This window comes from Citrus sinensis, chromosome 2, assembly GCF_022201045.2.
Source record: "Citrus sinensis cultivar Valencia sweet orange chromosome 2, DVS_A1.0, whole genome shotgun sequence".
Classification (NCBI taxonomy): Eukaryota; Viridiplantae; Streptophyta; class Magnoliopsida; order Sapindales; family Rutaceae; genus Citrus; species Citrus sinensis.
In genome coordinates this window covers 16846406-16990584 of record NC_068557.1, presented here as the reverse complement: position 1 = coordinate 16990584, position 144179 = coordinate 16846406, and the positions used below count along the sequence as shown (strand labels likewise).

General features: G+C 33.7%; 8 protein-coding genes, 2 long non-coding RNA genes, 3 other non-coding genes and 1 pseudogene across 35 annotated transcripts; 5 read left to right on the top strand and 9 right to left on the bottom strand.

Moving 5' to 3' along the window:
* Positions 1-50108: 50108 nt before the first annotated feature.
* Positions 50109-50737, bottom strand: LOC127900409 (cytokinin riboside 5'-monophosphate phosphoribohydrolase LOG-like). Its single transcript, XM_052435399.1, has one exon. It carries the CDS (start codon positions 50729-50731, stop codon positions 50228-50230), a length of 504 nt encoding a protein of 167 aa, XP_052291359.1. The 5' UTR covers positions 50732-50737; the 3' UTR covers positions 50109-50227.
* A 1339-nt stretch (positions 50738-52076) lies between these two features.
* LOC127900408 (uncharacterized) lies at positions 52077-55070 on the bottom strand. Its single transcript, XM_052435398.1, has 4 exons — positions 54839-55070; positions 53921-54112; positions 53359-53716; positions 52077-53112 (listed from the first exon to the last, which is right to left on the bottom strand). Exons 1-4 carry the CDS (start codon positions 54983-54985, stop codon positions 52271-52273), a joined length of 1539 nt encoding a protein of 512 aa, XP_052291358.1. The 5' UTR covers positions 54986-55070; the 3' UTR covers positions 52077-52270.
* A 2001-nt stretch (positions 55071-57071) lies between these two features.
* Positions 57072-57175, top strand: LOC127900517 (small nucleolar RNA R71). The gene has a single exon (XR_008052701.1). It is a non-coding gene; the product is annotated as a small nucleolar RNA R71 (small nucleolar RNA).
* A 17113-nt stretch (positions 57176-74288) lies between these two features.
* On the bottom strand, positions 74289-74777 carry LOC107175792 (60S ribosomal protein L36-like). Its single transcript, XM_015527548.3, has one exon. It carries the CDS (start codon positions 74760-74762, stop codon positions 74304-74306), a length of 459 nt encoding a protein of 152 aa, XP_015383034.2. The 5' UTR covers positions 74763-74777; the 3' UTR covers positions 74289-74303.
* A 1180-nt stretch (positions 74778-75957) lies between these two features.
* Positions 75958-76799, top strand: LOC112496029 (uncharacterized). The gene is made up of 2 exons (XM_052435311.1): positions 75958-76434; positions 76542-76799. Exons 1-2 carry the CDS (start codon positions 76075-76077, stop codon positions 76797-76799), a joined length of 618 nt encoding a protein of 205 aa, XP_052291271.1. The 5' UTR covers positions 75958-76074.
* Positions 76609-79142, bottom strand: LOC127900388 (protein FAR1-RELATED SEQUENCE 5-like). Its single transcript, XM_052435312.1, has 2 exons — positions 78927-79142; positions 76609-77517 (listed from the first exon to the last, which is right to left on the bottom strand). The coding sequence occupies exons 1-2, from the start codon at positions 78943-78945 to the stop codon at positions 76937-76939; spliced, it is 600 nt and encodes a 199-aa protein (XP_052291272.1). The 5' UTR covers positions 78946-79142; the 3' UTR covers positions 76609-76936.
* A 6187-nt stretch (positions 79143-85329) lies between these two features.
* On the bottom strand, positions 85330-87472 carry LOC102618202 (uncharacterized; annotated as a pseudogene).
* Positions 87473-88396: 924 nt separating this feature from the next.
* Positions 88397-97994, bottom strand: LOC102621741 (uncharacterized). Of its 2 annotated transcripts, none has more exons than XM_052434317.1 (8): positions 97846-97994; positions 96277-96998; positions 95055-95584; positions 93006-94905; positions 89291-91511; positions 89125-89206; positions 88770-89048; positions 88397-88673 (listed from the first exon to the last, which is right to left on the bottom strand). In XM_052434317.1, the coding sequence occupies exons 5-7, from the start codon at positions 90731-90733 to the stop codon at positions 88906-88908; spliced, it is 1668 nt and encodes a 555-aa protein (XP_052290277.1). In that variant the 5' UTR covers positions 90734-91511; positions 93006-94905; positions 95055-95584; positions 96277-96998; positions 97846-97994; the 3' UTR covers positions 88397-88673; positions 88770-88905. The 2 variants fall into 2 exon arrangements, with proteins under 2 accessions (XP_052290277.1, XP_052290281.1); XM_052434321.1 differs by having other exon boundaries at positions 89125-89194.
* LOC102621250 (heat shock 70 kDa protein, mitochondrial-like) lies at positions 97716-109399 on the bottom strand. The gene is made up of 13 exons (XM_052434313.1): positions 109089-109399; positions 108156-108302; positions 108031-108055; positions 107711-107905; positions 107294-107358; positions 107035-107209; positions 100856-101041; positions 100700-100744; positions 99570-99649; positions 99365-99440; positions 98717-99292; positions 98108-98625; positions 97716-98013 (listed from the first exon to the last, which is right to left on the bottom strand). Exons 2-13 carry the CDS (start codon positions 108191-108193, stop codon positions 98010-98012), a joined length of 1983 nt encoding a protein of 660 aa, XP_052290273.1. The 5' UTR covers positions 108194-108302; positions 109089-109399; the 3' UTR covers positions 97716-98009.
* A 2937-nt stretch (positions 109400-112336) lies between these two features.
* On the bottom strand, positions 112337-117386 carry LOC127900020 (uncharacterized). Of its 2 annotated transcripts, none has more exons than XR_008051969.1 (3): positions 117082-117386; positions 112978-116752; positions 112337-112771 (listed from the first exon to the last, which is right to left on the bottom strand). It is a non-coding gene; the product is annotated as an uncharacterized LOC127900020 (long non-coding RNA). The 2 variants fall into 2 exon arrangements; XR_008051968.1 differs by lacking the exon at positions 112337-112771 and having other exon boundaries at positions 112783-113007; positions 116048-116752.
* Positions 117387-117480: 94 nt separating this feature from the next.
* Positions 117481-124674, top strand: LOC102622431 (uncharacterized). 21 transcript variants are annotated; one of them, XR_003063313.2, is made up of 5 exons: positions 117520-117880; positions 118292-118418; positions 119275-119376; positions 119465-119534; positions 124129-124674. XR_003063313.2 is itself a non-coding variant. In XM_052435397.1 (3 exons), the coding sequence occupies exons 1-3, from the start codon at positions 118234-118236 to the stop codon at positions 121277-121279; spliced, it is 342 nt and encodes a 113-aa protein (XP_052291357.1). In that variant the 5' UTR covers positions 117887-118233; the 3' UTR covers positions 121280-121369. The 21 variants fall into 21 exon arrangements, 1 of the variants encoding a protein (XP_052291357.1); XR_003063312.2 differs by lacking the exon at positions 124129-124674 and adding an exon at positions 121193-121369; XR_001507266.3 differs by lacking the exon at positions 124129-124674 and adding an exon at positions 119634-119711.
* Positions 124675-124887: 213 nt separating this feature from the next.
* Positions 124888-128486, top strand: LOC127900407 (uncharacterized). The gene is made up of 2 exons (XR_008052513.1): positions 124888-125479; positions 126573-128486. It is a non-coding gene; the product is annotated as an uncharacterized LOC127900407 (long non-coding RNA).
* Positions 127201-127307, bottom strand: LOC112497383 (small nucleolar RNA R71). The gene has a single exon (XR_003064181.1). It is a non-coding gene; the product is annotated as a small nucleolar RNA R71 (small nucleolar RNA).
* A 10423-nt stretch (positions 128487-138909) lies between the features above and the next one.
* Positions 138910-139013, top strand: LOC112497345 (small nucleolar RNA R71). The gene has a single exon (XR_003064144.1). It is a non-coding gene; the product is annotated as a small nucleolar RNA R71 (small nucleolar RNA).
* The last annotated feature ends 5166 nt before the right edge of the window (positions 139014-144179 follow it).

The following is a 144179-nucleotide window of genomic DNA, read 5'->3' as shown; positions in this document are numbered from 1 at the left end:
ATCATCGGTCAATGCCACATCATCATTCCGTATATGTGAACAGTGTCTTGAACAGTAACATAGACAATACCGTACATGTGAATAGTACTGTACATGTGAATAATGCCATTTTTCTTTTTATGTTCCTCCTAAGGTTTTCGACTGTCCTGAGTTCAAAAGTGATTTTCGTTTTGCTATATGATCTCTTGCTCATTGTGAAATGACCATGATGCCCCCAAAATACATAAAATACTTAATTATAATACAACACACATAATTAAATCACAAGAGACTTAAATAGATAAAAGTAGGAATGTTATTGAAACTTGAAGTGTAAAATGTCAGTTTTCTCCTTTATAAATATACATTTTCTAACACTAAAAAATATGACCTTATTATCTAAGTCTTACAATGAGGCTTATGAAATTTTGGAGATGATAGCCAACAATAACTATCAGTGGCTATCAACCAGACAAAGTACGACAAGAGGACCAGCAGGAGCCCATAACATAGATGCCTTGACAATATTGTCAGCCCAAGTAACCTCATTAAAATATATGGTGAAGGCTATGACCAATGCTCTAGTTTTTATCAACCAAGTTGTTGAAGTATCCTGTGTTTATTGTGGAGAGGGGCACTTATTGACAATTGTCCTAAAAATCCAGCTTCAATCAACTGTGTGGGCAGCTTTAATAGATAGAACCAGAAAAATCCATATTCAAACACTTACAATCCTGGATGGAGATAGCACTTGAACTTTTCATGGAGTAATCAGGACCAGACTGCTGCAGCACCCAGTGAACAAAATAGACCTGCTTAACCACTTGGATTTTATCAACAAAATCAAGGGCAAAAAAGCATCAATAATGATCAACTCAGCTCCCTTGAAGCTTTAATTAAGGATTACATTATGAAGAATGAAGTGGTTGTCCAAAGTCATATTGTATTTTTGAGAAACCTGGAAAATCAAATTGGACAGCTTGCTATAGCATTAAGCAACACATCTCAGGGCAGTTTACCCAGCAACACAGAGGACCTAAGAAGGGAAAGGAAAGAAAACTATAAAGTGATTAACTTGAGATCTGAAAAGGATGTTCATAGCCCAGTTTGTGCACCAAAAAGAAGAATTGAGTCCAACAAAGGCCAAGAAGACACTCAAGTAGAGGAAGAGTCACAATCTTCCACTTTTCAGAACGTAAATCAACACAATTATACTACAGCATCCGCAGAAAATAATGATCCAGCAATGGTGGAGAGAGATGCTGATCCAATACCAACCACATCAGCCCATAACAAGGCAAAGAAGAAGCAGCTTGTACAGCATACTGTAGCACAACAGTTTAGATACCCACCACTATTCCCTCAAGATTTCAGAAGCAAAAGCAAGATAAGCAGTTCAGCAAAATCTTGGGAGTGCTGAAATAGCTATATATCGATATCCCTTTTGTGGAAGCTTTACAGCAAATGCCAAATTATGCAAAAAAAAAAATTAAGGATATTTTGACAAAAAGAGAAGACTTGGAGAATTTGAAACAGTTGCTTTAACACAGGAGTGCAGCTGAATGCTTTAGAATACCAAATTATGTGAAACAGTTGCTTTATTTGTGGTTGAGTGATAAACAATCTTGATGGTTTATTGACTGAATATATGTGTTGTTACATGTTTGCTATAGTAGTTTTAATCGTATTTATTTCTATTCATTATTTTAGCCGATCACCCATTTAATGATACTAGCTAAGAAAGAGCCATAAAAGGGCCTATCTTAGTGGAATATATCAGAGCAATGCTTGGTCTTAGATTTGGTTTCCTAGATTGAGTTTTACTTGAGTTCAAAAGGGCCATGCTTGATCTAGGATTAATGATGAACTAGATATGGGGATTCGCCTTGTAGGGTAATTAGAACCTAAGCGTGTAATGTTATATCTAATGTTAGCATAACAACAGATTACTGTTAAGTTGCATATAAATATAAGATATCCAACATGCGACAACCGAGCATACATAAGAATTCTCCCTAGTGCTGTAGCAGATGCTGTAACTACTGAGCCAAACATTAAAAAAATAGTCAAAACCATTAAGAGAGTTTATTCAATCAACTACTTTATACTCTCATTGATTTTATCCTTGAGTTTGATGTGATAATTTACTTTGTTGTATTTTATTTATTGTGTTATTATTTGAATTAGTATATTAGTTTCATTAATTGTTTTATTTTAATTTAGAACAAAATCTGCACTGTTAAGATTAATGTAGCAAGTCTGATCACATCAATCCCTGCAGAGACGATCTTGAATACTCATCATTATATTACTTATTGTGTACACTTGCACTCTGACACTCATAGGGTTAGAAATCTCACAACATCAGGCCTCCACTCACACTTGAAATAACGGACCATGAGATTGATGAAAAAAGGAGTGTGGAAATAAATCCACTTAGGGGCTTGGAAGATCCAAGGCTATTCAAGGAGTTTGATCAGTGGTTTGCTGGCAAAATCACCGAGGATTGCCTGTCCAATAATCCCAAAAATTCTTTGAAAAACTTTTAGGCAATGCTTCAATGGGGTGGTTTAAAATATTGTTCATTTTTCTTTTGTACAAAATTTTGTTCTACATTGACATGCTTATATTCCTCCATAGCATATTCACGCGTATTTTCACTTGATCAGTGAAAAGCAATGACAGTATCTAAATGCCTTACCTCAGCGTGTCACGCACATGGATACATTTTTTGGGTAATGAGGTTATGAAACTTTATAATCATTGATTTAATTTCTTATCTTCTAATATCTCAAAGTCTTGTTAAATTCTTAATTCTTATGCAATATATCTACTAGGTGTTCTTGAAGTAGTTATAGAACAATTTTGACAACTATTTTGATGGACGGGAAGATATCATGTCTAAACGGTTCATGGATGTCGATATGGTGTGTATTGCTACTCAATCTAACAGGCTTTATTTTTTAAACGATTTTAGACATAAAAAAGATGATAAATTTATGATTTTTTTTTGTGCACAAAAATTCTTCCCTGTGAATCTAGGTGGCGATCATTGGGTATTGGCTCAAGCGGACCTTTATCTGAAGAGGGTGTGGACTTGTGACTCATTAGTGACATTTCACGATGATAAAACACACTTACGTTAATTGACGCAACTTAAAGTTCTGTTCCCTCAATGACTTCAAGATTTGGATTCTACAACATTCGACATGAACTGTAGAGTGCCAAATCTTGGAAAGTTAGAATCATTAAAGATGTGCCATAAAAAGAGCCTAGAAGTAGTGAGTACGATGTTTTTATATTAATGTTTACGATGCATTTGATGTTTGGGCTCAAACTTGATTTTGATAGTAGCAAAAGACAATACTTCAGGAAGAAATTGGATTGTAAGCAATTGTAGTCATTCAAATGTTGATGTATGGATAAAATATATTATGATAGATATAAATTTTTGTTATACTTATGTTTAGTTATAAGTAATTCTTGATCCATTTTACTAGTTACTATGCAATCGTACACAAACTAAAATACTTCATTATATATAATTGTTAAACACACCAAAAATAAGAGTTCAAAACACATAATTAGTTGGAACGATACAACTAGTTTGCATTCGATGCAATAAGATTCTTATATGTCTTGCGATTATGGGCCGGTTCATTGCATCACCTGTACTTCACAGTCCTTCAGTTTACATCCTTACCGATAAAATGTATTCTGAGCTCTGGATGATGACCAGGTAGTGGTGCTTCGATCGATGGGTTAACCTTCATTTCTTAGATTTCTGCTGGAATTTCTCAATCTATTATGTCGCTAACTAGCTCTACTGGTTATGCATATACCATGACCAATGATTCTTTAAAGTAATAATTAGAACAAAGACTTATGTAATCCCACTTGGACAGTCAGACAAGCAACAATTGTATGTGCACAAACAAGCTAATCAAGTTGGAACTCTTTACAAGAGTAAGTCTTGTTATGCATGTCAATTATCCCTTCCTTAATACCACCACCTAAAACATGGAATCAATACTAAGACACAGGATGAACAATTATTCTTTTGGCCAAGATTCTCCTCTCAGCGACTATCTCGTCTGCCCGTGTTGTTAGACAAGTACTCATCGATTTAGTCATAATTTTTCTATCATAAAACTATTAATGCAATGTTTTTATTTTAAAGTGATCAATAAGATAAGTGACAAGAAATTTTTGCAATTCCGTCGTAAATGAATTCACGCTCTCCACGATGTTGGTGGTAAGTATATTATACATTCTACCTTCAAACTTAGACCTTGCCCAATTACATGTACCCACATTATTCTCTAAGTAACCAACCGCACTTGAGTGGAGCATCCACAACCCTTGAAGTTATATTTTAAATTCTTCGTGTCTATATGCTTTTGTTGCATTAATAAAGGCAGGCTCAAATTCATCCCAAATAGCTTTGGACATCCTGAATTTTAACTTAATGTTACCTTTAACGTGGCAAAAACAAACGCTATTAATAATTACTAACTCGGGCCTATCACCAATTACTCCGTGTAACTTATTCATTCACCTTCCCAAGAATCATTGTTTTTCTAATTCATAACCATAATAACTAATGGATACAGTTGAATATTACCATCCAGACATGTTGCTACAAACATGCTTCCACGATATAGTCCTTTAGATGAGTACCATCTACAACAATCACATGCCTAAAGTACTGCATGAAATCCTTGATAGAAGATCCAAGAGCTACAAAGTAGTGTAAGAAATTATCATTTCCATCCCGCTCGAGGTGAGTAACTGTACCTTCATTTTCTTTGGTCAAAACTTGAGAGTATTTGGGAAGTAAATTGTATGACTCTGCAGGGTTCCCTCATATTATTTCAAGACCAACTTCTTTGGCCTGATATGCATGTTGATATGTTAACTAGACACCGTATTCCTACTGCATGTTTGCTCTAATGTCATTTGGAGTGTATATCCGTTTATCCTGGATAAATTTATCCGTGATAATATGACAACAACCCAACTCCTTACTTGACAGAAACATCAGGCAATACCTCATTACAACAAGTGTGTACATTGTCAACTCTTCTCACTACCAAAGGTACATTCTGTTCATTCAAACCTCTCGTTGCTCAAATATACCATTTACATGATTTCGAAGAACAGTGGGCCTCAAAGCATGTTGTTGTGGACCATGAGATCTTCCTCAAGGAAACTTTGTGTAGTTCTAGTATTAACTCATTATTCTTAGTGAACAACTTACCCACACTAATATCAGCAGAATTACAGCTTCTAACTAAGTCTAGACCAACCAAGTTTGAAGGCAAAACTAAATCAAGACTCACGAGGGAATCAATTATTGTCCTCATCCTCGAACAAGCTATTGGAAGAATAGGTCAATTATCTCTGTCAATAGGAATATCATACTGATGCTCATCCTCATCATTGATAGGAATATCGGAATGATCGATGCCCTCATCATCAACTTTACTATTAGAGTACATGCCCCAATAATGATGATTATGATCATAACAAATAAGATTAAGAATTATTAAGTTTTTAAAAATCTCAATCTATTTTTTTAATACTTTTTAAATACTGATACTCATCTTCATCATTGATAGGAATATCGGAATGACCGATGCCCCAATCATCAACTTCACTATTGGAGTACATGCCCCAATAATGATGATTTTGATGATAACAAACAAGATTAATAATTATTAAGTTTTAAAAGCTCAATTTTTTTCATAGTTTTTAAATAAATCATTATTTTGATTATATAAAGGTTTTATACTTAAAAGAAAAATAATTTTATGAAGTTGATTTTTTTTCCAGTTCATGGTCTAATTGAAAAAGTTTTGAGAACTTTGAAATGAACAAGTATTTCTTAAAATTCTCAAAATAGACTTGTTTAAAAAGTTTTATAAAGTTTTTTACCATAATATTATTACAAAATTTTTGGGGCAAAATTATAATTTTAAAAAATAGTTTCACAGTAGCAATCACTTTATCAAATGGCTAACTGTTTAGGGGAAAACGATTGACCAACATCGAACAGAATTGAAGATCAGCTTCTGGACACTAATGGCAAACAGTGATCCCACAATTTGAATTTTGGCACAACACTCACTTGGTCAAGTAAAAAAGGCTATCTGATAGAAGCTAACGGCGATCCGATTGTGTGCAGAAAGTCAACAACAACTATTTTTCAGCTCCAATTATAAAATGACTCAATCAAATTCAAACAAGCACATATTCTACAGTTTTCATTAAGCTTATTGTTGAGTATACAATTGATCTTAAGCTTTAAACTTGTTATATTTTCATTGAATCATACTTTGAGCTATCATTTTGCAACCATATACATTATGTGAGAGAAATTCAGATGTAATCTTTATTTTTGAGTGATTGTAAGTGTTGGGATACACTTGAGTTAAGAGATTGGGGATAATTTCTTGTTGAAAAGGTCTATTGACACCTTGGAAGTCAATTGTAAGCGTTGTTGAAGCCTTGGAGGCTTGCTTAGTGAATCTTCAAGCCCGATGAGCTTAGAGGCATGGATGTAGGCAGGCACGATTGGCCGAATCAAGTAAAAATCGCGTGTTTGCTCTCTTTTACCCTATCTCTTTATTTTTTGTTGCATACTAATTTGTTTATTTCGAATTTGATTACTTTGTTTAAATTGCATTAAGTTTTATTTACTTAAATTTCATTTGGTATAAGAGTGAGATGCTCTTGTTTAGACTTAATCGTTTAGAGTTAAAGATCAATGGCAACTCAAAATGATTCCACATTTAAGGAAGGTTAATAAACCACTAGACCTCCATTTTTTATGGAAATGACTACCCTTACTGGAAAACTAGGATGAGAATTTACTTGCAAACATTAAATTATAAGATATGAGACATTGTTTGTGATGACCCTTTTATACATACTATTAAAAATGAACAAGGGGAAGATATCCCAAAACTTTCCCATAAATAGAGTGAACAAGAAAGAAAAATATGTCTTTAAACTCCAAGGCTATGAATGTCTTGTTTTGTGCACTTGATAAAAAAAAGTTCCATAGAGTGTCTAGTTGTGAAAGTGCTCAAGAAATTTGTAACAAACTTGAAGTTGTCTATGAGAGCACAAATCAAGTCAAAGAGTCCAAGATTAATAAATTCACTAGGCAATATGAATTGATACAAATAGAACAAAATGAAAATATTTATTCTATGTATACTAGGCTTACGAATATTGTGAACACATTGGGAGCCCTAGGAAAAAAATTTTCAAACAGCGAAAATGTTAAGAAGATCATTAGGTTTTTGCTAACTGAATGGAGACCAAAATGAACTGCCATAAAAGAAGCTAAGGATTTAAACACCATGACCATTGATGATTTGATTGGTTCTCTTATTTCTTATGAGGAAGATTTGGTAGCGGAAAAAGGCAACAAGGAAAAGAAGAAGAAAAACATTGTACTCAAAGCATCAAAACGTGAGAGTGATGAGGAAAGCAAGCTTGATGATGAAGACATGGCTATAATGGCTAAGAGGTTCAGAAAATTCTTCAAGAAAACCAGTGATTGGAAAACATTTAGAGATCGCAAAAACCAAAAGGAGAAGAATGAGTCAATAATTTATTATGAGTGCAAAAAGCCTGGACACACGCGATCAGAGTGTCCTCTTTTCAACAAGCTCCAGAAGGCAATGGTAGCCACGTGGGATGATAGTAATGAGGAAACAAGTGATAATGAAGAGCAATAAAAATGTCAAATCTAGCTTTCATGGTAATTGAGGATGAATCGTTTGTCGAACTTGATGAAGTAAGTGATCTGACCTATGATAAATTATATGATGCTTTTAAGGAATTGCATGATGATTTGATAAAAATTAGTAAAAAGAATGTATGTGTTAAAAAGAAAATGGTAAAGCTCACAAATGAAAATAAATCTCTAAGTGCAAAGATTGCATGCCTAGAATTAGAAAATAAAACATGCTTGATAGAGTTGCATTATCAAATAAAAAACCTAGCACTTCACATGAACATATAGAATCACATGTAAATGATTTAAAAAAAGAAAATAAGATGCTCAAGAAAAAAGAATATTGGACTTGGTGATGTTGTCTAAAATTTACAAATGGGCAAAAGATGTTGGATAATTTGCTTAATTTACAAAAATGTGTGTTTGACAAGGAGGTATTAGCTATAAGCCAAATTTGAAACAAAAGTATTATAAGAATTACTTTGTGAAAAGTACCTCCATTAATAATCAAGTTGTATGCCACTATAGCAATCAAGATGGTCACATGAAGTTTAAACGTCTAGTTAAAAGAAATGCATATTATGGAATAAAATATGTTTGGGTTCCAAAAGGAACCATTGCTAACACTTAAGAACCTAAAAAGGTTTAGGTACCTAAGACTTGAGATTTCCTCCACGGGATTTGAAGAAGAAGAAAAAAAAAAAAAAGAAATGGTACCTGGACAGTGGCTCCTTAAGGCATATGACTGGAAATTATACATAGTTCTCAAATGTTACCAAGATAAAAAATGGTGGAGATGTTTCCTTCGGAGACAATTCAAAGGAAAAAATTATAGGAAGTGGTAATGTCAATAAAGTTTCCTCAATTTTCATTGAAAATGTATTTTTGGTTGAAAATTTGAAACACAACTTGCCTAGTATTAGTCGATTATGTAATAAGGGTTATAAAGTTATTTTTGATAAAACTATATCTATTATTGAGCATGCACGTGATAGAAAAGTTTTGTTTGTTGAAAATAAATGTGGTAATGTTAATATCATTGACATAGAATGTACATCTACCCATGATAAAAGTTTTTCCGCATCCCATGATGATGGTTGGCTATGGCACAAAAGGCTAGGACATGCAAGCTTCGACTTAATTTCAAAGATTTCCAAAAATGATTTGGTTAAATGTTATCCAAAAATTGGTTTTCAAAAAGATAAAAATTTTTAAGCATGCCAATTTGATAAGCAAATCAAAACCTCTTTTAAAAACAAAAATCATGTTTCCACTTCAAAACCACTTCAACTATTTCATATAGACTTATTTGGACCTTCTAAATATGATAGCTTGAGTGGCAAGTATTATGCATTTTTTATTGTAGATGATTACTCTAAATACACATGGGTATTATTCTTAACCAATAAGGATGATGCTCTTGATGCTTTTAAAATCTTTTGTAAAAAGGTTCAAAATGAGAGGGGTTATACTATACCATGCATTAGAAGTAATCACGGTGGAGAATTTAAAAATCATACATTTGAAAGTTTTTACAATGATTTTAGCATTGTGCGTTAATTTTCATTACGTAGGACTCCAACACAAAATAGAGTTGCTAAGAGAAAAAATAGGACTATTCAAGATATGGCTAAGACCATGTTGAATGAAAATGCATTACCAAAATATTTTTAGGCTGAAGCCATCAACACTTTAAGCTATGTTTTAAATCATGTATTGATTAGAACTTATCTCAAGAAAACGCCTTATGAGATTTGGAAAGATAGAAAACCCAACAATAGTTATTCTAAAGTCTTTGGATGCAAATGTTTTATGTTAAATACAAAAGATAACCTTGATAAATTTGATCTAAAATCTGATGTTGGCATCTTTCTTGGTTATTCAAATACAAGCAAAGCTTATATAATAAAAGAACTATGGTTGTTGAAGAGTCAATGTATGTTACTTTTGATGTATCTAACCCCTCCTCTACGGAGAAAGTTGTTGTTAATGATGATGCAGATGAAGAGTTACAAGAAGAATCATCAAAAGATAAACAAAAGGATGCACCGTATGAAAATTAAGAGGATATACAAGAAGAACAAACAAATATGGAGCAACATGAAGATATTTCTCAAACACCCCCAATGAGTGGACGTATGTCTCTTCTCATACCAAAGAATTAATTTTAAGTGATCCTTCACAAGAAGGTGTATCTACTAGGGTAAAGTAACCAAACAACTAGCATAAGGAAATGTAACTAATCAATCCAACCTTAATGATGTTAGCGAGACAAGAAAGTTGTGCAAGCCTCTCTTTTAAATACCATCATCATCCGAAGTGCTCAGTTTAATAGCAGATCTCAATTGTAACAACAATCGCATAAACATGTTGATAATCAACAGTATAATATAACCAATGGTGGGTTTATAACTACGTTATATGCTATGACATATAATAATTATAAAATTATACCCTAACAAAATGGTCAATATTAATTCAGTTGTGGGTCAATAGTACAGTATAACCAATGACGGGTTTATAACAACCTAATAGACTATGACATATAATAGTTAGAAAATTATACTTAACCAAATGGTTAATGTTAATTAACATATTAATATTATTTTGTTTATTCAATTGTGGGTCAGTTGATAAGTTATTAGAGGTATGTAGCAATACCATAAACTGTCATCTTTCTCATTATTTTATATTATTAGTGATCCCCAATCAAAATACTAATTCTGCCACTGGGATATAAGTGACATTGAATTTCAATTTAGTACATGGGAGTTTTCAATTATTTTCAATTTGTATGGAATCATTCAGCTTTGGGTTTGGATTCGGACCCTATGAGAAAGGAATTTTTCAACACTTTTATTGAGCGCTTTTCTTGCACTCATGCATAAGACATGCTTCTCCCTCATTTCATACACCAAGTGTTGCTTGTTAATATGAAGTTATAAGGAGAATACTTTTCTATGTGAGAGAACTAAAAGAAGAGCCTAATTAAACTCCCAATTAATATTCTAAATTAGTGCGCAAAATTCTGCAAGTTATTATATATGCTACCTAGGGGTGGGCAAAATACCCGACCCGACCCGATCCGAACCGATCCAAAAAATTTCGGGTTTGGATCGGATCGGGTTGTGAATATAACCCAATCGGGTGCAATTGTGTCAACCAAATTGGATCGGGTCCGATCCAATCCGAATAACCGATTGGATTGACACAAAATTAAATTTAAAAAAACGAACCCTAAAAATTAAAATAAGACTACAAACTTTACACACAAAACGTAGACGCCATACACACAAAGTCACAAACCATTACAATCAAACCCTGCCATTAACATTAACAACAACACACAGTATAAGCACTAAATCTCAATAACCCAGACCACTGCCGACGGCGACGTACACGGCCACACCCACCCACAGTCTTCGTCGCTCGCATCCCACTGCTGCCAGGCGAAAACCACATGACCCACGCCCAAATCCACACAAACGAAACACACACAAAACTTCATTCGGCCACCATACGCAACAACCGTCGCTGAGAACGACATCAACCGAAGCTGATTCGCGAGGATCGTGACCTAATCTACCGATTTACGGCTACCAAGCACCAGATCTGCTGCGCCACCTCCATGCCTCCAATCCTCTCCACTCCACCATCACCTAGTTCGATTGAAGCTCCATCCAGCAAGCTCCCTTTGACTCAAGCTTTATTTAGCTATTGAGTGTTGACTAAGTTTTGGAATCGAAAGTCTTGGCCTTTCATTAATGGGGATGGTATATAAATATCAAAGAAGAAAAGATGGCTCAACAAAGTTTAGGAAATAGAGTTCTGAAAAGGTATTATGGTATTTTCCACCAATTCCTAGGTTGAAAAGATTGTTTCAATCACCACAAGCAGCTCAAAATTTAACATGGCGTGCTAATAAAAGAATTAGAGACGGCAAGCTTCGCCACCCAGCAGACTCACCAGCCTGGCAACTAATTGACAATAATTGGCAAAATTTTGCACAAGAACCTAGAAATCTCCATTTAGCTCTCTCAACTGTTGGGGTTAAGCCACATAGTACACTTAGCTTTACTTAGAGTTGTTGGCCTATTATATTAATAACATATAATCTTCCTCCATGGTTGTGTATGAAGAGAAAGTTTTTAATGTTATCTCTTTTGATATCTAGCTCTAAACAACCTGGAAATGATCTATATGTATACCTAGCGCCTTTGATTGAGGACTTGAAAACTCTATGGGATGTAGGTATTGATATTTATGATGCTTATAGAAAAGAAACCTTTAATTTACGGGCTGTCTTGATGTGGACAATCAGTGACTTTCCAGTATACAGAAACCTCTATGCCTATACTGTTAAGGGCTATTATGCTTGCCCATTTTGTGGGATAGACATTTGTGAATGTTGGCTGCTGCATAGTCGGAAAATGTCATATATGGGCCATCGCCGCTTTCTACTACTTTGTCACCTATTTCGGAAATTGAAAAATGTTTTCAATGGGAAGCAAGAGTGGAATGAGCCTCCTAAAACTCTATCTGGTGAGGAATCTTTAACAGGGTGGAAGATATTAACATTAAATTTAGGAAAAAGAAGGCCAAAAGCGAAAACATGATGATGGTGGTAATGGTGATGATGATGAGAACATAACTGAAAAATTGTACAAAAAAATCAATCTTTTTTTACTTAGAATATTGGAAGCATTTATTAGTTCGCCATCAATTATATGTGATGCATATTGAAAAAAATTTGTGCGAGAACATATACGGCACATTACTTCATCAACGAGGCAAAACAAAAGATGGGATTAATGCTAGAAAATATCTTGAGCATTTGAAGATCAGGGGAAAACTAGTTCCTGATAAAACAAACAGAAAAAATAAAGTTCTACTTCCAGCTCCACACACTTTGAGTAAGAAAGAAAAGAAACAGTTTTATGAAACCTTGCAAAGTGTGAAAGTCCCTGATGGCTATTCTTCCAATGTCTAAAAACGTGTTTCAAAAGATGATTGTCAGCTTCAAGGTCTTAAGTCCCATGACTGTCATACTTTGATGCAACAACTTCTACCACTAGCCATTCAAAACTATTTGCCTATAAATGTGAGAAGGGCCGTAATCGGGATGTGCTTTTTTTTTAGTACATTGTTGATAACTCTATGAAATAAGAGTTATCATGAGACTTTTAAGCTTAAATCAAGATTACATGGAGAGTAATTGATGTGTTTTTAGTGCATTTTAATGCAGTTTGCATTAACATCTATTTTAGTTTAATTGTGATGAAGTTTGTGTAATTTTGAATAATTGTATGCCTAAAACATATGCTTAATTATAAGTAATTGGAAACTTGAATTTTATAGAAAGGATGTTATTGCAATGAACTAATAAAAAGGACAAACGAACATAGTTATAGAAGAATTTAAGCAAGACTGGAACAGTGAAAATGTTGTAGTTATTGCTGTAGCATCCTTGATCATTGACAGAGAAAAATTTGGGCAAGATATTCAAAATATTGCAATTTGTAGTTCCCTAGTCTGGAAGATGTGTGCCTAAAGTTTCTTATTACCCTAATTTGAGAATAAAAAGATAGGCGTACATGAAAAAAAGGGAGAGGCTATCAATTAAGATAAAAACAGAAAAGAAACAAAGAAGAAAAAGAATTCCCGACCAAAAATCAAGGCTGTACCAGTAGAAGAAATTGCATAATCAATTGAAATTCGTTCTTTCTCATTCTTTTCTTATTTACTTGTTATTCATTGATCATGAAGATGTATTCGATGGCTAGAACTTGGTTGTTTATTTACCTTTCACAAATTATGAACTAAATTTATTTGTGGTTGAGTGTTAAACTAGCTTGATGGTTAATTGACTGAATATAGGTGTTATTGCATTTTTGTTACAGCATGTTGTTTTAATAGTATATACGTACATTCATTATTTCAGTTGACCACCCATTTAATGATATAAGTTAAGAAAGAGTCACAAAAGGGCCTATCTTAGTGGAATATATTAAAGCAATACTTGGTCTTAGATTGAGTTTTCTGGATTGAGTTTAACTTGAGTCCAAAAAGGGACTTACTTAATTTAAGATTAGTGATGAACTAAATATAGGGATTCACCTTGTAGGGCAAAAAAAACCTAAACGTGTAATGTTATATCTTCTATAGGCATAACAACTGGTCATTGTTAAGTTGCATAAAGATATAAGACATCCAGCATGCTACCGCTGAGGATAAAACTGATTTTTGTCTAGTGCTGCAACAACTAAACTTAACATGAATAAAACAGTCAGCACCATCAAGAGAGTTTAATCACTCAACTATTTCATTCCTATTGAATTTACCTTTGTGTTTAACGTGCAAATTCTATTCATTGCATTTTTATTATTATGATTTTATTTTACTAAGTTATTTAGACATATTAGTTACATTGATTTAATTTAGAACATAGATTGCACTGTTGAAATTACTGTAGCAAGTCTGATAGCATCAATCCATATGGAAACGATCTTGAATACTCATCATGTTATTACTTGTTGTGTACACTTGCACATTGACACCAATCGCAATCGAGTAAAATCAACAACTGTGTTGTAAAATGGTAGACCCCAATACTCTTGACCAATTGCAAGAGGAACTTGTAATCATGTTATGCTTACTACAACAATACTTCCAACCTAGCTTTTTTTGATATAATGATCCATTTAGTAGTCCATCTAGTTGAACAGGTTAGGTTATATGGGCCTCTTTGTCTTTGATGGATGTATCCTTTTGAGAGAGAGATAAAACTCTCAAGGATTATGTTCGTAATCTCTACCGCCCTAATGGTTGTATTGTAGAAAGTTATATTGATAAAGAAGCACTTAAATTTTATGCTGAGTAGTTCTCAAATTGTGATGTTATCGTACTGCCTACTGGTTGTCCAATTGATTTTTCTATCGAAAGGCCTTTAGGAGGTGCAAACATTAAAGTGGTTGATGATCTTTGGTTGGCACAAGCACACCGGTGTATTCTAATAAACACCCCTAAAATCCAATCATATATTAAGTAAGTTGTTAATTTTTTCCTAAAAAATGTTACTATTGTATTATAAGATTACTATACTAGTTTTTAAATCTTAATATGGTCTTACTGTAGGGAACATATGCATTATATGGCATCAAGAAACCCCTATAAGGTAAAAGAAATTTGTGGTTGCAAAATGAATACATATGTGCATTTTCTGGTTGGTTACAAGAAAAGGTCATAATTATTGCTTAACTAAATACAATATACGATATAAACTTTAACAAGACTTTTTTTTTCATGTAACTAATTACTATACTTCTTAATTTAAATTATAGGTAGCACATGATAAAGCAAATAATGTGCCGGTTGACGAAATAGTGTGGTGGTTGGCAAATAAACCACGCTCAAGAGTGGTGACTGTTAGTTAATTTTTGTACTCAAATGTTATCGATGCCAATGTGCAAGTGTACACAACAAGTAATAAAATGATGAATATTCAAGATCGTCCCCACAGGGATTGATGTCACTAGAAATGCTACAGTAATCGCAATAATGCAATCTAACTTAAGTCCGAAGTTAACAAATGTAAAGTAGGTTCTATCAAAATTGATAATTGTGAGAGAATAAAATAAAACAATACAGTAATGAAATAAACTAAATTAAATGTGTCTAAGATTCAATTGAGAATATGGTAGTTGAATGATCAAACTCTCTTTATGGGCCGACTACTTTTCATCAAGTTAACACCAGTTGTTACAGCAATTGCTACAGCACTCGGCAAAATTAATCTGCATCTTCAGCTGTCGCGTATTGGAACTCTCACACCCTTAAGTATATTGGCAATGACCAGTTGCTATTCTACCTATGGCATGGCCTTATAACCCTTTAGTCTCTACCCTACAAGGTGAGTACCTATGTCTAGTGTGTCACAAATCTTAACTATGGCATGGCCTTATAACCCTTTAGTCTCTACCCTACAAGGTGAGTACCTATGTCTAGTGTGTCACAATTCTTAACTTCAAGTATAGCCCTTATGGGATTCAAGATAACTTAATCCAGGAAACTTAAATTAAGATCAAGTATTACTCTAATAATATCCGCTAAGACATGCCCTTTTGCGGCTCTATCTTAACTTGAACTATTAAATGGGTGGTCAACCGAAATAATACTTATAATAATAATAACTACTAGAGTAAAATGGTACAGCAATGACATAACAACACATAAGAACAGTCAAGAACCCATTAGATTGTTTGTCACTCAACTACAAACAAATCTAGTTCATATTCTGAAAGAGAAAAACAAACATCAACATATTATTCACGAGATACATTAGATCAGTCAAAGAAAAAAGAAAGGTATAAGTTGAGAACGGCAAAAAGTAAGTCCAAATAACTCTGCGGGATTTTTCAATGCTACTGAAGTCATCCTCTTCAATTATGATATTCTTCTTCTTTTTCTCTCTAATGTGTTTTATGATAATTCCCTTGCCGCCATTTTATGTGGTGCACGCCTCTTTTTATACTAAAAACTAGGGTACACAAAAGCCTCAGCCGTGCACGAGTTAAATTAGGAAACTGCAGATCGTAATTCTGCAGTTGACCCACGCTAAGTTTTCTCCCTCAGTACTCCAGGATTGCTACAGCAATGTTTTGAGCACAAATTACTTTAATTCAAGCAAAACTTATTAAGACTCACTAAAATGAATGTTTATGCAAAATATAACCAAAATATAATGAAAACACCTCATTTACTCTCTAAGTGATCTTGATTTAAGTCTAGAATTGATGTAATAACTCTCATTTTATAGAGTTATCACACTCCCAAACTTAAACCTTTACTTGTCCTCAAGTAATGACAACATACTAACACTTCACGCAAACAATCATGCAACACACAACTTTAGCTCTTTTATCAAATTTGCAAGGATTCTTCCACCTTCAAATCACAATCCCAATCATGCAAAATGACCATGGTAAATCAGTTCTAGACTTAAGCTTCCTTCTGTTCACAGTGTGTGTGTGCTACTTTGATTGAATTCCAGAGATGCTATAACATTACCAAGAGATTGCATGTAATTCAGCAGTAACATAATTTTATTCATATATGGAGTAGTATAAATCTCACATACTCAAATTGTGCTGATTTTAAGAATGAAAACTTGAGAGTATTCAACCACCTCACTGTAACATTTATTTTTCATGTGAATACTTTTTGTACACTTATATTAATTGCATTTTTAATTTTCATTTTTTTTGTGCAATTTTCATTTAGTTTTTGTGTTACTAATTTGTTTAAATATTACCTTTGTGACATAATAATTGCATGAGACGTTGGTCTCGAACTTCAAGTGGTAGATTAATTCATAGATCTCAATCACCACCACCAATCATGGACGAGATCCAAGACAAAAAATGTTTTAGAGAACCCAATCCTCAGATTGATCAGGGAGACAATCATTCTCAACATAATGCACGTGATCAAAGTCAACCAAGAACTCTGAGAGGCTACATGAATCCAATCAGAGCCGGAGCACCGTCGTGTATAGTATTCCCTCCAGAAGCATATTTTCAACTTCAAACCAGGTATTATCCAACTTTTACCAATATATCATGGTTTAGGATCTAAGAAATTTTGAAAAAGTTCTTTCCACTTCATAGAACCAATTCTTTTAAAAGGCAAATCACTTCTTTCACTCAAAAAAATGGAGAAACATTATGCCAATTGTCGTGCAAATTTTATTGAACTCGCAAGCGCACGAATCTATTGTAGAATAAACTAATGGTGAGGAGTGTCGATCCCACGAGGAGGTGGATTTTAATTGTGTGTAGAATTAATTTTGTAAATGGGTGGTTGGATTTGTGGTGAAAATGATTTGGATTATCCTAAAATTGGAATTGAAATGGCAAGAATAAATTCTAAAATTGGAATTGAAATGGCGAGAATAAATTGAAAAGAAATTTATTGAGATGACGTACTTGGGTATCTGGATCCGTATCAACATGCATCATGGGCTAAATAATCCTTATTAATGTCAATTAAATCATGAGGGGGGAATCCACACCTCATGAACCACACTCTAATTAATATGGTGCTAAGGGCTTATCGTGCCAAATAATAATAACCTTGTACTAGGGAGCCGGTGTAACCAGGACGGTATCTAGACAAGCTTATTATTATTTGTCGACGAGAAGTCAAAACATCCACAAAAACTAGAGGGGAAGAGAAAATAAATTTACCAAATAAAGCCCATGACACATGTTGAGACTTCACCTTTAACCCAAGCTTGAAAGAAAATTAGCTACTCATAATTGAACTAGGGGCAAAATGGAAATTTATTAAAATATTTAGAAAATACAAGATGGAGAAGGAATTACAGAAAATGGATCCCAAAAATGGATTCAGAGATATCAAATTAGGGGGGAGGCCCCCTTTTTATAGATACATGGAGTAAATCATGGTCATCGGATTAAAAACAGTTTGGACGCTCAGGATTGCGCCACGTCATCAGTCAACAGTACCCGGTTTGACCACGCGGATTAACAGTAACACAGTTTGACCCAGGTTGAACAGTGACGCGATTTGGTTGAAAATAATCCTGTGTGATGCATGTACCGTATGCAAGAATTTTGGTCCACTGATATGCTGCCACGTCACCATCAACGGTATATAAGAATTTTAGTCCAACAGGATAGTGACACCTCATCAGTCAATACCACATCATCGGTCAATGTCACATCATCGATTTGTCTATATGAACAGTGTCATGAACAGTAACATAGACAGTACCGTACACGTGAATAGTACCGTACATGTGAACAGTGCCGTTTTTCCTTTTATGCTCCTCCTAAGGTTTTCGACCGTCCTGAGTTCAAAAGTGATGTCTGTTTTGCCATTTGATCTCTCGTTTATTGTGAAATGACTATGATACCCCTAAAATACATAAAATACTTAATTAAAATAAAACACACGGAATTAAATCAAAAGAATGTTAAATACATAAAAGTAAGGGTGTTAATAAAACTTGAAGTGTAAAATGACGATTTTCTCCTTTATAAATATACATTTTCTAACAGTCAACACAAAATTTAAATCCAAAATAATATATATATATTTTTAACACTCATGTTTATTCAATTAGACTAATGATAGTAATCAAATAAAAGTATAAGCATTATCTCAAGTCTAAAGAAACATCACACCCACATTAACCATCCACATGAATCAGCCTAGTAGACTTTGTCATAGCTACCTTTAAGAATGTCATGTCAAACCCCAAAATCTCACTGGAAGTAGTGACACTCTCACAAAGATACCCAATAAAAATAGTCACTCCAATGAATGGTAATTGAGAGAAAATTATAAAAAAAAATGATATCACATGCTCTCACTAAGATGAAAGAAATATGCCCTTAGCTTAGAAATAATACGATCTCAAGTCAAACCAAAATGTTAGTCAACCCACTTTATTTATCTTTTTTTATTATTATTATGCATCACTACATCTTTTTAGCCCATATAACTAGCTTCTACTTCATACTATAGTTCCCTAAAATTAAGAAGGACGTAACGTAGGCTAGAGACATGGTTAACAAAGAAGGGAAATAAGGAAAACAAAGTATATGTTTGAGAAAAATGCAGAGGAATTTTTTTTTTTGGAAGTTACAAGGTGGATTTCACCTATTATTATTTTTTTTTCTTTTTTTTTTGCTTTTGCTTGGCACAACGTCATTGAACAAAATAATTATTTACATTTTTCTCAAACATAAATAGGTGATGGAACTTATAAGACATCAGATAATACTCCAAATCGGAGTGGGTCAAGATGATAAGTTTGACAAATAAAAGGCTTTTTTTTCTTTTTTTTTTAAAAGGCTCAAAAGGGTTAACTATGGATATTTGATAAAAGGGATGGCTAGAAAGGCTCAAACAGATCAAAGATGGCATTTCCATCGTCTTCTAGGGCTCTAAATAACCTTCCATATCTACTAGTTAGATGGGCCTCCAAATGTAGTAACACACATTTTTTTTTCTTTTTTTTTAATTTTACAATTTTTTTTAAGGGTTAACTTAAAAGAAATCTAGAGATCGTGTATACAATAATAAATTGCTAAGCTGTATAAAGAATGGGCAAAATGGTTACTCTCCAAGAAAAATGATAGGCTCAAAAACTCACTTGGTACTTATTATGACATGTTCATTCCTTCAAGCAACTCATATTTGTCTCCGACATCAACATGTAGAGTAGCAAACATAGTGTAACATCACTTAAGACCAAAGATAATACAAATACTAAAATTTGAAATGAATCATGTCATTCAATGTTAAAACAAATCACACAATTTTTTTTTAAACAACATTCTACCCCCTAACCTATTCTAAACATGAAAGGAAAATATGTATGCAGAAATGTGAAAATGATGCAGAAAAATTAATTAAAAAAGTTACATTTAAAATGATAGAAAAAGAAATGTTTTTTTTTTAATTTTTAACTAAGAAGATGCGTTTCTAGAGGCACTACACTCCATATTCAGCCATCTTCGACTCAAATATTTAAAAATGTATATTTATAAAGGAGAAATTAAAAAAGAAGAAGAAAAATGAACATCAAAACTTAATAAAGAAAAAGAAAATGTCTGAATTTTTTGAATTTTTTTTTGAATTTTTGTTTTTTTTTTAAACGATGAAGATGCGTTTCTAGAGTCACTACACTCCATATTCAGCCATCTTCAACACAAAAAGTTAGCAACAGTTAGTTTCTACAATAAAAAATTAGTAAAAACTTAACCAAGATTCCACAATTGTCGACTATTCCCTCCCCCCAACCAGAACGAAACATTGTTCTCAATGTTTGAAAGGAAAGAAGTAGAGTTTAGAAGACATCACATGGGTGGTGCAACACAAAAGAAAATATTTACAAGCGGAGAGTTAAATCTAATTTGTACTTCTTACTGCGGCTACTATTACCATCATTATTTGGACGCTCCAACACAAAGGTCTAGGGGTCTGGCTCCGGTCTATAAGCTTGTAACAGATCAAGTAGCTCATTAGCAGTGTGAGCACAAATAAAAAGCTTTTTGGCATTGGAAGTAACGAAATAGTTTTTTATTGCATGGTTAAGAAATGCGATAAAGCCATCATAAAAATTATTGACATTTAACAAACCGATGAGTTTCTGGTGAATGTGCAGATGGGCCCAAGATGCTAGTGTGATAAGTGCCTCTAGTGTTGCAAGATCTCCTGGAAGAAAAATAAAAGCATCAGCATGATTAAGCATTTCCGTTATTCTTTCTTGCATACCTGAGACAACTAACTCTTCTCCAGTCGGTGAGTCAGACAAAATGCCCAAAGGTTTTAGGACTCTTGGGATGATGCCTAACACTTGGCTTCCTCTGACAAAAGCAGCTTCTGAAACCAATTTTGATAACCCTCAGTTACCTCCTTCATACACCAAGTGTAATTTTCTCTCTGCTATGCTTCGACCAAGATCTATGGCTGCATCAACGAACTCTTTATGTTTGCCATAGGTAAATCCAGAAAGCACACAAATGTTCTTGAATTGTCTATTGGGAGTAGCTACCATTGGAATATTTCTCAAAAACAATTTGTGAGTGCTTAACAAAAAGTCTTATTTAAGAATCTTGGTGACAGTGGATCACAACTGTGTATGAGGTGGCATGTCAGTGTCAAATAACGTGTAAGGTACATGGCTAGCGAGTCAAAAAGGAAACAGTAAAAAGAAAAAGAAACAATGATAAAATAAAATTATTAAAGAAAATAATGCAAAAGATAAAATAACAGTGAAATAAAATAACAGTGAAGTAAAATGATATTTACAGGTAGTTGCGACTGTGGCTCACATCTTCCTCTGGTTTTACATCCAGAAACAGCTTGAACGCCCTCTATGGGTCGAGGATAGGCTTCCCATCCAGTTTTCTTATAAACTGGCAAATAGGGTCGTTTATAGTCAGATTCCCGAGACTATATCGTGTATGCTCTTTCTGAAATAATGGCCATAACTGGAGAATCGCTCCTTGCACATATCCACTGAGATGCGTTTCAAGAGACATAAGGATATCATCCAATGACTCCTTATTCAACCCATCCCTAATGAATTGAATCTTATCTTCCTTGTTATCAGACACCATTCCTCAAGAACATGGGTTTTTATCGCAACTCATTCTGGCATACTTATGACAAGCAACAGAAATTCTTCGAGCTCGTCGTTTTCTTGCATAATTTCCTTTACCACAACCAGGCATGTATGCAATAAATTTTAGAAGTAACTCACCTGCCAATCGTACTTTAGCCTCGATTAACCAACAGATGTCAGCATGTATGTTATTCCTTATGAGCAATCGCATGCGTTCGGACCGGGCTTTATAGATTGTAAGGAGGGCATTCTGAGGAAGTGAAGGGAATCGCTTGTGAAGCTTCGCTAGAATCTCGTTTCTGTCTATACCTTTGCCTTAGAATATCAGTTATTATGGGAAATTGAAGTAACCGACTTGATTGTCACGGAGTACCGTTATCCACCACTTCACCAGGGTAACAAACTAAAGCACACAAACAGAAAAATAAATTAAAACACACAAAGAAAATTAAAATCGTCCTCTTATTGAATTTACCTCAAGCTCCAACTGGATGTCGTAAACACTTCTCTCAATGTCTCTGAGTTGGCTTTCTAAACCTCAACATAGGATACTAACTCTGGTGGTTGCAGAACCCAAATACGATGTGTTTTACAAAATTGAATCTGCCTTTTGAGATGAGTTTTAACACGTTGAAGTGGTTTAAGAATGTTCAGGAGGAACGGTCTAAGTATGGTACTCATGATTAACAATGATAAGAGAAAACTTAATGGTAAAACAAACACACTTATGCAAAAATAATTTCAATTAGCAAAAGAATAATAAAAAGAAAGAAAGAAAAATCAAACCACCGAAAAGAAAAAAAAATCAATTCAAATCTTGTGGGTCACTCAAATTTATTTCGGTGTCTTCTCCATGTGGTTGGTACTCTAGATATGGCTTTAATCTTTGACCATTAACTTTAAATGTGACACCGTTCTTTGGGTCCTTAATTTTAATTGCCCCATGTGGAGAAACAGTATGAACAATAAAGGGACCAGACCATCGAGAGCGTAATTTACCTAGGAATAGGTGCAAGCGAGAATTGAACAAAAGCACTTTCTGACCTGGAGTGAAAGCTTTTCTCATAATTTGCTTGTCATGGAAGACTTTCATTCGTTACTTGTAAATCTTTGCATTTTCGTATGCATCATTGCAAATTTTTTCAAGTTCTGCCAGCTGTAATCTTCTTTTTGAGCTGGCTTGCTGCATGTCAAAATTGAATTTCTTGATGGCCCAATATGCACGATGCTCGAGCTCCACAGGTAGGTGGCAAGCTTTTCCATACACTAGCCTGTAGGGTGACATCCCAATCGGGGTCTTGAAAGTTGTTCTATATGCCCATAATGCATCATCAAGTCTTAATGACCAATCTTTTCTGTCCGGCCTCATCGTCTTTTCTAATATGTGCTTTTTATTTCTCGATTGGAGATCTCAACTTGGCCACTGGTTTGCGGATGATATGGGGTCGCCACTTTGTGAGTGATGGAATACTTTGTCAAAAGAGCTTTGAATGCTTTGTTACAAAAGTGGGCACCACCATCACTGATTATTGCTCGAGAGAATCCAAAGCGTGAGACAATGTTGCTTTTCAAAAATCCTATCACCACCTTGTGATTATTAGTTCTGCATGGAATTGCTTCTACCCATTTCGATACGTAGTCAACAGCAACCAATATGTATTAATGGCCAAAAGACGGGGGAAAGGGTCCCATGAAGTCGATACCCCATACATAAAAAATCTCAACCACTAAAATTGGATTTAGTGGCATCATGTTCCTTCGCGTAATGCTCCCCATTCATTGACACCTATCACATGAAGAACAGAAAGTGTAAGCATCTCGAAATATAGTTGGCCAATAGAAACCACATTGTAAAACTTTAGTCGCTGTTTTCTTATCACTAAAATGGCCTCCACAAGCTTGTTCATGACAGAATGAAAGAATATTATGAATTTCATTTTCTGGGACACATCGTCTAACAATTTGATCTGCACAATATTTGAACAAATACGGGTCATCCCAAAAGAAATTCTTTATTTCTGCAAAGAATTTGGCTTTGTCTTGCTTGGTCCAATGCTCTGGAAGTTGACCTGTAACAAGATAATTAACTATATCAGCATACCAAGGTAATACTTCCACACTCATTAATTGTTCATCTGGAAATGACTCATTCAATGTTAATGGCTCTGTAATTGTGTCAAAATGGAGACAAGAGAGATGGTCTGCCACAATATTTTCTGTGTCTTTCTTATCTTTAAATTCCAAGTCAAATTCCTACAAAAGTAACACCCAACGAATTAGTCTAGCTTTTGCATCTTTCTTTGTGAGAAGATATTTAAAAGCAGCATGATCTGTGAATATAATTATTTTACAACCAATGAGATAAGATCGAAATTTTTCTAATGCAAATACTACTGCTAGCATTTCTTTTTCAGTAGTTGAATAGTTCAACTGTGCATCATTCAATGTCATACTAGCATAGTAAATAACGTGGGGAATTCGATCAACTCTTTGTCCTAATACTGCTCCTACTGCATAATCAGATGCATCACACATGAGTTCAAATGGTAAGCTCCAGTTTGGGGGCTGAATGATGGGTGATGATGTCAACAACTTCTTTAGTTTTTCAAAAGCCACAAGACATGAATCATTAAAGATAAAAGGTACATCCTTAGCAAGTAGATTGCATAAGGGTCTAGAAACTTTGCTAAAATCTTTAATGAAATGTCTATAAAAACCAGCATGCCCAAGGAAAGATCTTACTTCTCTGACTGTTTTGGGTGGAGGAAGATTAGAAATGAGATCCACCTTGGCTTTGTCAACCTCAATACCTTTGTTTGAAATGATATGACCGAGAATAATACCTTATTTTACCATAAAATGACACTTCTCACAATTTAAGACCAAGTTCTTCTCGATACATCTCTGCAGAACTAGTGTTAGATGATGTAAACATTGATCAAATGAGTCACTAAAGATAAAAAAATCATCCATAAAGACTTCAAGGAATCGTTCAACCATATTAGAAAAAATGCTTAACATGTATCGTTGAAATGTAGCAGGTGCATTACATAATCCAAATGGCATCCTCCTATATGCAAAAGTGCCAAAAGGGCAAGTGAAAGTGGTCTTCTCTTGGTCTTTTGGTGCTATGGGAATCTGATTATATCCTGAGTAGCCATCTAGAAAGCAATAAAATTCATGGCCTGCTAATCTATCAAGCATTTGATCAATAAATGGTAAAGGAAAATGGTCTTTACGTGTGACAGAATTTAACTTTCTATAATCAATGCATACACGCCATCCTGTAGTCACTCTAGTGGGTATCAATTCATTATCGGCATTCGTAACTACTTTGACTCCTGACTGTTTGGGGACAACTTGCACAAGACTGACCCATGAACTATCAGAAATTGGGTAAATGATACCTGCATCTAATAGCTTAAAGACTTCTGTTCTAACAACTTCTTTCATATTAGGATTTAACCGACGTTGCATTTCCTTAGTAGATTTAGCATTTTCATCGAGGTGAATGCAATGCATGCAGTCTATTGGGTTTATACCTTTGATGTCTGCTATGGTCCATCCTAATGCTCCTTTGTGCTCTTTTAAAACATCCAACAACTTACCTTTTTGTTCGTCATTTAGGGATGATGAGATGATTACCGGCAGAGTACTTTCTTCTCCCAAAAATGCATATTCCAAAGTGTTGGGCAATGGTTTGAGCTTGAGTTTTGGTGGTGATTATGATGATGGGATGAGTTTCTTCTCTGATGGTGCTAGTTGTTCAACTCTTGACTTTCATTTATTAGTGTCCATGGATGGTGCTGAGTCAAGCAGGGTGTTGACATCATCGACTGATCTGTCAATATCAAAATCCAAACTAAAGTGAGTTAAGCATGTTTGTAAAGGATCGTCACTAAAGTTTGAAAGAAAAGTGTCATCAATTAATGCTTCAATTAAATCCACATCAACAATTTCATCATTTGTATTGTGAGGTTGTTTGGCAATGTTAAAGATGTTCAGCTCCATAGTCATATTGCCGAAGGACAACTGCATATTTCCAGTCCTGCATTAAATGTGAGCATCCGCAGTTGCCAAGAAAGGTCGGCCTAGAATAATGAGGATGTGCTTCCTTGAATCCTGTATTGGTTGAGTGTCAATTACAATGAAATCAACAGGAAAATAAAACTTATCTACCTGGATAAGCACGTCCTCCACAATACCACGAGGTATTTTCGTGGACCGATCTGCAAGCTGTAACACCACTGGAGTTGGGTGTAATTCTCCAAGTCCAAGTTCCAAAAATACTGAGTAAGGCAACAGATTTACACTAGCTCTTAAATCCAACAAAGCATTCTCAATTGTGTGGTTCCCTATGCTACATGAGATAGTGGGGGAGCCTAGGTCTTTGCATTTTAGAGGAATTTTATGTTGGAGTATAGAACTAACGTTTTCTGTTAAAAATGCCTTCTTTTGAACATGAATGTTTCTCTTTTTAGTACAAAGGTCTTTAAGAAACTTGGCATAAGATGGAACTTGCTTTATAGCATCAAGTAAAGGGATGTTAACACTTAACTGTTTGAAGATTTCAAAAATCTCACCTGTGGATTTTCCCTTTTTTCCTTTAGCTAACCTCTGAGGAAATGGAGCTTTGGGAACGTATTCTCGTGGGTTGGTTTCTTCTTTCTCCTCCGGTGATGAGTCCTCAACATTGACAGGTACAATTTGATTTTCTTTTGTCACCGGCATCTCCACTTTGTTGTCGACTTCTTTTCCTTTTCGCAAGGTCATGACGGCTTTGACCTCTCCATGCTATTGTGGTCAACTAGTACTTGCTTCATGTACTCCTTTAGGATTAGGCACTGGTTGACTTGAAAATTTTCCTTTCTCAACAGTCATTGCCAAAGTCTGAACTGAAGAAGCAAGTTGTCCCACCATCTTCTCGAGACTTGAAACTGATTGGGCTTGTGAGTTGCAGCCTGCTCTCAACTCATTTCGTAATCCATCAATGGTGCGGTTCTGTTGCTCAATCGTGGAGTGAGTAACATTCTTGAAATTCTGGAATGCATCCTCCCATGGTCTGGGTTGAGAGTAGTTCTGGTTCTGATTGTATAGTCTAAATAGTGGCTGAGAGGCTTGAGGATTTTGAGGAATTTGTTGCATTAGTGGAGCTGGAGCTGCTGGTCCATTCTGTTGGAATCCTTGAGACTATGAAAAATTGGGGTGGTCTCTCCATCCAGGGTTATATGTGTTGGAGTATGGGTTGTAATTTGATGGCTTTCTCATTACACCTATAGTATTGGCTTGATCTGGATATGAGTCAGGGTCATGTGGCTCTGTTGATTTAGCAGTCGATAACAATGCTATTTGTCAAGAGAGACCTTCAATTATTGCTTTGACTTCTTAAATTTTTGAACTGGATTCGCCAATGTGAACCTCATTTACTCCCTTAATTCTTCTAGTATTCCTGAGTGATCGACTCCGTTGTTGGGAATTATCCGCTTGTCGCTGGAAGAATTCCCAAATCTCTGATGTACTTTTTGACATTAGCTCTCCTCCACTTGTTGCCATTAGCCATTCTTGCACATTCGGCAATAATCCCTCCAAAATGTATTGGCATTGGTGTCATTTCTCGTACCCATGATGTGGACACTTCAAGAGTAGCCCATTGAATAGCTCCCATGTTTTGAAAAACTGCTCATCTTCTCTCTGAGTAAACTCCGAGATTTTCCTACGAATAACATTGGTTTTATGCACTGGGAAATATTTATTCAAAAATTTTGTAACCATTTGTTCCCATGATGTGATGCTATTAGCAGGTAAAGTATTTAACCATGAACGAGCTCTATCCTTTAAAGAAAATGGGAATAGTCTAAGTTTAATATCATCATCTGAAAAATTCTCATATTTAAATGTTTGACAAATAGCATGAAAATCATTCAAATGATTATATGTGTCCTCATTTTCTAGGCCATAGATTGTTGGGAGACAATTTAGCACACTAGGTTTTAGTTCAAAACTCTTAGCAGCTACATTTGGATATCTTATGCATGATGTGCTCAAATTAGCTAAAGGACTGAAGTAGTCCTTAAATGGCCTCTCCTGTGGTTGTAAATCCATTTTATTTTTAACTTGTTTGTGTGTACGAAGTGTTTTCTCAAGTTCAAGGTCTATAGGTTCAAGATTAGGTAATAATGACCTTCGACCATGCATTCAAAACAAATAAAATAAAAATAAAAATGGGAACAAAACAAATAAAAATAAAGAAGAGGGAGAAATTTTGATACTAACCTTATTGCGCTATTACAACCTTACTATAAAAACACACTAAAAAAATACATGAAAATAAATTAACTAAAAATAAATTAATAAAAAAAATAACTTAAAAATTAAATTGCATAATTGTAAAGAATAGAGAAAGAAAAGAAATTATTACCTCTAAATGCAAATTCACTTTTTTTTTAATAAGAAAAAAAATATAAGAAAAAAAATAAAAGAAATTATTCACAAAAATTAATTTTACAAATTAAAATAACTTACAAATTTGTTGTGCAAATTTTATTGAACTCGCAAGCGCACGAATCTATTGTAGAATAGACTAATGGTGACGAGTGTCGATTCCACGAGGAGGTGGATTTTAATTGTGTGTAGAATTAATTTTGTAAATGGGTGGTTGGATTTGTGGTGAAAATTATTTGGATTATCCTAAAATTAGAATTGAAATGGCGAGAATAAATTCTAAAATTGGAATTGAAATGGCGAGAATAAATTGAAGAGAAATCTATTGAGATGACGTACTTAGGTATCTGGATCCGTATCAACATGCATCATGGGCTAAATAATCCTTATTAATGCCAATTAAATCATGAGGAGGGAATCCACACCTCATGAACCACACTCTAATCAATATGGTGCTAAGGACTTATCGTGCCAAATAATAATAACCTTGTACTAGGGAGCCGGTGTAACCAGGGCGGTATCTAGACAAGCTTATTATTATTTGTCGACAAGAAGTCAAAACATCCATAAAAACTAGAGGGGAAGAGAAAATAAATTTACCAAATAAAGCCCATAACACATGTTGAGACTTCACCTTCAACCCAAGCTTGAAAGAAAATTAGCTACTCATAATTGAACTAGGGGCAAAATAGAAATTTATTAAAATACATAGAAAATACAAGATGGAGAAGGAATTACAAAAAATGAATCCCAAAAATGGATTCAGAGATATCAAATTAGGGGGGGAGGCCCCCTTTTTATAGATACATGGAGTAAATCATGGCCATCGGATTAAAAACAGTTTGGACGCTCAGGATTGCACCACGTCATCAGTCAACAGTACGCGGTTTGACCACGCGGATGAACAGTAACTCGGTTTGACCCGGGTTGAACAGTGATGCAGTTTGGTTGAAAATAATCCTGTGTGATGCATGTACCGTACGCGAGATTTTTGGTCCACTGATATGCTGCTACGTCACCATCAACAGTACATAAGAATTTTAGTCCAACAAGATCGTGACACCTCATCAGTCAATGCCACATCATCGGTCAATGTCACGTCATCGATCCGTCTATATGAACAGTGTCATGAACAGTAACGTAGACAGTACCGTACACGTGAATAGTATCGTATATGTGAACAGTGCCATTTTTCCTTTTATGCTCCTCCTAAGGTTTTCGACCGTCCTGAGTTCAAAAGTGATGTCCGTTTTGCCATCTGATCTCTCGTTTATTGTGAAATGACTATAATGCCCCTAAAATACATAAAATACTTAATTAAAATAAAACACACGGAATTAAAACAAAAGAAGGTTAAATACATAAAAGTAAGGGTGTTAGTAAAACTTGAAGTGTAAAATGATAATTTTCTCCTTTATAAATATACGTTTTCTAACACTCAACACCAATATTAGGATATGTTTAAAGAATTGCTCAACATATGTCCACACCATTGTTTTGAAACTTGGCGATTAGTCATTTATTTCTACGAGGGCTTGACACCCCAAAGTAGACAGACTGTTGAAATTGTTAACATATATGTTTCCATAATGTTGATTTTGATGATAACAAACAAGATTAAGAATGATTAATCTTTTAAGCTCAAATTATTGAAAAATATATTTTGAATAAATCATTATTTTTACATTATAAATGTTTCATATTTAATGGAAAAATAATTTTATGAAATTGGTTGTTTTTCAAAGTTTATGGTTTCATTGAAAGAATTTTGAAAACTTTGAAATAAACAAGTATTGCTTGAAATTTTGGTAAAGGACTTATTTGAAAAGTTTCATAGTATTTTTCGCTATATCATAATTTCAGAAAGTTTTGGGATTAACAAAGAATTATTTAGAAATTCTGAAATTGGACTTATTTGCAAAGTTTCATAACGTTTTGGGCAAACTGTAAATTTCGGGAAATGTTTTACTGTAGCAGTTACTGTAGCAAGCGGCTTATCGGATGCTGATAAACGGCAAGCCGGATACGGGGCAGTAAGCACCAGAACGAAAGCGGCTTACCGGATATGGTTAAACGGCAAGCCGGTTATGACCAAAAATGTGCATAACGGCTAGTAACGGCTAGTTTTTGAGTTCAAACTATATAAACTCAAAATCAATTCATTTTTGGTAACTCAAGCAAGCATAAACAAGTGCACACAACTTATATTGAGCTTCAAATTCGAAAATCTTCATAGATTAAATCTTCATTGAGCTATCATTTGTAAATCCACTCTTAAAGAGAGTTTTTGTTGTAATTTTCATTTCTCATCAAATTGTGAGAGTACAAGTGTGAGAAACACTTGGAGTAAAGAGATTGGAGAGATAATCTCTTGTTGTAAAGGTTCATTGACACCTTGAAGTCAATTGTAAACGTTTGAAGCCTTGGAAAGGCTTGGATAGTGAAATCCTCAAGCCCGGTGTGCTTGGAGGCGTGGACGTAGGCGGGGATTGCCGAACCACGTAAAAATCCTTGAGTTTGCTTTCTCTTCCCTTGCTATTTAATTATTGTGCTTTGATTGAACTTATTGCTTTCAATTTTTATTAAGACATTAGATTGCTTGTTGTGTGGATTTGCTAGTATAATTTTTAAAATTCCAATTCACCCCCCCTCTTGGGTTGCACACTTATATTTCAGAAATGATGTGTAATGGTGAATTTAGAGATAACAATTCTAAAGATGCACTAGATTACCTTGACCAATTAGCTGAAAATGCACAACATTGGGATATTGTTGGAACTTTTGAATTGACAAATAAACCACAACCATCTCCATCCAATAGAGGAATCCACAACCTTAGGGAAGGTCATAATTTACAAGCAAAATTTGCATCCCTAGTTAGGAAAGTTGAAGCTTTGGAGTATAAAAGGAGTGACCAAGTAAAATCTGTTCAAGAAATTGCATGTAGTGTTTGTAATCCGAATGATCATTTCACTCAAGATTGTCTCACTTTACCTGCACTTAAAGAATGTCTACATGATCAAGCTAATGCCATTAATACTTTTAATAAGCCTAACCCATATTCATAGAATTATAATCCTGGTTGGAGGAATATAAATTATGCACAATCTTCACAAGCACCACCTTCACAAAATTTTCAAAATGCTCAGCCTTAGGCACCATATGTTCTACCACCATGGAAAAATCTGGAAGACACAATGCATTCATTCATCAGAAAGGAATATGTTATTAACAATCAAAATGCACAAACTTTTTCTGATTTGAAAGATACTCTTGTTAAAATTGCCTCTGCACTCACAATTCAAGAAAAATGAAAATTTCTAACTCAACCACAACCAAATCCTTAGATTCAACAAAATCCACCCATGGACCAAGTCAACTCAATTATAACTCTTTGTAGTCGTAAGGTTATTAATAGACCTATTCCTGAACCTTTTAGAGATGATGAAAATTCAAAGGGTAAGAAAGGACTAAATGAACTTATACCTACTGAAGAAATAACTAGTGTTCCACCTGAACCACTATTTCCGCATGCATTGAATAAACCAAAGAAATCAAATCACTCTTTTGAAATTTATGAAATCTTTAAGAAGTGAAAGTTAACATTCATGTATTAGATGCAATCAAGCAGGTACTTTCATATTCCAAATTTTTAAAGGACTTATGCACTATCAAGAGGAAATTAAAGATAAGAAAGAGTACTTTCATGATTGAACACGTAAGTACTATTCTATTTACTAATAATAAGTTGAAATATAAATATCGTGGTTGTCCTACTATTTCTTGTATTATTGGTGATCACATAATTGAGCATGTTTTACTAGATCTTGGTGCTAGTGTTAATTTACTTCCATATTCAGTTTAGCTTTAACTTAATCTTGGTGAGTTAAAATCAACTTCAACTGCACTTTTACTTGCCCATAAATCAGTTAAAGTACCAAAAAGAATAGTGGAACATGTTTTAATACAAGTTGATAATTTCATATATCTTGTGGATTTTATTGTCTTAGAAACTTAGCATGTTGTGAATAATTATAAAACAATTCCTGTAATTTTATGTCGACCATTTTTAGCACTGCTGTTGGTAAATTTTAACTCAATTGCTATTGATGTCAATGTGCAAGTGTACACAACAAGTAATAAAGTAATGAGTATTCAAGATTATCTCCACAGGGATTGATGTTATCAAATTTGCTACAGCAATCTTAATAGTGCAGATTTTGTGCTAAAATAAAATAAAACAATTAATGAAACTAATATACTAATTAAAATAAAAAATGTAATAAATAAAATGCAACAAAGTAAATTATCACATCAATCTCAAGGATAAAACCAATGGGAATATAGAGTAGTTGAGTAAATAAACTCTCTTAATGGTTTTGACTATTAATCTAATGTTTGGCTCGGTTGCTACAACATTTGCTACAGCACTGGACAGAATCCTTTTGTATCCTCAGTCGTCGCATGTTGGATATCTTATATCTATATGCAACCTAACAGTGATCAGTTGTTATGCCAACATAAGATATAGCATTACACGCTTAGGTTCTATTTATCCTACAATGTGAATCCTTATGTCTAGTTCATCACTAATCTTAAATCAAGCATGACCCTTTCGGGACTCAAGTAAAACTCAATCCGAGAAACCCAATTTAAGATCAAGTATTGCTTTGATATGTTCCACTAAGATATGCCCTTTTGTGGCTCTCCTTTAGCTAGTATCATTAAATGGGTGATCAACCGAAATAATGAATAAAAATAAATACTATCAAAACAATCTGCTACAGCAAACATGCAGCAACATATATTTCCAGTTAATAAACCATCAAGATTGTTTATCACTCAACTACAAATAAATTTAGTTCATGATTTGCAAAAGAAAATAAAGAACAAAGTTCCAGCCATCAAACACATCCCCATGAATAAAAAGTAAACAAGAAAACAAGAGAAGAATAAGAAGGATTGACCTCCTAATTGATCTCTTCAAATTTTCCTCTTGTGCAGCTCTTAATCTCTCTTTTAATTCTTGTTTTTCTTTTATTTCTTTGTGTTTTTCTCCTTGGGTGACGGCCCCCCTTTTTCCTTATCATGTGTGCTTCTTTTATAGTTGAAAATTAGGGTAAACGGAAGCCTAGGGCAATGTTGCTACAGCAACGGCTACAGCAACTACATTGTTCCAGATTTGTTTCAATTCTTTTGTAGCCATATTCTTTTCTTATTTTTGTAAGCCTATTGCGTCAACATTCCTTCCATGAATTATAAGCTTCTAGAAACCTACAATTATGCACACAATTTGAGCATGAATTACTTTAAATCAAGAAAAACTTATTAAGACTAAACTAAAATGAATGTTTATGCAAAATGTAATAAAAATGCAATAGAAACACATCATTTACTCTCTAAGTGATCTTGATTTAACTCTAAAAGTGCCATGATAACTCTCATTTCATAGAGTTATCAACTGCTAATGCTTTGATTAATTGTATGAATAGTTTAATGAATTTATCCTTTGGAAATATGTCTCTGGAATTGAATGTTTTCAACATGTGCAGGCAACCTAACAAAGAAAATGAGAATGAAGATGATACTGATGAACAAAAGGAATTGCTTGAATCTTTTATGGAGGAGAATATCCAAAAAAAGGATTTTCTGAACTCTTTGGTGTTTGTTTAGTTAATTCAATTGAGTCAAATAAGCAACTTGAACTTTGATATTTCTAATATAAATTTGTTCTTTGATTCTGTGCAGACTTTACAAAATTATGATGAAGAACCAAAATTTGAGGAACTTAGAATTATCAAAAAGACAGAACAACAAGAAGCACCTAAATTGGAATTGAAACCTTTGCATGAAGGATTGAAGTATGTTTTTCTTGGAGAAGAACAAACTTATCATGTTGTGATTTCTTCTACTCTAACAAGCAACCAAGAAGGCAAGTTACTAACTATTTTTAAAAAGTATAAAAATGCAATTGGATGGATTTTCAATGATATTTAAGGCATTAGTCCCTTAATTTGCACACATAGAATTAATTTGGAAGAAAATACTAAAACATGTCAACAAGCTCAAAGAAGATTAAACCCACACATGAAAGAGGTAATCAAAACAGAAGTCTTTAAATTGCTTATTGTGGGAATTATTTGTTAACTTATATGTGTCTATAATGATGATTTTGATGATAACAAATAAGATTAAGAATGATTAAGTTTTTAAAAGTTCAAATTATTTTTTATACATTTTAAATAAATGACTATTTTGATTTTATAACGGTTTTATATTTAAAGGAAAAGTGATTTCATGAAATTGGTTGTTTTTCAATTTCATAGTCTGATTGAAAAAGTTTTGAAAACTTTAAAATCAACTAGCATTATTTTGAAACTCTGGAAATAGACTTATTTGTAAAATTTTACGAAGACTTGGCCCATAGTATAATTATATAAAGTTTTAGGGCCAAACTATAATTTTAGAAAATAGTTTCACTGTAGCAAACGGCTAACTCTTTGGGAGATAAAGGCTAACCGACATTGAATAGAATTGAAGATTAGCCTCTAGACGTTAATGACAAACCGACTTCTTGAAAAAGGTAAGCCGACATCTTCTTTGCATGTCACTGGACGATAACGGAGATCCGAAAATTCAATAACGGTGATTCGACAATTTGAAATTTTGTCCAATGGTAACTTCCTCAAGTCAAAATGGCAATCCGACTTCAAGTTAACGACGATCTGACTTTAAGCAAATTGTCTGTAACGGTTAGTTTTCAGCTCAAACTATAAAAAGACTCATTTAAATACAAACAATAGTGATTTTCAACTATTATCATTGAGCAAACTATAGAGCATGCAACTTTTATTGAGCTTTAAATTCTTGTATTCTTCTCATTTACTCACATATTAGGATTTCATTTGTAATCAAACACATTGTCTGAGAGAGATTTATTTGTAGTCTTTTTTGAAAAATCAAGTTGAGAGGTTGTAAGTGTTATGATACACTTGGAGTAAGAGATTAGGGATAATCTCTTGTTGTAAAGGTCTATTCTCATCTTCAAAGTCAATTGTAAGAGTTGTTAAAGCCTTGGAGGCTTGCTTAGTGAAATCCTTAAGCCCGGTGAGCTTAGAGGGGCGGACATAGGCACATTGGCCGAACCACGTAAAAATCATGTGTTTGCTCTCTCTTACCCTATATTTTTATTTTTGATTGCACATTAATTTGTTTATTTCAAAATTGATTGCCTTATTTAAATTACATTAAGTTTCTTAGTTGCTTAATTTTTTTATAAACTCAATTCAGCCCCGCTTTTGGGTTGCCTAGTTAGTTTTTTATTATCTACCCTATTTCTAATAGTAAGTGGGTAAATCCTACATAAGTAGTGCCTAAGAATCAGGAATCACTGTTGTTAAAAATGAAAAAGGTGAATTAATTCCAACACGAGTTACATTTAGTTGGCGCATGTGCATTGGTTATAGAAAGTTAAATGAAACCACTAGAAAATATCATTTTCCATTACCATTCTTTGACCAAATTTTAGAAAGAGTAGCTAAACATCCCTACTACTGCTTTTTAGATGGATATTCAGGTCATTATCAAATTCCTATAGCACTTGAGGAACAAGAAAATACCACATTTACATGTCCCTTTGGAATATTTGCATTTAAAAAAATGTCATTTAGGCTTTGTAATGTGTTATCATATATGTTTCCATAATGTTGATTTTGATGATAACAAACAAGATTAAGAATGATTAATCTTTTGAACCCAAATCATTTTTTATACATTTTAAATAAATCATTATTTTCACATTATAAAGGTTTTATATTTAATGAAAAATGATTTTATGAAATTAGTTGTTTTTTCAAGTTTATGGTTTAATTAAAAGAGTTTTGAAAACTTTGAAATCAACAAGTATTGCTTGAAATTTTGGAGAAGGACTTATTTGAAAAATTTTATAGCATTTTGGGCCATATTATAATTTCAAAAAGTTTTGGGAATAGCAAGCATTATTTAGAGATTCTGAAATTGGACCTATTTGCAAAATTTATAATGTTTTGGACCATAATACAATTATATAAAATTTTAGGGTCAAACTGTAATTTTAGAAAATAATTCATTGTAGCAGTTTTAGAAAATAATTCATTGTAGCAAGCGGCTATCCAGATCCTGACAAACGGTAGACCGGATTTGGGCAGTAAGCTTCTGGAACATAAACGACTATCCGGATTTCACAAGCGGCATACCGGATGTTCAAAAATTCAAATTTTTGCCTTAACTGTAACATACAAGCGGCTAACCGGATTCCATAAACGGTAAGCCGGTTATGATCAAAGTGTGCATAACGGCTAGTTTTTTAGCTCAAACTATATAAACTCAATTCCAATTCATTTTTAGCGATCTTTACAAGCATAAACAAGTGCACACATCTTATATTGAGCTTCAAATTCGAAAATCATCATAGATTAAATCTTCATTGAGTTCTCATTTGTATATCCACTCTTAAAGAGAGTTTCATTGTTGTAATTTTCATTTCTCATCAAATTATGAGTGTACAAGTATGAGAAACACTTGGGGTAAAGAGATTGGGGAGATAATCTCTTGATTGTAAAGGTTCATTGACACCTTGGAAGTCAATTGTAAAAACTTGAAGCCTTGGGAGGCTTGGATAGTGAAATTCCCAAGCGGGTGAGCTTGGAGGCGTGGACGTAGGCAGGGATTGCCGAACCACGTAAAAATCCTTGTGTTTGTTTTCTCTTCCCTTACTCTTTTAATATTGTGCATGATTGAATTTATTGTTTTCAATTTTATTAAGGCAATAGATTAAATTGTTTTGTCATTTGCTTAGCTTAAATTTAAAAAACCCAATTCACCCCCCCCCATTTGGGTTGCCTAATTAGTATTTCATAATGCTCCTTCAACATTTTAAAGATGTATGCTAAGCATTTTTTTGTGATATGGTTGAACATTGTTTAAAGCTCTTTATAGATTATTTGACTGTGTTTGGGAATTCTTTTGATAATTACCTTGATAATTTGGAGAAAGTTTTAAAAAGATGTGCTGCAAATGAACTCATGTTGAATCGGGAAAAATGTCACTACATGGTTACTTTTGGAATTGCTTTGGGTCATGTTGTATTTGAAATTCTAGTTATGCAACCCAAGACGGGGGTGAATTAGGATTCTAAAAATTATTCAATTTAAAAAGTAAAACTTAATGCAAATATAAAACAAATTCAAAGCAATAACAAATAAGTTTATCACAATATAAAAAGATAAGGGAAAAGAGATTCAAACACGGGGATTTTTACGTGGTTCGGCCAACCTCGCCTATGTCCACGCCTCCAAGCTTTCCAGGCTTGAGGATTCCACTAAGCAAGCCTCCAAGGCTTCAAATGCTTACACTTGACTTCCAAGGTGTCAATAACCTTTACAACAAGAGATTATTCTCAATCTCTTACCCCAAGTGTATCCCAACACTTACAATCACTCAACTTGATTTTAAAGAAAGTTACAAAATGAATCTCTCTCACACAATGTGTTTGATTACAAATGAATATTCAAAGTGTGAGTAAATGAGATGAATACAAGAATTTAAGGCTCAATGAATGTTGTATGCTCAAGACTTTGCTCAATAATGATTGTTGGAATTTTTAAAGTTTGAATTTGATTGAGCTTATTTATAGCTGGAGCTGAAAACTAGTCGTTATTAACTTTCTGCACACTGTCGGATCGCCGTTAACTATCTGTTGGATCACCGTTTGACTGGTCAATATGACCGTTGGGCTGATTTTCAAATTGTCGGATCGCCGTTATCTAGATGTCGAATCACCGTTTAAGTCCAAAGGCTAATCTTTAGTTCTGTTTGATATCGGCGAACCGTTATCAAGATGTCGGATCGCCGTTTAGGTCCAAAAGCTAATCTTAAGTTCTGTTCGATGTCGGCGAGCTGTTATCAAAAATTGTAGGGTCGCCGTTTAGGTCCAGAGACTAATCTTCAATTCTGTATGATGTCAGCAATCTGTTATCAACATGTCGGATCGCCGTTTTCTTCAGAAATTGCTACAGTGAACTATTTTGCACCCCAAAACCAACACCTTATAAAACTTGTCAAATAGATCCATTTTATAGGATTTGAAACAATATTTGTTATTAAAAAAATTCTCATAGCTTTTTCAATTGAAACCATTTGCAAGAGAATAACCAAAATCATTTTCATTTATAAAGTGAGAATGATGATTTAAAAGTATATGAAAATTATTTGAGCTTTGAAAAGATTAATAAATCTTAATCAAGTTTGTTATCATCAAAATCAAACATAAAGAATTATTTAAGTTAACAATCTCCCCCTTTTTTATGATGACAAATTGTTCATAAAATAATTGTGCAATTTTGCTCCCCCTCAATATGTGCTCCCCCTAAATATGTGCCCATCAATTTTTAATCTCATAAAAAAAATTTTAAACGGAATAGATTGAATTGATAAATTATCTCCCCCTTCATCATCAAAAAGAATTGAGCGCGAAAGAATTAAAAAGCGAAGTTCAGAGATTACCCATGTTGGAAAAATTTCGGCAAAATCTCCCCTTAAAAATGAACATATCCTCAACAATACAAATAGTTAAAACACTTCCATATATATATGCCAGCTTATCAACCAACCTCCATTCCTACAAAGTCAATATAATCAAGAACAACAATCAACCATATCATCAAAAATCAACTCAATCATAAATATATCCAACAAAAAAACATCATAAAAAACATCACAAACACAATAAAAAACAATAAGTATCACAACAAACTACATGAAATGAATAATGTTTGTGCGAAAATCATAGGGGTAGAAAACTATGAAGAAGAACTGCCTGGATCATAACCAAAGTAACCAAGAATGCGACGCTGGCCAGTAAGTAACTCCATCTGCTGATCTAACATTTGTTGCCGAAAGGTCGCAAAGTCATATTGAAGCTGCTGCTGCTGCTGCTGGGACAGGACGTCCACTCTGTCAAAAAGTTACTGAATGTGATCCACAGGAATGGTCGATGCTGCAAGAGGGACGGCTGGCTCGTCATCCTGAGAGGAAGTTGCTACTGATGCTGCGACAGGTGCTGCTGCTGCTCGGCGAGGGACACGCGGTCTAGCCCCAAGGCAGAAGTCGGGTAACTCATCCTCGGAATAGACGTCATTTAACATACGATCATCATCTAGAGTAAGCAAAGTATCTCCATTCTTAGAGGATGTTGTCTTTTCCCACTTCCCACGCTTTTTAAAAAAGCCGATCGTAGAAATGATCTCTCGACCGAGCTTTTGGGTCTCGAGATAAACAGGCTTATTAATAGGAACTGTAAAGAATTTCAAGATCTTAGTGATGATGCTGCCATATGGAAGGGATCTATTGGTCACTTTAGGTGTGGATAGCATATGACAAAGGATAGTGTAGGATAAGCTCACATGCCGTCTACGGATGAGGGAATCTAATAAACCAACATCGAGCCTAGTTACCTCATCAGTGTGACCCTGTCTAGGGGTGACCATGTGTTAGAGAATGATATGAAGTATTCGAACCTAGAAAGGCAGGAGTTGAGACCTAAAGGACAAAGAGCAAATGTCATCGGAAAGATCCCGACGCCTACAAATGTTCCATACGCCATCCACATGACAGAAATCACTAAATGCAAGCTCTTTCCTAGCGGTGTAAATGTCTAAGCCTCCATAAGAAATTCCAAGAATACTACATAATGTTGACTCATTAAACGCAATACGAACTCCTCCTACGGAAGTATAAAGTTCAACTCGACGGGAAGAGGAGAGTTCCATATTAGAATAAAAGACACGTACTAGATTTTCATAGATAGGTTCTTCTATACTTAAGGCTTCATTCCAATGACTAAGCATTTGAGTAATATTACCACCACAATTGGTAATATCCGAAAACTCTGTAATGTTTAGAGAAAACGAGGGAGTTACCGGTTTGCCCATAAATTTGTCACGGAATTGTTGAGCAGAGGTATCATTGGAAAAATTGAGGCTCTCGAAGTCCTGAGAGGGAGGCCTGGAGGGACTGGAACGACGCGGGGCAGTGTGCTTAGTTCGAGCACGCCTCTGTGGTCTTTCTGCCATTGATGAGTTTGGAGAAATTTGGATCTGTAGAAATAAAGTTTGAGAGATGAGAGAGTAATGACAAGTTGAAATGTGATTGAAAACGGACAGAATTCGGTTCAATTTTGGCGAGAGAAGTGCGGCTGGTTCTAAGGTTCGAATTTTGGGATTTCTCAATTTTTGAATCAAAAACGAGTTTTGATCGGTTAAAAATGTTCTAAACAAGATGAGAAAGGCTTCTAATGGTTCAATTTGGTGAAAAAGAGCAAGAAAAATGGTGGATTTGAGAGAGAGAGGAAGTTGTAGTCGCGGGTTTAGAGAGAGAGCAAAAGACGAAATGAGGAGGAAGATGGGTTACTATACTCTTAACGCATAATAACGGCGAGCCGTTATGGAGATATCAGCGAGCTGACAAGGTTCAGAGAGTTCCCAAAAATTTCCATCAGGACGGCGAGCCGTTAGTAAAATGTCAGCGAACCGACAGCGTCCAAAAAACTTGCAAGGTTTCTACCCGAAAACGGTTAGCCATTTATTGAAATAATGGCAATCTGTTTTCTACAACTTATGATTTCGCACATTTATTTTAATATTTGGCCAACAATTAATACATTTCAAGATCATTTAATTGATCCAAAATGTTTTAAGTGCCAGTTCAATGCATAATTCATGAACATATAAGTATTTTATACATACACACATTCAATAATATAAACACCTCACTCATTAATCATGCTCAAACATTTAAAGCCAAAATCATCTAATAATCAATCAATCAATTTCATTAGACTCAATAACATGAATAAAGATGTTAATGCGAAAATTTCATCATCCCAAGTTCATGCCGAATTTTTGAAAATTGTTCTTCGCAAAGAGGTTTTGTAAAAATATCGGCAAGTTGTTTTTCCGTAGAAATAAACTCTAATGCAATATCTCCCTTTTGAACATGATCTCTCAAGAAGTGATGTCTAATTTCTATATGCTTGGTTCTAGAGTGTTGAATGGGATTCTTTGAAAGATTTATAGCACTAGTATTATCACACTTAATAGGAATTTGTTCAAGATTAATGCCATAATCTCTAAGTGTTTGTTTCATCCAAAGAGCTTGTGCACAACAACTCCCGGCGGCGATATATTCGGCCTCGGTGGTTGAAAGTGCAACAGAATTTTGTTTCTTGCTAAACCATGAAACAAGTGAGTGACCTAGAATATGACAAGTTCCACTAGTGCTTTTCCTATCAACTTTATAACCAGCAAAGTCCGCATCCGAATAGCATGTTAAATTTATATGAGTTCCCCTAGGATACCAAAGCCCAATATCTATGGTTCCACTCAAATAACGGACAATTCTTTTAACAGCAAGCAAATGAGATTCATTGGGACATGATTGAAATCTTGCGCACAAACATACACTAAACATGATATCAGGTCTACTTGCAGTTAAATAAAGTAAAGATCAGATCATACCTCGATACATTTTGATATCCACTTCTTTGCCATTTTCATCTTTGTCGAGCTTCGTTGCTGTAGTCATTAGAGTAATTTTGGTCTTTGAGTCATCAATGCCGAATCGTTTGAGTTGATCTCTTACATACTTGGCTTGATTTATAAATATTCCTTCCTCATTTTGTTTTATTTGCAGCCCAAGGAAATACTTCAACTCTCCCATCATACTCATTTCAAATTCATTACTCATACAAGATGAAAATTATTTACATAACAATTCATTAATAGAACCAAAAATAATATTATCAACATAAATTTGAACAAGAAGTATGTCTTTGTTCTTATTTTTGACAAAAAGAGTAGTATATCCTTTACCCATTGAAAAATCATTTTCTAACAAGAAATTCTTAAGCCTATCATACCATGCTCTAGGTGCTTGTTTTAAGCCATACAAAGCTTTAAATAACTTATAAACATGATTTGGAAATTTTTCATTTTCAAAACCAGGGGGTTGTTTTACATACACTTCTTCCATAATATAACCATTTAAGAAAGCACTTTTCACATCCATTTGAAATAAAATGACATTTTTATGACATGCAAATGCTAACAACATTCTAATTGATTCTACTCTAGCTACGGGTGCAAAAGTTTCATCAAAATCAATTCCTTCTTCTTGGTTGTACCCTTGAGCCATTAATCTAGCTTTATTTCTTACAACCACACCGGATTCATCCATCTTATTTCTAAATACCCATTTAGTACCTATGACAGATTGATGTTCCGGTTTAGGAACTAATTCCCATACATTGTTTCTTTCAAATTGATTTAACTCCTCTTGCATTGCCATAATCCAAGATTCATCATTTTCCGCATCCTCAAAGGATTTGGGTTCAATTTGAGAAATAAATGCATTATGCCCACAAGTATTCCTAAGTGATTATCTAGTTGTAACACCTCGTGAGGGATCTCCTAAAATTACATCCTTAGGATGAGAAGAAACATACCTCCACTCCTTGGGGTGTGCTTGAGAAGTACCTTCATGTTGCTCCATATTTGTTTGCTCTTCTTGTCCATCCTCTTGATTTCTTTATGGTGCATTTTCTTGTTTATCCTTTGATGATTCTTCTTGTAACTCTCCATCTGCATCATCATAAATAATTCATTTCTCCGCAAATGAGGGGTTAGACTCATCAAATGTAACATGCATTGATTCTTCTACAACTAGAGTTCTTTTGTCATAAACTCTATAAGCTTTGCTTGAGTTTGAATATCCAAGAAAAATACCCACATCGGATTTTGGATCAAATTTGCCAAGATTATTTTAGTGTTCAAAATAAAACATTTGCATCCAAAAACTTTGAAATAACCAATATTGGGTTTTCTATTTTTTCAAAGCTCATATGGAGTTTTGTTAAGGTTAGGTCTAATCAACACACGATTTAAAACATAACAAGCGGTGTTGACAGCCTCGGCCCAAAAATACTTAGGCAATGAGTTTTCATTCAACATAGTCCTAGCCATTTCTTGAATGGATCTATTCTTTCTCTCAACAACTCTATTTTGTTGTGGAGTTCTAGGTGATGAAAATTGATGCTCAATGCCAAAATCATTACAAAAAATCTCAAATGCATGATTTTCAAACTCTCCTTCATGATCACTCCTAATGCATGCAATACCATACCCTTTTTCATTTTGAATTTTCTTACAAAGCACTTTAAAAGCATCAAGAGCATCATCCTTATTAGCTAAGAATAATACCCATGTATATCTAGAATAATCATCCACTATCACAAATGCATAATATTTGCCATTTAGACTAGCATATCTAGATGGCCCAAATAAATCTATGTGAAGAAGTTGAAGTGGTTTTGAAGTAGAAATATGATTTTTATTTTTGAAAGATGTTTTGATTTGTTTTCCAAATTGACAAGCTTCATAAATCTTATCTTTTTGAAATCTAATTTTTGAAAGACCTTTAACTAACTCATTTTTCGAAATTTTTGAAATCAAATCCATACTTGCATGTCCTACTCTTCTATGCCATAGCCAACCATCATCATGCAATGCCGAAAAACATTTATCATGAGTAGATGCACATTCTATATCAATTGTGTAAACATTGCCACATCTATTTCCAATAAACAAAATTTTCCCATCACATGTATTCTCAATAACACATCTTGATTTATCAAAGACAACTTTATAACCTTTGTCACATAATTGACTAATATTAATTAAGTTGTGTTTCAAGTTCTCAACCAAACACGGATTCTCAATTAGAGTTAAGGAAACTTTACCAACATTTCCAATTCCAAGAATTTTTCCTTTTGAGTTGTCTCCAAAAGATACGTCTCCACCATTTTCAATTTTGGTGAAGCTTGAGAACCATGCATAGTTTTCGGTCATGTGCCTTGAACAACCACTGTCTAAGTACCATTTATTTCTCTTCTTCTTCAAGCCCTACAGAGAAAATCTCAAGTTTTAGGTACCCAAAGCTTTTTGGGTCCTTGAGAGTTAGTAGTGATTCCTTTTGAAACCCAAATGCATTTCATACCATAATATGCATTTCTTTTTACTGGACATCTATTTTTCATGTAACCATCTTGATTACAAAAATGACATACAATTCGATTGTTACTAGATGTACTCTTCACAAAGTAGTTTTTATAATATTTTTGTTTCAAGTTTGGCTGATAGCCAATACTTTCTTTGTCAAACACACACTTTTGTGAATTAAGCATGTTATCCAACATCTTTTGCCTATTTATAAATTTTAGAACAACATTACTAAGTTCAATATTCTTTTTCTTGAGCATTTCATTTTCCTTTTTCAAATCATCTACATGTGGCTCTAAATGCTCATGTGAAGTGCTAGGTTTCTCATTTGATAATGCAACTCTATTATGCAATGTTTTATTCTCTAATTCTAGTCCTTTAATCTTTTCATTCAATGACTCATTGCATTTTTGTATGGCATCCTTTTCATTTGTAAGTTCTAGCAATTTCTTTTTAAGGCATGCATTCTTTTTACCAATTTTCATCAACTCATCATGCATTTCTTTAAAAGCATCATACAATTCATCATAGGTTGGATCACTTACCTCATTGAGATCATTATCATCTCTTATAGCCATAAGCGCTAGATTTGATACTTCTTGCAACCCTTTTTCATCACTTGAATCTTCCTCGCTATCATCCCAAGTTGCAACCATGGCTTTCTTCTTGAGTTTGTTGATAAGTGGGCACTCTGATCTTATATGGTCAGGCTTCTTGCATTCATAGCATGTGATTACCTCTTTCTTCTCCCTTTGGTTCTTAAAGCTTCTGAATTTTCTTCGCTCTCCAGTTTTCTTGAAAAAAATTCTGAACCTCCTTGCTAGCATGGCCAACTCTTCATCATCCGATTCACTCTCTCCATCACTCTCATATTTTGAAGCTTTTAGAGCAATGTTTTTCTTCTTCTCCTCATCCCTTTTTTCTGCTACCAAATCTTCTTCATATGAAATGAGAGAACTAATTAAATCATCAAGAGGTAAAGTATTTAAATTTGTTGCCTCTTCAATAGCGGTTCTTTTAGGTCTCCATTCTTCAGGAAGTGGCCTAATGATTTTCTTAACCTTCTCGCTATTTGAGAAGGTCTTTCCCAAAGCTCTTAGGGTGTTCACTATGTCCGTAAATCTAGTATACATAGAATACACATTTTCATTTTGTTCCATTTGGAACAATTCATATTGACGAGTGTATCTACTAATTTTAGACTCTTTAACTTGATTTGTCCCTTCATAGACAACTTCAAGTTTATTCCATATTTATTGTGCACTTTCACAGCTAGATACTGTATAGAATTCTTTCTTATCAAGAACACAAAACAAGGCATTCATTGCCTTGGAGTTTAAGGACATTTTTCTCTTTTATAACTCACTCCATTGACTTGATGGTTTAGGAATATCATCTCCTACTTCATCTTTAAACATGGGCATGAATGGACCATCACAAACAACTTCCCAAATTTCATAATCTAAAGCTTGCAAATAGATTCTCATTCTAGTTTTCCAATATGTATAGTCATTATCGTCAAAGAACGATGATCTAGTTGTGGATTGTCCTTCTCTAAAGGTTGAGTCATTTAGGGTTGCCATGGATCTTTTACTCTAGACGATTAAGTCCTAACAAGAGAACAAGGCTCTGATACCAAATAGAATTCTAGTTATGCAACCCAAGAGGGGGGTGAATTGGGATTCTAAAAATTATTCAATTTAAAAAGTAAAACTTAATGCAAATATAAAACAAATTCAAAGCAATAACAAATAAGTTTATCATAATATAAAAAGATAAGGGAAAAGAGATTCAAACACGGGGAGTTTTACGTGGTTCGGCCAACCTCGCCTATGTCCACGCCTCCAAGCTTTCCAGGCTTGAGGATTCCACTAAGCAAGCCTCCAAGGCTTCAAATGCTTACACTTGACTTCCAAGGTGTCAATAACCTTTACAACAAGAGATTATTCTCAATCTCTTACCCCAAGTGTATCCCAACACTTACAATCACTCAACTTGATTTTAAAGAAAGTTACAAAATGAATCTCTCTCACACAATGTGTTTGATTACAAATGAATATTCAAAGTGTGAGTAAATGAGATGAATACAAGAATTTAAGGCTCAATGAATGTTGTATGCTCAAGACTTTGCTCAATAATGATTGTTGGAATGTTTAAAGTTTGAATTTGATTGAGCTTATTTAAAGCTGGAGCTGAAAACTAGTCATTATTAACTTTCTGAACACTGTCAGATCGCCGTTAACTAGCTGTTGAGCATCGTTTGACTGGTCAATATGACCGTTGGGCTGATTTTCAAATTGTCGGATCACCGTTATCTAGATGTCGGATCACCATTTAAGTCCAAAGGTTAATCTTCAGTTCTGTTCGATATCAGCGAACCGTTATCAAGATGTCGGATCGCCGTTTAGGTCCAAAAGTTAATCTTAAGTTCTGTTCGATGTCGGCGAGCTGTTATCAAAAATTGTAGGATCGCCGTTTAGGTCCAGAGACTAATTGTTGTGCAAATTTTAATGTACTCGCAAGCGCACGAATCTATTGTAGTATAGATCTATGGTGACGAGTGTCGATCCCACGAGGAGGTGGATTTTAATTGTGTAGAATTAATTTTGTAAATGGGTTGTTGGATTTGTGGTGGAAATGATTTGATATATGCTAAAACTTAAATTAAAATAGCGAGAATAAATTCTAAAATTGGAATTGCAATGGCGAGAATAAATTGAAGATAATTCTATTGAAATGACGTACTTGGATATCTGGATCCGTATCAACATGTATCATGGGCTAAATAATCCGTATTAATACCAATTAAATCATGAGGGGGGAATCCACACCTAATGAACCACGCTCTAATCAATATGGTGCTAAGGGCTTATCGTGCCAAATAATAATAACCTTATACTAGAGAGCCGGTGTAACCAAGGCGGTATCTAGACAAGACTATTATTATTTGTCGACGAGAAGTCAAAACATCCACAAAAATTAGAGGGGAAGAGAAAATAAATTTACCAAATTAAGCCCATGACACATGTTGAGACTTCACCTTCAACCCAAGCTTGAAAGAAAATTAGCCACTCATAATTGAACTAGGGGTAAAATGGGAATTTATTAAAATACGAAGAAAATACAAGATGGAGAAGGAATTACAGAAAATGGATCCCAAAAATGGATTCAGAGATATCAAATTAGGGGGGGGAGGCCCCCTTTTTATAGATACATGGAGTAAATCATGGCCATCGGATTAAAAACAGTTTGGACGCTCAGGATTGCGCCACGTCATCAGTCAACAGTCCACGGTTTGACCACGCGGATGAACAGTAACACGGTTTGACCCGACTTTGAACAGTAACGCGGTTTGACCCGGATGAACAGTAACGCGGTTTGGTTGAAAATAATCCTGTGTGATGCATGCACCGTACACGAGATTTTTCGTCCACTGATATGCTGCCACGTCACCATCAACAGTACATAAGAATTTTAGCCCAACAAGATCGTGACACCTCATCAGTCAATGCCACATCATCGGTCAATGCCACGTCATCGATCCGTCTATGTGAACAGTGTCGTGAACAGTAACGTAGACAGTACCGTATACGTGAATAGTACCGTACATGTGAATAGTGCCATTTTTCCTTTTATGCTCCTCCTAAGGTTTTCGACCGTCCTGAGTTCAAAAGTGATGTCCGTTTTGCCGTCTGATCTCTCCTTTATTGTGAAATGACTATAATGCCCCTAAAATACATAAAATACTTAATTAAAATAAAACACATGTAATTAAATCACAAGAAGGTTAAATATATAAAAAAGTAAGGGTTGTTAGTAAGACTTAAAATGTAAAATGACGGTTTTCTCCTTTATAAATATGCATTTTCTAACACTCAACACACCCCCCAACCAGCTTATTGCTAGTCCCTAGCAAATAAAGCGAAAACAAAATTCAAATTCAAAATAATTTTTTTTTTGTTTTAATAGAAACACTCGTATTTATTCCATCAGATTAATGATAGCAATCAAATAAAAGTATAAGCATTATCTCCAGTCTAAAGCAACATCACACCCACATCAACCATCCACATGAATTAGCCTAGTAGACTTTGTTTTAGCTACTCTCAAGAATGACATGTCAAACCCCAAAATCTCACTGGAAGTAGTGACACTCTCACAAATAAATTAATCCCAATAAAAATAGTCACTCCAATGAATGGTAATTGAGAGAGAAAATAATAAAGAAGTGATATCACATGCTCTCACCAAGATGAAATAAATATGCCCTCAGCTTAGAAATAATACGATCTCAAGTCAAATAAAATGTTAGTCAACCCACTTTATTTATCTTTTTTTTTTTAATTATGCATCACTACATCTTTTTAGCCCATATAACTAGCTTCTACTTCAAACTATAGTTCCCTAAAATCAAGAAGGACTTTTATTAGGGCGAAACGTAGGCTAGGGACATGGCTAACAAAGAAGGAAAATAAGGAAAACAAAGTGTATGTTTGAGAAAAATGCAGAGAATTTTTTTTTTTTTTTTTTTGGAAGTTGCAAGGTGGATTTCACCCATTTTTATGTTTTTGTAACAAAAACTTTGTGTTTTTTTTTTGTTGTTTTTTTTTTTTTGTTTTTTTTTTTGCTTTTATTTGGCATAACTTCACTGAACAAAATAATTATTTACATTTTCTCAAACATAAATAGGTGATGGAACTTATAAGATATCGGGTAATACTCCAAATCGGAGTGGGTCAAGATGATAAGTTGACAAAGAAAAGGTTTTTTTTTTTTTTTTTTTTTTTTAAGGCTCAAAAGGGTTAACTATGGATATTAAATAAAAGGGATGGCTTGAAAGGCTCAAACGGATCAAAGATGGCCTCTCCATCGTCTTTTAGGGCTCTAAATAATCTTCCATATCTACTAGTTAGATGGGCCTCCAAATGTAGCAACACACTCTTTTTTCTTTTTTTTATTTTACAATTTTTTTTTTAAGGGTTAACTCAAAAGTAATTTAGAGATCGTGTATAAAATAATAAACTGCTAAGCTGTATAAAGAGTGGGCAAAAGGGTTATTCTCCAAGAAAAATAATAGGCTCAAAAACTCACTTGGTACTTATTATGGCATGTTCATTCCTTCAAGCAACTCACATTTGTCTCCGACATCAACATGTAAAGTAGCAAACATAGCGTAACATCACTTAAGACCAAAGATAATACAAATACTAAAATTTGAAATTAATCATGTCATCCAATGTTAAAACAAATCACACATTTTTTTTTTTTAAACATCATTCTACCCCCCAACCTATTCTAAACATGAAAGAAAAATATGCATGCAGAAATGTGAAAATGATGTATAAAAACTAATTAGAAAAGTTACACGTAAAATGATAGAAAACGAAAATGATTTTTTTTTTAAAAGAAGATGCGTTTCTAGAGGAACTACACTCCATATTCAGCCATCTTCGACTCAAAAGTTGGAAAATGTATATTTATAGAGGAGAAATTAAAGAAGAAAAATAAACATAAACACATAATAAAGAAAAAGAAAATGTCTGAATTTTTTTTTTTTTGAATTTTTTTTTTCAAACAATGAAGATGCGTTTCTAGAGTAACTACACTCCATATTCAGCCATCTTCAACACAAAAAGTTAGCAACAGTTAGTTTCTACAACAAAAAATTAGTAAAAACTTAACCAAAATTTCACAATTGTCGACTATTCCCTCCCCCCAACCAGAACGAAACATTGTCCTCAATGTTTGAAATGAAAGAAGTAGAGTTTAGAAGACATCACCTGGGTGGTGCAACACAGAAGAAAATATTTACAGGCGGAGAGTTAAATCTAATTTGTACTTCTTACTGCGGCTACTGTTACCATCATTATTTGGACGCTCCAACACAAAGGTCCAGGGGTCTGGCTCCGGTCGATAAGCTTGTAACATATCAAGTAGCTCATTAGCAGTGTGAGCACAAATAAAGAGTTTTTTCGCATTAGAGGGAATGAAATAGTTTTTTATTGCATGGTTAAGAAATGCGATAAAGCCATCATAAAAGTTATTGACATTTAACAAACCGATGGGTTTCTGGTGGATGTGCAGATGGGCCCAAGATGCTAGCGTGATAAGTGCCTCTAGTGTTGCAAGATCTCCTGGAAGGAAAATAAAAGCATCAGCATGATTAAGCATTTCAGTTATTCTTTCCTGCATACCTGAGACGACTAACTCTTCTCCAGTTGATGAGTCAGACGAACTGCCCAATGGTTTTAAGACTCTTGGGATGATGCCTAACACTTGACTTCCTCTGATAAAAGCTGCTTCTGAGACCATTTTTGATAACCCTCGATTACCTCCTCCATACACCAAGTGTAATTTTCTCGCTGCTATGCTTCGACCAAGATCTATGGCTGCCTCAACGAACTCTTTATGTTTGCCATAGGTAAATCCAGAAAGCACACAAATGTTCTTGAATTGTCTATTGGGAGTAGCTGCCATTGTGATACTTCTCAAAAACAATTTGTGAGTGCTTGACAAAAAAGAAATCACATTTAAGAGTCTTGGTGATAGTGGGTCATGGTTGTGTATGAGGTAATATGTCAGTGTCAAATAACGCGTAAAGCACGTGGCTCGCAAGTCAAAAAGAAAACAGTAAAAAGAAAAAAAAGCAAACAGTAATAAAATTATTAAAGACAATAATGCAAACAATAAGACAATAGTGAAATAATAAAGTAAAAGGATATTTACAGGTAGTTGCGACTGTGGCTCACATCTTCCTCTGGTTTTACGTCCAGAAACGGCTTGAACGCCCTCTATGGGTCGAGGATAGGCTTCCTATCCAGTTTTCTTATAAACTGGCAAACAGGGTCGTTTATAGTCAGATTCCCGAGACTATATCGTGCATGCTCTTTCTGGAATAATGACCATAACTGGAGAATCGCTCCTTGCACATATCCACTGGGATGCGTTTCAAGAGACAAAAGGATATCATCCAATGACTCCTTATTCAAGCCATCCCTAATGAATTGAATCTTATCTTCCCTGTTATCAGACATCATTCCTAAAGAACATGGGTTTTTATTGCAACTCATTCTGGCACACTTATGACAAGCAACAGAAATTCTTCGAGCTCGTCGTTTTCTTGCATAATTTCCTTTACCACAACCAGGCATGTATGCAATAAATTTTGGAGGTAACTCACCTGTCGATCGTACTTTAGCCTCGATTAACCAACGGATGTCAGCAGGTATGTTATTCCTCATGAGTAATCGCATGCGTTCGGACCGAGCTTTATAGATCGTAAGGAGGGCATTCTGAGGAAGTGAAGGGAATCGCTTGTGAAGCTTCGCTAGAATCTCGTTTCTGTCCATACCTTCGCCTCAGAATATCAGTTATTATGGGAAACTGAAGTAACCGACTTGATTGTCACGGAGTACCGTTATCCGCCACTTCACCGGGGTAACAAACTAAAGCACACAAACAGAAAAATAAATTAAAACACACAAAGAAAATTAAAATCGTCCTCTTATTGAATTTACCTCAAGCTCCAACTGGATGTCGTAAACACTTCTCTCAATGTCTCTGAGTTGGCTTTCTAAACCCTCAACATAGGCTACTAACTCTGGTGGTTGTAGAGCCCAAATGCGTTGTGTTTTACAAAATTGAATCTGCCTTTTGAGATGAGTTTTGACACGTTGAAGTGGTTTAAGAATGTTCAGGAGGAACGGTCTAAGTATGAGACTCATGATTAAAAATGATAAGAGAAAACTTAATGGTAAAATAAACACACTTATGCAAAAACAATTTCAATTAGCAAAAGAATAATAATAAAAAGAAAGAAAGAAAAATCAAATCAACGAAAAGAAAAAAAAATCAATTCAAATTTGGTGGGTCACTCAAATTTATTTCGGTGTCTTCTTCATGTGGTTGGTACTCTAGATATGGCTTTAATCTTTGACCATTAACTTTAAACGTGACACCATTCTTTGGGTCTTTAATTTCAATTGCCCCATGTGGAAAAACAGTATGAACAATAAATGGGCCAGACCAACGAGAGCGTAACTTACCTGGGAATAGGTGCAAGCGAGAATTGAACAAAAGCACTTTCTGACCTGGAGTGAAAGATTTTCTCATAATGTGCTTGTCATGAAAGACTTTCATTCGTTGCTTGTAAATCTTGGCATTTTCGTATGCATCATTGCGAATTTCTTCAAGTTCTGCCAGTTGTAATCGTCTTTCTGAGCTGGCATGCTGCATGTCAAAATTGAATTTCTTGATGGCCCAATATGCACGATGCTCGAGTTCCACAGGTAGGTGGCAAGCTTTTCCATACACTAGCCTGTAGGGTGACATCCCAATCGGGGTCTTGAAAGCCGTTCTATATGCCCATAAGGCATCATCAAGTCTTAATGACCAATCTTTTCTGTCCGGCCTCACCGTTTTTTCTAATATGTGCTTTATTTCTCGATTGGAGATCTCAACTTGGCCACTGGTTTGCGGATGATACGGGGTCGCCACTTTGTGTGTGATTGAATACTTTGTCAAAAGAGCTTTGAATGCTTTGTTACAAAAGTGGGCACCACCATCACTGATTATTGCTCGAGGGAATCCAAAGCGTGAAACAATGTTGCTTTTTAAAAATGCTATCACCACCTTGTGATCATTGGTCCTACATGGAATAGCTTCTACCCATTTTGATACATAGTCAACAGCAACCAATATGTATTGATGACCAAAAGACGGGGGAAAGGGTCCCATGAAGTCGATACCCCATACGTCAAAAATCTCAACCACTAAAATTGGATTTAGTGGCATCATGTTCCTTCGCGTAATGCTCCCCATTCGTTGACACCTATCACATGAAGAACAGAAAGTGTAAGCATCTCGAAATATAGTTGGCCAATAAAAACCACATTGTAAAACTTTTGTAGCTGTTTTCTTAGCACTGAAATGGCCTCCACAAGCTTGTTCATGGCAGAATGAAAGGATATTCTGAATTTCACTTTCTGGGACACATCGTCTAACAATTTGGTCTGCACAATACTTGAACAAATATGGGTCATCCCAAAAGAAATTCTTTATCTCTGCAAAGAATTTAGCCTTATCTTGCTTGGTCCAATGCTCTGGAAGTTTACCTGTAACAAGATAATTAACTATATCAGCATACCAAGGTAATACTTCCACACTCATTAATTGTTCATCTGGAAATGACTCATTTAATGGTAATTGTTCTATAATTGTGTCAAAATGGAGACGAGAGAGGTGGTCCGCCACAACATTTTCTGTCCCTTTTTTATCTTTGAATTCCAAGTCAAATTTCTGCAAAAGTAATACCCAACGAATTAGTCTAGCTTTTGCATCTTTCTTTGTGAGAAGATATTTAAGAGCAGCATGATCTGTGAATATAATTATTTTACAACCAATGAGATAAGATCGAAATTTTTCCAATGCAAACACTACTGCTAGCATTTCTTTTTCAGTAGTTGAATAGTTCAACTGTGCATCATTCAATGTCATACTAGCATAGTAAATAACATGAGGAATTCGATCAACTCTTTGTCCTAAAACTGCTCCTACTGCATAATCAGATGCATCACACATAAGCTCAAATGGTAAGCTCCAGTTTGGGGCCTGAATGATGGGTGATGATGTCAACAATTGCTTTAATTTTTCAAAAGCCATAAGACATGAATCATTAAAGATAAAAGGTACATCCTTAGCAAGTAAATTGCATAAGGGTCTAGAAACTTTGCTAAAATCTTTAATGAAACGTCTATAGAAACCAGCATGCCCAAGGAAAGATCTTACTTCTCTGACTGTTTTAGGTGGAGGGAGATTAGAAATGAGATCCACCTTGGCTTTGTCAACCTCAATACCTTTGCTCGAAATGATGTGACCGAGAACAATACCTTGTTTTACCATAAAATGGCACTTCTCCCAATTTAAGACTAAGCTCTTCTCGGTACATCTCTACAGAACTAGCGTTAGATGATGTAAACATTGATCAAACGAGTCACCAAAGACAGAAAAGTCATCCATAAAGACTTCAAGGAATCGTTCAACCATATCAGAAAAAATGCTCAACATACATCGTTGAAATGTAGCAGGTGCATTACATAATCCAAATGGCATTCTCCTATATGCAAATGTGCCAAAAGGGCAAGTGAAAGTAGTTTTCTCTTGATCTTTTGGTGCTATGGGAATCTGATTATATCCTGAGTAGCCATCTAGAAAGCAATAAAATTCATGGCCTGCTAATCTATCAAGCATTTGATCAATAAATGGTAAAGGAAAATGGTCTTTACGTGTGACAGAATTCAATTTCCTATAATCGATGCATACACGCCACCCTGTAGTTACTCTAGTGGGTATCAATTCATTATCTGCATTCGTAACTACTGTGACTCCTGACTTTTTGGGGACAACTTGTACAGGACTGACCCATGAACTATCAGAAATTGGGTAAATGATACCTGCGTCTAATAGCTTAAGGACTTCTGTTCTAACAACTTCTTTCATATTAGGATTTAACCGACGTTGCATTTCCCTAGTAGATTTAGCATTTTCATCAAGGTGAATGTAATGCATGCAGTCTACTGGGTTTATACCTTTGATGTCTGCTATGGTCCATCCTAATGCCCCTTTGTGCTCTTTTAAAACATCCAACAACTTACCTTTTTGTTCGTCATTTAGGGATGATGAGATGATTACCGGTAGAGTACTTTCTTCTCCCAAAAACGCATATTCCAAAGTGTTGGGCAATGGTTTGAGCTCGAGTTTCGGTGGTGATTCTGATGATGGAATGAGTTGCTTCTCTGATGGTGCTAGTTGCTCAACTCTTGACTTCCATTTATTAGTGTCCATAGATGGTGCTGAGTCAAGCAGGGCGTTGACCTCATCGACCGATCTGTCAATATCAAAATCCAAACCAAAGTGAGTTAAACATGTTTGTAAAGGATCATCACTAAGGTTTGAAACAAAAGTATCATCAACTAATGCTTCAATTAAATCCACATCAACAATTCCATCATCTGCACTGTGAGGTTGTTTGGCAATGTTGAAGATGTTCAGCTCCATAGTCATGTTGCCGAAGGACAACTGCATATTTCCAGTTCTACATTGAATGTGAGCATCCGCAGTTGCCAAGAAAGGTCGGCCTAGAATAATGGGGATGTGCTTCCTTGAATCCTGTATTGGTTGAGTGTCAATTACAATGAAGTCAACAGGAAAATAAAATTTGTCTACCTGGATAAGCACGTCCTCCACAATACCACGAGGTATTTTCGTGGACCGATCTGCAAGCTGTAACACCACTGGAGTTGGGTGTAATTCTCCCAGTCCAAGTTTCACGAAAACAGAGTAAGGCAACAAATTTACACTAGCTCCTAAATCCAACAAAGCATTCTCAATTGTGTGGTTCCCTATACTACATGAGATAGTGGGGGAGCCAGGGTCTTTGCATTTTAAAGGAATTTTATGTTGGAGTATAGAACTAACGTTTTCTGTTAAAAATGCCTTCTTTTGAACATGCATATTTCTCTTTTTAGTACAAAGGTCTTTAAGAAACTTGGCATAAGATGGAACTTGTTTAATAGCATCAAGCAAAGGGATATTAACACTTACCTGTTTGAAGATTTCGAGAATCTCACCTGTGGATTTTCCCTTCTTTCCTTTCGCTAACCTTTGAGGAAATGGAGCTTTCGGAACGTATTCTCGTGGGTTGGTTTCTTTTTTCTCCTCCGGTGATGAGTCTTCAACATTCACAGGTACAATTTGATTTTCTTTGGTTACCGGCATCTCCATTTTGTTGTCGACTTCTTTTCCTTTTCGCAAGGTCATAACTGCTTTGACCTCTCCATGCTGCTGTGGTGAACTGGTACTTGCTTCATGTACTCCTTTAGGATTAGGCACTGGTTGACTTGGAAACTTGCCTTTCTCAACAGACATTGCCAAGGTCTGAACTGAAGAAGCAAGTTGTCCCACCATCTTCTCGAGGCTTGAAACTGATTGGGCTTGTGAGTTGAAGCCCGCTCTCAACTCATTTCGTAGTCCATCAATGGTGCGGTTCTGTTGCTCAATCGTGGAGTGAGTAACATTCCTAAAATTCTGGAATGCATCCTCCCATGGTCTAGGTTGAGAGTGGTTCTGGTTCTGATTGTATGGTCTAAATGGTGGTTGAGAGGCTTGAGGAACTTGAGGAATTTGTTGCATTGGAGCTGCTGGTCCATTCTGTTGAAATCCTTGAGACCATGAAAAATTGGGGTGGTCTCTCCATCCAGGGTTATATGTGTTGGAGTATGGGTTGTAATTTGATGGCTTTCTCATTACACCTATGGCATTGGCTTGATCTGAGTATGAGTCATGGTCATGTGGTTCTGTTGATTTAGCAGTCGATAACGATGCTATTTGTCGAGCAAGACCTTCAACCATCTCCTTGACTTCTTTGATTCCCGAAGTTGACTCGCCAATTTGAACCTCATTTACTCCCTTAATTCGTCTAGTATTCCTGAGTGATCGACTCCGTTGTTGGGAATTATCCGCTTGTCGCTGGAAGAATTCCCAAATCTCTGATGCACTTTTTGACATTAGCTCTCCTCCACTTGTTGCCATTAGCCATTCTTGCACATTCGGCAATAATCCCTCCAAAAAGTATTGGCATTGGTGCCATTTCTCGTACCCATGATGTGGACACTTCAAGAGTAGCCCATTGAATCGCTCCCATGTTTCGAAAAATTGCTCGTCATCTTTCTGGGTAAACTCCGAGATTTCCCTGCGAATAGCATTGGTTTTATGCACTGGGAAATATTTATTTAAAAATTTTGTAACCATTTGTTCCCATGATGCAATGCTATTAGCAGGCAATGTATTAAGCCATGAACGAGCTCTATCTTTTAAAGAAAATGGGAATAGTCTAAGTTTAACATCATCATCTGAAAAATTCTCATATTTGAATGTTTGACAAATGGCATGAAAATCATTCAAATGATTATATGGATCCTCATTTTCTAGGCCATAAAATGTAGGGAGACAATTTAACACACTAGGTTTTAATTCAAAACTCCTAGCAGCTACATTTGGGTATCTTATGCATGACGTGCTCAAATTAGCTAAGGGACTAAAATAGTCCTTAAATGGCCTCTCCTGTGGTTGCAAATCCATTTTATTCTTAATTTGTTTGTGTGTGCGAAGTGTTTTCTCAAGTTCAAGGTCTATAGGTTCAAGATTAGGTAATAATGACCTACGACCATGCATGCAAAACAAATAAAATAAAAAATAAAGATGGGAACAAAATAAATGAAAATAAAGAAGAGGGAGAAATTACGATACTAACCTTATTGCGCTATTACAAACTTTCTATAAAAATACACAAAAACAAATACGTAAAATAAATTAACTAAAAAGAATTAGTAAGATAAACAAAAATTACAAGGAAAAAAAAATTAACTTAAAAATTAAATTACAGAAATTTAAAGAAGAGAAAAAGAAAAGAAATTACTAACCTCTAAATGCGGATTCACTTTTTTTTTCTTTTTTTTTTAATAAAAATAAAAAAATACAAGAAAATAAATAAAAGAAATTATTCACAAAAATTAATTTTACGAATTAAAATTACTTACTTCCCCGGCAACGGCGCCAAAAACTTGTTGTGCAAATTTTAATGTACTCGCAAGCGCACGAATCTATTGTAGTATAGATCTATGGTGACGAGTGTCGATCCCACGAGGAGGTGGATTTTAATTGTGTAGAATTAATTTTGTAAATGGGTTGTTGGATTTGTGGTGGAAATGATTTGGTATATGCTAAAACTTAAATTAAAATAGCGAGAATAAATTCTAAAATTAGAATTGCAATGGCGAGAATAAATTGAAGATAATTCTATTGAAATGACGTACTTGGGTATCTGGATCCGTATCAACATGCATCATGGGCTAAATAATCCGTATTAATACCAATTAAATCATGAGGGGGGAATCCACACCTAATGAACCACGCTCTAATCAATATGGTGCTAAGGGCTTATCGTGCCAAATAATAATAACCTTATACTAGAGAGCCGGTGTAACCAAGGCGGTATCTAGACAAGACTATTATTATTTGTCGACGAGAAGTCAAAACATCCACAAAAATTAGAGGGGAAGAGAAAATAAATTTACCAAATTAAGCCCATGACACATGTTGAGACTTCACCTTCAACCCAAGCTTGAAAGAAAATTAGCCACTCATAATTGAACTAGGGGTAAAATGGGAATTTATTAAAATACGAAGAAAATACAAGATGGAGAAGGAATTACAGAAAATGGATCCCAAAAATGGATTCAGAGATATCAAATTAGGGGGGGAGGCCCCCTTTTTATAGATACATGGAGTAAATCATGGCCATCGGATTAAAAACAGTTTGGACGCTCAGGATTGCGCCACGTCATCAGTCAACAGTCCACGGTTTGACCACGCGGATGAACAGTAACACGGTTTGACCCGACTTTGAACAGTAACGCGGTTTGACCCGGATGAACAGTAACGCGGTTTGGTTGAAAATAATCCTGTGTGATGCATGCACCGTACACGAGATTTTTCGTCCACTGATATGCTGCCACGTCACCATCAACAGTACATAAGAATTTTAGCCCAACAAGATCGTGACACCTCATCAGTCAATGCCACATCATCGGTCAATGCCACGTCATCGATCCGTCTATGTGAACAGTGTCGTGAACAGTAACGTAGACAGTACCGTATACGTGAATAGTACCGTACATGTGAATAGTGCCATTTTTCCTTTTATGCTCCTCCTAAGGTTTTCGACCGTCCTGAGTTCAAAAGTGATGTCCGTTTTGCCGTCTGATCTCTCCTTTATTGTGAAATGACTATAATGCCCCTAAAATACATAAAATACTTAATTAAAATAAAACACATGTAATTAAATCACAAGAAGGTTAAATATATAAAAGTAAGGGTTGTTAGTAAGACTTAAAATGTAAAATGACGGTTTTCTCCTTTATAAATATGCATTTTCTAACACTCAACACTAATCTTCAATTCTGTATGATGTCAGCAATCCGTTATCAACATGTCGGATCGCCGTTTTCTTCAGAAACTGCTACAGTGAACTATTTTGCACCCCAAAACCAACACTTTATAAAACTTGTCAAATAAATCCATTTTATAGGATTTGAAACAATATTTGTTATTAACAAAATTCTCATAGCCTTTTCAATTGAAACCATTTGCAAGAGAATAACCAAAATCATTTTCATTTATAAAGTGAGAATGATGATTTAAAAGTATATGAAAATTATTTTGAGCTTTTAAAAGATTAATAAATCTTAATCAAGTTTGTTATCATCAAAATCAAACATAAAGAATTATTTATGTTAACAGTATTTGTTAAAGGAATTGAAGTTGACAAAGCAAAAATAGAAGTCATATCTAAATTGCCACAACCAAAAACAGTTAGAGATGTACAATCTTTTATAGGACATGCAAGATTTTATAGGAGGATTATAAATAACTTTAGTGTCATATCTAAACCACTTTGTTAAAATACTGACTAGGCAACCCAAGAGGGGGTGAATTGGGATTCTAAAAAATTAAACAACTTAAAACTTAATGCAATTTAATGTGCAATGAAAAATAAAGAGATTGGGTAAGAGAGAGCAAACACGTGATTTTTATATGGTTCGGTCAACCGTGCCTACGTCCACGCCTCCAAGATCACCAGTCTTGAGAATTTTATTAAGTAAGCCTCCAAGGCTTCAAAAACTCTTACAATTGACTTCCAAGCTGTCAATAGACCTTTACAACAAGAGATTATCCCCAATCTCTTAATCCAAGTGTATCCCAACACTTACAATCACTTAAAAATCAAGATTACGAATGCATTTTCTCTCACACAATGTATTTGATTACAAATGAAAGCTTAAAGTGTGAATGAAAGAAACAAGAACAAGTTTAAAGTTCAATAATGGTTGTATACTTAGTAGCAAGCTCAATGATAACTATTGGACCACACTTTGTTTGAATTTGATTTAGCCATTTTATAGTTTGGAGCAGAAAATTAGCCGTTCTTGACATTTTAAATAAAATCGGATCACCATTAACTGCTGTCCATTAGCCGTTTTGACTATTCCAATTGATCGTTGAGCTAAGATTTTAAATAATCAATTAACCGTTTGGGATTATCAATTAGCCATTAATCTCCAGAAACCTGAAAAATAAATTTGGCTTGACTGTTCTTACTAAACAGTCCATGGTTAGAATGTAATTTTTTTCTGAAAATTATTAGTTAGCCGTTTGAAGTTATCGGTTAGCCATTTATTTTCAAAATCCTGCAAAACAAATTGTGGCTATCCGTACTTGCCAAACAGTTCATAGTTACAAACTAATACTTCTCTGGAAATTATTGATTAACTGTTTTCAATAAACGGTTCACCGTTATTTTCCAAAATCAGCATTTTAACAGATTTTTGTAGAGAATGATTTTCTAATTAAAGTTAACGATTATCCAAATTCATAAACATATCTAGAAATTTTATACGGCTTTTAAGAGTTTTTTTAATAATGATAGCTCGAACATTTTTAATAAAAAACATATAAAGTTTGTTATCATCAAAATTAATATTATAGACACATAATTGTTAACATTTGTAACCTCTTATTAAAAGATACACCATTTAAATGGACTGATGATTGCCAAAAATCTTTTGAGAAGATAATTTATCTTTTAAAATCTACACCTATTATGCAATCTCCTGATTCAACTTTACCTTTTGAATTAATGTGTGATGCAAGTGATTTTGCTATTGCTGTTGTTTTAGGATAAAGAATGGAGGGTAAGCCCTTTGTGATTTATTACGCGAGTAAGACTTTAGATAGTGCTCAAATGAATTATTTTATAACTAAAAAAGAATTACTTGCTGTGGTATTTGTATTAAACAAATTTTGTTCATATTTGCTTGTCTCTAAACCTATTACTTTTATTGACCATGCTGTTGTAAAATATTTGATGAGTAAATAGGATGCCAAACCGAGACTAATTTGTTGGATTTTGTAACTTCAAGAATTTGACCTTACCAGCAAAGATAAAAGGGTGCCGAAAATGTCGTCGTTGATAATTTATCAAGACTCACATCTGAATTCTGCACTGACATAACACCCATCAATGATTCTTTCCTTGATGAATTTTTATTTTCTATTACTTCAATGCCATGGTAAGTTAACATTGTTAATTTCCTTGTCAAAGTAAAATGCCTCTACAATAGAATGCTCAAGATAAGAAGAAATTTTTGGTTTTAGTAAAGAAATTTTATTGGAATGATCCTTACTTGTTCAAATCTTGCCCTGATTAAATTTTTCAGCAATGTATTCCTGAAAGTGAGGTAAGTAGTGTCATTAATTTTTGTCATTCTGAAGCATGTGGTGGACACTTTTCTTCAAGAACAACTACAGCTAAAATTTTATAGTGTTGATTTTATTGGCCTACCATATTCAAAGACTCATATGAATTTTGTAAGACTTATGAAAAATGTCAAAAATTGAGATCAATTGCTAAAAGAAACATTATGCCCTTAAATCTCATACTTGAAATTGAAATATTTGACTGTTGGGGAATTGATTTCATGGGTCTGTTTCCATCATCTTTTGGATTTGTGTATATATTAATTGCAGTTGACTATGTCTCAAAATGAATTAAAGCAATTTCTTGTCGAAATAATGATAGCAAAATTGTGGTTAAAGTTTTAAGAGAAAACATTTTAAGTCGATTTAGAATCCCTCAAGTCATTATCAGTGATGGAGGTAAGCATTTTTGTAATAGGTCATTTGAATTTTTAATGAAAAAAAATAGAATTACATATAAAGTCGCTACCCCTTATCATCCTCAAACAAATGATCAAGTTGAATTAGAAAATAGGGAGATAAAACAAATTTTGGAAAAAAACGGTTAACCCAAACCAAAAAGATTAGTCTCTTAGACTTAATGATGCACTTTGAGCCTACCGTACTACATTTAAGACGTCATTAGGAATGTCACCCTATCGGCTAGTTTATGGTAAACCTTGTCACTCACCTGTTGAACTTGAACATAAATCATTTTGGGCTATTAAAGTTTTTAATTCAAATTTGGATGATGCTAAAATTGCAATTGAATGAACTTGAGGAATTCAAGAATAATGCATATGAAAATTCAAGAATTATTAAGGCAATAACAAAAAAATTTTATGATAAATGAATTTTTCGAAAAAAATATTTGAAATTAGTCAAAAAGTGTCACTTTATAATTCTCGTCTTCATTTGTTTCCAAGAAAGTTAAAGTCAAAATAGAGTGGCCCATTTATTGTAAAACATGTATATCCATATGGGGCCGTAGAAATTGAGAATCCAAATAACAGTGTCATATTTAAGGTTAATAGTCAAAGATTAAAACTATATTTGGAACATCAATCACGTGAAGAAGATACCAAAATCAATTTGGGTGACCCACCATATCTTGATTAAGTCTTTAATTAGTAATTTCAATTTTTTTATTTTACTGTTATTTTGTTGTTTCATTGTTTGATTTTTTTTCTTTCTATTAATGTGCACCATACATTTTTTTTAGCATCATATTTCTTGTTTAAGCTTGTTTGTTTGACAATTGCATCATCTCTCATCAATTTTCATCATATGTCATGAGTACCTTAAAAAGAAAGATCATGTTCAGACATCTTGAAAACCTTTTGCATGTGAAATTTCATTTAAGAGGCCTAATATAAAGTTGTAAATCACATCCAATTTAGGATCTGCAACCACCAATATTCGTGTCATAGGATCTAGAAAGACAACTCAGAGAAATAAATAGTGTTATATATGAATTTCAATTAGAGCTTGAGATTAAATCAATAAAAGAACAAATGTAAGTTCATTTTTCTTTTTGCATTGTGTGATTTCTTTTTTTTTTCACTTTCACGGTTGATTTGATTTTACAAGTTTGATTCTCTTTATTTTGGTGTATTTTGATTTATTTTCCCGTATAAATGGTGGATAGCGATACTCTATGACTTCTTAAATCGGTATCTTCATTTTCCCACATTAACTGAAACCCCAAAATCGAACAAGAAAGAAATACAACATAAACAGCATAAGCATTTTCCCTCTCTCCTTTAGAATGCCCTCGGGAAAAATTTACAAAGCTCGTTGTGAACAACTACGTTTGTTAATGATCAATGGCATTCCTTCTTACAGTCGTTGGTTAATTAAAGCAAATGTCCGATTAGCAGGTAAGTTTTCTAACCCATTTGTTTATTACATGCCTGGTTTTGGTAAAAGTACATTTGCTAAAATAATGAGAGCTAAATGACTTGGCTCAAAATGTCATAATTATGTATGACTTAGTTGCAAATGGGAGAATTGTAAATCTTTAAGAATGGTTTCTGATAATCGTAAAGATAAAATTAAATTCATTAAAGATGGCTTGAGTAAAGAATCGTTAGATGATATCTTATTCTCACTTGAGACACATTGAAGTGGACATGTACAACGTGAGATTCACAATTTGTGGATACTATTTCAAAAAGAAAGTGCACATCTTAGTCTTGGGAATTTGACTCAAAAAGACCATGTTTGCCAGTTTATAAGAAAACTGGATGGGAAACCTATCATCATCCCATAGAGGGCGTTCAAGCCATTACTTAATGTAAAACTAGAGGAATATGTGAGGCACAATCACAACTATCAGTAAATATCCTTTTATTTTGTTGTTCTTTTCTCATTTATATTATTGCATTTAGTGGTGTCATTTTGTATTAATCATTAGTTGTTTTCTTTTACATTTACTTTTTATTTACTGTTTGCTTTTGAATTATTGAACCACGAGCTTTATGCGTCATTTGACAAATATGCCAACCTATTTGCAACTGGTTTTCATTATTTCTGTCATCAAGATCTTTAAATATGAGCTCCTTTTTCAAATACTCACTGTTAACATATATGTTTCCATAATATTAATTTTGATGATAACAAACAAGATTAAGAATGATTAATCTTTTAAGCCTAAATTATTTAATATTCTTTTTAAATAAAATCATTATTTTTACATTATAAAGGTTTTATATTTAATGGAAAAATGATTTCATGAAATTGATTGTTTTTATTCTTTTTAAATAAATCATTATTTTCACATTATAAATGTTTCATATTTAATGGAAAAATGATTTTATGAAATTGGTTGTTTTTCAAAGTTTATGGTTTAATTGAAAGAATTTTGAAAACTTTGAAAACTTTGAAATAAACAAGTATTGCTTGAAATTTTGGTAAAGGACTTATTTGAAAAGTGTCATAGCATCTTTGGCAATATCATAATTTCAGAAAGTTTTGGGATAAACAAAGTATTATTTAGAAATTCTGAAATTGGACCTATTTGTAAAGTTTCATAACGTTTTGGGTCGTAGTACAGTTTTATAAAGTTTTGGGGTCAAACTATAAATTTTGGGAAATGTTTTACTGTAGCAATTACTATAGCAAGCGGCTTACCGGATTCCATAAAACGGCAAACCGGATAGCCCAGAATGTGAGTAACGGCTAGTTTTCGAGCTCAAGCTATAAGAACTCAAATCCAACTCATTTTGAAGCTCTCCAACAAGCAAAAATAAAAATCACACGTGATATCTTGAGCTTACAACTTGTAAAACACAATTCATTGAATCATCCATTGTTCTTCATCTTTGAATATCTACTCATTGAGTGAGTTTCATTGTATCTTTGATTTCTTCAATTCATTTGTAAGAGTTTGAGTGTGTGAGACACTTGAGTGAAGAGATTGGGAGATAATCTCTTTGTTGTAAAGGTTTATTGACACCTCGAAGTCAATTGTAATCGTTGAAGCCTTGGAAAGGCTTAGATAGTGAAATCCTCAAGCTTGGATCACTTGGAGGCGTGGACGTAGGCGGGGATTGCCGAACCACGTAAAAATTCGTGTGTTTGTTTCTCTTCTCCCTTACTCTTTAATTATTGTGCTATTATTGAACTTATTGTTTTCAATTGTTGTTAAGACATTAGATTGCTTGTTATGTGGATTTGCTTGGTTAATTTTTAAATTTCCAATTCACCCCCCCTCTTGGGTTGCACACTTATATTTCACTCACAACTTGTTTTTGAAGATTATTCCAATGGCAGTATTTTCGAGTACGTAATTCAAAAATATTTGTATGTTTTCTGAGTTTCACTATGGAAAGTACAAAGAGCTCGTTCAAGCAGCTATAGATCTTGGTTGTGTCATAGGAGAGAGGAAACTACACCTTGAACATGGAGGAGGTGAATGAGAGTTATCAAGGCTTGTCTCAGAAGCTGTTTTTACTAGAGGAAGTCAAGTACTAGACATTATTCCAAAAGCCATTAAACCTCTAGGATGCTTGTCTAGCCCACCAATTGGAGAAGAATTAGTGATATCTAGTATGCAAGAGAGAATATCTGAAATCATGCTGATACTTTTATTTTCTTGCCAGGAGATCTTGCAACTCTTGAGACATTGATTACATTTACATCTTGAGGCCATTTGAGCATTCATCAAAAACCCATCGGTTTGTTAAATACTAATAATTTTTATGATAGCTTGTTAACTTTTATTAATCATCCAATTAAGAATCATTTTGTTTCACACACTGTAAAAAAAAAACTATTTATTTGTGCTTCTACTGCAAATGAGTTACTTGATCTTTTACAAGCTTATACACCAGAGCCATATCCCAAGACTTATGCGCTAGATTGGTCGACAGATGATGGTAGCAATAGCAATAGTAAGAAGTGCAAATTAGATTTAACTCTTTGTTTCTAAATATTTTCTATTGCAGTATTTATGTAATGTCTTCTAAACTCTTCCTCTTTCCTTTTAAAACATTAAGGACAGTGTCTCGTTCAAGCTAGGAGGGAATAGTTGATAATTGTGGAACGTCTTAGTCCTGGTGATGTTTTTACAAAGGTTTGCTGTAAATACTAACTTTGGATAAATTTGAGTCGAAAATGGCCAGATATGGAGAGTGCAGTACCTCTAGAAACACATCTTCTTAATCTTAGAGTTTTATCATATATATATATATATATATATATATATATATATATATATATATGTTCAAGAGATACATTTTTTAACACAAGTTTAAACACAATTTTTCAACCATTAGATTAGATTGAAATGAAGGGTCAAGATTAGATGACATGAGTTATTAATTTCATTAATATATTTCTCCCTCCTCTCTTTAATGTTTAATTCTCTTTTTTCTTTTATTTAAGATTTTCTTTTTTTTTCTCTCTCCTATAAATGATTGTAAATGAAATAATTAAAACCATCAAAATTAATTTACATACAAACAGTGAAATAAAATAGCAATATATGCAACAAACTTGTACAATTTTCGATATGTAGTTTCAGAACCAGCACTACAAGTAAGCCATATATGCACAACCTTTATCAATAAACTTCGTAAAAGGTTTTAATCAAAGAGTTAGACTATTAGCTCTCCTCCAAAATTCTTATAAAATCCCTTTTTCAGTTATACTAAATTTATTGTCAAAATTACCCTTATTTCTAAATAAACACATTTAATTTGTGAATCTTTTAATTTTTATTTTTTTCTCACTTCTTGCAAATAATTTTTATCGGTGATAAATTTCTTGGCAAAAATCAAAGAATTGAATAAATTATCTCTAAAATTATGATGTAAAAAGTTTTAGTATAAGCCTGAAAAAAAGGTAGATAATTTTATCAAAATGTGTTTTGTTTATTATCAATAGATTGTCTTATTAATTGAAGAAAAATTTATAGAGAATTTGAGAAAAAAAATTACATGTGTGAGTGTGATAGCAGAGAAAATACAAGAGTTTTTTTTTTTTAAAGAAAGAAAATACAAAAATTTGAAGTGAGATATATTAAAGTATTTGTCCTAAAGCTTAATTGTAGTAAAAGAGGGGTTTGAAAAGGATTATGGAGGGGTGCCAATAGTCCAACTCTTAATCAAAAATCATGATCATTTCCTATCAAACAACATTGTTCTTTTCCATTATCTTTTAAATTAATTTACTTATATAATTTGTAAAGGGAATATGTAAAAGTTTATACACAAACACAACGAAAAAACTAAAAAAAATGATATAATGCCAAAAAAAACATTGATATGAATATGATCATTTCATCATGAAGTATACGTAAATAAATAACGATGCAGTTGAAGAAGATTGAGAAAAAGGGAATCTTCGTCAGCACAGCCACTAACCAAAGAAAGTACAAGGACAAGTGCTTCGGGGTAATTAAAATGGGCTAGTTTATAGTTACAAATAGATTATGTAAGTTACAAAAAATTAATTTGGATGGCTTTAATTATTCCATTTACAATCATTTATAGGAGAGAGAAAAGAGAAAGTTTTAAATAAAAGAAGAAAGAGAATTAAACATTAAAGAGAGGGAAGAGAAAAATATTAATGAAATTAATAAGTCATGTCATCTAATCTTGACTCTTCATTTCAGTCTAATCCAATGGTTGGAAAATTGTGTTTAAACTTGTGTTTAAAAATGTCTCTTGAACATATCCATATATATATATATATATATGATAAAACTCTAAAATTATCATATATACATTTTCTTCTTCTTTGTCGTCTTCTTTTAAGCTTCTGCATCGAGTTCAAGTGAGATCTCCCCCTCTTCTTCTTTCCTTATTTTTTCTCTCTTTTATTATTTCTTTCTTTTTCTTTTTTCTTTTTTTTTTAATTGCTAGAGGCTAGCAACAAGCTAGTTGGGGGTTGATTAGTATTAAAAAAAATTTTGATTATCAAGCGATAACAAATATTATTTTTTCCTTATATTATAATTTATATATGTGTTTATGCAGTATGTTAGGGAATGTTAATTATGTCTTAACTATATTTAATTTTGTGTATTTTTGTGTGTTTATTAGGTAAAATATTAAAATCACATAATTCGAGGCTCCAAACAGATAAACGGATGTCAAATTTGGATTCCGAAAGTCTGAAAACCATAAGATGAGTCAAGACCGACTTAAAATTGACATTGTACAAAAAGTTAAATTTTTTTGATTGATCAAGCACTGATTGGATGATAAAATGAGCTTACAATAGATACGAGTACACTGGATAGCTGTCAATTTTGACTAAATCTCAACTGTTCATTATTCAAAGGCCACAATCGTGCCATGCTGCAATGGTTGGTGAAGCAAGTTGTAGGATCCAAACCTTTGTATTCGGGTCGACCCGATCCAACCATTATCCCTCCAAATCTCAACCGTTCTTTGACCGAGTCAGACGCTTCACATGATGCCACATGTGATGTTGACTTTTGAAGTTTGACCAACCGTTAGATCTTGATCTAATGGCTATGAGGAGCACATGCATAAAGGTTATGATGGACCAGGAAACACTGGATTATGAATATATTTTTCTATAAAAAGAGCCTCATTTCTATATTTTGAGCATCTCTCTTCTTCTCAATTTCTCTCAATTTCCCTGTAATCTTATTTTTTAGGTGTGTTTTATATATTTTGTACAATTATTTTTATAAATAAATTCAGCTTTATTTTCAATTTTAGTTGTTTTTATTCCTTTTAATTGTGAGTAATTTAATTTTAATAATTATTTTATTTCAATTATACTTATCTAAACAATAATAGTTAGGGTAAGGTGATACTCTTAGGAAATAAATATAATTTAATCAAATTCTATTTTTAATTATATAAATTAAATTATTTTCTATTTAATTTTATAAATATTTTAAATTTTAAATTTTGAATTTATTGTAGACAAATAATGGAGGTGTTTGGCATAATAAATTCTTAATATCGTAATATAAGGTATGGTAAAATGCTATTTTGACTTATTGTAGACAAATTAAATTTTAACAAAAAGAATTTATTAAATTTTATTTACTACTAAGAGTGGATCCATAACCCTAACTAATTCAATTTCATAGTTTCATTTAAATTAAGTTGCATAAGTTTTATTTTCATTTTTAGATAAAGTAAAATAAACAAATTAAATATTTTCTATGTGGATCGACCTCAAACTCACCGAGCTATAATTTAACAAGACACTCTTATACTTGGGAGCTAGAAATCACTTTTAAATTGGGTCAATTAGTGAATAAATAATAAAAGCTAGAAATCACTTTTAAATTGGGTCAATTAGTGAATAAATAATAAATTTTAAATTGTAAAATATTAAATTTGGTGTAAATAACAAAAATCAAAATATTTATCAAATAATATAAATATTAGTTAATATAGAGACTTTGACGTAATTTAGAATTAACCACAGTCCAAAGCCCACAATCCCACTAGCGTACAATCCACAAATCAACCTCTAACCACTCTCTCATAGTCTTACTCACTGTTTCCAAATTACTTGCACTACTTATCCTCATCTCATCATAATCCAGTAGCGTATCACATCCTTATTTCATTAGTTTAAATATCTATATCCATTTTATTTATTTCATTATTGATATAAAAGTAATTTAATTTCTTAACATTACATAGGAAAATCTTTCAATCGTATTCTATTTGTATTTTGAATAATGTTTTATATAGTCATCAAAAATTTTTGTCTTAATTTAGACTAATTATAAATAAGAATAAATTCTATAATTATAACAAATTATAGTTTTTTTAAATCTCGCCTTAAAAAACTTATATTTATATAACAATGATTATCTGTATATATTAAAAAATATAAGCTATTTTATATTAAAGGTTCAGAATAGAATAGAATTTTATTTTTTCTTTAGAGTTACTACCAAATGATTGTATAATATGTAGCAAAAACATATGGAAAGAAAGCATTAAACAAAATGCAAAACGTTAAGACTTTTATTTTTTAAGATAATTAATAGGAGTCTGCCTACCTTGCAACAGTTGCACAGTACTCCAAACTTTGATAGATCTAATGGCTAAACCATTTAACAAGATGTACTCAATTGGTTGTTAACACTTAAGTCCCTACTGTTTATTATAAAATTATAAAATCTAAATTTTTTAAACATTTACTTATATAACTCCTATTGTTTTAAATTTTTTAAAGTTTGATCCATTGACCTAATTTGATCATAAAAATGATTTATGGTGTAAAGATGATAACGTAATTTCACATAAAAATTTTTTAAACACATGAAAATTTGATAAATGTAAATAATATTTTTTGTTATCTAATATATATTTAATATAGAATAAATAAACTGAATATATATTCAGAATATAGGCTAATAACCTTTCAAAACTTCAAAAAATTATAAATAAAAAAGATGAAATTTCAAAATGAGAAACATGTAAAAAGTGTTAGGCTGTAAAAATTTATTATTTTAATATCACAAAACTTTACTTTTTTATTATATTTTTGTTTTTAACATTAGTTGACATACTAGTTTATTTGTATATACAGTATGTTAATTTACTTATAAAATGCCAATATTACTCTTGAAATTTACAGGAGCCATTTTTATTTTTAAAATTTGTAAATGTAGCCCAACAAAGTCATAGAAAGAAAAAAAAGAATAATATAAAAGGAAATTATTTTTTTAAGAATATTTCAAAAGCATTTGAGATTTATGTTTCTTGAGAATAATCCATTTTTTAGATGTTTGAACTTGTGAATCTTATTGTAATAATAATTTATTATATATTCTTGATTAAAAAAAATTGAATTGTAAATTTATTGGTTTCTAAATTCTAAATCCTCTTTTAAACGTAGGGTAGTTGCTTATTTTATTGTGTCAGCCTAAATTTTTTTATGATCGCTAATCAACCATTGCAAAAGACTCTGCCACGATTATCTTTACTTTCTCTACATCCCTCAAAACCATCATCACTCAAAAAGTTAAGGGTTCATTTAGCACATTGTATTATATTATACTGTATTGATTATTTAACGTAGTTGTATTGAATTATGTTATATTACATTAGCAATATATTATTATAATATTGTACAACGTTTGATAATTGGTATTACACTGTACTACAATAATTTTATATTAATATTAAACTAACATTATTTAAATTTATTATTGACTATATTAAATTATTATTTTTATATTAATTATTTTTATATAAATATAATATGATATAATAAAATAAAATAATATAATAGTATAATTTATTTTTATATTTTTATTTATTATAATAAAATAAAAATATAATTAAAATATATTTAATGCTCAATTAAGGCAAACTAATAATAATGACAAAAATATTACTTAAAATTAAAAAAATTTATAAAGTTTAATGATGATGATGATGATGACGACGACAACGATGACGACATTAATAATAATATAATAATAAAATTAATAAATTTTAATAATAATAATTAAAATAATAATTTTAATATATTTTAATAATATTAATAAAAATAATGACATTAACGAGAGTAGTAATATAATAAAATTAATAAATAATAATAATAACTTAATTAAAGTAATCATAACAATCAAAATAATAAAATTAATAAATTTTCATCATCATCATAATAATAAGACGGTAATAATAAAAAAGTAAAATAATTAAACTAATAAATTAACAAGTTTTAATAATAATAATATTAATAATGATGACATTTATGATAGTAATAATAATAATACTACATAACAATAATTAAAATAATAAATTTTAATAATAATATTGTTATTAATATAATAATAATGAAACTAATAAATAATAATAATAATAATAATAATAATAATAATAATAATAACTATTAAAAAAATTTCAAAAGCCATTTTATCCAAAAAAGCACTTATAAAAAAATTTGTAATTTCTAATGCCTATTCAAATTTTCATAAAATATAGGGTAGTACAGTGTTATTAACTAAAAAAGACAAAACTTGGTATGTTGCAACGGTTGCAACATAGTTTCATCTATATTAATATAGTACATAATCTTTTATATCACATTATCACTCGGGTTAAAGAAAACTGCAGCAAATTACTATTATTTTCTAAACAAACCTCTATTAAATTATAATTTCATTTTAATAATAAAAATAATTGATCCTAATACTATAACGGTAAAGAAGTTTTACTCTAAATTTATTTTGTTTAATTTTCATTAATCGATTTTTTTTTAACAGATACATTACACGTATATTTGTTAATTTGTTTGTTTTTACTTACATGGGTATACTTGCAACGTTAAAAACACAAACGGATTCAAGCAGGTGGGCGACCCGAAGTCGTGAATGAATGGGCCTTCTTTCAGAAGCCTAATATGAATGAATTGGGCATTTGGCACCCCTCAAAAATTCTTATAACACGCCATTTGCCACATTTAGGATTTTACCCTTAATGAAATAAAAGACAAGACTTGCTATTAAGGATTTCTAGGTAGCACTTTTTTTTTTTTTATATCTTAAACTTGAATGAGTCTAAGTGGGTATGAATGTATATATTAGAATAATATGTTTGTTTTTTATTTTTTAACGTCTGAGTAGAAGTGTTAAGTTGTTTATTTTTATAAACTCAAAACATCTTAAATATAATAGTTTTACACTTATGACTTTGAAAGTGTTACATATACTTGAAGTTTAAATAGGCATACATTTACAATGTTTTCTAGTACAATACTTTTATATATTATAAATATTTATAAGGTAAGCATTTGATATATAATCTATGAAAAATAATTTTCATAACATTATTTTTTTTACAATTTAACATAATATTTATGCATAAAAAAGTTGTTATCTAATAGTAAAAGAATTTTTTAAGTTCAAATTAAATGTATGTTAAGTATTTAATATTAAGTAAAATTTGAGATGAAGGAAAATTTTAATATGATATTTAATAGCTAGATAGAAAATAAATACATTTAATAAGAGTATTTGTGAAAAAAAATTAATTTTTCATTCTGACATTTTATCATTTAGATAAAAGTCAGGAAATTTTATTTTTCCATTCAAATAAGAAATATCTTAAAATAAGACTTCAGATATAAAAACAAACAAGTCAAAATATCAAAACATCTTAAATTAAGCCAAACTAAAACTTAAAATATAAAAACAAACAACCCATAAGTTAAAATCTTTTACGCCCCATAACAATTATTTGTCAGATCTTAACTTACATTTTAAGTTTGAGTTGGACTATTGGCACCCCCCCAAAATTCTTCTGAAATCCCTTTTTCAATAATGCTAAGCTTAATGCCAAAAATACCCTTATTTCTAAATAAACACATTTAATTTGTGAAACTTTTAATTTTCTATTATTTTCTCACTCCTCACAAACAAACTTTTATGGGTGAAAAACTTCTTGATAAAAATCAATTAATTAAATAAAATATATGTAATTTATTATGAGCCTTAAAAAAAGACAAATAATTTTGTCAGAATGTGTTTTGTTTATTATCAATAGATTATCTTAGTAGTTGAAAAAAAAATTTATAGAGAATTTGAGAAAAAAAAAATTACATGTGTGAGTTTGATAGCAGAGAAAATACAAGAGTTTTATTTTATTTTATTTTTAAGAGAGAAAATACAAGTTTGAAGTGAGATAAAATAGATGTGAGATATATTAGAGTATTTGTCCTTAAATGTAATTGTAACAGAAGAGGGGTTTTAAAAGAATTTTGGAGGGGTGCCAATAGTCCAACTCTTTAAGTTTTTTGTATGGGGTCCCTCTATGATGCCGTAATTTTTTTTACGGTATCAATAGTGTAAGAAATATAGACCGTTAGATCTAATCAACGGTATATATTATTTTTATTAATGAAATTTTTTAATTATTTAAAAATTGTGTTAACCGGTTAACAAACCTATAAAATAGGTAATTTAAAATTTAAAATAAAAAAGAAATAGAGATACAGTAAAATACAATGTCTCTTTATCTCTCACGTTCATATTTTTATAATTGAATTCTTTAAGATTATCTTTTTCTCCTAATGATTAGATGAAAGAGATTCGATAAATTTCTCGCTTCTTTTTTGCCCTCTTGTGAGTGCCAAGCTTTCTCTTTGCAACCTTCAGTGCCCTCTTGTCCTTGCCGACTTTAAGAAGCTCAGTGATCCTTTTCTCATAGGGTGCAAAGCCAGCAACTTCCCTAATCACAGTCCTCACGAAGTGGACCCTTTTGCTTGTTTTCCCTTTGCGATCTGCTGGGCGTGGCTGCAGTTCCTTCTTCGTCACAATATAACCCTTGTTTAATCCAACAAAGAGACCAGTATTTGGCTGTTTCGGAGCCATCACCTCCGACGAAACTGAGTTGCTGCGGAAACCTGAGATGAGTTGGGAGTAAATATTTCGGTAAGTTATATATTTGGGAGTTGGCAAATGCAATCCTCTGGTGCAAGAATATTTGGAGGAGCCTAAAAGAGTGATGGCAGGAGATGGTGATCTCTTTTCCATTTTCTGTTTTTAAATATTATATAAAATTTGTGATCTCTATTGATTATTTTTTTTTTCATTTTGATTTTTCTTCTTATATGTCTAATAATATTTATTTAATATTTTACCCACATGAGCATATGACATACCATTCCTTGCTTAGACAGCATGTTAGATATCACAACCAAATCATATGGATCTTTTTAGTTTTCTTTTAATCACCTAACATAACCATTTATTGAAATATTTCAGATTTTAATTTGATTAATTAAACAGAAATTTAACACGAAATAAAACGTTTTCTTTATTTCTAAGGTCCAAAGGTTCTTGCTATACTGAACCACAGGATGCAGGATCCAAATTTGAAGGCCACATAATTGGAAATTTGAAGGCCACATAATTTGCAGGATCCAAATTTTTTAATAAAGTAATAGCTCTATTTTTATTGTATTGCCAATTTATTGCCTTGAGTATTTTCAGTCATGGTTTAAGGTCTGTCCTATGCTGCTTACAATCATTCTATAACGTGCTTTTACAGGCGGCTTAGAGGCTCATGCGGCTCACAGATTGCCAGCTATAGAGAAAAAGTAAAAGGGGAGAGAACCATGAGGCAAGGTGCAACGCGAGTAAGATACATAATCTTTAATGTCATGCTGTTTTCTTTCATATATCTTTTGGTAATGAAAAGTTAGTTGGTGCCATGTTGCAATTTTGCTTTAGTTTGGATTTTTTCAAGTTTCATCATGTTGCAATTTTGCTTTATTTATACAATCATCTATGGGGCCTATAAGAAGGTTAATAATTCTTACAACTCATGGCATCATTACGGCCAGAATAAAGTCAACTAATTACATATGCAAGAGAAATAATTAATTCATCACAAAGAATAGCTCATGTGCTTTTTAGATTGAAGCCCTTGCTGGGAAGTTCAATTCACGTTATCACATATAATCAAAACCACAGCTTCTAGTGTCATTTTTTTGGGGTTTTGTTGATTACATGGAAAGCAACTAATTACTACAACTGAAGCGTGTGAAACAAGATTAGAAGCACAATACTTTTTGGAACTGAAGGGGCAATTATTATTTTTTTTTTCAAGTTTGTTATATGTTCTTTTGTGAAGACCTAAAGATTCCAGAGTCAGATTAATAATTTTGCCTCTCTTAGGCTTTATGCGGTGGGAATGAACTTTCTCTTTTTTAAAATGCAGATGGAAAAAAAAGATGATGGAGGGCTCCATAAAAGCATTAAAACAAACAGAGAGGGTGAAGCAAACTTTCGAAATTGCAACCACGAGAAGGAATTGACAAAGCTTAATGAAAAAATTGATGGGATGACTTTTAATCTTGCCGCTGTCAGGTATGAACTTGGTGAGCTGAAGAGGAACAATTTAGATACTTATGCATTGGTACAAAAAATGTATAGTGCAGTTGAAGCACTTGAACATAATATAACTCATATGCAATCACACCCGTGGAAGGAAAATATGAACTCTTCTAGTAAAGATGTTCAAAATGGTACAAATGAATCAAGTGGTCAAAATTTCGTGGGAAAGGGAGATGAGTTTGGGGTGAAGATCGCAGAGATTAAGGACAAGACTGAAGACGCATGTGATGAAAATTTATCATTGAAAAAATTATTTGCATATAGGAAACTGAAAGAGAACCAAATCTTCCACAATGTTGTTAAAAAGGTATAATAAAAAACTATTATTCTACATTTTTTTTTCAAAAATTATTTGTACTAGCACATTCATTAAACAAAAAAATAATAATAAAATTCATGTTCTTATGCATGTAGGATAAAGCCATGGATGCAGTTGATTTTGTGGATTTGGTATCATCGGTTGAAGTAGATGCAGTTGAGGATAAAAAGGTGCGTCCTCGAAAGCCCAGTCGTTATAAAAAATCTCCTTACGAAAATTTCACCAAAAAAAAAGGCCGCCGCAACAAGGAGTTTGGTTTATCCAAACATGGAGCTTCTTTTTCGGAGGAAGAATGGTATATTTTACAGTATATTTTTCATGAACAACTAGATAAAAGGTATGGAAGTATTTAATGTAATCATATTTTATACGTTTGTATTTTGATGTTCTTATTTGTTTTAATTTATTATTAATGTGCGTGTATAATTTATACAGAGAGAAAATTGTAATGACAAAGCGACATATTATTACCCGCTTCTTAATGTCTTCTTTAGCTCCTAATGTTTGGATATTTTATACCAACAGTTTTCATCGCAGTAGCTTGAGCCATGTCACAATCTTTAACTGATCGATGGGATCGAAGGAACTTAATCTCATAATTCATTGCCAACTCATGTGAGTGTTCAGGGATAAACTGATTAACAACCCAAGTACCAACCTTCTTATTCATCTTCACTCTAAAAGCAGCTGGACATTTGACTCTCGTAATAGCCCTCGGTTCCCGAATTCTATCTTTCCTTTCAACATACTTTTTAGCACGCTCGCCCTCCCTATTACAAACCCAACGTCTCACATTGGTTTGACCATCATTATCATACCTTCTATCATTCTTACGAATGCTGAAGCCCATTACTTTCGAGTAATTACTGTAAAAATTCTCAGCATCTGTAAGTGTCTCAAATTGACTTCCAATTACATCTTCACTAGTGAGTTGTTGCAGGTGCTTACCATTAAAAACAATGGAACTTGAGGAATCATCTACACTTGGCAGAATGGTTGCCCTATCTGTTGAAAGAATGTCATGTGATGAAGGAATGTCAAACTCTGCTTCTTTTGAATTTTGGTTGATAACTGCAAAAACAATATTGAATATTTTGTTATCAGCAAACTTGCATGATTAAACTGTACTGATCTAGAATATATGAGATTACATACTATATATTTTTTGATAGATAAATGTGTCTAGTTACAGAAGAAATTTATAGAATCAAATTTTGACTTCGCTTCTTAAAGATATTCACGATTTAGTGCACAAAGGTCACAACTCTCTTGAAACTACACAAAACCCGAAGTTTCTGCATTAACTGATATCAATTAACAAGGAATAAAATTACAAACTATATATCTATAGAAATATTTATTTTTCAGGAGTTCAAATAATTTTATGGTTTTCTATTTGAAGTTTTCTACATGAAGATATGGCTTAAAGAATGCTGACTGCTCAAAATCACTGAAGCAACCAAGTCTATGATTATCAGCAAACTTGCATGATTAAAATGTACTGATCTAGAACATATGAGATTTCATATTATATAGTTTTGGATAGATAAATGTGTCTAGTTACGGAAGAAATTTACAGAATCAAATTTCGACTTCGCTTCTTAAAGATATTCACGATTTAGTGCACAAAGGTCACAACCGTCTAGAAACCACACAAGACCCGATGTTTCTGAATTAACTGATATCAATTAACAAGGAATAAAATTACAAACTATATATCTATAGAAAGATTTATTTTTCAGGAGTTCAAATAATTTTACGGTTTTCTATTTGAAGTTTTCTACATGAAGATATGGCTTAAAGAATGCTGACTGCTCAGAATCACTGAAGCAACCAAGCCTCTGATTATCAGCCAACTTCCATGATTTAACTGTATTGATCTAGAATATATGACATTACATAATATATATTTTTGGATAGATAAATGTATCTAGTTGTAGAAGAAGTTTACAGAATCAAATTCGGACTTCTCATCTTAGAGATATTCAGGATTTAGTGCACAAACGTCACAGCTGTCTTCTAACTACACAAGACCAGAAGTTTCTGAATTAAATGATATCAATTCCTCAGGAAAAAAATTAGAAGCTATATCCCCCTAGAAAGCTCTATTTGTTAGAAGTTCAAATAATTTTACAATGTTCAATTTCAATTTTTCTACATTAAGATATGATTTAAACAATACAAACTGCTCAGAAGCATCAAAACAACCAACTTAAATGATGTATTAGTTCTTTTTTTCAGCCTCTTTCTCCAAGAAGCACGACTGGCAGACATCATATTCTCAGTTCTCTTATGTTTCTGCGTGCCTTTTTTTTTTTTTTTTTGGTTTGGACAAATAATCGAACAAGTGTTTGATTTTAAAGCATTAGCCATTACATGGTTACATAGCCAAAATCTCGTTATAACCATTTCTCTACACAACAACAAAATAATCATAAAAATTCTAAATATCAAATTACAAAGAACATATCAGTACTAACCTTGTTCATCAATATCCATCGCTTTTTGTAATGACAGCTCCCAGATTTACCTTGAATATAAATATTTTTCAAAACCGAACAACTTGATTAATTGACTAAGAAGTCTACTCGAATTTAGTCCGATTGATTGAACAAAAACTCCGCTTAGATTTGATCCTTGATGAGATACTGTTTATTCTTTGCAAAGATGAGTTTGAATTGTGTTTTGCCGATAGGAACTTATTCTACCAACAGTCAAAGTGGCTAACAAATCGTATTTGTCAAAACAAAACCGTCTGTATCATGGGGTTGGCTCAATTCGGAGAAATTTCAGTGACCACCCCTATAATTTTAAATATTCTCACAATTTCACTTGAACAACATATTTTGTTTAATTCCGCAAAATTCATACGAATGTTTAAATATATTTTAAAATTTATTTTACTATGTATCCTACGCCATTCATTATTGGTTTTTTGTAATTTTATCACGTTGTAATTTCAGGCCAAACATGAAAGGGTTTCAACATTTAATTAATTTGAAAATTCAATGTGAAACTCAAAATTGCTAAAATATTACTTAAATCATATCCTTAATGTTATAAGATAACTCGATTATCATGTAATCAAACTAATTTCAAAATCTATCGATCGGATATAGTATGTACTATTAGATTATTTTATTCTAATGCATGGCCATGGAATAGCCTTTGATTTCTCATGGTACATTTTATTGGTTTACTAGCTTATAAAACCATATGCAAATGTTGAAAATTGGACTACTATATGAAATATCATGTGATATATCTCATTTGACCTTAGATTAATGTATCAAATGTTCATAAAGGATGGTTTACTTCATCAGTCTGCGAATTAACTTTTAATAATATTTATATTTCACATATCAATTCATAATACATTAGGGTAAATACGATTTTAATTTCCCACCTATCAATAAATACGGATAAATAGAAGTACTGAATATGTGTGCGTTTGTGTATTAGGTCATATGTTTTAATAAAGAGAATCACCTCTACTAACTTTTTTTCCATACCATTTTTATTACATTTTACCAGTTGTCTTTTATAATACTATTTTGTAAAAGAAAACTAAAATTGACTACTCGAAAATGTCTTTATATTTTTTATTACATTTTACATTAAAGTTGTAGTACATTATAAATGCTAAGTTTAATTTTTAATAACATAACACCTTAATAAAATCAACATCTTAAGTGCGATGTATGATATAAAATGATATAGTACTTCAAATAGGCTACAAAATTAATAGGAAAAAGACCACTCACGCCTCTAAATTTTATTTAAATGGTCATACAAAACTCCTTAAATTAAAAAATATAATACATAACATAAGATAAAATTTTATAAAATATTTTCAATTTTAAAAATTTTATTTTTAACATTATTATTTTTCATATTCTTTTATTATTAGTTTGTCATATTCTTTTTACTAATATTAAAATCTACTTGACATACTAATAAAATTAATTAATTATACCTAACATTCACAATAATTTATAAAATTAACAATATCTTATTTAATTATGTCTATATTAATATCAATATTAAGATCAATTTTTGGATTAATAGATTTTAGTTCATTCATCAGGATAGACTAATAATAACTTAATATTAACAAAATTTTTATTGTACATGTTATTTTATCAATTATATTTATTGTAACACTTTATTTGTATCATATGATTTTTATTTATTATTTTTATCCTATTACTATATTTATATTTATTTAGATTGATTTAGTCAAAAGGTATAATAGTCATTTACGAAATTAAAAGGGTCTATGTGACTATTTATGAAACTAAAAGAACATGTATAATCATTTTAGCAAATCTTAGGGGTGTGGGTGGTTTTTTCCGAAATTAATATTGATTTAAAATTAAAAAATTAATATTTACTTGCAACATGTAAGTTACCTGTTATATTTTAATTAATTATCTAATTATCCATTATATTAAATGAATGATTCAGATTAAAACTCTTATATCTAAGGGTCCACATTAGTCCCACTATCAATACTGTAAAAATAAATACAGCATCATAAAGAAATCCTTTTGCATGATAAATCTAGAAGAGAGATTTTGAATGATGTAGAAAGAAACGATGCAACAAGATTGACAGAATATTTTGAATTCGTCCGGTATTTACTGAACTTATAAAATTTGTTTCACAAACATACACTGAACAATGTCATTATCTCTGCTTATTACTTATTAAACAAACCTAAGAAGTTATATTCCATTCATGAGTACTACAATGACTGACATATTAATTTTATGGTAATTGTGCAGGAAGGATGAAAGTTCTACTAACTTATTGTTGCTGGTAATAAATTTGACTTTAAGGATTACACAGATGCATTTGCTGCTGATATGGTATAGAACTTAAATTTTAATGGGTCAAATGTTTGTCATTAATATTCGAAACTCAAAAACAGCCGAAACCATCAATATAAGCACTAATTAAGAGCATAAATTAGAACACCATGCTTTTATGGAGACCATAATGCCATGCTTTTGCGGCAAACAAATAGAATACACAGTATCATGCAATTTGAGAAGTTCAATACACAAAACAAAAATATTTAGGAGACTAAAAATTATGAATTAACACGTTGTCTCTGAAAGAAGTTGAGAAGAGAAAAAGAGATAGATAGTATAATCAAAAGGAAACATCACACTTTTAAATTAGTCCCAAAATCTATTCTTATGAATTGATGACGGTTTACTGGTGGGGAGAGATTGTTTTATTAGATTTAGAATAGTTTCGGGATTTATTGAGAAAAAAAAATGGAGAAAAATATTTGTAAGGGCAGTTACGGGAGTGACGATCGCGATATTACTTTTATAATGACTTGAATTTTTTAAATCGGGTATCATTAGGAAAAGGGTGTTCTAAGGATTCTTGAGGTGTGTCAAAAACAATCAATTCGAAAATATTTTTACTAAAGCCACCTTCTCAAATTCTTAATACACTCATTTTGGGCCACACATCTATACTAAAGCCAACTTTTTGAATTCTTAAATTTTGGTTGGGTTTTGAGTTGGGGTAGGGTTGGGGTTTAGAAAGGACAATCCTTCTGTTGTCAAACACAATAATTATGGTACTATGTGACTTGTGTAACCATTCGATAGATTGACGGAGAAAATAAGGGCAATTTTCAGAAATCTCCCCTGAGGTTTGATATAATTTCACTTAGATGGCGAGTTTGATTGTATTCTCACTTACCTTCCCTGTCGTTAGTATACATACGGTTTGACCATTAGTTGACGAGGGTAAATATGTAAAAGACAAGGTGAAATTATAAAAAAATCAAATAACAATAAAAAAATGGTTTAAAATCTATTGGACAATTGTATTAATCGATTAGACACAATATCCATTATGTAAAATAATGCATTTCTCTTTCTCTTCTCTTTCCCCAGCAAAAAAAAGCAGTGGCTGCCAATCTCTCACCATTTTTACTCCACTCACCTACTCTCATCTGCTGGAACAAAAAGAAATACACATCAAGAGCATACATAACCCATGAAGAAGAAAAACATAGGTGGTCGGAGAAGGCCACCGACCGGTGACGATCAACGGCGACCGGAAGATGCCACTGTTATTGGAGTTTGTAAGAGGTTAGTTACTTTATGAAAGTCTAACATTTATAAATACCTTTAGTTTTCTTGTTTTTGGAGGTTTATAAGTGGTTGTTGGTTGTGTTTCATTTGTCTTGTTCATGGGTTGGTGGTGGAAAAATTGATTAAAAGAAGAATGAGTTTAGTCATATGTGGCCATGAGTTGAAAAAATTTAATTATTAGTTATTTTATGTTTGTGATTTACACTATACATAGTGTAATAAGGCTATAAAGCTAAAAAATTGTTATTATTATGCAAATGGGTGTGTAAAATAGAAGTAGTCTTAACTGCAATTTTTATTTTTCCCGGCAAATTTTGCTTAAGTTGATATGTTTATGAATTTGCAGTGTTTGTGTGCGCCCATCGCAGAAACACAATTTCTGCGTTTTTGGGTGACAAGTTTGTCTCCCGTGCGACAAGTTTGAGGGATCTGATGATACAACACCTTTTCAGTATGAGCAAGGCAATTGAGATGTCGTATCATCTTTTTGTACTCAGTCATAGGCACAAGATTGAGTTTTTGTATATTTTGTATAAATGTTATACTAACATAGTGACAATTCCATGTATAAAGTATAACTCAACTATCTATCATGGCACACTGTTACTGTAGTTATTATTTTTGTTCTTTTTGTATATATGGGCGATTGCTAGATGTATAGGCTGAAAAAATTCAGTCAAATTGTGATTGTGATCAACTGTAAGTTGCGGAAATGCACATGTGACTGTTATTTAAATGATAGTGTCAGTTCTTATTAGTGTTATTTTCCGATTTAATTAACTGATATTAATGTTTTTTAAGTTTCAGCATAAATTAAAATGTTTGTTATTTGTATTGTCGGTTGGGTGACAAACAACTTGATGAAGAGTATAGTCTATTGCTGAGAGAAATAAATTATGTTTTTGTAGTTTTTTATTTCACCTTCAGGCAAACATTCTGAAATTTGGGGAGACAACAATGTCGCACGGGAGACAACAGCTTGTCTCCCCAAATTTCAGAATGCTTGTTTTTGCAATTTCGAAATAAGTATTCTGAAATTTAGGGAGACAATTTGTTGTCTCCTGTGCGACAGGGTTGTCTCCCCAAATATCAGAATGTTTGTTTTTACAATTTCGAAGCAAGTATTATGAAATTTAAGGAGACAAGTTGTTGTCTCCCCAAATATCAGAATGTTTGTTTTTGCAATTTCGAAGCAACTATTCTGAAATTTGGGGAGACAAGCTGTTGTCTCCCATGCGACATTGTTGTCTCCCCAAATTTCAGAATGTTTGCCTGGAGGTGAAATAAAAAACTACAAAAACATAATTTATTTCTCTCAGCAATAGACTATACTCTTCATCAAGTTGTTTGTCACCCAACCGACAATACAAATAACAAACATTTTAATTTATGCTGGAACTTAAAAAACATTAATATCAGTTAATTAAATTGAAAAATAACACTAATAAGAACTGACACTATCACTTAAAAACAGTCACATGTGCATTTCCGCAGCTTACAGTTGATCACAATCACAATTTGACTGAATTTCATCAGCCTATACATCTAGCAGTCGCTCATATATACAAAAAGAACAAAAATAATAACTACAGTAACAGTGTGCCATGATAAATAGTTGAGTTATACTTTATACATGGAATTGTCACTATGTTAGTATAACATTTATACAAAATATACAAAAACTCAATCTTGTGCCTATGACTGAGTACAAAAAGATGATACGACGTCTCAATTGTCTTGCTCGTACTGAAAAGGTGTTATATCATCAGATCCCTCAAACTTGTCGCACGGGAGACAAACTTGTCACCCAAAAACGCAGAAACTGTGTTTCTGCGATGGGCGCACACAAACATTGCAAATTCATAAATATATCAACTTAAGCAAATTTTGGCGGGAAAAATAAAAATTGCAGCTAAGACTACTTCTATTTTACACACCCATTTGCATAATAATAACAAATTTTTAGCTTTATAGCCTTATTACACTATGTATAGTGTAAATCACAAACATAAAATAACTAATAATTAAATTTTTTCAACTCATGGCCACATATGACTAAACTCATTCTTCTTTTAATCAATTTTTCCACCACCAATTCATGAACAAGACAAATGAAACACAACCAACAACCACTTATAAACCTCCAAAAACAAGAAAACTAAAGGTATTTATAAATTTTAGACTTTCATAAAGTAACTAACCTCTTACAAACTCCAATAACAGTGGCATCTTCCGGTCGCCGTTGATTGTCACCGGTCGGTGGCCTTCTCCGACCACCTATGTTTTTCTTCTTCATGAGTTATGTATGCTCTTGATGTGTATTTCTTTTTGTTCCAGCAGATGAGAGTAGGTGAGTGGAGTAAAAATGGTGAGAGATTGACAGCCACTGCTTTTTTGTGCTGGGGAAAGAGAAGAGAAAGAGAAATGCACTATTTTACACAATGGATATTATGTCTAATCGGTTAATACAATTGTCCAATAGATTTTAAACTATTTTTTTAATTGTTATTTGATTTTTTTATAATTTCACCTTGTCTTTTACATATTTACCCTCGTCAACTAACGGTCAAACCGTATGTATACTAACGGCAGGGGAGGTAAGTGAGAATACAATCAAACTCGCAATCTAAATGAAATTATATCAAACCTCAGGGGAGGTTTCTGAAAATTACCCGAGAAAATAATGGAAGCAATAAAAATAGCAAGCCCATTCTGTGCAATAACTTCAAGCAAAAAGCAACTACACACATAAATTGCTCAGTTAAAAAAAGATGGATATTAATTAGCCCTCATTTAGGAGTATATTGAATAGAATTCTCTGTGCATCTCGATATACATATAAAAGGTTACAAGAAAGGAAAATTAGAAAATCCGGACGTGGGAGATTGTTTCACAAGCTTATTTATTATGCGCATGAAATGCTCCATCATTGAATCTGCTTTAATTGACCATAATTGTCATTTTTCCTTCTCCCACGTTATCCTTTTCTAGGATCTTTCCTAAGGTTTTCTCTCGTCTTCTCCAGTATTGGACATGGTCAATACTTTCCCACTTTCTAATTCCCACTTCCCATGGTCTAAAAGAAATCAAATATCACACCAGCCACACGGTTAAAAATAAATACATAAAAATTATATATGTCACCCTTCACATGAGACGACAGAGTTTGTGATGGCCACATCGTACAACCATGTATGTACCTTGATTTTCTAATAAAAGAACATGTCTTCCCATTTCCTGTCTGGATTTGCACAGCCAAATGCTTCATTTTCCAATTGTTAATTGGATATTCAATCAGTGTCAGCAGCTGTCCTGAATGAAAAATTAAACACGACTATGCCTGCGGATGCTTGTGGATTATCTCATCATCTTTGCATTCTCTAATGGCAATCTCCATCGCTTGGCGGGCTGAAGATGGCAAAACATCACAACAGTGCCTTCTAGGAGCCATCAACTGAGCACAAATAACGAAACAACAATAACTTTAATTTGAATTCTAACTACTTTGGCACTGAAAATCAAGCAGATTATTGGAAGCAATTCCTGTTTGATGTTAAGGTCTAGCTTCTGAGACAGCACTCTGATCTCTTCAAGCTTCCGCTGAGAACCCATGCTGTTTGTGCAATTTTGGTACCATTTCTTGTAATGGGTCCTAATTCCATCCCTACCAGATGATGCACTGTCCAAATAGAAAATTGTGGGTCTTTGGCATGGATCAGAATGAATCACTCGTGTTAAAATTATAAGCCCCTGCCAACACTTTTTCCATTGCTTGAATGTTTCTTGCACAGGAAGTATATCTAGCAAATGCATATGCTTGCCATAAGCCTGAACAGCATAAACCCATGATACTGAAATAGTCCATGAAAACCAGCGGTCGTAGCAAACTGTTTGTTGCAAAAGTCTCCCTGTATCAATGTTTGCAGCTTCGAACAATCGCTCCAGCGCCTTGATTGTAGTCATATTGAGAAAATTTGGGTCCATGTGATCCAAGTGATGGATTGATACCAACGGTGTTGTTGGATGAGATGTCAACAGGCCAAATATATTTCCCCGAACATCACACTTGTCGATTTTGACCTGGCAAGAAGTGAAAAATTTAGAATTGGAAAAACAATTGCTAACAAGTTAACAACAAATTTGTACCTGATGGAAACCAGGCTCGCGTGTTAGCCCAACACCAAGCTCTGCCAAGCAAGAGTAGACTCTGGAATCGCTTCCATAAAGATGAGGGTACCGTTCTACACAAGAATCAAATACCTTTGCCAAGACTTTAGCCAGAGGAGAACTAATAGCGAAACCTGCTTCACCAAAAGCCATATCAAAACTGAAGTATCTGTTCTGCGTAATACCATAGGCCGTGATCATATTTCGAAAGAGTCTTCACCAGATTCTCCGGAAAGAAAACAGTGTCGTCATCACCAAAAACATACCATCTAACATCAGAGTGATTAAGAGCTACAGTCTATAAAACTACCCTCGCTACTCGAATTGCTGACCTCAGGCCTCCTCTGTAAGTATAACGAAATCTTGAAGTGTCCTCGGAGATGCATACCGGTGGAAGGGAGCTGCTACTGTTATTACTGTTAGCCTCTGCATCAGCAGTCGGCAGGCTTTCAAGAAACACACACCCCCGCATTTGTTCTGGTTTCCACTAAAGCTTAACGTAATCTTTGCGTTTTGGCCAAGAATTCTTGTCTGAAGCGATACCAAATACGATATGCTCAAGGGTGGTTGGTGGTGCATATACGTCATGTTGTGAGGAGAACACGAGTAGGATTGGAAGTGCCAAGTAGAAACACTGAAACGAGAAGATATATGATGCATACAGAAGAAGAGATTAAGATGAGATTGATGAAACGAGAAACAGGTTGTGTTTTGTATATGGATTGAAGAGGCTTAATTTTGTTTCAGGAGAGAAAAAAGAAAAAGAAAAAGAAAATGGGTTTAGACAGGATCTTTAATTTGCAAATTTTTTAGGTTCCGATGCAAACTGTAATGGTAGGTTTAAGTTGTTCAGCTACTTAAGAGAGTTGATAGGTATTGAATTATAAATACCTACCGTCTACCACCGCAATTAAAGGCGAAGGCAAGCAACATACAATTTTTGACACATTTACGTTTGTCATTTCTCTAACTGTGAGATAAAATTGTGGGAGTGTTTCCGCATAGGATGGAGCCTGTGACCAATCAGAGCCGTCCAGGTGGGCTCTCATGACATTATCGTGTTGACTCTTATGGGAGAGAGTTGCAGCAATTTGTCTTTGCCAATTTGGCTTTGGGGTTGGGTAGATCCATTAAATGCGTTAAATATGACTAATGAAAAATAATGGGCTGGTAATGCTTTTAGCGGGCGGCAGCTAGAATTTGAAACTGGTATTCAAAGTTACAACGGTTTCAACATGCCAATTGGCCTGAATCCATGTGCAATGTTGTTCTTTGGATTGGGATTCAACCCCTCAACGTTTAGGAAAAAGAATAAAAAACTCTTTAACGTTTCAAAAAAGACTTATAATCCATTTTTTGTTAACAAACACTGTTTGTTTTAATTATAAATTTATTTTTAATTTTTAATTACTATTATATCCTTATAATAAATAAATTAATATATTAATTTGAGATATATCACAATTAATAATTTTTTAAAAGCTTAAAATTGAGACAATTATTTTTTTGCCCAAATTATTTACTATAAATTACAGATATACCCTTTCGAATAACAAATACCAAAATACGCAGCCAATTTTACTTAGCATTTGTCCAATTTACATTTCATCTAAAAGTTAGTGATGGACATGTTTGGTGAAATTAAGCAAAAAGGCCAATAATTTGTCAATTGCCACTAGCAAAACATAATAATAAAAAATATAATTTGTTAATCGGTGCTAGTACATAATGGCAGAAGTTGTCGTGATTCATTCAAGAAAAAAAAATGCCCTGGAAGAAACACAATCTTGTCTACCAAAAGGATACAAATCCATAATTTATCCTAAACAATTTTTGTTTAAGCAATGTTCATCATTCCGATTAACAAACTTCGTATGGGTTCCATTACAAAGATCTACGTTTGATAGGAAAAAAAATATTGAGAAGTTGTGCCGGCAGCTGCAGCAAAGACGAAGAATAAAAATAATTAATATCTCAAAATCATCAAATGCTAATTTAAAAAAAAAACAGCCCACCTAAATGTTTAATATTTACCATGTCCTGATGTCCAATGGAATTACATCCATCTTTGTTGCTGACTTAAATGAGGTTCTTGTTGATCTCTATGGAGCTGAGATTTACTTGAAGAGGTGTGATGTTGATACTGTCTTAAAGAAACGCTATACTGATGCTAATTTGAAGGACAATGCTGATGCTGACTTGAAGATGGAATATCACAGTTCATAATAGATTGTAAGAGTGAAACATGTCTTCCCGAGATATTGCTTTGAAATGGAAAATTGCTTTTTGAAATATTGCTTTGAGCTAACAATTCTGTTGCATTATTAACAGTATGATTAATTAATAAAGATGAGAACCATAAAAAAGGTAAAAAGAATTTTAGGCTTACCTGATGCGGGCTGAAGGTTTTCTGAAGCAAATATGCTTTCTGATGTATTTGTATTTCCCAGCATAGGGCCCTGTAAGTGCATCTGATAAATATAAGTTATTGATTAGTGGACACTGATCAAGCTTATAAATGAAATATAAAAATATAAATGCAAACAACACTTAACTTGATCATTTGCAATGATCGGTGTATTTTTGCATGATCTTTTATTATGACCCAAATTTCCACAATTTCTACATTTTTGCTTGGCCTTTCTTTTTCCTTGTTGCTCCCCTGGCTCTCTTCTCCTCATTGTTTTAGGCCTACCAACTTTGACTTTCACTTGTGGAGGTAAGATTTTGATGCCTTCAACAGTCAACCCAGTAGTTTGATCAGGAAGTGGATGTATAACACCTGAGTATGTGGCTAAATATGCTTCCACCGTTAGTTTCTGATCCACATAATCAGCAGCATCCTCTTGCCTCCGGGCAATGCATGGCATGACATGTTTGCATGGTATCCCACAAATTTGGTAGGCACCACAATCACAAGTTCTATTCTGTAAGTTAACTACAAAGGTTTTGTATTTCTCATCCATTACCTCAAATTCATACTCACTGGCCATAAGAACCCTTACAAATCTTCCTTGTTGCCTAGATACATTCAACTTTCTCCTTACAGTTGGAGGCAGCTTCCCAACCCACTTTTTTGCCTCAGAATGCCTTTTATGCAATCTTTTCATTACTTTCTTTCTAATAAACTCTACAAGTGTTAGCACAGGCTTGTCTCTACATTCATTTAACCAGCTGTTCCATGACTCGCTCATGTTATTGGTTACATGATCAACTTTCACATTATCTACAAATGTATGCCTTGCCCACTCTCTCTTATCAATTTTGATCAGATAATCATAAGCAGCTTGTGTGTCCTTCTTAGCTATTCTTATTTTCTCCATGTTGTCTTTCCACTCAGCTTCACACGTGGCTCTTGCAGCTGCCCAAAATAGATTTCTATAGACTACATCAGGATGATTAAGTCTCAAATTCGCAAATATATGTCTGGCACAGTGCCTTACAGTAGCACCATGCCAATATACTTCTAATCCTTTCAATATTCCCTTTTGTCTATCAGTCATAAATGTCACTTGACTTTGATTCTCTATATTCAGCCACTCACTCATTATGGCCAAAAACCATTTCCAACTGTCAGCACATTCTGATTCGCAAATGCAAATAGCAATTGGGAAAATTCCACCGTTTGCATCCAAGGCTACTGCTGACAATAGCACACCCCCAAATGGCCCTTTTAAATGACAACCATCTAATCCTATAAACCATCTACATCCATAAATAAAACCATCTTTTAAAGCAGGAAAGCTAAACATAAACCTCTGAAACTTCAAAATTGGCCTTCTATTTTTATCAAAACTAGACTCAAACTTCATCTTTACTAACACATCGGGATTTCTCTCCCTGAGTACTTGAGCATAATCTCTCAAACTTTGATAAGCATCTGCATAGTTCCCATTTAATTTATCCAATGCTTTTTTCTTGGCCCTATATATTTTCTTCCTATTTGTCTCAATCCCTAATCTGCTAACCAGCTCATCTTTCATTAATTTAACCGGCATCTTTGGATTATTCTTTAATGTACTCTCAAATTGAGAGGCAATCCATGTATATGATGCTTCTTTAGTCTTTAACACTCCATCACACTCATGTACATCATTCAGTTTTTGAATTCTGAACTTTGTACCAGATTCTACCAGTGCTGCATAAATGAACCAAGGACAACCCTCATTGGAACATTTTGCTCTGAATCTATTGCTCTCATTCTTGATTCTGTTAAGGTCAAACCCATTCTTAATAATGTAGTCCTGAAGTACCCTTCGAAAATGTTGGACGTTGTCAAACTCTTGTCCAACAACCAATCTATCCACTCTACTAGACCAAGGAGTGTTTCATTCAACATGTTGATTGGATTTTGCTCATCTTCAGATTCTGAAAGCAAGGGATGCTCTTTATCCTCTGACTCATAGTTAGATAGAATTTCATCTCCTTCCTCACCGCATTTATTATCCCCTTCTTCGCCACCTCCATTGTTTCTAACATTTACTCCATCATCATTTCTACATGGTCCATCCTTATCTTCCTCATCATCTGACCAATATGCCTCATCATCCTCAAAATCTCCCCACTTATCAACAAGAGGCTGTAACGGGCCTTCTTGTTCAATCTGGGACTGGAAGTGGCTATCTTCAGTTATTTGTGGAACATATTCATTTTCCATAAAATAGGAAGTCCTGATATTCGAGTCTTGGAAGGAATGATCAACTTGGGAATGCAAATTTAGGTCATCAAAGTTGCTCTCAACTTCAAACATATTTGTTTGAGTTGCCATCTGCAATTCTGCGCATTAGTACAAGAATTTCATTGATAATGTTAAGAATGAAATGCATATGCTAGCATAAAGATGAAGATGGAGACAAAGGCAAAATTAATTATATTAGATGTTTAAAGTCAAGTTTAAAGAATAATATAAATCTCGATTCCTTAATCAAATGTACAATAAATATTAACTAATTCACTAGCACTCATCTCAAACCAAAATAAACTAATAAAAAAATCATTAATTTTTAGCACCAAAACGAAGTATCAGGACAAACAAGAAACAACCCAGCCACCTACATACCCAAAACCCCAAAAATCCAAAACTTATACACCAAGAAGCCCAAAAAAAAGCCGTATAATTCTGGTTCAATGTTTGAACATAGATTCTTTTCATGATAATAAAATCATTTATATTTATTTTTATAATAAAAAATTACAAAAAGATAAAAAAGAAAATTAGCAACTGCAGTACGATGAACATGGATACTAACCAAAACTTCTTCCAAAGAACAGGTTGAACTTTATCTCTCACTGTAAGTGTCGCCGTCAAGTCAATCTAGTGTAATGGTTTTGATTCCTCAAAGAAAAAGGGTTTTGATTCCTCAAAGAAAAAGGGTTCAAAGAAATATGTAATTGTATCTCAATTTTTAGTTTTAAAAAAATTATTAATTGTGACATGTCTCAAATCAATATATTAATTTATATTTATTATAAGGGTATAATAGTAATTAAAAATTAAAAATAAATTTACTATTAAAACAAACGGTGTTTGTTAACGGAAAGGGGGTTATAAGTCTTTTTTGAAACGTTGAGGGGTTTTTTGTCCCTTTTCATAAACGTTGGGGGGTTGAATGTCATTTTCCCTTGGGAAAATGAAGTCAAATTTCAGCTATTTCACATGGGTTATACTTTCCTTGATAAAAGGAAGAAATTTGCACAGTTTTTACACTTGATATTGAGGGTTTAACTTGAAAAAAGATTAAAAGATTGAATAGTTTATGACGATTATGGAAGATACAAGTACTTTTATTATAATTAACTTTGTCGCTTACCCCGGATATAATCTAAAGCTAAAGGTTTTACTTCGCATGATAGAATTTAACAAAATTTCTTGGAAAGCAAAATACCCCAAAACCGCAAATGGAGAAAGAAAAAGTGTTGCATTATCTAAAAGCAAATGCTGTATAAAAGTAGTCAAAAGTCTACATGTGTGCACAGGTTCCTATGCTCTTTCTTAAGTTTACAAAATCAGTCCATCTTGGCCAAAAATTTCTAACACCTTAGAGAAGTTTTATGAATGAAATTAGTTTATTTCCTTTAGAGTCCGCCACAAGATTCACAGGCATAATGCGTTCACAAAAGTGCTTTCCTACCAAACATAGTTCTCATGCACCGAGACTTCCACCTAAAATACCCAAAGCATGGAAGAGATAACAGAAACTCAGCAACTAGACCACTTAGAAATTCAAAGCCAAATGCAAATGTTAACAGAAAATATCAGCATGCACAGACCTTCAGTCGCTTCCAGTGACTGCAGTCATGGGGCAATGGTAAAATATTCCAACCGTTTTCTGCCAGGTGACTGCAATCGTGTCCAAGAAGAAGGCTACAGATTGTGATATTATGATCTGATTGGTTACCTTTCAAGCGTGGAATTGATGGAATAAGAGTCAAAGGAAGGTGACACATGTTCAACAGGGACAGATACTGCCAAGTAATTTGAAATGTGAAAGATTTGTCGGAACCCCACTTTGTTTTCTAAATTGCCTTGACAGAATTAGTTTTCATTTTCCAAGAATAGAACTGCCCTGCAACACGAATATAAAACTAACTCCCAGAATCGTCAGCATACTTATAATAAACTACTACAGCTCTAATCGAGAAGATATACTGCTTACTAATAAATCAGTCAACGAGAAGTTGAATACTCAAAAGATTACTCTTTTTTTCTTTTTTCTAGAGTTAGTTCATGAACAAAACCAATAGATACCAACGAATTTCACCAATAATTCACAGGTGTCTGCTTGACCAGTTCACCCCATCATTTGGATCATCCTTAAGCCCATTTTTCCTCCTCAAATGAACTTCACCTATTGGAAACCTCATCAGGGCTATTAGAATTTTCTCACCTTTCCACTAGATTATAATATCAAATCTTCAAATAGAGACACTCACTTGCCATAAGAATAGAAGCTCAAGATATCTTTTTTCTTTTTTTCCAGTAAATGGGGCAAGAGCAACAGTTTAGACACAAAGTATCTATCAGTCAAAATAAACAACATATTTCACCTAAGCCTTCCAGAAACAAACAGAAATATCAGGTTCATTTATTCTAGTGCTATAATACAGCAATTATGGCAGTGAAATTTGGAGATACAAAACAAAAGAATAGGATATAACATCAATCTTCAAATGGAGATATTCACTTAACAAAAGAATAGAAGCTAATGATATCTTTTTCTTTTTTCCAGAGGCAGGGGCAAGAGCAAGAGTTTAGACACAAAATATTGCATCAGTCAAAATAAATCATATATTTCACTTATGCCTTACAATAACGAACAGAAGTATCAGGTTCATTTATTCTAGTGAACTATAGTACAGCAATTATAGAATATTTGCAAAAGCAAAAAAGCAAAACAGGGGGTGGGGCCAAAGAGCTGGAGTTCAGAGACAATTTTCCATCATTCAAATCAAATCATACATTTCATTTTAAGCCTTTGCCAGGAATACAGCAATCACGGTAGTGAAACTTAGCATAAACAAAAATGATACATAAGCAAGATCACTAAAATTTTGACAGTTAAATTTTCTAAATTACTCCTAAAACATTGACATAATAGAAGTAGAACAAATAGAAAGGTAATAGACCTACATCAAATATACAGTATGCATAACGAGATTTATTTAGACAAGAAAAAGCAACGAACAAAAATTTTAACAAGAAGCATGATACTTTAACTTGAGTGCAAATATCTTCCACTACCAATTAGTTGATGACATAACACTTCTTAAGAGTTCCTAAAAAGTTTCTCCTTAGTAAGTGCAAACAGCCACATAATAAAATAATGCTACAAGCAGCCAATGCTCTGCAGGCCATGAAACAGATTATCAATGCTTTCAGACCTTCAATTTATTTTTTAACAGCTATCATGAGTTAATGTACCTGAAAATGTTTTAAATGAAGTGCAAGCAACAAGATATTACCTTGTAATTTACGCAGCAGGGAAATTCCAAGAGGACATCAAGAATGACTAAAGTTCCACAAGCTTTGTCTAACACCATCAGCAACCATTTGTCAAGAGCTAGAAATGCGTGGAAATCAGCTCGTTGCCTCCACATTGTCTAATTTGTATATGCATTGATTCATTATAAGAGGGAAAATGTCACAGCACTGTCAACGGGGAGATTTCATCTGCAGCAGAAATTCAAAATTTGCAAGACAACAAGGTGTCAAAATAAAATAGAATATGAAAATGGCATGACCAGACAGTTGACTTTAGAATATTTTGAAATGTTGACTTCTAAATTATAATCAAGCCTATTGAACCAATTCATTACTACCTCTTCAACGTCAAGTTCTAGCTTCTCTGAAAACACTCTGATCTTTTCCATTTTCCTTACAAGATCAGCTCTCGCACAATTTCCAACAACATGCTTCACATAGTTGCTTTGCATGCTGTTGTTATCAGATAAAACACTTTCCAAAAAGAAGACAATAGGTCTTTTAAATGGATCACTAGGATAGTCTCTCAAATTAAACATAAAGTGACTTTCAACGTTTGAACCTCTCCTCCATGACGTAAAGGTTCTCCACAATGAAAGGAGATCTGGAAGAAGTTGATTGCCTTCATAGACCTCAATTGCATAGCCCCATGCAACAGAAACAGTCAATAGACTTGACTCGTCATAACAAACTGTTTGCTGTAAAATTCCGGCTGGATCAACATTCACAGCTTTGAAAAGATGTTGCAGAGCTTGCTTCTGTTCATATTAGGGAAAATTGGGTCGATAGCATCCAAATGATGAAGAGACAGCAAAGGTTATAATGGATGTGCAGAAAGCAAACAAAACATATCCCCTCGCATGTCAAGCTGGCAAAATAAAATAAACTCAGAAGTTTGACTCCTTAACCACATGACTGACAAAAGCCAAAACTTTATCTGAGGAAAAACAACAGTACTAAAATGAATAAGATGGCATGATTTCCAACATCCAGTTATATAAGCCAACCAATCAACATCAGACGTTAAAAAGTCAACTCTTCCACTATGGTAACCACCCCTAAGGTAAATGTTCACATGAGCAAAACTTCCTCGACCAATAATCAAAGTTACCCAACAAACTAATTGTGCCATTTAAAAAGAACAGACAAGAGAAAACATCTCAAATCTCTTCATAGCACATAGCACAGAAGTCTTCATTTCCCCCTATGTTCAGTATCTACAAAATCAAGCGATAAATCAATCAAGAAAATGCCAAACTATAGATTCATTTTACACTACATCTAAAAGACTCAGTATTGAGTATTATTTCGACAAATGTCCATTGGTGCAGCCATTTATCTATTCTAAGAGACAAAGGTCAACCAGACTGTTGTATTGTACAATGGCATCTCAAGCAATATCACAATTCTGTCAAGCTCAGCTAATAACTTCACTTCTTTATATAGTACTTCCAATTTTTCCAACATCACGATGGAATTATAAATGCATTTGAAAAAAATCAATAAATCATCAAGTAACAAGGAAAATCAATAAATCATCAAGTAATAAGGTATTTTTACCTGATGAAAGCTGGGCTCAGGGTTTAACCCGACACCTAGCTCGACCAAGCAAGAGAAGGCCCTCGCATCACTGCCGTACAAATGGGCATACCTCATCAAACAAAAATCCAAAGCCCTACCTAAAACCCTGGCGAGAGAATGGCTAATTGCAAACCCACCTCCACCAAATGTCATATCAAATGAATGCTTTGCATTCTGCTCATAACCCTCGCTATTGCTCCCCACATAGAACCACCTATGGCTAATTGCAAACCCACCTCCACCAAATGTCATATCAAATGAATGCTTTGCATTCTGCTCATAACCCTCGCTATTGCTCCCCACATAGAACCACCTATCATCACCATACTTCGACAGCGTCTTCACCAAATTGTCCACAAAGGAAACAGCATTGCCGTCCCCGAAAACGAACCACCGAATGCCTGCCTTCTCATCCGTAAGGTCAACTGCCTCTTTGACAACACGGGCTACATGTACGGCGGAGCGGAGACCCTTGGGGAAAGTGGGGTCGCTGGCTGAAGAGGAATCTGCAGCACGGTCTAAGAAGGTCAGAGCTCGAGCGGAGTTGGAGGAGTACCAGAGGCGGACGTAGGAGCGGCAGCGGGGCCAGGAGCTGGATGAGGACGCTATCGAGAAGAGGAGGTGGCGGCGGGTGAGGGGATTAGCGGTGACCGCGTGTGAGGAGAGGAGACGTGGCGGCGCGTGGAGGGAGGGGTAGTAAACTGAAAAATATGTCCAATTTGGCAGATTTGTGAGGAGTATTGTACTAAACTGAAAATTTCAATTTGGCAGGACTTTACTCCAATAGTTAGATCTGATACTCCATTTAATATGTCCAAAGCCCTCAATACCGATTAGAACATGAATATAGTAATAAAAAATAAAAAAGGTTCAGATGCATACACAAGGATCTGATCAATGTGTCTAAAGTTGTAATCTAAATTTACTACAGAAAACAGCATGAATATTTGGTATTTGACAATACATGCTCATATAAAATAGTAAGAGAGGAACAAATGATTCTGTGTCTAAAGCTCTATAATTCTAAATTTATTGCAATAATAGCATTAATATTTCACTACTTTCAAGTAATTTACTAAAAATGATCATATGAATGCTCAAGTACAAAATTATGTAATTTCCTTAACAAATATTAACTCACAGGCAACTTCTTCTTTGCCCTTTATCAGTGGCACAAGAATTAAAACAAAGTTCACATGCAATCCCATTTTCATCCATAATTATAACACAAAGGTAATAATAAAGAGACGAGTAACTAAAAAAATTTTTTAGCTATTGTTTCCTTTATCTAGCAGAACAGATGCAAGAAAATAAATTGGTATTTCAAATTGCATTTTCAAATAGAACTGTTGCAAGACATAGCTACTGCATGCTGCCACATCAACTAGATTAGATTCAATAACTCGGTTGTCCAGATATTCATGGTCAATGAATTCCATCCATTTCTAAGTTTTAGCACAAAACTAAGAATTTTCAACAAACTAAAAGTACAATTACTGTCACAGACATTGATCTAAAGCATAGAAGCAAAAGGAAAAGTGTTGGCACCTAGGATGCCTTCTACATTGAGACCATTTTGGAGTCAGGACAGAAACCATGAGGACAGAAACCCATGTTGTGCATTACATTAAAAGGACACGCAAAAGAAAATCAAGACGAAAATTCCTCTCGACTCCTGTACAGGGCCCCCTCATTTGGTGGTTCTCTTCGGTTTACCTAAAACAAACACAACAAAAATCAGAAAACACAATTAGCACAAAAATGCAAAAAGAGTGGTTCAAAAATACGAATAAAAAAGAATAGTACATACCTAAATTTTTCACCGTGAATTGCAGCTCCAATAACAACAGCTTCATCAGGGGTCACGCCTCTTGGACTCTTCAAAGGACTCTTCCCAAAGAAGAGTTCCATGTACTCGCGCACTGAAGGTACACAGCCCAATCCACCAACAACAAGAATACCATCAAGATCCTTCCTCGTGATGTTTGCCACTTCCAAACATTTTTGACAAATAGCCCCAGTCTCCTCGATCAACTCACTAACCAAGGATTCAAACTCAGACCTCGTGATTGTGACCTCCAAATCTTTCTGCACGAGAGATTTCTTCACCTGAATATTGAGCAGGTTGTGAAGCTTAACTTCAACTTGGGGCTCTGAAGACAGTCTAACTTTTGCTCTTTCAGCAGCACCCAAGAACCTTTGAAGGACAAGTGGGTAATGTGAAGCATCAAATGCATGACAACGCGTAAATTCCCTCCATAAATGCCGCACCAATAACAAATCGAAGTCCAACCCTCCATGACTTAAGGATTTTCTCTTTGCTTTCACCTACAAAAGACAAATATAAATATGAGTTAGTAGTAAGCAATAAAAAACTGTATTTCATATTAAATATATATATATATATATATATATATACCTTAATGACACCATTTGAGATCTCCAAAATCGAAAACTCAAATGTACCTCCAAAACTGTAGACTGCAAAAAGCCCATCTCTCTTATCAAGGCCATATGCGAGTGCGGCAGCTACGGGATCCTCAACAACGCCCTGTATGTCGAGACCAGCAATATCACCGGCATACTTTATTGCTTCTCTTTGAGCTTCATTAAAACAAGCCGGAACACTTATCACGGCCTTTGTAGCAGACTCTTTCAAATAAACTTCGCCAATTGCTCTCATTTTGGCTAAGATGAATGCTTGTATCTTAGCCGGAGAGAATATGCCGAATTCCGTCTCCACCCATGCCTCTCCTTTAAAACCCCTTACAATCTTCGGGTAGAGACTTGTTTGAACTTTACTACTATCATACACTGTACCCACCAAATGTTTGGTATCAAACAGTGCGCGGGATGGGTACAGAGATGTCATCATATTTGCTTGTCTACCGACCCATGACTCCCCATTGGGTTTAAAGAACACTACTGAAGGCATCGATCGAAATGACTTCTTAGTATATCTGCCACCTTCTACCTCTTCAATCACCACGGGATCCTACACAATTTCATCATACGTTAGAGAGATGAACAAATAAAAGATAAAATATTCAAAGGTCAGCAATCTTACTTCTCCTTGCATAACTGCAACACGAGAATATGTAGTTCCAAGATCAATGCCAAGAACATTTCCCTGAGATTTAGAACTATACATGTATGTATATATATATATATATATAATCCATAAGAAATTTTGCCCACAATCAGTTTAAAAAAAGAAAAGAAAAAAAAAGCACTAACAAGTAACGAGATATAAGACCACACAAACACAATACCTGAAATTGCGTGCCAAACTCATAGATGAGACTAGACAGTGATGCATTGCTGGAACAAATTTGGGTTCTGGACTTACAACCTTTTAGAAAAAAGACAAAAGATAAAGAAATGAGTACAGATGAAAGGATGTTGTAAGAATATTAAGAATGGTTTATTACTAAGATGTTATTGTGCATATACCAAAACTGTGAATTATTTATTTCATTTGAGGTACAGGAATGTGCACTTATCGAGGGGGCATTTGCAGAGGAAGAACATTTAGAAAAATGAAAATGAATCACTTTAAGAATCATACTCTGATTGTGCAAAATTTAGAAGTTGGAATAGAGCAGTGGTTTGTAAGAGATTAGTACTACTAACAGCTAGTAGGAATTTCAAAAGGGGGTTGGAGAGCATATTCAAGGCCAAATTTAAAATTCAATCATTCCAGGATGACAAGGCAGTTTCTTTTAGGTGCTACAACCTCCTAGAAGCATAAGAGCTAGGTGCAATGGACTTCTGTAAATTGGAAGAAAACTTGTATGTGGGATTGAGCAAGTGGTCTGTGTACAAAAAGGTTGATTTGCTGGCCTACGGGTTAATATTTTTGGTTCGTAATTTCACATATGAAGACTTGAAATTCTTGAGAAAACTAGGGAGTGTGGTGGATGCTTCGCTTGAAGCTCATCATGAAAAACATCGAGACTTAGGACTTCAGAGAAGCAAAGATCAAGTGAGGAAGCCAGAAACAAGTTGTATTCTGCCGCAATCATGATTGAAGGAGTAAAGGAAGTGGCGATGGCCATGAGAATCTTGTATAACATGGTTGAGATTAGGGTTAGCGCAAAAGGTTGGCAAACTGAGACAGGTTGAAGATGAAAGGAACTGATTACATGGCAGTAGCAAAAGAGAAGAAAGAAGGTGCCTATCTAGAACAATGTCTGTAAGCAAGAATTACAAACAACAAATGTTATACAACCAAAAATTGCATATAGTGGTGTAATGCAGCACATACATGAAGATACTCTAAATGGACTTCTATTTAACATCATTCCTGGCTTTTTGAATAAAAAATGAAAACACCATTTACTTAAGGAATTTGGATAGTAAATATAAATTCACACATATCATTAAAATTTGTGCTTTGTACCTTGTTGGCAAGTTTCAAGAACTCCCTGCATCCCTGGCTGACGGACTGAAATAAACAGCAAAGAAAGCAAGTCAAGAATCTGAGTAGGTACAACCACATGTGAAATACAACACATAACAATTAACAAGTGCTCTGATAATTGTTCTTAATCCTTACAGAGGCAGAAGTCTTAGCCAATGGATAAGCACGACTGAGCTCACAAAGCTGCTCATATTTCTCCAATGTTTTTGGTATTGCTTGTTCTTGTGCTTCTTTAGCTGTTGGATGAGACATTTCTTCCAAGGTGACACCCTTTTGGCTGCTGACAGAATCCTTCATTTTCGCCAGCTCTTCTTCCTCCTCCTATAAATCAGTAAAAATTAATAAATTCATAACATATTTCCCACAGTTATGACAGCAAAATAAACAGGTATTATTTACCTCAAAATTTCTAACTCTAGTATCATAGTTCAACTGAACATTGAATATACAAGTTAATGGAGAATCTAAACTAAGATACTACCATCCACTGCTATCAGCCCAGCATTTCCAAAAATCCAGAAAGAAATGGGTAAGTAGCAAGGCATTGATACTTCCAACAATTAGTCACAACTTTGGACATTTGATACACATAGATTGACTTGAAGATTCAGTATGTAATGAAAATGGAACCTTTTTGCAGAATGAGTTTTGGTCGTGGAGTGTTTAGGTTTTCTCCAAGGGAAAATGGTCACAGAAGGTTTGGGATAATTCATAGACAGGATAATCCAGAGCAGGGAACAGGTTCAAATGAAGGGACCTCACAAGAATGAGCAATGTCAAAACGTCAATTCATAACATGAAGCTATTGTCAAGAAGTTAGGATTTTTCAGTTAATTTTAAAGTCTTATCAGAATAAAGTTTTAGATAATTAGTTTAGTTTTGAGGTTTATCAAAATAAAGTTTTAGATAATTATTTTTTAAAATTCAAGTTTAGATAAGTATCCTACAATTAGGGGATATTAATTAGGAGTTTGTTTTCTGCATTCTATTTAAGTGTAACTTGTAGAATGAATGAAATAAGAAAAAAAGAATTTCAAACTCTAAATATTCACATGGTATCAGCCGCTGGTGATATTTAGAGGTCTATTTTTCAATGGTGAAAATGAATATTTAGAGGTCTATCAAACTGCCATGACTGGTGAAAACTGTGGTGAAAATCAATGGTGAATGAATATCAAACTCTAAAATGAATATTTAGAGGTCTATTTTTCAATGGTGAAAACTGCCATGACTGGAGCTACAAAGAGCTCATCGGCATCCACCACCGAAGATGATGATAGTAACACCACAACTCCTCAGCCGCTGCTGCAGCAGTCTGAATATAACCAAGATAGCTCTTCTTTGCAACTAACTGTTCATAAATTGAATGGAAAAAATTACTTAGAGTGGGCACAGTGCGTTAAGTTGGTAATTTATGGAAAGGAAAGCTAGGGCATTTGACTGGTGAAGTAACAAAACCAGCTGCTGGAGATCCTTCTCTTCCGACCTGGAGATCAACAAATTTGATGGTTATTGCATGGTTGATAAACTCAATGGAGACTAGGATTGGTAAGCCTTATCTTTTCTTACCTACAACGAAGGCGGTGTGGGATGCAGTCCGAGATACCTATTCTGATTTAGAAAATTCATCTCAAATATTTGAGTTGAAAACTCGACTGTGGCAGTCTAAGCAAGGTAATCGGGACGTCACAACTTACTATAATGAACTGTTGATCCTTTGGCAGAAATTAGATCTTTGCTATGATGAGCAGTGGGACTGTTCGAGTGATAGTGTAAGGTATAAGAAGATGTTGGAAAATGACAGAGTATATGTGTTCTTGGCAGGGCTAAACCATGACTTAGACGAAGTGAGAGGCAGAATTCTGAGCAGGAAACCCCTTCCATCTATTCGAGAAGTGTTTTCTGAGGTAAGAAGAGAAGAAGCACGACGGAATGTCATGCTTAATGATGTTAAAGCCACCAGTGAAGTAGAGAGTTCAGAGAGTCCTGCTCTTGTTTCAAAGTCACTTGAACCTGATGGAGATCGAAGGAATTCAAAGAAACCTTGGTGCGACTTCTGTAAAAAGGCTTGGCATACAAGAGAAACTTGCTGGAAGCTACATGGCAAGCCTCCTCATGTGAAGAAGAAACAGGGAAGTGATGGACGAGCCTTCCAAGCTACTTCAGATCAAGAGCAATCAGGTTCTTCAGAGTCATCACCTTTCACCAAGGATCAATTAGAGCACTTGTATAAATTGTTTCAATCCTCATCCTTCAATTCATCTACTCCCTCTTGTTCATTAAATCAAAAAGGTAATTATCTTTCTGCTTCCCTTGTTTGTCATCATTCGAATCCTTGTTCTTGGATTATCGATTCAAGAGCAACCGATCACATGACAGGCTCTCCATCTTTGTTTTCTGCCTATAAGCCATGTTCCTAACTGCATGTTTCAGCTGTTAATAATGACAATGAAGTTTTGTTGTGGCACTTTAGGTTAGGCCATCCTAGTTTTCAGTATTTGCAATATTTATTTCCCAACTTGTTTGCTAATAAAAGTTCTTCTTCCTTTAAATGTGAAATTTGTGAATTAGCAAAACATCATCGTGCATCATTTCCTTCCCAACCCTACAAAGCCTCAAAACCTTTTTCTGTGATTCATAGTGATGTTTGGGGACCTAATAGAATTTCTACATTAATAGGAAAAAGATGGTTTATTACCTTCTTTGATGATCAAACCCGTATTTCTTGGGTATATTTAATGAAGAAAAAATCAGATGTGGAAATGATTTTTAAAACTTTTAACAACATGGTACAAACTCAGTTTCAAACTAAAATTCAAGTTTTCCGAACGGACAATGGGAAAGAATACTTTAACAAGTTTTTGGGAGATTATTTTGTGGAAAATGGCATATTTCATCAAAGTTCATGTACGGATACCCCCCAACAAAATGGAATTGCTGAACGCAAAAATAAGCATCTCCTTGAAGTTGCTAGATCCTTACTTTTTACAACTCACGTTCCTATGTATTTGTGGGGGAAGCTATACTCACCGCTGCCTATCTGATAAATCGAATGCCTTCAAAAGTTCTACAATTTCAAACTCCATCTGATTTCTTTAATCAATGTTTCTCTACCTCAAGAATTTGAGTCACACTTCTGCCCAAAGTATTCGGTTGCGTTGCTTTTGTCCATATTCACAACCAGAATCGGGGCAAACTTGCTCCAAAGGCTAGAAAATGCATTTTTGTTGGATATTCTCCAACACAAAAGGGTTATAAATGTTTTGATCCTATTTTTTAAAAAATATTTGTTACCATGGATGTTACATTTTTTGAAAAACGAAGATATTATGTAGATAATCATCTTCAGGGGGAGAATAGGAGTGAAGATTCTATCTTTAACACTATTCACCTAGAAACCCCTTCTATTTCTTCTGTGCTACACTCACTCCGTCCAAAAAAAAGTCTCGAGGCTGCTATACCTGAACCTAATACTCTCGTACATGTTCCAAACACTGCTATACCTGGTTCTACCATTCCTGATCCCATATTAGAACCTAGTGCACCTGAACCACAAGAAAACCTCACTACATCTGATAATTTTTTTTTTTGCTAAGAAACAAAGATTAAATATAACTATAAGAAATATGTACAAGGATTAGGAGGATTACAAATCCACAAAAAAGGACGAGAAGTCCCAATATAAACAGAACACTTAGAAACTGCAAAGATAAAATATCCCAAAACCCAAAAACATTATCATTAAATCTGATAATGTAAATGCTAATCAACCTGGACAGCCTTCTAATGTGCCATTAGAACCAAATTTATGTGCAAGACAAGGTAATAAACAATCTGAGTTTAATGTTTACTCAAGAAAGGGTACTAATCAAAGAAGAGAGAACCCTACTTTGCAGCAAGGCCATGATTCCAATCGAAGGTCGGATCAGACTTCTTCTTCCTCAGGTAATTCTGATTCTAATTCTTCTTGTGAGTTAAATTCAAATTCTCAGGTTCTTAGTAATCTGGACATACCTATTGCTCTTAGGAAAGGTACTAGAAGTTGTGCCAAATACCCATTGTCTAACTTTGTTTCGTATCACAACCTATCACCTTCTTTCTATGCATTTACCTCACAACTTTCTAGCGTAGAAATTCCAAAGAATGTATAGGATGCTCTAAGTGTACCTAAATGGAAGGCAGCTGTCCTTGAAGAGATGAATGCTCTTGAGAAGAATCAGACTTGGAAGGTGGTCAATTTGCCTAAAAGGATGTCGACAGTTGGCTGCAAGTGGGTATTTACTGTCAAATACAATTCAGATGGTTCACTTAAGAGATACAAGGCTCGCCTACTGGCAAAGGGGTTTACTCAAACCTATGGGATTGACTATTTAGAGACCTTTGCACCAGTAGCAAAGTTAAACACTGTACGAGTTCTCTTGTCTATTGCTACAAACCTAAATTGGCCATTACAACAATTGGATGTGAAAAATGCATTTCTCAACGGGGATTTAAAAGAGGAAGTATGCATGGATCCTCCTCCTGGTTTCTCTGAAAAATTTAGGTCAAATGTGTGCAAGTTGCAAAAGTCCTTATATAAACAATCGCCTAGGGCTTGGTTTGAGAAATTTACTACAGCTGTGAATAGACAAGGTTACAGACAAAGTCAGGCTGATCACACAATGTTCACTAGAGTTTAAGCTAAAGGTAAAATCACTGTGCTTATAGTGTATGTGGATGACATTATTCTTGCTGGAGATGATTTAGTTGAAATGGACAGATTGAAGCAAAGCCTAGCCACTAATTTTGAAATCAAGGACTTAGGTGCCTTGAAATACTTTCTTGGAATGGTAGTTGCTCGTTCCAAGAAAGGTATAGTTGTCTCACAAAGGAAATACATCCTTGATTTATTGAAGGAAACTGGAATGAGTGGCTGCAAACCAGTTGATACACCTATGGAGTATAGCCTAAAGCTAGGTGAAGAAGAAAAAGCCTTAGTGGATGCACGACGATATCAGAATTTGGTGGGAAAACTTATTTACTTGTCTCATACTAGACCAGACATCGCTTTTGCAGTCAGTATAGTACGTCGCTTCATGCATCATCCTCGGGAAGAACATCTTGAAGTTGTTTACAGAATTCTCAGATATCTAAAAAGTACTCCAGGAAAGAGACTTTTGTTTAGAAAAACAGAGAATAAAGGTATTGAGGTATACACTGATGCTGATTAGGCAGGTTCGGTTACAGACAGGAAGTCTACTACAAGCTATTGCACTTTTGTATGGGGTAATTTAGTGACTTGGAGGAGTAAAAAACAAAATATGGTTGCACGAAGTACTGCTGAAGCTGAATTTAGAGCTATGGCACACGGGCTTTGTGAAGTATTGTGGCTGAAACAGGTTCTAGAGGATTTGAGAAGACCTACAGTTCTACCTATGAGGTTATACTGCGACAACAAAGCAGCAATCAGCATTGCACATAACCCAGTGCAACACGATAGGACCAAGCATGTTGAAATTGACCGTCACTTCATCAAGGAGAAACTTGAGAATAAGATTATCTGCCTATTGTTTGTTCCAACAAAACAACAAACAACAGATATCCTAACCAAGGGACTCCTCAAACCTAACTTTGGACATCTTGTCAGCAAGTTGGGAATGATTGACATCTACGCACCAACTCGAGGGGGAGTGTCAAGAAGTTAGGATTTTTCAGTTAGTTTTAAAGTCTTATCAGAATAAAGTTTTAGATATTTAGTTTAGTTTTAAGGTCTTATCAGAATAAAGTTTTAGATAATTATTTTTTAAAATTCAAGTTTAGATAAGTATCCTACAATTAGGGGATATTAATTAGGAGTTTGTTTTCTGCATTCTATTTAAGTGTAACTTGTAGAATGAATGAAATAAGAAAAATAGTATTTCAAACTCTAAATATTCATAGCTATGAACAAATCAATCCTACCTGCGGGAATCATCCCTCACATTCGACAATTTTAAATCCATAAATTCAATTTGAAATTACATATTGAACATTCTGATAATAAACAAATTTCATAATAGAAAAAAGAGTGAAGCATAAGTTTAGCATTCACTATTAAATGCCCCAACAATTTTTTTTTTAATTTATTTATTGCAACAACAAACGAAGAGCGTTTATTAACAAAAGGAATGCATCAATAGAATGTCAATAAAAAGAACAAAAGCTTTTATTGAGTAAATCATAGAAAACTAGAGTTATACTATTAAAGAAACACCAGCTCCCTGAACAAAGCAGAAGCAACAGTATTTTACCCATATAAAAAATTGCAAATGTAACTAAAGTGTCGTGTCAAAAACCTTGATTGGTTCTTCCTGCATCTCTAGGAACTCCAACTTCCTTCTACTTCCCAAAACAGAATCTTCCAATGGCAAGGTTGTAACCCCAACTGTATCCACAATCTTATCTGGAAGGAAGGAGAGTGTAGCTTGACCAGCTTTCTCTGGGCTAGCCTCTCCAGACGCATAGAAGGCTCTGCAGAGATTACAAAAGACAGAAAAATATAAATCTGGGCTTATTTCTGAAAACAAACACTTAAAAGGTGAAGCTTCAAGTTACCTAGAAAGAATCAAAAGAGACGATGGTACAGTATGATTGAGAGACAAATCCAGCCAATCATGCAACTGCATAAAGAAATACAGATTTAAAGGCCAGGATAATGGAACTTTTACTATAATTACACAGAGAACAATAAAAATTTGAAAGAAAGAAAACTTGAAACTACAGTTGCCAGCTAATTCAGAAGTTCCAGAACTCCTAATAAAGATAGATCTAATACATAACTTCTAAAAGAAAATCCTTATGGGTTTTTTGTTGATTAGGAAGTTGCTTTCATCCACTTCAGCACCTACTACCATTTTGTATTTAGATGAAGATCATGTTCAAAATCAAAAGTTAGGAGAAAAAGATATCATAATCCAGTAAAACTACTGAAGTAAGTGTGATATTATTTCTAACTTTAGCTTATATTAACACCTCTCTATCTATTGCGATACGAACCCCATGACATAACGAATCAAAATTAGCTACTGCATCTATTGTGTAATGTTCCTTCAATAGTTCAGTAATCAAAGCTTTGCTCAAGGCAGCTTCACATTCGGAATATTTTCCATATTTTAATATCCAATTTTTGAAACTGCAAAAATAGGGTCTGCTCCAAGTACAACAAGCCTGAAATAGAAATACAAAATTAACTCAACGAAATTAATTAATCAATAAGCCAAGCCAGAGTTAGTTATTATTATTCGAAATAGAAAAAAAGACACAAATAAACAAATGAATGAATGAATCCTCACCGGCTGGAAATTGTTATTAAGAAACCTACAAAATCAAATTAATTAACATAAACAAAATGAGAGATGTGGACGGAAAACAAAATAAAGAAGATGAGAATTTGGGAAACTGTGAAGGAAAAGGCTACCTGACTTTGAAAGCGAGTTCAGAGGCAAGCCACAACATGATTTGTGATTTTGTAACGGAGAAGAACAAAGGAATGTGATTGATCAAAACAGAAAAGATTTAATGAGACTTGAAGAGCTGTTTTGTTCCAGAGTCAGCCATCAGCCAGCTAAAGAATGCAAGAAATCAAATATTTCATACGTTAGAGTCTGCGAAATTCCAAGGAAGAATACATCTACAGAGTACAGATTACAGTTTAACAAAGACCTCAACTGAAAATTTTACTTTTCGAACATCATCCCAGTAACCAGAGGCTCATTGATACAAAAATGATCATAGCAAAGGATGTTTAAAGCTGATAACGCAAAAACAAAAAGTTCTACTGATATAACTTACAACATAGCTCCAAATTTTACAAGCAAAGCCAGTATATAACAACCAGTTTTACATTATTAATAATTATTGATAGTTTCATTATCCACTTATAAATGACAGAATCGGTTTACACAAAAATCACCCAACAACAGATCATGAGAAACATCATTAAAAACAACAACAAAAACAATAATAATAATAATAATAATAATAAAACTAAACAAAATCTGATGAATCACATTGAAGAGCTTACCATTAATCATAAATATCCACAAATCAAATGAATTTACAATAAATGCAGAGCTAATCAATGCAAAATCCAACTAAAAAATAAATAGCAAAAGCAATCATCCCATGCACCCACAAACCAACCAACCGCGATGGTTTATTGTGTTCAAATCAACGAGAACTTTTTTAATGGGGTCAGACGTCACAATCTTTTAATGATATATCAACTGAAAACAGTAAACGAAGGGCTAGGGATTTAATATATATAAAGATGGAAATGTCGAATGACAAAAGTAAAGAATGGGCTTGAGATTCCATCATTACTGTTCTCTTAAAATGGCCAGATCGTTACCTGCAGTGATGAAGACGGTGACGAGATGCTTGAGATCGGCGGTGAAGACGAACAGTGAATATCGCGCTATGAAAACGAAGGGAGACGAAACCGGCACAAACGGAGAAGAAACGGGAAACCAGCTGCTGCTTCACAGCTGATGGACCAGCGATGGCGAAAACGGTGGTTGATTTTGGCAGCGACAGTGAGGTTTGGCTGCGATAGCGTTCGGCCGGATGGAGCTTCGATGCGAGGCGCTAGGCTTTGGATTTGGCGGGATGGCAAAATCTGGATACAACCGGATCCGGGTCTACATTAAAGTATGGGGTTCACCTACGTTGCAACGGTTTTACCATACCCCGGTTTTTGTTTTTTGTGATTTAACTAAGGGTAAATTTTAATTGAGTCCTCATTATTTTTTTAAAAAAAATTCAAAGACCAAAAGTTTACTAAATGAATCAATTAAATCATTTCAAGTGCAAATTTATGTCATTCAAACCCTTAACCCAATTTTTCCGTTAAAAAAATCAGTGAAAATGTTAAATATAGAAAGATAGGTATATCGCTATAATCATATTAGTGATTTAAAGTACAATTTTAACCTTGGACATTATTTTTTTTTCAATCTAACAGCCTATTTATCAATTTGAGCAACTGAAAACACTAAACGAATATCTTTAGCCAATTTTTTTAAAAATTCAAATATAAAGAGTGAATTATACATGAAAATGTAATTTGCTATCCATATAATTTCATCACATCTATAAAAATATGATAATTGTTAAACAAAAGAACATATGTATTGAATATAATATTAAAAAAACTACAATAACATTCGGTCTAAAAATGAAATTAAAAGTATGAAAGTCAATTAAATTCAAACTAACAAATACCTTAACAATACTAAGGTAAACTGAAATTTAAACACAAAAACTAGTTAATTGTCTTCTGAATTCTATAATGGAGAATTAAATGTCAACCCAAGGTGAAATTATACTATCCTACTCCTTGTTAACAGTGATAAGTGTTAGCCTAAAGGGCTGTACATAATGTAATTTTGATGATAACAAACATATGTATTAAGTGATTTAATAAATATTGTATTTCACATTTTCACTAGTTTTTGAAGGATAATATTTATGCAAGTGAATCAAGTGAAATCAAGATTGAAGACACTCAACGGACAACGGCGACATCAAGAATATCGTTTAAAGCTTAACGAACAAATTAGTGCGATAAATTCTTGTAAAGCCGGTATGATTTAATTGATGCATGATTTAGCATTTGAGAAGCTCAATAGATTAATTTAATTAAATACTTTTCATAAACTAAAATGTTTTGTTTTTATAAAGTAAAGTATTTTGTGGATTTGAGTAAATTGGACTTAAATGCTAAGATTTGAAATCTTTGATTTTAATAAGTATTAAAATTCGGAGTTGGACGTTTTTACAAACATTTGAAATGTTTTGGGCCATACTATAATTTATGAATATTTTTGGACTAAAGTGAAAGATTTTGAGAACTTTGAAAAATATAGGTATTATGTTGAAAAGGACCTTTGTGTGAAACAAGAAAATCTTTGGGGCCATATCATAATTTCAGAAAGTTTGAGAAAGACATCTATTTTTATGAAGTTCTGAAATTGGACCTATTTATAAAGTTTTTTGACATTTTGAGCCATAATATAATTATAGAAAGTTTTGGGCTAAAGTGTAATTTCAATTAACAGTGTTACTGTAGCAAATTCAAAAATAACGGTAATATTACTGTTCCTGAGCGGCTAGCCGGATAATCAAGCGGCTAACCGCTTGAGCGCTGGAATTTGCCTATAACGGCTAGTTTTTGGGCTTTCACTATAAAAACTCAACTCAAACTTCATTTTAAGAACTAACACAAGCAAATATAAGATCATATAACATATATTGAGCTTTCATTTCGTAAATCATCATTTGTTGAATCATCATTGAGCTATAATTTGTTATTCACTCTTAAAGAGAGTTTTATTGTTGTGAATTTCATTTCTCATCAATTTGTGAGTGTACAAGTGTGGGAAACACTTGGGGTGAAGAGATTGGGGATATAATCTCTTGTTGTAAAGGTTCATTGACACCTTGGAAGTCAATTGTAAACATTTGAAGCCTTGGGAGGCTTGGATAGTGAAATCCTCAAGCCGGGTGAGCTTGGAGCCGTGGACGTAGGCGGGGATAGCCGAACCACGTAAAAATCCTTGTGTTCGATTTCTCTTCCCTTACTCTTTTAATATTGTACTTGATTGAATTTATTGTTTTTGATTTGATTAAGGCGGTAGATTAAATTGTTGTGCGAATTGTATTGCATAAAATTTAAAATCCCAATTCACCCCCCCTCTTGGGTTGCATAACTTGCATTTCAATAAGTTCTTCATTTTGAGGTTGAAGTACAGTCCATAATAGTTGTGTATGTAGTCCCACTAGTTGAGTGACATTGATTGAAGCCTAACTAGTAGGGGTGTTCAGAATCCAATCAAATCCGCTCAATTCGTCTAATCTGTAGAAATCCGATCCGTAAAAATCCGATCCGTGGATTGGTGGATTGGATTGGATTGAAAATTTGATAATCCGCAATCGGTGGATTGGATATGGATTTACTTCTGTAAATTCGTAAAAATCCGTGAATCGGCAAAAAAATAAAAAGTATTTATTTAATTAAAAAAAAACTTGTAAATATGACATTATTACTTGATACCTGTTTGGTATGGCTTATTTAATAGATGTAAGTGCTTATTTAATCTTATAAGCGCTTATCATAATTTTTGTTATTGTTTGATTGTTTTTCTAATAGAGCTTTTGAAACTTAAATAAGTTATTTTTCCTCTACTAGTAAAAGCTCAAATTTTGGGCTTTTGGGAGTAGAAGTTGAAAAACTTTTTTTAAATATTAAAATATCTAAAAATCCTCTATTTATTTGTAATTTTATTTTATTCTTTTCATAACATAACTTTAAAAAATTTATCTATGAAAGTAATTTCATAAAATTTTAATAAAAGCTCTTATTGACAACCAAACAACTAAATTTTTTTTAGTAAAAACTCGATTTATAAAATCTCTACTTGAAAAGTTGTACTAAACAGAGCCTTACTAGTTAATAAATTAGTTAAAATATAGTTACAGTAACACTATATTATATCTTATCCGATGATAATATAAAATAATGAAAAATTGAATGAACAAATATAGCTTCCTAAATAATTAATTTCCATGTACTGATCTAAACGAATGAGATTTTTTTCGTTTTGGTGTATTATATTTTGAAACTTTAAATGTATTTTCTAGTATTATTTAAACAGTTAATTTATTTAAATCTTATTTAATTTTAAATTTGATCAGTAATAAAATTATTTTTTTATTTAGTTAATTTGTGGATTGGACAGAATTAAAAATTTTCAGTCCGCAAACCAATTCGCAAAATGGTGGATTTGATATGGATTTGGTTAAATCCGCATCCGATCCGCAGATGTATGGATTGGATTTGAATTGAATTTCACCAATCCATGGATTGGATTGGATTGAAAATTTATAATCCGTAAAATCGTGGATCGAATATGGATTGATGTCCAATCCGTAAAATCTGATCCGCGAACACCCCTACTAACTAGCTTGTTCATAACTATCGCCAATTGATTGTTCATTGACATCTACTTCTTGAGATTGTGGGTTAGTTCCATGCTGTCCAAAAAGGGAAAAAAAAGACATCAATTTCATTTATTAAGAAAAAAGAATCAATCTATTCAATATAATTTCATGATCAAATCAAACATGTATAGCTAGTCATGTCTTATTGGTTGCCTACACATCACTAGGATCACCAAGTTATTAATCCATTTGATAACATAACAAAAAATATATAACGAGATTCAATTACAAAATCAGACCTGTGCAGTTGATTAAGTGATATCACTTGCCTGCGCACAAAAAAAATCACCAAGTCTTAAGCAATTTAATGAAAAAGAACAAAAAAAATCCTTTAGAATTAAACTTTCATAATTAGATTAAACATGTCCACTTGATTAAGTCTTATTTCTTCCTTGCACACAACCAATATCACCAAGTTTTAAGCAATATCTAGTGCAAAAGAAAAAAAAAATCCTTTTGAATTAAATTTTTATAATTAAATTAAACATGTGCACTTGATGAAGTCCTATTGCTTCCCTACACAACATCATGATCAATATTTGTTAACTTCACCCAATGAAATTTAAAAAACAAAAATGACTCTTATATTATAGCTCTATGGTTCTTGTGAATTTTGGAAAATTAAGGCAGCCCCTTTTGTTGTGCCGAAGACATCTACAAGCATTACATTTGATAGTAAACCTTTTACTAGTTAGTTTGGCCTCACCAGGTTTTTTTGTTCTTTTTTTTTCGGTCTACCAACTGGAGCCTTTATGTAAGATGGTCCAACCTTTACAAGCACCACAACATCTGAAGGTTCAGCTTCCACTTCAGGCCATGCACACTCATCAGGAATAGGATTTATAGTCCCTATGTATGTCATCATAAAAGATTCCTTGGTTAGATAATGATGCACATAATCTTTAGGTTGCCCTCCTTTATGAAGAATAGCAGCTACTGCATGTTTGCAAGGCGCTCTACTAACTTGCCACATCCCACAGTCACAGGTACCATCTGTAATATGTACTAGGAAGTTTCTATAGCCAGCTTGACAACATTCAAACAACTCCCCTCTACCTCCAAAGACCTTAATTCTCCTTGTCTCATTTGAGGATTGATTTAGTATTTCTCTAGCATATGGGGTCAAACGGTCTTGCCAAGTTTCCCCTTACTGATATTTTTCCAACATTCTCACCATTAGTTGTCTACGAATATGCTCAAGAATAGTTAGGATAGGCTTGTCCCTAACCTCATCCACCCACTTGTTAAAAGATTCAGTCATGTTGTTTGTAACATGGTCAGATTTCACATGGTGATCAAACCCGCTTCTAGACCACTGTGCAGGTGGTATTTTTCTCAACCATTCACAACAATTTTGGTCTTTAGCCCTAATTTGACTCATTGCCCTCTCAAAGTCATACTGATTTGCATCCCTACAAGCTTTCCAGATTAACCCCATGACATTCAAACCAGAAAACTTACACTTCAAATTTGCAAAGATATGCCTAGCACAATATGTAGTACTAGCATTAGGCCAATATTTTTCCAATCCCCATAAAAGACCTTTTTGTCTATCACTAATAATAGTCACAAGCTTATGATTATCAGCCCCAATGAATTCATACAGCAAAGATAAAAAATAACCCCAACTATCATAGTTCTCTACCTCACATATGCAAAAAGCCAATGGAAAAATTCCACTATCAGTATCTAATGCAACAACAGATAACAATACTCCCCTGTATGGCCCCTTCAAGTGACACCCATCCAATCCTATGAAAGGTCTACACCCAGTTAGGTACCCCACTTTAAGTGTAGGAAATGACAAAAAAAAAAAAAATCTTTGAAAAACTGGGCTATTTGACAATGGCCTATCAACCTTTACCTTGACACAAGCACCTTTATTCATGTTCAGTAGAATGTGAGCATATTTCAAAAGCTTTCTATAGCAAGCAATGTGGTCAGCACCTAGGTTTTTTAATGCAATTTTTTTTCCTTGTATAGTTTTTGTTTGTCACATTCAATCCCATGTTTATCTTTTAACTCGCTCCTTATGACATTTACACCAACTCCTGGGTTAGCTTGAATAAGTTCAGCACAAACTTTAGCCATCCAAGGTGCTATTGCATCTTTGTTAACTAATTTAATCTGGCAATCATGTTTCCCTTTAATATACCTAATTTTAAAAGTTATCCCATCAACCATCGATGAAGCATGAAGTTTCCAAGTGCATTTTGGATTGACACAACAACAAGTATACCTAATACCATCATTTTTAATCCTATTTAACTCAAAACCCTCTTGGATTGCATATTTCACCATAACCTCACTTAATAATGCAACAGATTCAAAGGTATTTCCTACTTTTAGACTAACTGAACCATTTAGATTTGGTTTCCACTCATTATCAATAATGGATTCATACATATGTGAGAAATCATTCTCTTCATCGGATGAGTGGGACAACTATTGGTAAAGAACTCCTCAAAAACCGAATACAATTCACTATCATTTGAAATTAGCTTCCTCTGCCTACTTGTAGTCCATGACAACATAACAGAAATTTCAATCAAATCCATTTCATTGTGTCCATACTTAACCATGACTTCTAAAATTTCATGAAACAACCTAATAATCTTATATTCCTCTGGGTCCCTATATCCTATCTCATACACCTCCCCATTAATTTTAACCAACAAAAAAAAGGTAACATGGCTACCTGCATCAATTTTAAACAAAAAGTATTGCATAAAAAACTGGCTAAACTAATACGATTTTATTTAGTAAAGAATAAAAACTCAACCTAAATGAAATATACATGTAATTCGGTTAAAAAAAGTACAAAAGCAAATTTAATCTAATACATATAAAAATAAAAACTGAAAAGAAAAAATAACCCAGCAACTATAGAGAATTTAGTCTAATATATATATAAATTACCACTCATAATAACACATAGAATTCAATTTTACATGAACAAAGAAGTAAATACAATGAATTCAATCTTATTAATATAACAATACCAATTGGTTGAAATGAAATATTGTACATATACAACAACTCAAGAAAGCCCATAAAATAGGCAACATAAGTTCAATAAATACATATATAAATATGGTGTATTTGTTCTAATTATTATATAAAGAGCAAATTAAAAAAAAGTATATTAAATACAACATTCAATAAAAAAAATCCACCAATAATTAAACATAGTTTGTCATTTAGAAAAATAGACTTGAAAAACCTAATTTTTCACAAAGATCACTAAATATGGAAACAATTTTATCAGAAAATGCTTGCAAAAATTACTAAAAAATTAGAGTTACTAACCTTTAAACTCAGGTTCTCTCCAATACTTGAACTCAATCAATGCTAACAAAGCTTTGGTCAAAATCACAGTAGATTTATACAACATTTTTGGCGTCATCCCACGTTCTCTCAATCTCTCCTCTCACACGAAGAATATGGCAGTTTCTATAGTTTTTTTTTTTTGAAAGAACTTTAACTTGGTTAGGTTAATTGACATTGCTTTAAACTATTGCCACCTGTAAGCAAACTATTGCCACCTGTCACAAATAAAAGAATGAGGAAGGGTTCAATTGTTCTTTTACTAAACTACCCTCAACGTTGTTAATATGTCTAATTGACGAGTTAAGTTAAGGACTTGAATGACATTAGTTTATACTTGAAAGGATTTAATTGATTCATTTAGTAAACTTCTGGTCTCTGAATTTTTTTCTAAAAATAATGAGGACTCAATTAGAAATTACCCTTTAACTAATGTTAAAATTATAATATTTTCTACTCACATATACAAATAAAATTATATTTAGCGCCTTACAATCTTTTTATTTATTATTTTTCATAAGTATTAAAGTATTTATTTGTTAGTATCCAAGATATATTAATCAACACAAAACACTAATATAAATAAAAAGACAACAATACCCTTAAATCTCTCTTCTTCCCACCGTTGTCTCCATCATCATTACACCCACCTTCATCTTCCTCCATCATTATCATCTTCACCTACATCTTCACAGTTTTTAAGAAGAAGAAGAAAATATTATTATGCTTTCAGATCCAAAATCGGCAAAACCCATAAAAAGAAAAAGAAAAAGAAAAAGAAAAAGAAGATGATGATAATATTTTGTCTTCGGAACCAAAATCAACAAAATCCCTAAAAAGAAGAAGAAGAAGATATTTTTTTTTTTCAATCTAAAATCGGCAAAATCCAAAAAAAAAAAAATGATCTTGAGGTTCAAACTAACATTAATAAACCCACTTCATACTTCTTAAAATAAATAATTTCCAACCTCAAAAAAGCTGCACTATAAAAGACCTAGCTTTATTCCAAAACCTACCCATCAAATTCCACTTATCCAATCTCTTTCTCCCTGCTTCAACAACAACTTCAGCAAGCAAAGTCCATTGTTGCCGCGCCTTTTCATGAGCATAAAAGTACTTGAACTCTGCACCTTATCTATTTTCTTCAACATTTTTCAGGAAGGGTAATTTTGTCCTTCTAAGACTTATAAACAAATTGTAAATGAAAAGAGTACAAGATGCTCAAGTAAATTTGACAATAGTTAAATCATAAAAGACAAAAGTTGGGGTACGGTATAACAATTGCAGCATAGGCGGATCCTAAAGTATGATGGCAATATTCCCACGGCGGCTCATACCCATCGGGCCCCAATCAATTTGGGTTCGGTATAGGCCTTCAAAAAATTTTAAAATTAAAAATGAGTCTATGTTAAAAATAAACAAAAATTTTAAATATATTTTGGGTTTGGATTCGGTGATTTCATCATGCTCCCGAACTCAAACCCAAACCCGAGATATTTTTTCTAAATCCAAATATTTTTTAATTTTATCAAATAATTAAAAAATACTCAACACAATGAAAAAAAAAAACAAAACCTTGGATCTAAAACTCACAATCTCTCTGAAAAAAACTATCAGTCGCATCGCCACTTCCAAGTCTCCACCAGGGCTTCGCTTCTCGGCCGTCATATCACCTCCAAGTGGACGCCGATTCCCACTATTAACCTATTCGGCACCGTTTAGTGCTACTTCGCGACGATGATGTTAATTTCTCTATTTACTCCACCAATGCGGTTTCTGCTACTCTTTACGTGATCACTCTCTAATTTGTAAGAGGTAAATTTTTTAGTTTTACTTTTATTTTGTTTATTTTATTTTTTGCTGGAATTTCATTAATTAATTGCTGATTGCTTTATTACACAGAATTTTGAGCTGGCAATGTTGATTTTTGTTTTTGAACACTACCCTAGCTTTTCAAAAAAAATTCAAAAATTTTGTAGTTGGTATGTTGCTTGAATTTATTTTGTCTAATGATTAAGTACTATTAAATTAGCCTTCAAGTCATATGATTTAAATGGATTGATTCGAATAATGCAATAAATTTCTTAATTGATTGTTAATTAATCTGCTTTGGTTCTTATTACTCCCCGTGAAAAAATTTTATTACTAGTAAAGTGAAATAAAATGTGATGCTCTTGCTATGTGCTGATTCTTGTTTTTTGTTTTCTTCCTCACTTGCACAACAAGTTCCTACCCATGCCATCATCTATTCGAGGCAATTTTTGAAGTGGGCTTGGTATCAGACCCAATTCCCTTCCTTTGTTGTGTCACAAGTTTCAATTTGCTCGCAATTGCAGGCTCCATGTGCCAAAAAGTAAGGGGGTTTATTTCTTCAAGTCTTCACATTATGTGGCTAGTGTAATAGATTGTCTATTATTGCCCCACTATTGGTGAGTTTTATTTGAAATTTAGAAACTTTTGGTTGATTTTTTTGGTTAACTGTTTCTGGATATTTGCTACTTTTATATTTTAGCTTTATAGCATTGCTAGTTTTTCAGCTTAAATTCATGAATTTGACTTTTTAAGGTGTTGTGCTTAGAAGCTTCTGATTAAAATTTAAAGATTTTTACTAATGTGATATTGAAATTTAAGGATTTCTACAAATGTGATTGTGTTTGTTGACTACTTATTATTGATTATTTTTATGTTTTTGTGGTATTGGTTATTCGTTGAATTTATATTTTAGGTCAAATTTAGTAGATTCTGCTTGTTTATATGAATTTAGAGGGAGTGAATGTGGTGAGGCAGAGTTAAGCTGAGTTGCGATAACTAGTTGACTACAATGAGATTAAAGAATTGTGCATTTCAATTACGTGGCAATCTGAATTTGGCCTGAAAATTTTAATTTGTGATTTGTTTAGATGAATTTTTTATTAAAAGGACAAACCATGGTGATCAAATTACTATATTCATCATAATAGTATTAAAATATCCTTGTTTTATAAGAGTTTATGGGTTATGTCTGTGGCTGACAAGATAAATTTTTAATTTTGATGATCTGGTTATATTCATCGGAATATTATTAACATATGGTTTGTTTTAAATTATTTACATTTTCTTTTAATTTTTTTTTAATTTTGATGTCTATTTTTCTATTTCTGAGGATGTGGTGATATTTTCATTTACATATTGTCTATAGATTCAATAAAGAATAAGATTATTGATTATAGGTTCGACATTCAACATGTCAAGTTCTTTGCCCACACCAAACTTATTAGATGATGATGGCAATCAAACTCAAGCTGGATATGAGCTCTTTGTGGAGTTATATGGTTTACATTTTAATTTTTATATTTTTATTTATTTAATTTAACTAATAACTAAGTTGATTTTAGTTTTTATTTGTGTTTTTTTAATTAGCTGTGGCATTTACCTCGCGACCTTTGCCAAAATTCTTGATGAGGAACTTGAGATTGAAACCGATGTAGAGGTTGTGGAGGCATATACTTTTAATTTATATTATTTTGTTAAGTATTTAGTTGAAATTGTTAAAACATGTTTTTATTTTCTTTAGTTTATCTTCTTATAGGTTTATGAAGAATCTTAAAATGTGCATCAATGGTGATGATTACAGAAAAACTAATGCAAGTTTATGTTTAAGGCTTAGAATTATTATGTTTTCATTTATATGGAGGTTGTTCAAATTTGATCATTTGTAATTTTTATTTTTAAATTTGTATGTCCAAAATTTTTTTTTTTTTAAAAAGAGACCCGAATATGAAAAATTTATTCATTTTTTTCTTTACAATTATTCATTACAATATCATTTAATTATTATTATTATTATTATTTAGCTTCTTAACGAATTTTTCAAAGTTAAGGAAGATTATGGAGTTAATTATGGTTATACATATTAAATATATAATTCAACTTATATATTTTTCAATTGAAATTTCATTAGATAAATAATTTAATTAAAAATAATGCGTATCCGGATCTGGATCCGCACAGATCTTAAATTTAGGCCCCGGATCTATATTTTTTAATCAGATTCGGATTTTCCCAGATTCAGATCTTCCGAATCTTTGCAGATGCTGGCTAGACTAGGATTTTTTTGGCATCCTAGGATTTGCTTTTTAAAAAAAATTTCTTGATATTTATATTTTTCATTTTAAAGAGAGTTTAAAATACTACTGGGTTAGAACTGGAACTGAATTTTTGTAAAACTATGTAAAATTATTTAGCTCTCCATCTAACCTTCTTATAATATACAATAGAGGTAAATAAAGGTAAATCTTTTTCTTTTTGGTCTTATGTAGGGATGGGTGTTTGGTTCGGGTTAACTTATGAAATCCAAACGGGTCGAAAGTTACAACCTGATCAGTTTAATTTCGACTTAGGGTTTAATATATATCTCCTTAGCGCGGCCAAACCAAATTCCAAATCCCCAACCACAAGCACAACAATAACAGCCACAACTTACAGTCGTTTGCCCATCCTGACTCCAACTAATGCCCGATGCCCACACTCACCTTATGACTCACTCACTCCCGTAGAGCCACAGTCTCACTCTCACACACCCACACAACCATACTCTACTAACGCTGACACTATCAGTTTTGTACTGCCGTGGCCCGTTCGCTTCCAATCTAGCTACCATGCCTTCTAATCCATCAAGGTTAATACTCACTAGTCACTTGCCAGTAGCTTACTTCTTATTATTGTTATTATATTATCATTATTACCAATTAGTAATTTAGTAATGATAGAATTTGTTCTACAGTTTCACTTCTTTTTTTCAGTCAGGGTCCCTGTTGTTCAACATAAGCCATTTTGTATTTTTGTGTTTTAATCTTTCTGTTATAAAATCACATTTGATTACTTAGAACTTAAAAGTTCATTAAAGATGCTAAGCTTACTTGATTGTAGAAAATGCTTTGGTTAAAAAGTTGTTCACATCTTAAATTGGTGTAAAATGATTTGTTTTGTTACATTATTTGGGTTATTGAATCCCTTTTTTTTAATAAAATTTTTGAGCCATTATGTAATTTGCAAAATTTGAATTGTTTCATGAGTTCTCATTTGCATCAAGATTTTTTTTTCAGTTTTTCTTTGTCTGGTTATGTTTATGCTGTACATTCATTTCAGATCTTTGATGCTATGGATTCAAAGCATTGGAATAAGCAGGACAAGACAAAATTCTTTGTGGAAATACCGAATTTTTTTTTAGGATGATCCTTACTTATTCAAGTATTATAGGGATCAAATTGTCAGTGATTGTGGTACCTACTTTTGCAATAGACCATTTAAAGCTCTTTTGGCGAAGTACTCCATGATGCATAAAATGACAATCCTATATCATCTGTAAACCAGTGGTTAAGTCGAGATCTCCAATCAGGAAATAAAACATATATTCGAAAATATGGTGAGACTAGACAAGAAACACTAGTCATTAAGGCATGTTGATACACTTTGGGCATATCGAATAGCTTTCAAGACTCGTATTATCATGTCTTCATATAAGCTAATATATGGGAAAGCTTGTCACCCACTAGTAGAACTTGAGCTCGTACATATTAGGCCATCAAGAAATTTAACTTTTACATAAAATAAGCTAGTTTGGAAAGGAGATTATAGTTAGCAAAACTTGAGGAGATTCACAGTGACGTGCATGAAAATGCCAAGAGTTATAACCAGTAGACGAAAGTCTTTCATGACAAGCACATCATGAGAAAATCTTTTAGACTAAGAGAAAAAGTACTTTTATTTAATTCTCACCTACATCTGCTCCGAGAATTGATTTTTTTTTTTGTTTGGTGTAATTTAATTTATTACTCTGATTAAATGGTAGATAATGGTATTTCATTATAATTAAAGTCGATTACATCAATTTCCTGCAGCAACTGATATTCTCAGCCTAAGGTATGGATAGAAACTCAATCTTTGCAAAGCCTTACAAACGATTTCTTTCACTTCCTCAAAATCTATAAAACTCGGTCTGAAGGGTTGCGACTGCTCATGAGGAGTAGCATCCCCGTTGACATCTGTTAGTAAATCAAAGGTAAAGTATGATTTGTAGGTGAGTTACCTCTTAAATTTATTGCCTATGTACTTGGTTGCGGGAAAGAAAATTATGCAAGAAAATAAAGAGCTAGACGGCTTCAAGTGTTTATCCTACGTATACCTAAACAAACTGCAACAGACGTCCTTGTACATCTTTAGGAATGGTGTCCAATAACATGAAAAATAAGATTCAATTCATTAGGAATGGCTTAAATAAAGAGTTATTGGACGATGTCCTTTTGTCTCTTAAAATGCATGTCAATGGATATTTACAAAGAGCAATTACCCAGTTATGACCATCACTCCAAAAAGAATATACACGATACATTCTCGAAAATTTGACTATAAATACTACTGTTTGCCAGTTTATAAGAAACTTAAGTGGGAAGTCTATCCTCAACCCATAGAGAGCGTTCAAGTAGTTTCTAGACGTAAAGAGGAAGACTGATATGAACCCTGTCAAGAACTAACATAACCCTAATCAATTTAGTCCCCAAGATCGAATCTAAACCAGAAATTGAATGAAACCTCGACTTAATGCTTAATGAAAGCACGAACCTTGGTATGTGAAGACGCCACAATTAGCTATGGATGGTCTGATTGATAAGTCAAGAGTTTGAACGCCACGTAAATCCAATAAGTTCAAAGAGTTTGTAAAGAACCAAAGAGAATTAACTTTCTCATCAATTGCATTTAAACTTCTTTGTTTATTGAATACGAATACATTATATAGGGTTACTTACAAGAATTTTTAGAAATATATTATAAACCAAAAATCAAATCTGAATCTGAATATGAATCTAAACAAATAGGAAAGAATTTAAATCAAATCAGAATCCTAATCTAAGCAAATAGGAAAGAATCTAAATCAAATCAGAATCTTAATCTAAGTAAATAAGAAAAAATCTAAATCAAATCAGGATCTTAATTGGCTTAAATGCCTTACATCAATTAAAATGGAAACTAGATGATTAAAATAGAAATCATTGATTTGTTTCTCTAATAGCCTCCTCATGTCTGGAAAAGGAAAATAATATATTTTCTCGCCACAATGTGCAAGCCAACTCCCTATTTCACGGAAGTGATTATTTGGAAACTTCAAGAGCCTTAATCATGTATTTATCACGTGCGATTTCTTCAACGAGACTCTATGAATTTGATTGAGCCCAAATTGTTTGAATAAATCCATTAAGCGCTTCTTTGAATTTTTTTGCTCGAACTCTTGTAACGGGCCCGACGAGAACTTGAGTAGGATCTGAATATGCCTTATTCCATGTGCTTGTGATAGTTTTATCCTTAATCGCATCAAAGACATGAGTCACATCAAAACTACTATTAAAAATCTTTTTTTAATGTTCTTTATCATTTGCATGATTGCTTCTAATGGTGTGATTTTATATCTAATCATTGTTTACTTTTTTTTTTACTATTTACTTTTGACTTTTAAGTTATGAGCTTTACAAGTCATTTTACAAACACACCATCCTATTTATAGGTATGTTTTATTGTATCTGTCACCAAGATCTTTAAATACAAACTTCTTTTTTCATTCACTCACAAATTAACTCAAGAACATTTGTGTGCTCTCTGGGTTCAACTATGGAAAATACAAAAAGTTTATTCAATTAGTTATAGATCTTGATCGCGTCCTAGCAGAAGGGAAAATACACCTGGTATATAGAGGATGTGACTAAGGGTTACTAAAGTTTGTCTTAAAAGCTGCTTATATTAGAGGAAACTAAGTGTTAGACATCAACCCAAAAGCCTACCGACTAGAGAGGAGTTAGTCGTCTCAGGAAGTCTTATAAATCTAAGGTAGTAATTACTTTGGAATTTGATAACTCTATGAAATGAGAGTTATCATGGCACTTTTAGAGTTAAATCAATAATACTTAGAGAGTAAATAATGTTTTTCATTGCATTTTTATTATATTTTGCATAAACATTCATCTTAGTTTATTCTTAATAAATTTTGTTTGATTTAGAATAATTTGTGTGCTAAATCATATGCATTATTGTAGGTGTCCGGAAGCTTAAATTTCAAAGAATGAATGTTGATGCAATAGGTTTGCAAAAATAAGGAAAGAACATGGCTACAAAAGAGTTGAAACAAATCTGGAACAATGCAGTTGCTGTAGCAATTCTGGAACAACGACAGAGAAAATTCCGCGCGAGATACTTGCTGTTTCCTAATCTGACTTATGTGCGCACTAAGCTTCTGTTTACCCGAATTTTCAGCTATAAAAGAAGCACACATCATAAGGAATAAAGGGGGGCCGTCACCCAAGAAGAAAAACTACAAAAAAACAAAAGAAAAACAAGATTCAAGAGAGAAATTAAGGGCTGCACAAGAGGAGAATTTGCATAAATCAATTGGGAGCTCAGTCCTTCTTATTCTTCTATTATTTTCTCGTTTTCTATTTATTTATGGGGATGTGTTTCGTGGCTGAAACTTTGTTCTTTATTTTTTTTTTTACAAATCATGAACTAAATTTATTTGTAGTTGAGTGATAAACAATCTTGATGGTTTATTGATTGAAAATATGAGCTGTTGCATGTTTGCTATAGCATTTTATTTTGATACCATTTATTTTTATTCATTATTTCAGCTAATCACCCATTTAATGATACAAGTTAAGGGAGAGTCATAAAATGACCTATTTTAGTGGAACATATCAAAGTGATACTTGATCTTGCATTAGGTTTTCCGTAGAGATGGCAACATTCCCCAGGGGGCCCATACCCATGGGTCCCCAATCAATTCGGGTTGGGTATGGGCTCCCAAAATGATTTAATTTTAAAAACGGGTCCATTTTGGGGATGGACCCAAACCCTAAATAAATTTTGGGTTTGGGTTCGGGGATTTTATCGGGCCCCCAAACCCAAACCCGAAATATGCTTTACTTAAAAAAATTTAAAAAAAAATGTTTTAATTTAATCAAATAATAAAAAATCAAAGTACATATGCTTAATTAAATAATTAAAAAAATTTAAGAAAACTAAAACCCTAGATCTAAACTCACAGGAGTCACTCACATTGCCGCCTCCAAGACTCCAATGAAGCTTCACCTTCCTGGCCATGGCTTCACTTTTTGATTCACTTTTTCTCACCGCTCTCATTTCTCACTTTTCCATTTGGGTTTAAAGAGCTTCACTTTTTGAACCAATAGAAGAAAATGTAAAAATCCATATTATAACCTACCACGAATTTGAGATCTCTGAAATTAAGCGTAAGAATTAGTGATGGAGACCACGAAGAAATTGTTGGTGGTGTTGGATGTCGGAGCCTGGGCCATGAACGCATAAGCTCCCTTGGAATTAATATGGCCAACAAGCAGCTTATGTCCTCCTCCCATCATGCTTCCAGCTTTGGTTTGTCTCCGATCTGATCTAATCTTATTTTTCAATTGTAGAATTTATTATTATTTCATTACTTTCAACATAATTTCTTTCATCTCTTTATGAATCACTTTTCCGTAATTTCTTTTTTTCAATAGAATTGCAATACAGCCCAACGATTTTAACTAAGGATAAATTTATGTTTCAAAATCTATATATAATTATTAATTTTTTTGAAAAAATCCAAATATTTAAAATTATAAATTTTTATGAAAAAAATGGGGAACGGGTCCCCATTTTAATCCCCACCTAGTTCAGGGATTATCGGGTGCATCCTCGAATTATCCCTAATTAATTTTTTTTCGGGTATGGGTCGGGTTCGGGGATTACTTCCAAATCGGGTTCAGGTTCGGGGATCATGATTCCCGCCCTGAACCCGCCCCACTGCCATCACTAGTTTTCTGGATTGAGTTTTACTTGAGTCCCAAAACGGTAATGCTTGATTTAAGATTAGTGATGAACTAGACATAGAGATTCACCTTGTAGGATAAATATAACATAAGCATGTAATGTTATATCTTATATTGGCATAATAACTTATCACTGTTGGTTGCATATAAATATAAGGTATCTAACATGCGACTGCTGAGGATGCATAAGGATTCTACCCAGTGCTATAGTAGATATTGCAGCAACCGAACCAACCATTAGAAAATAGTCAAGACCATTAGGAGAGTTTATTCACTCAACTACTCTATATTCCCATTGGTTTTATCCTTGAGTTTGACGTGATAATTTACTTTATTGCATTTTATTTATTGCGTTTTTATTTAATTAGTATATTAATTTCATTAATTGTTTTATTTTAATTTAGAACAAAATCTGCACTGTTAAAATTACTGTAGCAAGTTTGATAACATTAATCCCTGTGGAGATGATCTTGAATACTTATCATTATATTACTTGATATGTACACTTGCACATGGACACTAATAGCATTAGTATTTATACCCAACAAGTTTTTGGCGCCGTTGCTGGGGATTGATTGTTCATTGTGATTTGTAAAATTAGTTTTAACGGTGCTAATTTTTAATTTTATTTTGATTTGTTTATTTTGTTGACATAGGTGATCTAGCAACCCTTGCATGCCCAAATATAAATATGTTGAATTCCAGTTTGATCCAGAAATTTAAAGAACTGCAAGGAGATTGAGAAGAGAGCATCAGAAATTACAAGATGCTGTAGCAATGGATGATTTGCAAGATTTGAGAAACTTGAACCATAGAGAGAAGATACAACTAGTCAATGTACATAAAGGTTTGAATGGACAATGTGTTCAAAGGCAACCAGGGAACAACAACATTATTCACATGGCGAACGATAGAGATAGAGTCATTCAAGACTACGCAGTGTTGACTCCTCAAGCCATACATCCGGGAATATTTAGACCTGACGTTCAAGCTGACAATTTTGAACTCAAACCCGTGATGTTTCAGATGCTTCAAATAGTAGGGTTATTCAATGGTTTGCAATCCGAAGATCCTCATCTACACCTTAAGTTATTTTTAGAAGTAAGTGATACTTTTAAGATTGCTGGAGCATCACTGGAAGCATTGAGACTCAGACTTTTCTTGTTTTCTTTGAGAGATCGAGCAAGAGCATGGTTGAATTCTCTACCACCAGATTCTATCACTACATGGAATGATGTGGCTGACAAATTTTGGATAAGACACTTCTTGCCAACCAAGAATGCAAAGTTGAGGAACGAGATCACATCTTTCCAATAACTTGAAGATGAGAACTTATGTGATGCATGTGAGAGATTTAAGGAGTTACTCAGAAGATGTCCTCATCATGGTATTCCTTGTTGCATATAGTTGGAAACTTTCTATAATGGTTTCAACCCAAGCACTAGATTAATGGTGGACGCTTCAGCAAATGAGGCCTTGTTATCTAAGTCTTACAATGAGGCTTACGAAAGTTTGGAGAGGATAGCCAATAATAACTATCAATGGCCATCAACCAGACAAGCTGCAACAAGAGGAACATCAGGAGTCCATAACATAGATGCCTTGACAACATTGTTAGCCTAAGTAACTTCATTAACAAAGATGGTAAATGATATAACTACTGCTCTAGCAACTGTTAACCATATTTCTGATGTGTCTTGCATTTATTGTGGAGAAATGCATTTATTTGACAATTGTCCTGGTAATCCAGCTTCGGTTAACTATATGGGCAGCTTCAATAGACATAACCAGAGCAATCCATATTCAAACACTTACAACCCTAGATGGAGACAGCATCCGAACTTTTCATGGAGTTATCAGAACCAGACTGCTGCAGCACCCAGTATATTTTATCAGCAAAATCAAGAGTAAAGAAGCATCAACAATGATCAACTCAGCTCCCTTGAAGGTTTGATTAAGGATTACATTGTGAAGAATGAAGCAGTTGTCTAAAGTCATACCGTATCTTTGAGAAACTTGGAAAATCAAATCGGACAGCTTGCTACAACATTGAGCAACAGACCTCAAAGTAGTTTACCCAGTAATACAGAGGACGCAAGAAGAGAAGGGAAAGAGCACTGCAAAGTGATTAACTTAAGATCTGAAATGATGTTCATAGTCCCGTTGGTGTACCAAAAAGAAGAGCTGAGTCCACTTCAATCCAGAAAGAAACTCAAATTGAAAAAGAGTCACAATCCTCCACTTCACAGCACACTGGTAAGAGCAACCAAGCTACAACATCTGTCGAAAAAGATTATCCAACACATGTGGACAACGACGCTGCAGCACCAACCCAGAAGTCCAGAACATGGTAAAAGAGAAGCAATCTGTACAGCCTGCTGTAGCACAATACTTTAGGCGTCCACCACCATTTCCTCAAAGGTTCCAGAGACAGCAATAAGACAAGCAGTTCAGCAAAATCTTAGAAGTGCTGAAACAGTTACATATCAATATCCCCTTTGTGGAAGCTCTAGAGCAAATGCCAAATTATGCGAAATTTTTTAAAGATATTTTGACCAAAAAAAAAAGAAGACTGGAAGAATTAGAAACAGTTGCCCTAACACAAGCGTGTAGCCGAATGCTTCAGAGTAAGATACCACAGAAGATGAAAGATCTAGGAAGCTTCATAATCCCATGCTCGATAGGCACTAAATATAGTGGCAAAGCACTTTATGATCTGAGGGCTAATATCAATCTCATGCCTTTAACAGTGTTTAAGCAATTGGGAGTTGGTAAATGTAGACTAACAACAGTGACTCTACAACTTGCTGACATATCTCATGCATATCCAGAAGAGATTGAAGATGTGTTGGTAAAAGTGGATAAATTTATTTTTCTGGTGGATTTCATTGTGCTAGACTTTGAGGCAGACAAAGAAGTGCCAATCATTCTAGGGAGACCATTCTTAGCCACGAGAAAGACTTTAATTGATGTTCAAAAAGGAGAATTAACCATGAGAGTGAATGACTGTTGTGCAAATTTTATTGAACTCGCAAGTGCACGAATCTATTATAGAATAGATTAATGGTGACGAGTGTCGATCCCACGAGGAGGTGGATTTTAATTATATGTAGAATTAATTTTGTATAAGGGTGGTTGGATTTGTGGTGAAAGTGACTTAGATTATCTTAAAATTGGAATTGAAATGGCGAGAATAAATTGAAGAGAATTCTATAGAAATACGACACTTGCGTATCTGGATCCGTATCAACATGCACCATGGGCTAAATATTCCTTATTAGTGCTAATTAAATCATGACGGGGAATCCACACCTCATGAACCACACTCTAATCAATATGGTGCTAAGGGCTTATCGTGCCAAATAATAATAACCTTGTACTAGGGAGCCGGTGAAACTAAGGCGGTATCTAGACAAGATTATTATTATTTATTGACGAAAAGTCAAAACATCCAGAATAATTAGAGGGGAAGAGAAAATAAATTTACCAAATAAAGCCCATGACACATGTTGAGACTTCACCTTCAACCCAAGCTTGAAAGAAAATTAGCTACTCATAATTGAACTAGGGGTAAAATGGGAATTTATTAAAATACATAGAAAATACAAGATGGAGAAGGAATTACAGAAAATAAAGCCCAAAAATGGATCAAGAGATATCAAATTAAGGGAGGATGCCCTCTTTTTATAGATACATTGAGTAAATCATGGCCATCGAATCAAAAACAGTTTGGACGCTCAGGATTGCGCCATGTCATCAGTCAACAGTACACGGTTTGAACAGTGACATGGTTTGACCCGGCTTGAACAGTAACGCGGTTTGGTTGAAAATAATCCTATGTATATGCATGTACCGTATGCGTAATTTTTGGTCCACTAATATGCTGCCACGTCACCAATAAACAGTGCATAAGAATTTTAGTCCAACAGGATCGTGACACCTCATCAGTCAATACCACATCATCGGTCAATGCCACGTCATCGATCCATCTATGTGAACAGTGTCGTGAACAGTAACGTAGACTGTACCATTTTTCCTTTTATGCTCCTCCTAAGGTTTTCGACAGTCCTGAGTTCAAAAGTGATGTCCGTTTTGCCGTCTAATCTCTCGTTCATTGTGAAATGACTATGATGCTCCTAAAATACATAAAATACTTAATTATAATACAACACACATAATTAAATGACAAGAAGCTTAAATACATAAAAGTAAGGGTGTTAGTAAAACTTGAAGTGTAAATGACGATTTTCTCCTTTATAAGTATACATTTTCTAGCACTCAACACACCCCCCAACCAGCTTATTGCTAGTCCCTAGCAAATAAAGCGAAAATAAAATTCAAATCCAAAATAATTTTTTCTCATTATTTTTTTTAGCAATCATGTTTATTCAATCAGACTAATGATAGTAATCAAATAAAAGTATAAGCATTATCTCCAGTCTAAAGAAATATCACACCCACATCAACCATCCATATGAATCAACCCAGTAGACTTTGTCATAGCTACTTTCAAGAATGACATGTCAAACCCCAAAATCTAACTGGAAGTAGCGACACTCTCACAAAGAAATTAAACCCAATAAAAATAGTCACTTCAATGAATGGTAATTGAAAGAAAATAATAAAGAAGTGATATCACATACTCTCACAAAGATGAAAGAAATATGCCATCAGCTTAGAAATAATACGATCTCAAGTCAAATAAAAATGCTAGTCAACCCAATTTATTTATTTATTTTTTATGCATTTTAGCCCATATAACTAGCTTCTACTTCAGACTATAGTTCCCTAAAATAAAAAAAGACTTTTATTAGGACGTAACGTAGGTTAGGGATATGGCTAACAAAGGAGAGAAAATAAGGAAAATAAAGTGTATGTTTGAGAAAAATGTAGAGATTTTTTTTTGGAAGTTGCAAGGTGAATTTCACCTATAATTGTTTTTTTTAAACAACAATTTTTTTATTTTTGCTTTTGTTGGGCATAACTTCACTGTACAAAATATTTATTTATATTTTTCTCAAACATAAATAGGTGATGGAACTTGTAAGATATTGGGTAATACGCCAAATCGGAGTGGGTCAAAATGATAAGTTTGACAAAGAAAAGTTTTTTTTTTTAAGGCTCAAAAGGGTTAACTATGGATATTTGATAAAATGGATGGCTAGAAAGGCTCAAACGGATCAAAGATGACCCTTCCATAATCTTTTAGGGCTCTAAATAATCTCCCATATCTACTAGTTAGATTGGTCTCCAGATGTAGCAACACACATTTTTTTTCTTCTTTTTTTTTAATTTTACAACTTTTTTTTAAGGGTTAACTCAAAAGAAATCTAGAGATCGTGTATAAAATAATAAACTGCTAAACTGTATGAAGAATGGGCAAAACGGTTACTCTCCAAGAAAAATGATAGGCTCAAAAACTCACTTGGTACTTATTATGACATGTTCATTCCTTTAAGCAACACATATTTGTCTCCGACATCAACATGTAGAGTAGCAAACATGGCGTAATATCACTTAAGACCAAAGATAATACAAATACTAAAATTTGAAATTCATTATGTCATCCAATGTTAAAACAAATCACACAATTTTTTTTTTCAAACAACATTCTACCCCCCAACCTATTCTAAATATGAAAGGAAAATATGCATGCAGAAATGTGAAAATGATGTAGAAAAACTAATTAGAAAAGTTACACTTAAAATGATAGAAAAAGAAAATGATTTTTTTTTTAACTAAGAAGATGCGTTTCTAGAGGCACTACACTCCATATTCAGCCATTTTCGACTAAAAAATTTGAAAATGTATATTTATAAAGGAGAAATTAAAAAGAAGAAGAAAAATGAATATCAAAGCTTAATAAAGAAAAAGAAAATGTCTGAATTATTTTTATTTTTATTTTTTTTTCAAACGATGAAGATGCGTTTCTAGAGTCACTACACTCCATATTCAGCCATCTTCAACACAAAAAGTTAGCAACAATTAGTTTCTACAACAAAAAATCGTAAAAACTTAACCAAGATTCCACAATTGTCGACTATTCCCTCCCCCCAACCAGAACGCAACATTATCCTCAATGTTTTAAAGGAAAGAAGTAGAGTTTAGAAGACATCACCTGGGTGGTCCAACACAGAATAAAATATTTACAAGTGAAGAGTTAAATCTAATTTGTACTTCTTACTGCGGCTACTGTTACCATCATTATTTGGACGCTCCAACACAAAGGTCCAGGGTCTGGCTCCGGTCTATAAGCTTGTAACAGATCAAGTAGCTCATTAGCAGTGTGAGCACAAATAAAAAGTTTTTTCGCATTGGAAGGAATGAAATAGTTTTTTATTGCATAGTTAAGAAATGCGATGAAACCATCATAAAAGTTATTGACATTTAACAAACCGATGGGTTTCTAGTGAATGTGCAGATGGGCCCAAGATGCTAGTGTGATAAGTGCCTCTAGTGTTGCAAGATCTCCTGGAAAGAAAATAAAAGCATCAGCATGATTAAGCATTTCAGTTATTCTTTCTTGCATACCTGAGACAACTAACTCTTCTCCAGTCGGTGAGTCAGACAAACTGCCCAAAGGTTTTAGGGCTCTTGGGATGATGCCTAACACTTAGATTCCTCTGACAAAAGCAGCTTCTGAGACCAATTTTGATAACTCTCGGTTACCTCCTCCGTACACCAAGTGTAATTTTCTCTCTCCTATATTTCGACCAAGATCCATGGTTGCCTCAACGAACTCTTTATGTTTGTCATAATTAAATCCAGAAAGCACACAAATGTTCTTGAATTGTCTATTGAGAGTAGCTGCCATTGAGATACTTCTCAAAAAAAATTTGTGAGTGCTTGACAAAAAATCATATTTAATAATCTTGGTGACAGTGGGTCACAGCTGTGTATGAGGTAGCATGTCAGTGTCAATTAACGTGTAAAGCACATGGCTTGAGAGTCAAAAAGCAAACAGTAAAAAGAAAAAAAATGATAAAATAAAATTATTAAAGACAATAATGCAAATGATAAAACAACAGTAAAATAAAACAATAGTGAAGTAAAAGGATATTTACAGATAGTTACAACTGTGGCTCATATCTTCCTCTGGTTTTACATCCAGAAACAGCTTGAATGCCCTTTATGGGTCGAGGATAGGCTTCCCATCCAGTTTTCTTATAAACTGGCAAACAGAGTCGTTTATAGTCAGATTCCTGAGACTATATCGTGAATGCTCTTTCTAGAATAATGGCCATAACTAGAGAATTGCTCCTTGCAAATATTCACTGTGATGCGTTTCAAGAGACAAAAGGATATCATCCAATGACTCATTATTCAAGCCATCCCTAATGAATTGAATCTTATCTTCCCTGATATCATACACCATTCCTAAAGAACATGGGTTTTTATTGCATCTCATTCTGGCACATTTATGACAAGCAACACAAATTCTTCGAGTTCTTCGTTTTCTTGCATAATTTCCTTTACCATAACCAGGCATGTATGCAATAAATTTTGGAGGTAACTCACCTGTCAATCGTACTTTAGCCTCGATTAACCAACGGATGTCAACAGGTATGTTATTCCTCATGAGCAATCGTATGCGTTTGGACTAAGCTTTATAGATTATAAGGAGGGCATTCTGAGGAAGTGAAGGAAATCGATTGTGAAGATTTGCTAAAATCTCGTTTCTGTCCATATCTTCGCCTCAGAATATCAGTTATTATGGGAAACTGAAGTAACCGACTTGATTGTCACGGAGTACCGTTATCCGCCACTTCACCGGAGTAACAAACTAAGCACATAAACAAAGAAAAAAAAACTAAAGCACATAAAGAAAATCACAATCGTCCTCTTATTGAATTTACCTCAAGCTCCAACTGGATGTTGTAGACACTTCTCTCAATGTCTCTGAGTTGGCTTTCTAAATCCTCAACATAGGCTACTAACTCTGGTGGTTGCAGAGTCCAAATACGATGTGTTTTACAAAATCGAATTTGCTTTTTGAGATGAGATTTTACACGTTGAAGTTTTTAAGAATGTTCAAGAGGAATTGTTTAGCTATGACACTCATGATTAACAATGATAAGAGAAAACTTAATGGTTAAACAAACACACTTATACAAAAATAATTAGCAAAAGAATAATAAAAAGAAGGAAAAAAAATCAAATCACCGAAAAGAAATAAAAAAAAACTCAATTCAAATCTAGTAGGTCACTCAAATTTATTTTGGTGTCCTCTCCATGTGGTTGGTACTCTAGATATGGCTTTAATCTTTGACCGTTGACTTTAAACATGACACCGTTCTTTAGGTCCTTAATTTCAATTGCCCCATGTGGAAAAACAGTATGAACAATAAAGGGGACAGACCATCGAGAGCGTAACTTACCTGGGAATAGGTGCAAGCGAGAAATGAATAAAAGCACTTTCTGACCTGGAGTGAAAGATTTTCTCATAATTTGCTTGTGATGGAAGACTTTCATTCGCTGCTTGTAAATCTTGGCATTTTCGTATATGTCATTGCAAATTTCTTCAAGTTTTGCCAGTTGTAATCTTCTTTCTGAGTTAGCTTGCTGCATGTCACAGTTGAATTTCTTGATGGCCCAGTACGCACGATGCTCGAGTTCTACTGGTAGGTGGCAAGCTTTTCCATACACTAGTCTGTAGGATGACATCCCAATCGGGGTCTTGAAAGTCGTTCTATATGCCCATAATGCATCATCAAGTCTTAATGACCAATCTTTTCTGTCTGGCCTCACCGTCTTTTCTAATATGTGCTTTATTTTTCGATTGGAGATCTCAACTTGGCCACTGGTTTGCGGATGATATGGGGTCGCCACTTTGTGAGTGATTGAATACTTTGTCAAAAGAGCTTTGAATGCTTTGTTACAAAAGTGGGCACCACCATCACTGATTATCGCTCGAGGGAATCCAAAGCGTGAAACAATGTTGCTTTTCAAAAATCCTATCACCACCTTGTGATCATTAGTTCTATATGAAATTTCTTCTACCCATTTCGATACGTAATCAACAGCAACCAATATATATTGATGGCCAAAAGAAGGGGGAAAGGGTCCCATGAAGTCGATACCCAATACATCAAAAATCTCAACCACTAAAATTGGATTTAGTGGCATCATATTCCTTCGCGTAATGCTCCCCATTCGTTGACACCTATCACATGAGGAACAAAAAGTGTAAGCATCTCGAAATATAGTTGGCCAATAAAAACCACATTGTAAAACTTTAGTCGTTGTTTTCTTAGCACTGAAATGGCCTCCACAAGCTTGTTCATGGCAGAATGAAATGATATTTTGAATTTCACTTTCTGGGACACATCGTCTAACAATTTGATCTGTATAATACTTGAACAAATACGGGTAATCCCAAAAGAAATTCTTTATTTCTGCAAAAAATTTGGCCTTGTCTTGCTTGGTCCAATGCTCTGGAAGTTGACATGTAACAAGATAATTCACGATGTCAGCATACCACGGTAATACTTCCATACTCATCAATTGTTCATCTGGAAATGACTCATTCAATGGTAATGTTTCCATAATTGTGTCAAAATGGAGACGAGAGATATGGTCAGCCACAATATTTTCTATGCCTTTCTTATCTTTAAATTTCAAGTCGAACTCCTGCGAAAGTAATACCCAACAAATTAGTCTAGCTTTTGCATCTTTCTTTGTGAAAAGATATTTAAGAGCAGCATGATCGGTGAACACAATTATTTTACAACTAATGAGATAAGATCAAAATTTCTCTAATGCAAACACTACTGCTAGCATTTCTTTTTCAGTAGTTGAATAGTTCAACTGTGCATCATTCAATGTCATACTGGCATAGTAAATAACATGGGGAATTCGATTAACTCTTTGTCCTAATACTCCTCCTACTGCATAATCAAATCCATTACACATGAGCTCGAATGGTAAGCTACAGTTTGGGGGCTGAATGATGGGTGATGATGTCAACAACTGCTTTAATTTTTCAAATGCCACAAGACATGAATCATCAAAGACAAAAGGTACATCCTTAGCAAGTAGATTGCATAAGGGTCTAGAAACTTTGCTAAAATCTTTAATGAGACGTCTATAGAAACCAGCATGCCCAAGGAAAGATCTTACTTTTCTGACTGTTTTGGGTAAAGGAAGATTTGAAATGAAATCCACCTTGGCTTTGTTAACCTCAATACCTTTGCTCGAAATGATGTGACCGAGAACAATACCTTATTTTACCATAAAATGGCACTTCTCCCAATTTAAGAATAAGTTCTTCTCGACACATCTCTGCATAACTAGTGTTAGATGATGTAAACATTGATCAAATGAATCACTAAAGACAGAAAAGTCATTCATAACGACTTCAAGGAATCGTTCAACCATATCAGAAAAAAATGCTCAACATGCATTATTGAAATGTAGCAGGTGCATTACATAATCCAAATGGCATTCTCCTATATGCAAAAGTGCCAAAAGGGCAAGTAAAAGTGGTCTTCTCTTGATCTTTTGGTGCTATGGGGATCTGATTGTATCCTGAGTAGCCATCTAGAAAGCAATAAAATTCATGGCCTGCTAATCTATCAAGCATTTGATCAATAAATGGTAAAGGAAAATGGTTTTTACGTGTGACATAATTCAACTTTCTATAATCAATGCAAACACGCCATCATGTAGTTACTCTAGTGGGTATCAATTCATTATCAGCATTGGTAACTATTGTGACTCCTGACTTTTTGGGGACAATTTGTATAGGACTGACCCATGAACTATCAAAAATTGGGTAAATGATACCTGCGTCTAATAGCTTAAGAACTTCAGTTCTAACAACTTCTTTCATGTTAGGATTTAACCGACGTTGCACTTCTTTAGTAAGTTTAGCATTTTCATCAAGGTGAATGTAATGCATGCAGTCTACTGGGTTTATACCTTTTATGTCCACTATGGTCCATCCTAATGCTCCTTTGTGCTCTTTTAAAACATCCAACAATTTACCTTTTTATTCGTCGTTTAAGGATGATGAGATAATTACCGGTAGAGTACTTTCTTCTCCCAAAAATGCATATACCAATGTGTTGGGTAATGGTTTGAGCTCGAGTTTCAGTGATGATTTTGATGATGGATGAGTTTCTTCTCTGATGGTGTTAGTTGTTCAACTCTTGACTTCCATTTATTAGTGTCCATGGATGGTGCTGAGTCAAGTAGGGCGTTATCCTCATCGACTGATCTGTCAATATCAAAATCCAAACCAAAGTGAGTTAAACATGTTTGTAAATGGTCATCACTAAGGTTTGAAAGAAAGGTGTCATCAACTAATGCTTCAATTAAATCTACATCAACAATTCCATCATCTGCATTTTGAGGTTGTTTGGCAATGTTGAAGATGTTTAGCTCCATAGTCATGTTGCCGAAGGACAACTGCATATTTCCAGTCCTGCATTGAATGTGAGCATCCGCAGTTACCAAGAAATGTCGGCCTAAAATAATGGAGATGTGCTTCCTTGAATCCTATATTGGTTGAGTGTCAATTAAAATAAAATCAACAGGAAAATAAAACTTGTCTATCTGGATAAGCACATCCTTCACAATACCACGAGGTATTTTCGTTGATCGATCTGTAAGCTGTAACACCACTGGAGTTGGGTGTAATTCTCCCAGTCCAAGTTTCACAAATACAGAGTAAGGCAACAAATTTACACTAGCTCCTAAATCCAACAAAGCATTCTCAATTGTGTGGTTCTCTATACTACATGAGATAGTAGGGGAGTCTGTGTCTTTGCATTTTAAAGGAATTTTGTGTTGGAGGATAGAACTAACGTTTTTTGTTAAAAATGCTTTCTTTTGAACATGAATATTTCTCTTTTTAGTACAAAGGTCTTTAAGAAACTTGGCATAAGATGGAACTTACTTTATAGCATCAAGTAAAGGGATGTTAACACTTACCTGTTTTAAGATTTCAAAAATCTCACCTGTGGATTTTTCCTTCTTTCCTTTAGCTAGCCTCTGAGGAAATGGAGCTTTCGGAACGTATTCTCGTGGGTTGGTTTCTTCTCTCTCCTCCGGTGATGAGTCCTCAATATTCACAGGTACAATTTGATTTTCTTTTGTCACCAGCATCTCTACTTTGTTGTCGACTTCTTTTCCTTTTCGCAAGGTCATGACTACTTTGACCTCTCCATGCTGTTGTGGTGAACTGGTACTTGCTTCATGCACTCCTTTAGGATTCGGCACTAGTTGACTTGGAAACTTACTTTTCTCAACAGTCATTGCCAAGGTCTGAACTAAAGAAGCAAGCTGTCCCACCATCTTCTCGAGGCTTGAAACTGATTGGGCTTGTGAGTTGAAGCCTGCTTTCAACTCATTTTGTAGTCCATCAATGGTGCGATTCTGTTGCTCAATCGTGGAGTGAGTAAGATTATTGAGATTCTGGAATGCATCCTCCCATGGTCTAGGTTGAGAGTAGTTTTGGTTCTGATTATATGGTCTAAATAGTGGCTGAGAGGCTTGAGGAACTTGAGGAATTTATTGCATTGGTGGAACTGAAGTTGCTGGTCTATTTTGGTGGAATCCTTGAGACCATGAAAAATTGGGGTGGGCTCTCCATCCAGGGTTATATGTGTTGGAGTATGGGTTGTAATTTGATGGTTTTCTCATTACACCTATGGCATTGACTTGATCTGAGTATGAGTCATGACATGTGGTTATGTTGATATAGCAGTCGTTAACGATGCTATTTGTCGAGAGAGACCTTCAACCATCTCTTTGACTTCTTTAACTCCCGAAGTTGACTCACCAATGTAAACCTCATTCACTCCTTTAATTCTTTCAGTATTCCTGAGTGATCGACTCCATTGTTGGGAATTATCCGCTTGTCGCTGGAAGAATTCCCAAATCTCTGATGCACTTTTTGACATTACCTCTCCTCCACTTGTTGCCATTAGCCATTCTTGCACATTTGGCAATAATCCCTCCAAAAAGTATTGGCATTGGTGCCATTTCTCGTACCCATGATGTGGACACTTCAAGAGTAGTCCATTGAATCGCTCCCATGTTTCGAAAAACTGCTCGTCTTCTCTCTGAGTAAACTATGAAATTTGCCTGCGAATTGCATTGGTTTTATGCACTGGGAAATATTTATTCAAAAATTTTGTTACCATTTGTTCCCATGATGTAATGCTATTAGCAGGTAAAGTATTTAACCATGAACGAGCTCTATCCTTTAAAGAAAATGGGAATAGTCTAAGTTTAACATCATCATCTGAAAAATTCTCATATTTAAATGTTTGACAAATAGTATGAAAATCATTCAAATGATTATATGGGTCCTCATTTTCTAGGCCATAGAATGTTGGAGACAATTTAGCACACTAGGTTTTAATTCAAAACTCCTAGCAGCTACATTTGAGTATCTTATACATGATGTGCTCAAATTAGCTAAAGGAATGAAGTAGTCCTTAAATGGCATCTCATGTGGTGGTGCTTGTTGTTGCAAATCTATTTTATTTTTAACGTGTTTGTGTGTGTAAAGTGTTTTCTCAAGTTCAAGGTCTATAGGCTCAAGATTAGGTAATAATGACCTTCGACCATACATGCAAGAAACACAAAAATAAATGGAAACAAAACAAATAAAAATAAAGAAGAATGAGAAATTACAGTACTAACCTTATCACGTTGTTACAACTTTTCTATAAAAACACACTAAAACAAATACGTAAAATAAATTAACTAAAATTAAATTAATAAGATAAACAAAAAAAATTACAAAGAAAAATAACTTGACAATTAAATTACAGAATTTTAAAGAAGAGAAAAAAAAATTCTTAGCTCAAAATGTAAATTCACTCTTTTTTTTTCTTTCTTTCTTTTTTAAAAATAAAAAAAATTACAAGAAAAATAACTAAAAGAAATTTTTTTACAAAAATTAATTCTACAAATTAAAATAACTTACCTCCCCGGCAACGACGCCAAAAACTTGTTGTGTAAATTTCATTGAACTCGCAAGTGCACAAATCTATTGTAGAATAGATTAATGGTAACGAGTATCGATCCCACGAGGAGGTGGATTTTAATTATATGTAGAATTAATTTTGTATGAGGGTGGTTGGATTTGTGGTGAAAGTGACTTAAATTGTCTTAAAATTGGAATTGAAATGACGAGAATAAATTGAAGAGAATTCTATTGAAATACGGCACTTGGGTATCTGGATCCGTATCAACATGCACCATGGGCTAAATATTCCTTATTAGTGCCAATTAAATCATAAGGGGGGAATCCACACCTCATGAACCACACTCTAATCAATATGGTGCTAAGGGCTTATCGTGCCAAATAATAATAACCTTGTACTAGGGAGCCGGTGAAACCAGGGCGGTATTTAGACAAGATTATTATTATTTGTCGATGAAAAGTCAAAACATCCACAATAATTAGAGGGGAAGAGAAAGTAAATTTACCAAATAAAGCCCATAACACATGTTGAGACTTCACCTTCAACCCAAGTTTGAAAGAAAATTAGCTACTCATAATTGAACTAGGGGCAAAATAGAAATTTATTAAAATACGTAGAAAATACAAGATGGAGAAGGAATTACAGAAAATAGAGCCCAAAAATGGATTCAGAGATATCAAATTAGGGGGGGAGGCCCCTTTTTATAGATACATTGAGTAAATCATGGCAATCGGATTAAAAACAGTTTGGCCGCTCAAGATTGCGCCACGTCATCAGTCAACAGTATACGATTTGACCACGCGATTTGAACAGTGACACAATTTGACCCGGCTTGAACAGTAATGCGGTTGGTTGAAAATAATTCTGTGTATATGCATGTATCGTACGCGCAATTTTTGGTCCACTAACATGCTGCCACGTCACCAATCAATAGTTCATAAGAATTTTAGTCCAACAGGATCGTGACACCTCATCAGTCAATGCCACATCATCGGTCAATGCCACATCATCGATCTGTCTATGTGAACAGTGTCGTGAACAGTAATGTAGACTGTACCATACATGTGAATAGTACCGTACATGTGAACAGTGCCATTTTTCCTTTTATGCTCCTCCTAAGGTTTTCGACCGTCCTGAGTTCAAAAGTGATGTCCGTTTTGCCGTCTGATCTCTCGTTCATTGTGAAATGACTATGATGCTCCTAAAATACATAAAATACTTAATTATAATACAACACACATAATTAAATGACAAGAAGCTTAAATACATAAAAGTAAGGGTGTTAGTAAAACTTGAAGTGTAAATGACGATTTTCTTCTTTATAAGTATACATTTTCTAGCACTCAACAATGACCACCAAGTTAAATTCAATGTGCTGTGAAGAGTCCCGATGAGGTTGAAGACTGTAATTTTATCAATGTTGTAGACTTTGTTGTAGCAAAGAGATTACACAGTTGCTGTAGTAAAGAAAAAATCAATGTTGTAACATTTGAAGAACTTGATGATGAAGATCGTGGAGTAGCTAACATAGAATGGTCAGGAGAAAAGCAACCATTTAGAATTGACGAGCAAATCCAGCAAAAGGAACTCAATCCAGACCAACAAGAATTCAAGGTTAATGGGCCAAGAGTGAAGCATTATATGGGAGCTGATGTGAACAACCTATAGAAGGATCGATTCTTGAAGGATCCAGATTGAGAAAACAAGAAAGGTCAGACTGAAAGACTTAAAATCAAGCGCTAATTGGGAGGCAACCCAATAAGTGAAGTTGCTTTAAGTTTTTCAAGCATTAAATTTAGTTTTAAAATTATTTAATTTGTCTTTTTGTTATTTTAAGTGTCCATCTAATTTTTTGTCTTTGTGTTAAATTACAGCAAGTAAAAAAAAAGGAAGGAATTACTACAGCATCACTTACAGCATGACATATAACAGAAGATTCTCAAACAACATAGGAATTTCTTGCTTTTGCAGCATCACTGGATTGATCAGATTTTATGATAAGGAGCGTTTGAGAAGTGGATCAAAGAAAAAGTGACCCTTTACAGCCTGTGCTGCAGCAATGCTTCCAGCAACAGGGGAGTACCCCCTAACCGCCAGCTTATTTTACTCCTTTATGCAAAACTTTTCTTTTATTTAGTTTTAATTTTCTGATTCATTCTGCATGTCTTTTCATTTAGTGTATGCATGTGTAGTTTGTGTTATTTTGTTTTTTGTGCTTGTGAGGACACAACACCTCTCAAGTTTGGGAGTAGGTTGTGTTATTGTGTAAAATTTTTGTGAGTGCATGTGTTTGTATTGTGTGTTATGTGAAGCTCTGTTATCTACTATTTGTGTATGGATTTGAAAACCTAATGAAGATAAATTGAATGTTATTCAATATTTATGAGAATGCCAAGTAGGGATAGTTATAGATGGAGGTTGAAAATTTGTCCCAACACTTAGACTTTGGTTGAATTTTATGAGAATGCTGTAGCAGAGCCAGGAAAACAAAAAAAAGTAGAAAATATCTCAAGTTTGGGGGAAAATTTTTGTTGAACTGTGCATGTTATGAAATATATTTTGCTTCAATGACTTAAGTTGCTGAGTAACCAAGATTGAGTATGTACCATATGCAGACTTGAGTCCAAAGGCAACAAGAGTTATGAGCAGTATTGTAGCAACTATATATTAAAAAAATGGTAATGAAGGAATGAAAAATAAGGGGTTCCGCTGCCTAGGATACTGAGTAACCTAGTCTGTTCATGAGCCCCATGTTCAGCCTTGAATCAAAGGCATCCAAAGGTAAGACCTAGATATAACATCCTAGATGTGTTTGCTGTAGCAACTCTAACATGTACTTTGAGTGAGTAATTGGGTGTCGTCATTACAAGTGATAAGCATTCACATGAAGGCTCCATGTTACATTGAAGAGAGTTTAAAAAAAATTATTATCATTATTGCACAGTTTGAGTTTATTTGTGAATTCTGCTTCCCCATATGTGAATATATTTATGTTCTACCTCTAAATTATATGCAATGTTGTAGCACCTTTGGAAACTTATCAAAGTGGCACACACACACTTTGGACAGAATAAAGCCTAAGTCCATGACTGAACTGCTATGGCTATTTTGCATGATTAAGAGTGTGATCTTAGGGTGAAAGAATCCTTGCAAATTTGATGACAGAGCTAAGTTATTTGTTGCATGATTGTGTAGTGTTGTCATTACTTGAGGACAAGTAATGGTTTAAGTTTGGAGGTGTGATAACTCTATGAAATGAGAGTTATCATGGCACTTTTAGACTTAAATCAATAATACTTAGAGAGTAAAAAATGTTTTTTCATTGCATTTTTATTATATTTTGCATAAACATTCATCTTAGTTTATTCCTAATAAATTTTGTTTGGTCTAGAATAATTTGTGTGCTAAATCATATGCATAATTGTAAGTGTCCGGAAGCTCAAATTTCAAGGAAGGAATGCTGATGCAATAGGCTTACAAAAATAAGGAAAGAACATGGCTACAAAAGAGTTGAAACAAATCTGGAACAGTGTAGTTGTTGTAGTCGTTGCTGTAGCAATCTTGGAACAATAACAAAGAAAATTTCGTACTGGATACTTGCAGAATTGCGATATGCAGTTTCCTAATCTAACTTATGTGCGCCCTAAGCTTCCGTTTACCCTAATTTGCATCTATAAAAGAAGCACACATCATAAGGAATAAGGGGGGTCGTCACCCAAGGAGAAAAACCACAAAGAAACAAAAGAAAAACAAGATTCAAGAGAGAAATTAAGGGCTACACAAGAGGAGAATTTGCAGAAATCAATTGGGAGCTCAGTCCTTCTTATTCTTCTCTTATTTTCTCATTTTCTATTTATTTATCGGGATGTATTTCATGGCTGAAACTTTGTTCTTTATTTTTCTTTTCAAACCATGAACTAAATTTATTTGTAGTTGAGTGATAAACAATCTTGATGGTTTATTGATTGAAAATATGAGTTGTTGCATGTTTGCTGTAGCATTTTGTTTTAATAGCATTTATTTTTATTCATTATTTCAACTGATCACCCATTGAATGATACAATTTAAGGGAGAGCCACAAAATGGCTTATCTTAGTGGAACATATCAAAGCAATACTTGATTTTAATTTGGATTTCTCGGATTGAGTTTTACTTGAGTCCCTAAAGGGCAATGCTTGATTTAAGAATAGTGATGAACTAGATATAGGGATTCACCTTGTAGGATAAATAGAACATAAGCGTGTAATGTTATATCTTATGTTGCCATAACAACTGGTCACTGTTAAGTTGCATATAGATTCAACATGCGACGGCTGAGGATGC

Excerpts from the sequence above, each read along its gene's own strand:
- LOC127900409 (XM_052435399.1), bottom strand. The coding sequence starts at position 50,731 with ATGGTCTCAGAAGCAGCTTTTATCAGAGGAAGTCAAGTGTTAGGCATC.
- LOC127900408 (XM_052435398.1), bottom strand. The coding sequence starts at position 54,985 with ATGCATTACATTCACCTTGATGAAAATGCTAAATCTACTAGGGAAATG. Across the intron at positions 54,113-54,838 it reads CAATTTCTGATAGTTCATGG|GATGTACCTTTTATCTTTAA; the intron begins GTCAGTCCTGTA and ends TTACTTGCTAAG. Across the intron at positions 53,113-53,358 it reads ATTCTGCCATGAACAAGCTT|TTGCTGTTGACTATGTATCA; the intron begins GTGGAGGCCATT and ends AATACATATTGG.
- LOC107175792 (XM_015527548.3), bottom strand. The coding sequence starts at position 74,762 with ATGGAAAAGAGATCACCATCTCCTGCCATCACTCTTTTAGGCTCCTCC.
- LOC112496029 (XM_052435311.1), top strand. The coding sequence starts at position 76,075 with ATGACTTTTAATCTTGCCGCTGTCAGGTATGAACTTGGTGAGCTGAAG. Across the intron at positions 76,435-76,541 it reads TCCACAATGTTGTTAAAAAG|GATAAAGCCATGGATGCAGT; the intron begins GTATAATAAAAA and ends TTATGCATGTAG.
- LOC102621741 (XM_052434317.1), bottom strand. The coding sequence starts at position 90,733 with ATGCCGGTTAAATTAATGAAAGATGAGCTGGTTAGCAGATTAGGGATT. Across the intron at positions 89,207-89,290 it reads CGATCATTGCAAATGATCAA|ATGCACTTACAGGGCCCTAT; the intron begins GTTAAGTGTTGT and ends TATATTTATCAG. Across the intron at positions 89,049-89,124 it reads AAACCTTCAGCCCGCATCAG|AATTGTTAGCTCAAAGCAAT; the intron begins GTAAGCCTAAAA and ends ATAATGCAACAG.
- LOC102621250 (XM_052434313.1), bottom strand. The coding sequence starts at position 108,193 with ATGTTGTGGCTTGCCTCTGAACTCGCTTTCAAAGTCAG. Across the intron at positions 101,042-107,034 it reads TGCAGGAAGAACCAATCAAG|GAGGAGGAAGAAGAGCTGGC; the intron begins GTTTTTGACACG and ends ACTGATTTATAG. Across the intron at positions 99,293-99,364 it reads TTGCAGTTATGCAAGGAGAA|GATCCCGTGGTGATTGAAGA; the intron begins GTAAGATTGCTG and ends GAAATTGTGTAG.
- LOC102622431 (XM_052435397.1), top strand. The coding sequence starts at position 118,234 with ATGCTCTTGCTATGTGCTGATTCTTGTTTTTTGTTTTCTTCCTCACTT. Across the intron at positions 118,419-119,464 it reads CAGGCTCCATGTGCCAAAAA|CTGTGGCATTTACCTCGCGA; the intron begins GTAAGGGGGTTT and ends TTTTTTAATTAG. Across the intron at positions 119,535-121,192 it reads AGATTGAAACCGATGTAGAG|ATCTTTGATGCTATGGATTC; the intron begins GTTGTGGAGGCA and ends CATTCATTTCAG.